The sequence below is a fragment of the Cimex lectularius genome, unplaced genomic scaffold (genome assembly GCF_000648675.2).
Source record: "Cimex lectularius strain Harlan isolate CLEC.00 unplaced genomic scaffold, Clec_2.1 scaffold322, whole genome shotgun sequence".
In the NCBI taxonomy this organism is placed as follows: Eukaryota; Metazoa; Arthropoda; class Insecta; order Hemiptera; family Cimicidae; genus Cimex; species Cimex lectularius.
In genome coordinates this window covers 318,283-451,106 of record NW_019394198.1, presented here as the reverse complement: position 1 = coordinate 451,106, position 132,824 = coordinate 318,283, and the positions used below count along the sequence as shown (strand labels likewise).

General features: G+C 35.1%; 3 protein-coding genes and 2 non-coding genes across 10 annotated transcripts in view; 2 read left to right on the top strand and 3 right to left on the bottom strand.

Annotated features, from left to right (window-relative positions):
• Positions 1-11,183: 11,183 nt before the first annotated feature.
• Positions 11,184-58,238, top strand: LOC106665890 (protein APCDD1-like). Its single transcript, XM_024230086.1, has 5 exons — positions 11,184-11,332; positions 20,234-20,360; positions 52,727-52,895; positions 52,953-53,185; positions 54,879-58,238. The coding sequence occupies exons 1-5, from the start codon at positions 11,184-11,186 to the stop codon at positions 55,182-55,184; spliced, it is 984 nt and encodes a 327-aa protein (XP_024085854.1). The 3' UTR covers positions 55,185-58,238.
• A 12,166-nt stretch (positions 58,239-70,404) lies between these two features.
• On the bottom strand, positions 70,405-70,477 carry Trnag-acc. Its single transcript has one exon. It is a non-coding gene; the product is annotated as a tRNA-Gly (tRNA).
• A 241-nt stretch (positions 70,478-70,718) lies between these two features.
• Trnag-acc lies at positions 70,719-70,791 on the bottom strand. Its single transcript has one exon. It is a non-coding gene; the product is annotated as a tRNA-Gly (tRNA).
• Positions 70,792-89,630: 18,839 nt separating this feature from the next.
• The window catches only part of LOC112128226, a 59,124-nt gene continuing 15,930 nt past the window's right edge, over positions 89,631-132,824 (bottom strand). For 4 of the 5 annotated variants that reach the window (XM_024230093.1, XM_024230091.1, XM_024230090.1 and 1 more), the window contains 3 exons: positions 90,334-90,402; positions 90,187-90,276; positions 90,025-90,130 (listed from right to left, as the gene is read on the bottom strand). In XM_024230093.1, coding sequence (XP_024085861.1) covers positions 90,074-90,130; positions 90,187-90,276; positions 90,334-90,402 — 216 coding nt within the window. In that variant the 3' untranslated portion in view covers positions 90,025-90,073. Of the gene's footprint in view, positions 89,698-90,024; positions 90,131-90,186; positions 90,277-90,333; positions 90,403-132,824 lie in introns of those variants that run through there. The other variant, XM_024230092.1, reaches the window with a different exon arrangement.
• Positions 104,826-114,661, top strand: LOC106665970 (peptide methionine sulfoxide reductase). Of its 2 annotated transcripts, none has more exons than XM_024230088.1 (5): positions 104,826-105,026; positions 110,321-110,487; positions 110,535-110,670; positions 110,730-110,866; positions 114,286-114,661. In XM_024230088.1, exons 1-5 carry the CDS (start codon positions 104,961-104,963, stop codon positions 114,518-114,520), a joined length of 741 nt encoding a protein of 246 aa, XP_024085856.1. In that variant the 5' UTR covers positions 104,826-104,960; the 3' UTR covers positions 114,521-114,661. The 2 variants fall into 2 exon arrangements, with proteins under 2 accessions (XP_024085856.1, XP_024085857.1); XM_024230089.1 differs by having other exon boundaries at positions 104,843-105,026; positions 110,556-110,670.

Below are 132,824 nucleotides of genomic sequence, written 5' to 3'. Positions count from 1 at the left end.
TAAGAGAGGAAGGCCTTCCACGACCTTCTTCATCTTCAAGGCTGAAATATCCCTCCCGAAATTTTTTAAACCACCTTTGCACAGTGCACTCATTAACACAACCCTCGCCCCAGATTTGGTTAATGTTTCTAGCCGTTTGGGCTCCGCTTCGGCCGAGTTTAAACTCGTAAAAGAAAATCGTACGAAATTCTCGCTTTGACACTATAAGGATGACTGAATTATTTCCAAGTAGCGGAATGCCAATAGAGTAAAATATTAAAAATTGCTTACTATCAAATTCACTCTCAAATTATAATTTATATAAACACTGGGCAACTTTTGATATAAAACACTTAGGAAGAAAGAATCCATCTTGAAATTAATTTCAACTTTTCAGTTGCCGCATCCGCCTTATGTCAATCGTGTAATTAGTTTTTGATTTTAATTTAATGACCTCTACCTCTTGCCTGATATAATTCTGAGAAATATTTCGGAGAATTGGCCTTTTATGTCAGTGGTGCTCCATCTTCAGAATTCGGCCTCAAATAGTGAAGAATTTGGTGTTTATATATTTATATATTTATATATATTAATTTTGTTCTGTTCATTTCGTTCTTTTTAACGTTTTCTCATTCGCAGTGATAATTTCTATAAATTAACGAGTTGGTGAAAAAAAAATCGTTTGACCAAAAGATTATTTAACATTGAACAAATATTGTTGTTTTTAAATTGGAATTAAATCTTTTTTGCGAATATTACATTGACTGATATTTTATTTAAACAAATACATGCATGTTTTTTTGTTCACCTCAACACAAGGCAAAGTGTCTCAATCGAAGCTTTTCGGAGAAAAGTCGGGGAAAAAGTGATGTTCAAACACTTTAATCTTGTTACAGCTCGCAGGGCTATTGACTCTAACCTTTAAAATCAGAAAATCGATATAAAACACAGAGTTTTAAAATGAAATAAGATGTGTTCAATCAGCTGGAATATCGGAATGCTTTAAGGCAACTCTGGTTTACTTCAAAAGAGAATTCCGTGTCGCCACACCCTGCTTATGACCGTATGGGCAGTGGGTTCATATTAGTTCATCATAAATAGTTTTAAACACCCAAAATGTTATTTTTTATATCTTTTAAAATCTGTCGCAATACTGAAAATGTGTACCGTAACTTACGTCTGTCTGTAATTTTCTTCTCTCTCTCTCTCACCCCCTCTCTCTCTCTCTCTCTCTCTCTCTCTCTCTCTCTCTCTCTCTCTCTTTCTCTCTCTCTCTCTCTCTCGTTTAGTTTTTTCGTCTTTCAACCTCATTCAAAATTGTTGTTTTTCATTTTGACTTTTTTACTCTTTTTTTACTTTTCCTATCTGTCTAATCCTTTTTTTCCTGTTCTCTCACTCTCTCTCTCTCTCTATCTCTCTCTCTCTCTCTATATATATGNATATAAAATTGTGTATATAGATAGACAAGATTTTCTGAGAGTTGTTCCAAAATCGTCTTACCACCTCTGCTCGTAACTCGGACGTCATTTAATTTTTTCTTATGTAATATTAAAAGTCGGATTTTGGACAGAAATCGAAATTAAATTCGTAATGCCCGATGAGTGTATGCAAACCGAACTTTCCATAGAGTCAGAGAGAAAACTTGAGGTTTTCGTAATAAAATCAATTATTTTAAATGTAACACTTGTAAGACTAAATTTTCCATAAATTCAGATATCTCCATCTGAACCCCGGATTCCCTTACAGAAATTCAACCATTCGCCGATATCCACGTTTAATCAGGGCTTATCGAGGCACCGTTTGAGAGGAGAGCATCGAACCCCCGAACGAGGCCCTTTTTTCCACTTCAAAAAATCGGAAAACGCCAAAGAGATAATGATGATGAAGTGGTTTCCTTGGCCCCTTTTCAGATAAAACAGAAAGATAAACTGTTTCTGTTTCCTTGAATAATATATTGTCATGTTTTGGTTTAAAATCTAACTACTTTAGTTCTTTTAGTGTTTTTTCTCCAAGTACCTAATTTATAGGGTATATAAATTGTCCGACTTTCTGATTATCCATCAAATCTTTTTTTATATGTAAAGATTCACTTTCAAAATCAACAGTAACGTGAAATTATTGGGGTTAAAGAAAAAGGTAATTATTTATACAGGGTGTGAAAAAAGCCAGAAAATACTCAACCAAAAAAACGTCATTTAGTAATTATCTGTCCAGAACAACATTTTTTACCTTGAATGTAATTCCAAACCTTACTGACAAAATCTATGGCCCGGTGTTATTTGCCATTTGTAATTACAGTGACTCACATATTTGTTCACATCAGTAAACAATTTTATAATATCTCTAGTTTGCAAATCCCGTATTTTTTAATCGAGACACCAGCAATAGGATTGAGTTCGTTGAATTGTTGGTAAACAAACATTCACCCTAATAATCTTTATTTATGTTTTTACCTTTGAATTGAGCCAGTTTATTACGAGTCTTCGTGTGAACAGTTTTGTGACTCGGGTTACTTCATTGCAAATTTCGCAAAAACCATTCAATAATTCGTCTCAAATTTGTTATCAGGTATCATCAATTTAGTAATTTTTCTTACATGTTGAAAATATTTCCTTTCCGTGATGGTTGTGATCTATTCCGTTTAATTAAAGTATGAAGCCATTTTCAACATTTTTGAACGATCAATTAATAAAATCTCTACAAGAAGGACTTCCTTATCGTGAAATTTCAAAAAAAATAAATTGTTATTATTGGGGTAATCTTCCGGAATTTACGACAGTTGTTTTAAAAAGAAGAGGAGTGGTTATAAAATAAAATTTTCCGAGGCCAAAAGGCGTTGTATATACGCGCTCCGTTCGATCAGGACAGGTTGACAATACTGTCCAAATTCAGCGTAGGCCGCGTGATAATGACAATATGGATGTCAGTGCTGAAACAAACGGAGAAGTTTGCGATTAAGAGCGACGGGAAGTGAAGAAACCATTCCTGACCAAAGAGTGGTTGGCTGATCGTGGTTTTAATGTCATGGAATGGCCTCCACTGTCACCCAACCTTAATCCAATTGAGCACTTGTGGGGAAAAACTAAAAAATCTTTAGCCGATGCTGCAGGAGACGCTTCAAACTTCGATCAACTTTGGGAAAAAACACACGTTGAATGGGACCTAATTGATCCAGAACAGCACAGAAATCTCATGAGAAGTATGCCCAGAAGAACTGATGCAGTTTTGAAAGCCAAAGGAGAGCATACAAAATATTAAAGGACTTTCTATGGCACAATCATATTATCGTTCACACGGTAATTTCTTTTCTATTATTTTAATAATCATGATAAAGGAACATTTTAATTTTTTGGTTGTTTTTTTTGTGTTAAGATAAATAAAATTATTAAAAAAACTACGTTTATTTGATGTCCTACAATTGTTTTGTAATGTAAATATTGATATAAGCCAATTTGCATTTCTAGATAGTTGGTGCAGGAATATTCATTCATTTGTCAAAATGATTAGAAAATGTATTAACTGCCCGTCCTTTATGCCAAATTGTCGAAAGCTTTTAATTTTTTATGGTATAAAAAATATATTTACTATAAAAGTTAACACAGAAAAAAATGAAATTCCATTTCGTCCTTTATTAAAATTAATAATATCGTTATCTATATGTAGGCAAAATAAGAGTTTATATTGTTCTTTCCCAGCATAGCCAGCCCAATTCATCATAGATTAAATAAGTTGAAAAACAGATAACCGCCTGTGTTATGATATATTTATGATGATCCCGGGAGCCGGGACGTCCCAGACCAACAGTTTTGCAGTCGCGGGTGTCCTTATGGGGAGGAGGGGCAGATTTATAACTGCAGTAAATTCACACCTTGAGCTGGTTTTGGAACCGGTCCAGCCGGGGTCGCGAGAGGAGCCCCTGTGACTTGATTATCGGGTCGTAGGGAAACGTAAAAGTCGTTACAATTAACCTGGGACTTAACCTCGCATTGGGTTAAACTCAGTCGGCATAATAGTACTTACGGAGGATTTCACCCCTTATTAACATTCCTCACACCAAAACCCTTAATCTTACTAGTTTTCAGCTATCCCAAAAACGAAAATGTAAATGAACAAAACAATAAATTATTGTTAGTTTAAATAAAAAATTATATTACGAAAATACAGAATATGAAAATGCCATTTCTAATCAGCTTTTAATGATTAAATAATAATAATAATTCATTTGTAGCCTGCACATATTAATACATATTTCACATTTGTGCGTATATTCTTTTGCCTTACAATTCAGCGTAGGTGCAACTTGAGGTGGTAGCAATGTTACCGACTAACACCTCAACATATTTGCCAACCCGATATAGTAGCAATACAACCCACTAAAACCTCAGCAAAGTTTCTACCCTAGATGGTAGCAATGTTACCAACTTACACCTCAGCGACGTTGCTAACCTTGAGGTTGTAACGTTTCCAACTTAACCTCAGGATAGTTGCTTATCTAAGTTAGAAGAATAGAAATCCACATTCGTCACTTTAACATAGTGGTGGCGGATGGAGATTACTGTAAAAAAAATTGTCCTCTTTCGTTTTTCCATTGGCTTAAAAATTTGACTTCCACGTGAAAAGGATTTGGCCAACTTCTCCAGCGTTTAACCCAGGGGCGTTAATCACAGTTTCAACTGTCAGCTCGGAGTTTCCGGGATTCTTTTTCCCCCGCCTCACGGCTCTTCACGGCCTGCTGCCGTTTTATAAGGGTTTTGAAAAGCGGGTGGTTTATTCCGTCCAGAAGATTTACTTTATTTTCAAACGACTCTCCCCGGCCTCCGCAGCTTAATGGCGGATCTACTCGGGTAAATTGGTAATAAAATAACAAATAAACCCAGCTAGGTTAAAAAATTAAATGATTCCTCTTTGGAAAAGGAACCTCGATAGGATTTTATTACACTTTCACCTTGAAAAAAGGCGGGTTCAACCTACCTTAGGTCTATTCGAGAAAAATAAAACAGTTTTATTAGAAAATGTGTAAACTGTCAAAAAATATTTCTGCACAATCTAACGCAGAAAAATTTTCGTTTAAAAATACATATTTTCTATAAGAGGTTGGCGTGAATGGTCTAGGATACTAGGAAATGCATGTTTGGTATTTCCCTAAACAATTTCTTCTGCTGTCTTGTGTCTTGTACTTTTCTTTGTCCTTCAGTTTTGTACTCGCTTCGGCGGTACATATACTAAAATTGTCCTTCAGTTCAACCAGTTCAACATCCGATAGGGTAACCTTCCCTATGGGCCTAGGCAAGTCCTACCATCAGCTCCGGTGCCTAGGGGTAATCAATGATGGAGGCAAAATTTACTCTTACATTCCCTATTCTTCCTTACCCTTTCCTTTTTCCTTCCCTTCCCCCTCTGCTTTGGCAGAGGCTTCCTGGGTTACTGAACCCGCACCTCTTAGGCAACGGGTGCAACAGTAGTAGGTTCGTACAACTCCCGGGTCGGCGATTAGTCCTTCCTTAAAAATAATACTGAACCACGGGAGTAGAGTATCCAAGCGACTTTACAAATTGAGGTTGGAGTCGTGGTGGTCGTGGTTTGCAAACAAATTGTACCTCAGCTGGAGGGTACCGGCCAACCGGAGCTGGAGATAGAGTGCCTTTCCGAAGGTGGTGAACGGCGGCACGGCTGAAAAGCTGTGCCAGAAACAACAAAACTGCCTTTTTCAAGGCATATGTATGGATGTATCATTTTTATTATTTTTCTGAACTTGGTTAGCATTGCACCACCTCGCTAGCCAAGGGATGTGACAAGTCCAAGTATGTAGAATCTTCGTGGTGTTCTCTTTAAAAACACTAGGCGTCTGAGAAGTCCCCTCAGGGATAAGTCCGAACGTTAAAGATTCTCACGGGTCTCAACATCCATGAGCAAAAATGGGAACATCTCCTTCGGTTCAGTTCGAATGACGACTCTCCTCACAATACGTCTGTTTTTCCCAGGTCATTTCGGTACCCAAGGACAACCCTACGTCATCAGAACCCCCAAATGGGGATCATCATTGAAAATTTCCATCTTGGTGTTTTTTTTAAAGCTGCCAGTGCCCTGTCATTCTTTGAGTTTTACCTGTTTTGTTTGAGCAATATTAGGTATTCATGCTTATTTAATTTTACTTATTTATTTTTAACAGAATATTTTTATTGTATTATTTTGGTGCAATAAACTTTATTATTATCCGACTAAACCGTACATATAAATACCTAGCAATTATATAAAAAATAGAAAATATTTTTAAATAGTTTTAGGCTCTGTTAGACATACAAATTCAAAAAGAATATATATGAATGATGCTCAATGGTAAATAAATGTATTTGAAAGGAATGCCAAAGGCTTTTCTGAAACAGTTGGCCCTACTGGAAATAATAAAGCAAGTTATGCAGAAAATATGCATCATCCTTCATCTATTTTTTAATCAAAGGTTCACTGATTGGAATTTTTTTGTTAGGGATACCGAAATGTTGAAATAACTGATTGATTTGTGCCTTTATACCTTTTATAACGTATTGATTATATGTATATTTCTTTTTGTAAAATTGTTGGCTTTTTGGAAGGTTTTAAGTAGTTTATTTCTAATTTTTGCACGAAGGGGTTGAATTAATGTTGAAACTTTTCAAAAATATACATACATTCCCACTCCGTACGCTTTTGTGCCGGAAAGAATCTTTCCTGTTAGATAAATATGTATATTAACGCAAAGTACACAATTTATGCTTAAGCTTGCACAAAAAGCTCTTTTGATCATTCATTTACATGTTTGTAATTACACCCTCTCAGAGGAAAAGTGAAACGGAATTTCACAGCTTTCGGTACTAAGACAGGTCGGAAAGCTTCAGGCCCGGAAGGTTTCGTAATTTCATTACGCGGTTTAAACCCGAAAAATCCCGTCCTTGATATTTCTTCATTTGTATTTTTTTCCTGTGTGTCATCATCTACCGGATAGCGGGTAGGTTTTAAATAAAGTAAAAATGTATTATGATTTTACTCGGAGGGGAAATAACTTTTTCGCGACTCCTATTTGCAAGAGGATTCTGAGGGTTGAGAGACTCATCGTAAACCGCCGGTATAATAGACCCCCAGCTACAGCCCTTCTGGGAGGCAGACCTGAGAATTGTGAGCCCCCATTTGCCTTTTTTCTACCCGTTTCCCTCTCAAGCGAGAATCCGATATCGTTTCACTTTTAAACGAGGAAAAATACACGCTTCAGAGTTTTGTTTGATCGGGAAATCAAAAATCAAGAGTGAAAGCTGACGGGCTTTTATGTAAAACAGATCAGATTTGTGACGATTTTTACTTCTCATCCTGTGGATCAGTGACACATGTTTATTCCCAAATCCCACACTTTTCAATGTAATTGTTAACTCAACCATGAAGAGGTCGAATTAATATTGAAACACCGCCTTTGTACAATCAAAAAGTTTTTTGAAAAGGAAATTTCGCTCCTATACTGAAAAAGAATCCACCATTAATGTAATATGTTGTTCGATTGATGGTTTGGTCCTCCTTTGCGCATTTTGTATGGCAGACGCGTTTCGCCATCTTCAGAGGTAGAATTGTTAGACTGCCACACCCTGCTTATACATTGACCCCTTATATCATTGACTACTACACCCCCTTTTTTCCGTTTAATATCACCTTTTCAGATAGAATGTTCAAAGACAACTTGAATAAACCTCGAAAACTACAGTTCACCCGCCTGTCTATCTCTATTTTCCTTCTTTTTTTTTTCAATGTGTATACACGAATTGAACTTAATTCGCTAAATGTTTCAAGTCCTTCTTTTGTATGTTTTTTTTTCCTAATCACACTATCTTTTCTCCACAAATCACTCTTCAGACTTTGATCGGAGACGACCGAACTACTGGATTTATCACCCTGTCTCCCTCTTTCCTTTTTCTCCATTTTTTTTTCTGTGTGTAGCCACAAATTGCACTAAATTCAAGGAATATTTCGAATCTTCACTCACGCTTTTTCTTGCCCTTTTCTTTTCATTTTTCCCACATTTTTTTCTCTCTCTCTCTCCCTTCTTTCTTTCTTGTCTTTCTCCTTTTATCTTTTCTTCAAAATCAAACTTCTTTTCAGACCTAAATTGACTGGACGACCAATTTACTGGATTCATCACCCTGCCTCATACTTTTCCTTTTTCCTTCTTTGTTTCTTACTGTGTGTAAACATAAATTGCATTAAATTCAAGGAATATTTCAACCCTTTCACTTACCTTTTTCTTGTCCTTCTCACTTCATTTTGCCCACAAATCGCTCTTCTTCATGCCGTAAGTGATCGGATTCGACCAATCTACTGGTTCATCACTCTGCCTCTCCTTCTCTTTTTCTTCCTTTCTTAGTGTAAGAAAATTGAACTAAATCTAATAAATAAGAATCTAATAAATAACTAAATCTAATAAATAAGAAAACTCCTTTTCAGACCTAACTTTATCGGATGACTAAACTATTAACTTTGTACAGTGTGTTTTGTACAACTATAAATTGCACTGAATTCAATACATATTGCTAATCCATCTCTCAACCTTTTTCTCATTCTTATTATTATATTATTTCTCAAAAAAAATCACTTCTTATCAGAGAGATAATTATCATATACCAACCATACATTGCCAACCAAACTATTGGTCATCACCCTGCCTCTCTGTTCTCTTTTTCTTCGTTTTTCTTGCAGTGTGTTAACAAAAAGTTAAACTTCATTTAATAAATAATGCTACATTTTCCTTCACGTTTTTCTCGTCTTTATGACTTTATTTTTTCTTCACAATTTTTTTTTTTTTTAACAAAATTGAAGTAAACTAATCAATTTCGATTGTTCTTCTCTCTCTGTCTCTCTCTCTCTCTCTCTCTCTCTCTCTCTCTCTCTCTCTCTCTCTCTCTCTCTCTCTCTCTCATGATGTATATCAAAAGATATATATATATCTTTTGGGTACCTTAATTTAAAAAATATTTAAATATAAAACTCCACAATATTTATATGAAAATTATAAAAAAATTTATTATTACATAATATTAATACGCGACATTCAAATCAGTTGTTAATTCCAAAACAAATACACTTAGCAACTCTTTTTTACTAAAAAGCATTAGGATCATGAACAATATACCATCAGAAATAAAAAAATGTAAAAAACGAAAAATTATTGAAAAATAAATTAAAACAAATACTAATTTAAAAATATGTATAATCTTCTCCTGTGCCTGTCAATCTACCTATAAGTTTTATAACCCTTCCCTCTCCCGGGCAAGAGGTTAAACTGCGTCCAATACCCCTCCTGTACCTGGTGGCCTTTCGTAACACTTTATCCCTTTACTAACCTCATTACCTAACATTCCATTCCTATAATAACCCCTTCCCCAACACTAACCTTCTCCCTGTTCCTTCTCCCGGAGTCCCAGGCTTTAAGGAGGGGGAGGTGTGCCGGTTCATCTATAGTGGCAGCCCCACTAATCGGCTAGGGCCAGGGTGGGGTTCCCTCTGGCCTAAAACAAACAAGCTCCAAAAAATACGAAAAAAAACGCCGTATATCCGGAAGGCGAAATGTTGGTGGAGAGAGCAGCGCCACCCAACGTATGGATACTGCTAGGAACGGAAAAGGTAACACCGAATTAGTGAGGACACTGCAGCCATTCGAGCCGGAGTCCAAAAAAAGGAAAAGAATTAGAAAAGAAAAGAGCGGAAGTGATAGTGAAGACCAGATGACAAAGAATTTCACAAGATACTGGATCATGGAAAAAAAAGAGGGGGATTTTAAAGATGACTCCCCCATCCAGATCTGCCGTGTAGTCAACCAACAAATGGGAAAAGTTAAAAATCTAAAGAAATTGTCATCAGGAATCCTGAGTATAGAGGTTACTGACTCTCTGCAGGCCAAAATGGTCATGGAGACTAAACACCTCGGCGCAACCCCTGTTAAAACCTCCCCCCACAGAAAGCTGAATTCCTCCCAGGGCGTAATCTCAGCACGAGATTTACTAATATGCTCTGAGGAGGAAATCAAAGAAGAACTGTCAAGCCAGGGGGTGATTGAAGTAAAAAGAATAAAACGAAGAACGGACAGGGGTCTCATAAATACAGCGTCTCTCATATTAACATTTGACAGACCAGAGATGCCGAGAGAAGTACGGGCTATATACCAAAGATTCTTGGTCCGTCCATTTGTACCGGCACCAATGAGATGCTTCAAATGCTTAAAGTTTGGCCACACAGCACTTCGATGTGGAAGCCAGAACACGATTTGCTCGTGTGGCGTGCCGGTGCATGAAGGACGGCCATGTGTAGATCCGCCGATGTGTGTAAATTGTGATGGGCCGCACCATGCAAGGTCCAGTGCGTGCCCAATACTAAAAGAGGAAAGAGAAATACAGAGGTTAAAGGCAGAAAAAGGCATGAGTCATGTCGAAGAAAGAGCTCTAGTCCGCAGCTCAGCGTTTTCACGGCCAAATATGAGCTATGCGAGGGCTGCCGGACAGTCGGCACCAAAAAAAGGTTCCACCGTGGAGATGGCCGTCCAAACGGAGCCATCCCCACCAATATACACCTTCCGGGGTTCCACTGGTGCCCTTCCCCGACCTATTATCATTGAAACTACCATTCGTAAGACGCTTTATACCCCCGCGATCAGATATAACCTTCGTAAAGCCGACTGGAAAACTTTCACAAGTGCCCTGAATATTTCAGATATGAGTGGGGACATGGAACGAGACGTCCACATCCTCACAGAAAATGTAAAACAGGCCGCCGAGCACTCAGTGCTCAAAACAGGAGGAACCCCCATTCGTCGAAAGGGGGTGCCGTGGTGGACTGAGGAGTGTAAGGCGGCAAACAAAGAAAAGAAAAGGGCGCTTAAAAAATTGAAAAGAAGTCTCACGTCGGCCAATTTAGAAGATTTTAAAATAAAAAGAGCAAAAGAGCGAAGGTTATTGACCCAACAGAAAAAGAGAAGCATGCAAGAATATGTATCGGGGCTAAATAACGAAACATCGCCGATACAGATATGGGGAAAAATAAAAGCGATCGCGGGGAAGACAAAAAAACAATAATACCAGCACTAAAAGTGACTGATCGAANATGCCGAGAGGATAGGTTTCTCCTTTTCGGCCGAAAAGACGAGGGCAGTTCACTTCTGTAGACTGAGGAGGGAACATAATCCCCCTCAGCTCCCGATGGGGAACGAAGCTCTCGGGTATGCCGATCGCTCAAGGTTTCTCGGTATGATCTTCGACGAGAAGCTAAGATGGCAACCACATATCGTGAACATCGAAGTCCAGTGCAAGCGGGTCATCAACCTCCTGAGATATCTCTCGAACTTTAAGTGGGGAGCAGAAAGAGAGGTATTGATGACCCTCTTTAAAACGTTGCTGTGCCAGAAATTATTTTACGGCTGTATGGCCTACGGTCAAAGAGTAAAAGTAAGTTATTAGCACGAATGGAGTGGGTTCAACCCCGCCCCGAGGAATATCGAGTACTCTGGGGGAGTGAATGTGACCAGATTTCTATGTTTGTGGCGATATAAATGTTATGTATTGTATGTTGTGTATCTATTCTTAAATTAACAACCTGAGGTACTAACAAGAGGCTAGCTTTTTAAAATAACGACGTAATATAAAGTAAAAGCAGAGAGTCAGTAACCAGATCGAGATGCTCAAATGGCTGCAGTTCAATACAAAATACGCGAGAAAGACAGGAAAGAGAAGGAATACATGCGGAGGGCCGGCGATGACCTCAGCTGTTTGTCGGCCCATAAACCTTCCACTTTATATATATATAACCCTTCCTTTTATAGCCCTTCCGTCTATATGTAGATTTCACATTACATTTGCAAAAGTCTTAGTTTGTAATGTAATATTTGGTTTTTCGTTTTGTTTTTAATTTAAATTTAATATTCTTTCTCTCTACCAACTACTCCTTGATATATATACATTCACTAATTCACTTGTTAAATGGTTATTATATAATTGAATATCTGTTATTTTTTATAAATGTCTTTTATATATCTACTTGAAGATTTTGTGTTTATTCACTTTTTTTTTAAATTGTAGTTATTGTAAGTTGAAATCTTGCATTGTTCATAACACAATTAAGTTAGGTCAGATAAATCGTATATTACACACTGAATGTTAAATTTGGTAAAACTTATTATAGCTAAATAATATGTTTGTACATAATCATGTCAGTATTACCTAAATCCGCGAGTATTATATATAAAGCGTTTCCATTCAATTTTTTCTCTCTCTCACTCTCTCTCTCTCTCTCTCTCTCTCTCTCTCTCTTATTTCTCAATTTCTCACCTCTCTCTCTTCTCTCTCTTCTCTTTCTTTCCTTCTTGTCTGTCTCAATTTATCTTTTCTTTAAAAAAACTTTTTTTCAAGCTTAAATTAATTGGACGACCAAACTACAGTTTCATCACCCCGCCCTTATTTCCATTTTTTTCTTTCTGTATACACTTCCAGATTGAAGTAATTAACTATATTTTAAATCCAAGTACATTAATTGAACAAAAAACTATCGTTCTTCCCGAAATTTATATTTTGAAATTATGGTAAAAAATTATAAGAGGATATTCTGTAAATCAAGGTTGTCACCTCAAAGCGTGACCAACCTGACAAGTAAATTAAAAATGGACGGTTTTGGATCGTTACTCCGAGGAATTCCCTTAGAGACTTGTAAATCAATTAAGTAAGCAATTACTCGTAGAATTACAGTTACTCTCTCATCTCTCCCGCTTTTACATTGTGTGTATAAATTTAAATTGTACTAAACTGAGTAAATATGGAAAGTCCTATTCCTCTTCGCTCTACACACTCACCTCAATCTACTCCTGCTTTGTGGGTAACTACACAACCTTAATTTGAGAAACCTAGCACTAAAAGGCTACCACTGACGAACGAGAAACATTAAACAAATATAACACACAATAACTGCTATAACGTAAACCACCATCAACGAAATAATAAACGTAACGACCCCCTGCGTTGCATTGTGTAACCCACCAATCTAGAGGGAACCTAAAGCGGCCCATAGACGGTCAATATTATTGTACAATATAGATTGCACAATAATTTGACGGTTGCCCCTTAACGTTCAATAATATTGTACAAAATTTTGTTTGAAGGCGATATTGCAGTTTGTGCAATATTTTGTGCAACCACGAGCATGCGAACTGTACCACTTGTTGATACTTCACAAACTGACTGATATTGCGCAATAATGCCAACAGACGGTGCAATATTTTCCAAGTTGTACAATATATTTTCAACTTTTCGTCAATCATGCAATGTATTGCACAAACTTTCAATATCGTCTACACACGATCAATTAAATTGCACAACCCAAAATATTGTGCAATAATATTGATCGTCTATGGGCCGCTTAAATCGCAGAAAAGCCATCCTAATCGGTCGTACAAGTATACATTCGTAATCGGACTCTTAATTCTGTGTCAAATCCGAGTATTTGTCCGGCATGAAGAGAAAGGTTGCTCATCGAGTCCTACTTATTTTAAGGGTGTTATTCTGTAGCTAGATGTCGAGAGAGTAGGAATAACACTCAACATGCAACTTGTCATTGAGAACAGAATTGTGGTCCCCTATTCTTATTTGTAGAGGAAATAGGGCTTATTTATTGTATAACTTCATAGATTGTTTTGTATTTTTATTTAGTGTTTTGAAATGTACTGCATTTATTAGCGTGAATGTCTAATGTGAGAGGGCAGATAGAAGACTTTTTATTACTTTTTTAGTACTGACAGGAACGAAATCCTAACGATATCTCTACCTAACTTACCCTTACTCGCCCCTAACTTCAGTCCTAACACTAACTCTCCCTAACATAAACTAACCCTCCTTTAAACCAATCCTAACTATAACACTACCTATCCCTACCAAACTTAACCTAATCTGACTCGTTCCAAACTCAAATCCTAACTTTAACCCTACGTAACATAATTTATACCGTCCCTAATCCTAATCCTAGCCATAGATCTCATTCCTAGCACTAATTATATCTATCCTAACCTGTTCTTAATTCCTACCATACCTAACTTAATCTAACCTAACTCAAATCTTAACTCTAACATACCTAACCTAATCCTTAACCGAAATCCTAACTTTAATTCTAGGTATCATAATCTATCCCGTTCCTAATCCTAAACCTACCCATAGATCTAATCTCATTCCTAGCACTAACGATACCTATCCTAACCCGTTCTTAAGTCCTAGCCATACCGAACTTAATCTAACCTAACTCAAATCTCAACTCTAACAATACCTAACCTAATCCTTAACTGAAATCCTAACACTAACTCTACCCACTTCATCCAATCTTTTCTTAAAACAAACAAATCCTAACTCTAGCACTATCAAACCTTACCAAACTTAACTTAACCTAACTCGTCCCAGCCGTAACTCTATTCACCTAAGCCGTTCATAACCCAATTAATACTACCATGCCCGTATTCTACATGACCTAACATAATCCGTCCCTATGCTCATCCTAACACTAACGCGAAATCCATTACGCGAAAACGGTCTCGCAATTCATGTATACAGCCAAAAGTATATCCGGTTTAACTATCCAATATTGAGGATGGTTGAAATCCCGAACATGTCTGAGAGCTCAAAACAGGGAAGATAGGCAGACTAAGTTCGAATTAAAAGTATTGAATTTGAACTGTGACCAAATGATACAGATTTATTGGAAATATCCTCTTTCATGGTCCTCTCACCTGTGTCAAAAAGCCGTTTAGTGAAGCTGATCTCACAGGAAATTGTTTCAATTTGACTTTCAACAGTTTGCCATGAGTGTCATACGAAGGGTCCTAAAGAAATCTTTGGTAAAGTCAGAGCCTACCTCATGCTGGTTTTTTCATCGGTTTGGTTGATTGTGGAGGTTTTTAAGTTGCAGGGATTGTTGATAAGATTGGATAATATCATTAAATAAAATTAAGTGTGTTTGTGTTCACCATCTGTCAATGTAACAATTTTTACCATTTCTTATTACATATATATTTTATTATCGCCAACAGTCGGTAAAGTTTACTTATAGAGTAACTGAGTTAGCAGCACGGCTAAAGATAAATGCATTTAACCCCACTAGATCTTGACTCGTCACGGCATTCTAGGAGAAGTATTCCCATGGAGAAATAGCGCCCTCTCCTCCGCCCTAAGTATGTCCCAAGGGAAATAGAAGTCGTTTGTCAGAGCGGGGATAATACAAAGAAATGGTCACAGGGAGAATATCTCTCCTACCCTCGCTTCGTTCAAAGGAGAAACACCGACTACAAAGAGCGAGAAATGCCCGCTCCATCCACTCCAATACACTTCTAATCTGTCTAACCCATCGGTCGAAACTCAAATATTTCTCCTAATAATGGAGTTGTTCCAAATCAAAAAAATAAGAAGAAAATAAAACCCGTTATTATTGACATTAATGCCTTTAAAAAATCTTCGGTACAAGAAACCGTGAATAAATAAATAATTAAAAAAATAGAACATGATCATAAATATTGTCAATAAATTGAAGCACCTCAGTATCGAAATAGTTACATCAATTACAAGTTCACGGACGATAATGCACGGCTACTTGCAGCTATTGCTCATTGCACGGATTCAGTTGGAGATTATCTTAATTAGCGATCCGGCACGTTTGTCTGGGATAAACGACTTGGAAGATATATATGGAGCGTGTCGGTCGATGTTGTCTCTGGGGGGAGAAGCGTTTTGAATTGTTGTTCAACATAAAAAACAAGCACAATTTTATGACGGTACTGTCGACAATTATCATTCTTGCCAATGGGCCCTAGGAGCCAATAAAATAAAAACATGTCATTTACATAATTTTTTTTAAATATCGTTTTTTCATTCCTTGTTCATGAAATTCTAACTTATTATATATCAGACATAGTAGGTTAAACTAAATTTATAGTTTGCATTATTAAGAAACAAAGCCCACATTAGTTTTTTTGCACTGAAAAACTAAATGTCTCAAATTTTCGCCTCCTATTTTTTTAATTGAAAAGTAAGTAACAGAGAGAGAGAGAAAGAGAGAGAGAGAGAGAGAGAGAGAGAGAGAATGAGGGAGAGAGAGAAAGAAAGAGAGAGAGAAAATGAAGAAGACAGAAAAACAGATATAGAAATAGAGAGTGGAGGAGGAGAGAAAGAAAGGCAAACAGAAACAGAAAGACAAGAGAAATAGAGAGAGATAATGAGAGAGAGAGAGAAAATAATGAAGACAGAAAAACAGATAAAAAATAGGAATGGAGGGAAAGAGAAAGAGAAGACAGACAGGCAGAGAGTGAGAGTGAACGCAAAGAGGATGTGTGAGTAAAAAAGGGAGAGAAAGAAAGAGGGAGACAGAGAGAGACTGGGGAGAGAGTGTGTGAGTGGAAGAGAAAGAAAGAGAGAAAAATTAGACAAAAATATTGGCATCAATGATGGAAGTAGATAAAATATTTTTTTACCAAGATACAAAGTTGATAGTCGTTTTTAACATCCCGAAACAAAACCTACAAATTTTTGGAAAAACTTCAACTTTTTCCCCCCCAAAAAAGGCCATTACTGCCAATATTTTATACTAATCTAGGAAACAGTGCAGTATTTTAGAACCTTATAAAATACGCGTAATGGCTCGATTTTTGCTATTGTAAATAAATAAGAACTAGAGTTTTTGTTGAATCTTTCCTTAAAATTACGATAACTTTGAAAAGGTGTAATCAATCCAGTTGAAACTTTACACTGATTTAGAACCTTATTAGCATCACGCGGTGGCTTAAATATGGCCGTAAACAATCTGTACCGGAGATATAAAATAAAAAAATTGGAGTGATTTTGATGGTTATAACCTTTTCTTACTTGTAATAACCCCAAAAAATCCAAAACCTGAAAAAAGAGAAATCCAGATTTCTCACAGTTGTAATTATATTTCGTGGTCCGATTGACCAAATAACTTCTTTCAATTAATTAATCTTTATGTAAGGTATTGGTTGAAAAGAAAAAGTTAGTGCCACGAGCGGGATTCGAACCCACGGCTCAATACGCCGCTGCTCTAACCACTTAAGATATCTTGAAGTCACGTATTAAGCCAAAGGTCGTGGTTCGAATGCCGCTCGTGACACTAACTTTTTCATAAAGGTTGTAATAACGTTGATTTTGTGTCCAATTTGGGAAAGTTATGAATTTTTTTAATAATTTAATAGCACCGTTCATTGACGAATATTTGGCCCTGTGACCAAAAATGTATATTTTTTATTGATATGAAAATTTGTGTTTAATGGCTTTAAAGGGTGTTTAAAACAAATTTTTATTAGTTTTTTGGAGAAAAAAAAGAGGCGACTACTCATTGGGTGTTTTGGTTTTTGTCACTTTGTTTAATATTTTTGTGTTCTTTACTTCCAGTTTTGTCTTCCCGTCGTATTTATTTGACGAACTGCCTAAATCTATCTTTACCTTCTATCTAAATGCATTATAATTAACTTTTTTTGTATTATGTAATTATTTTATGTAATTCAAAAGGTGTATGCGCTTGGGTACACATTTTGATGAGAAGCTTCAAGTTTAATTGTTTGTATTTATCATACTCAAACACCACAGGGATTAATTGAATTTCAGTAATTCAGTATATTTTCACTTGAAGACAGAAAACACAAACGAAGAGAAACAATTAATTAAATAAAGGTTTTAAGCGACGTGTAACCCATGGGAAGTTGGCTTATGTTTCCATTCTGTGTTTGTTTGAATTATTTCGTCTCTTTTTGTTAATGGAAGGTGTTCGATTTATAATTTTTTGCATTTGGGTTGTTTTAAGAAACTCTGATTTCTGATTCTCCAGAAAGAAATATGTCGTAGAGATACACTCATGAAGTTTCTCGAACGGGGTGAAACAGCTTCACGGGGTGAAAATGCAAGTTGGAAATTTGTTTTATCGCATTCGTCGAAGCCCAGGGTTCGAGGTATAATCTTGCAAAGCCGTGCGCCTCGGGTTAAATATCAAATGGGCCAACTTGCGAAAACAATCCAGGCACACGATGATATTCTGGAAACTTGACAACGTTGTTTCGCGGATTAGTTCCCTCCAATCCCCCGCCCTTGGTGGTAAACTCTCTTTAACTTCAGTTTAGTTTCCTTTAAATGGCCAATCAGGCCAAATTTACCAGAGGTGTGTTGACGTTTCGACACGAAAAATTGAAATCGCTATATCAATTTTTTAGGGGATTCATTCAAAAGCTTTCTTCAATCCTTGACTTATGGTACACTTTTGATTCCTTCCAGCTTCTGTTAAAGCTTATGCTCAATTTCAATTAATTATTATTTTTATATAAGGTCTTGATTGAGATGAAAAAGTTAGTGTCACGAGTGGGATTCGAACCCACGACCGTAGGCTCAATACCCCGCTGCTCTAACCATTGAGCTATCTTGACTTTGATCCACTCGGACACCAACTCCCCACCTCAACCTACCTTCGACTTTTTACCTCCTTTTTGCCATTTTCCAAATGTGGGTTCGAATTTCGCTTGTGACACTAGCTTTTTTCATCTCAACAATAATAAAAAAATATTAATTAATTGAAAGAAGTTATTTCGTCAAACAGACCACGAAACATAATGGACTTAAAGTATAATACATTTTTTACATACTGATGTCTATCTGGCGTCCAATTTATTTTTAATGACAAGCAGACTAGACTAGGTATGTTAAATCGGCGCTCAAATAAGGACACTTCTTCTTTTACCACATAAATAACGTAGATATTAACATTTTGACGTATCTTATTTTTCTCTTTTTGTACGTAATACTTCTATTATTTTTCTAAATGTATATACATATTCCATAGCCACAGTAGTTTTTCATTGTCATTTTCTTTTTCTATTACTTTAACATTTTCAAAATCCATTGTGCATTTAGTCCGAGTGGATCGAGATCACGATAGGTCAAGTTGCTAGAGCAGCGGCGTACTGAGCCAAAGGTCGTGGGTTCGAATCCCGCTCGTGACACTGACTTTTTTTATCTCAACTAAAAACCTTAATTAATTGAAATATATTAATTGGTCGAGCTGACTACGAAAACTAGGGATTTTGTACATTATGTGCAATTAAAAATGACATCTAAGAACGTTATGACATAGGTTAGAAAAGACCGCACTCATTGCGTCAGGGTTATAAGCTGGGAGAGGCAAGTCTTTTTACCGAACTGGCTAGGCAGCTAGTCTAACGCGATCGACAATCTTACCGTCATATGTATTATCATACATGGTTACATTCAAATATCTTTGTAAATTTAAATATGTAATCTATAAAACAAGATATTCCACAAGGGGAAAAAGACCCAAGTCAAATGATTATCAGGTTTATAAGCACGGAGAGTCAAGCTATGCACAATTTCAATTAATTATTTTTTTATATAACGTCTTGGTTGAGATTAAAAAGGTAGTGTTACGAGCGGGTTTCGAACCCACGACCTTCGGCTCGAATCTCGCTCCTGACACTAGCTTTTTCACATCAACCAAGAACGTACATAAAAAGAATAATTAATTGAAGTAAGTAATTTGGTCAATTAGACCTCTAAACATAAACGGCTTATGCTCAATTTCAAACCAAATAAATTATTTTCAATTTTCCTAAGAAGACAGGTAAAAAATTGAATGTTCACAAAACCTCCGTACCTTATTGATTCTGACTCTAACTGCCTAAAATCAACAGAGGCTCAATATAAACAAAAGCTGTCACAAAATAGACGGCCAAAATGGTTTTCTGGCTGAACCAAACCGTCGTATCTATCTATAGCCCATTATGCCGATTTAAGAGCCGCAGGATAAAATTTGTCCCCGGGGGAAAAATTTATCGACAAGATAAAAATGTCGAACAGGCTAAACTGCTCGATCGGTCACCGATAAAACAGTATAAAAAAGTTGACTGCCGGTAGCCACGATAAAACTACACAAAAGTACTACACAATTATTAATAAATGAAAACGTTTAAAGTTTAACTAGATGTCTTAGATTTAAAACTTTATAAAGTGTAAAGAAAAAAAGCATTCAACGGTGAGACGTCCACAAGGAATTGAGGTGTTTATCATACACTTGCCTGTCTGTTAGGGACCGTAAATCACTAATGATCACGGGCGTCTCAAGAAAAGGAGAGGATGCCAGTTCCAGGCCAAAGTCGATAGGAAGAGCCCTTCCAGGGAATAGTATTGTTCTCGGTGCGACAGCCGTAACCAAGTGGACTCTATACTTCATTGTTCCCGGAATTACCTGGGTACACCCCTCCTTCAGCCCCTGTTTACCGGTCGTCAGCCCCTAAAAATCACTTGCTCAGTAGGCAGGAGGGCACTGGTTCGTCTCAGACGGTGAGCGATTTTTCTTCTATTTTAGCATCTTAAGTTTGGTTTTTATTCGGAAAAAATAAAAAATCTGCCGGATTGAGTGAAAATTAGGAATATAAACCTACAATTTCACCAGTTTGCACCCCTTGTAAATTTTTTTTTTTAAACTTAAGATTTTGGATGTCACAAAGAACCAATTTTCATTCTCTCCGAAGCTCGTTTGTTTCTGTTTTATTAAAAAGAGTAATTTTCCCCTTAAGAAAATATTTCTCGTTTAGATATTTTTTTAGAATCACAAGAGAACTCTCTTACAATTGGGACTTCTTTTATTGTTAAAACAAAGCAATTTATGAATTGAAAATAAAAGCTTCAACGAATCGTGCTACTTATCAAAAAATTGATTTGTTAAAACAAAATGTATACAAAAAAGTACGATAAGTCCGAAATTATGTCTGCTTCATTGGGATTGTAAAACCTTATCAATAATTTTAGTAACAGCCATACTAATCAAAATTTAATGTGATTTGAGCGCTTAGAGGTTGAAGATTCCTCCAGAAATTTATGCTAGGCAGGTCACAAGACAAAAATTCTCCGAAATTTAATTAATTCCCTGAACAAGTAATTTTAGTTATATTTACCCAGAACTTGAAAATTCGACGAAAGAGCACCACCAAAAATTTCAGTATGTCTTAATACAAGTTAACAATTCGACGAAAACGTTTGTTATAATGTAAAATCAGGATTTTCTGTTGTCGGCCCAGAATGTGACTATTCTACGAAAAAAATTGAAATAATTAGTCGTTGGACCAGTAATTTTAATGAGGTCTACATAAAAGTTAAGAATTCTGCAAATACTTTCGTTATATTCAATCGCATAAACAGAAATTGCACTTTTGCCGGCTCAGAAGTTGATTATTATACAAAAAGCTTCAGTAAAATTTAGTCGTTCACCCAGGAATTTTAGTTAAATGTACTCAAAACTTGTCAGTTCTACAAAAATATTTGCTACATTCAGTCACAGAACCAGCATTTCAGTTATGTCTTATTACAAATTGATAACAGGTCGAAAAAATTTGTAAAATTCAATCGCTGAAATTTTAGTTATATTTGCTCAGAAATTGGCAATTCTATGAAAAAAATTGACATACATAATTAGTCGTTGAATCAGGAATTTTTGTTATTTTCAGCCTATAATCAAGAAATTCGGCTTTCTGTTTTCCTGGTTTGAAAATTTACAATTATACAAAACTCATATTAAATTCAGAATTTGACAATTTTATCATGATTTTTTCAATACATTCAGTTATTGAAAAAACAACAACTATATAATATAACATTAAAATAAATATAATATAAAACGTTATTATCATTCAAACATTGGCAATTTCCAGAAAAGCTTTTTTTTACAATCATTCTTTGAATGAGAAATTTCAGTTTTAATTTTTATAGCCAATAGGTTAAACTTTAATTTTTACATTCATTATATGAAAGTTATATCTATTCTATATTATGAAATTCTTTATAATTAGTCGAATATTGGAGATACCTGGAAAAGTTTATCAACTTGGAAAAAATCAAGCTTTGAAACAAATATCAGTTTTGCCTCCTCACGAAGTTTACGACTTTAATCAAATTTCAAATAATTATTCTTTTTATGTATGGTTTTGGTTGAGATGAAAATGCTATTGTCACGAGCGGGATTCGAACCCACAACCTTCGGGCTCCAATCCCGCTCCTGACACTAGATTTTTCACCTCGACCAAGACCTTGCATAAAAAGAATAATTAATTGAAATAATTAATTTGGTCAATTAGACAACAAAACATAAATAGTGTAAGTAAAATGTTGTAACATTCATTCGTTAGACTAGAAATCACGAATTGGACAATTCTGAGAAAACGTTTGATAAATCCAGTCGATGAACCAGAAATCAAAGGTTCGGAAAAACCTCGACACGTTCAGTCAATAAACCCAAACTTCCGTTTTGTCAGCTCTGAAGTTGACGAATTTATTATGTCTTTATTACATTTAGCCGTTGAAGAAGTAATGGCAGTTTTGCCTCCTCAAGTGTCGACAAATTTATGACGACTTTCGTTACATTCAGTCGTTAAAAGATTTAAGGGTGGCTCCTAAGTTCACAATTGTTCGAAAATCTTTAATTACGTCGTTAAACTCTATTTTATATATATTTATAAATTCTTTTGTCAGTATAGAAATTAATAGCTATATTCAGCCGAATATCGAAACAAAAAGTTCATCACCTTGAGGTAGTCAATCGTTAAAGCTGAACTATCAGTTTTGCCTCTTCAATAGTTGACGATTTCGTGTAAAATTTCGTAACATCCAGTCGTTGGAAAAGATTTTTTGTTTTGCTGGCCCGAAAGTTGACGATCTTACAAAAACATTCGTCATGTTCGATCGTTGAACATAATATTCCAGGTTGGCAAGCTCATATATTTGACGATTCTACAAAAGAAATTTAGAAATAGTCAACATTACAATTAAGTTGGTAAACCCCGCTTTTTACCAAGTTTCCAACCTTGTTTTTAGGTTTTGAGAGGATGTTTCTAAGTCAACACGAACCTCTAAAAGCTATTTAAAAAAACCCTTCTTGTTTAAGAATTTTACCTACTTTTCTGATAGTTCATCAATGTATGGCAAATAACGAAAAACTAATGATTCATTTTTGGTGGGATTGCTGAGTCGAAATGGTGCTTCTTTTAAAGTTAATTTTTTTATTCTTTCAATTAGCAACATATCAATCAATATTTCTTGAAATACACAGGTTGCTATTGATAGGTATTCACTTTTACAATTCATGTCGAGAGACGTGGTTGTAAATTCCTTCAAACTGATGATGAGCTAGCTTGAAATCAGGATAAATTTTTATCTATTAATCTAATTGTCTATCTTTTTATAAAGATTAGCTTGGCGATTCTCCGAATTTCTAACTTGGTGAAATCAATGTTTTTACCAGAAATGTCTATTTTGTGAGTTAGAAGTTGACGTTTTTATGATACATTTTATTACCTTAACTCGTAAAATCATAAATTTCAGTTTTTTGTTCTGCTCGGAAGTTGACAATCTTACAAAAATCATTGCATTCAGTAGTGAGACGAGAAATTGCAATTTTTCCGGCTTAGAAGTTGACGATTTTATGATGACTTTTAATTATTCAGTTGAACCCGTACTCGCAGTTTAATAACGTTAATAATTCAAGGAAAACTTTAGTTATGTCACCAAACTAGGAATTTTAAGTTACCTACACCTGTTCAAACGTGGTGATATTTGATATATTTTATTAACTTAAATCGTAAAATCATAAATTTCAGTTTTTTGTCCTGCTTGGAAGTTTACAATCGTACAAAAAACATTTTGTGTTTAGAATTTAGAGTTTTTGAGAAATTTAGAATTTAGAAATACCTGTTCAAAAGTGGACGATTTTGTTACATCTTGTTACATTCTGTCGTTAAACAAATTTCGGATTGTCATTTTGCTTGAAAGTTGACAAATTTTATTAGATACAGATCAAAAGTTGATGACTTGTGGCAGATTTTGTTATATGTAATCAGTAAAAGAAAATCTTCAGATACGCAGACTCAGAAATTCTCAATTCTTTAAAAAAAAAACTTCATTGTATACATTCGTTGAAAAAGAGTTAGTTTTTTTTTTTTTTTGCTCAGAAATAGAAAATTCTACAAAAACATTCGTTATATTTTTTTAATTTGAAGGAGGGTTTGCAACAGCAGAGGTTATTAAAAAAGCTCATTATAGATAATTAAATGAAATAGATATTAAAACTTTTTGCACGATGGTGTTTCAACCACGACGTCATTTTAACCCTCGGGGTGCCGGTGTTTTTGAAAACAAACATATTGGTTGATTCGAACCCTGGACCTTTACCTTACAGTGATGAGCGCCGTGTCAACACCTAAAGTGTTGCGGCCACCGACCCCCCCCCATCATCCACCCGTTAAAACAGAAATTTCAGTTTTTCGACTACAGTTAAAAAAAGAAATATTCTAAGAAAGTGTCGTTATAGACAGTCGTCGAATGAACTAAAATTGCAGTTTTACTAGCTCTGAAGTAGAAGTTAACTCATACCTAGAGACAGGATTTTCACGCAGTTGCATATTTTGCCACCACATACGACCGAAGTAATCAATTATCTATCTGAATCATGTATCTAGCTCTAGGTCAATCTAGCTAGGTTAAATTTTATAGAGCATATTTTTCCAAATTTGATGAATATCGCATAAAATTGCATATTTGAGGGGTTTTTTTACGTAAAATCGCATTTATCGCTCAAAATATTTAACATACTATATTGGTTTTCGGGGGAAGCGTAAAATTGTTCTGTCAAAAAAATAACAAGTTGACGAAAAGTTGGTTTAATTCGAAGAAAACTGAAACAGGCCGCAACGACTGGAGGAAAGATTCTAGAAATACCGACCAAATAAAATAAAACCCCTTCTTATGTCTTATTTCAATTTTCAAAATTCTCAAAAATTTTAAGTGACAGTAGGCACTATTTCATGGAAGAAAATTTAGAGAAGTACTTGTTTATTAACATTAATTATACACAATTAGAATAAATTATATAATTTAATTATGTAAGTGAGAAAATATTTATGTTAAATGTAAATATACTGTAGGGAGCGTCGGTGGCCGCAAGGGTTTAGGGGTTGACACGGCCGCTCATCACTGTAAAGGTCCCGGGTTCGATTCCACCGGCCCTGCATTCAAACCCGACATAGTTACAAATAGGCTTTTTTTTCAAAAACACCGGCACCCCGAGGGTTAAAATAACCTCGTAGTTGAAATACCTTCGTAAAAAAAGTTTTAATATCTATATACAATTAATTATCTATATTTTTGTTTAAAGTTACTATGATATGTGTGGTGTTTAGTGACCGTTAGTTCATGATTATTTGGAGATCGTGAGATACGGTCTGGTGTGACGTAGGTTTAGAAAAACATTTTCTTTCTCGTGCCAACGTTTCGATCTTTATTGAGATCATCTTCAGGACCTGGGATTTACAAACATTGTTTACATTATACAAATGTAAGATGTGAAAAAATGAATTTATACAATGCTAGAAATTTTATACTCATCAAAATATTTGTACTCACTCAAAGTGTTTGCTTTCTGTGTAGATGTGTCATTATTTTGTGTCGTGTTGAGAGTGCCAGGGAGATATTGATGTTTTATGTTTATACACGTTGGATCGTAGAATCGGTGAATCCTTCTACATCCCTTCAAAATTATGATAGTAAAAAAACTGGTTTACTGCATAACATGGCATATTTGAACGTATTAATATTGCATTGCATATCTGGTCTCTGCGTCATACCCAACTCTGTTTGCTACTTAGACATGGACAAACGTCATGCTAGACTTTAACGAAATAAACCTCATAGACGATCTAAACTTCTATCTAGACGATGAAAACTCTCAATAACAAAAGAAAAACTTCAGTCGAATTGTCCAACTCCAATAGAACACAACCCCTCCACTCCAAAGCCGTCAGTTGTGTCTGTATGTACACCTCTCAAGACTACAAAGAAAATTATTTTATTTAAGCCATTATATTTCGTGGTCCGATTGACCAAATAACTTGTTTCAATTAATTAATCAGTGTCACGAGCGGGATTCGAACCCACGACCTTCGCCGCTGCTCTACCACTTGAGCTATCGTGAGTTGATCCACTCGGACACCAACTCCAGTTGATAGCTCATCAGTTCGTGACACTGGCTTTTGCATTTCAACCAATACCTTACATAAAGATTAATTATTTTATTTGTTCTACAATAGTTAATACGACGATTGTAAAGAAAAAAAGGAGCTTTTACCTCCTTCATTTGTGATTAATCGATATTCATATATTGGGTTGTCCGGAAAATAATGCAGGATTTTGGTATTAAACAAAAAAAGAGAAACTAGTTACTTTAAAGCAATGTTCTTTAATCAAAATAATTTCCCATACTCTCAATACATTTCTCCCAACGTGTTGGTAACTTATTAATTCCTAGAATTGATAAAGTCAATAAATGCATTTTCCAGTTCCGTTTGATTTTTGAATATTATGTATTGTAAGTAGTGGTCCAGGTGTCTAAAAAAATGGTAGTCAGTAGGCGAGAGGTCCGGAGAGTAGGGTGGGTGAGGCAAAGTTTCATAGCCAAGCTCCAATAATTTTTGTGACGTTACACGTGACACATGTGGTCGAGCGTTGTCATGCAACAAAATGGGCCCTTTCCGATTGACCAAAGAGGGCTTCATTACTGCCAATTTCTGATGCATGGTATTAATTTGGTTACAGTATGATTCAGCATTGATGGTTTCGCCAGGATTTAAGAAGCTGTAGTGTATTAAACCAAATGAAGCCCACCATACCGTAACCATTACCTTTTTTTGATGAGTTGGGGGCTTTGGAAAATGTATTGGAGCTTCTCCTTTGTCGAGCCACTGTCCAGAACGTCTAGTGTTATCGTAGAGAATCCACTTTTCGTCACATGTAACAATTCTGGCCAGAAATGGGTCATTTTTGTTTCGACAAAGAAGTGATGCACAAACATCAAAGCGCTGATTTTTTTGGCGATCGTTTAATGAGTGTGGAACCCAATTTTCGAGTTTTTTCACTTTTCCAATCGCCTTGAGGTGGTCAGCGACGGTCGTTTTACTGACTTTGAGTTGCTCTGCAAGTTCTCGAACAGTTGTTTTGGGGTTTTCTTCCACCACTGATCGCAGAACATCATCATTAAGAGAGGAAGGCCTTCCACGACCTTCTTCATCTTCAAGGCTGAAATCTCCCTCCCGAAATTTTTTAAACCACCTTTGCACAGTGCACTCATTAACACAACCCTCGCCCCAGACTTGGTTAATGTTTCTAGCCGTTTGGGCTCCGCTTCGGCCGAGTTTAAACTCGTAAAAGAAAATCGTACGAAATTCTCGCTTTGACATTATAAGGATGACTGAATTATTTCCAAGTAGCGGAATGCTACAGAGGTAAACAAACAATATCATTTGGAAGAGGATTAATAAGTGTTGACATTCATACAAATGAGTAATCCTGTAAACGTAAACAGAATATTTTATATAGATTTTTTTTAATGAAAACTTAAAATCCTGCATTATTTTCCGGACAACCCGATAGATAAAACCTCGTTTAAAAAATATGCACCAAAGGCCTCATCATTCGATAATTTGAAGCGGGGCTTTCCGAAACCGTTAATGTAATTAATGAAGTTGGTACAAGTTGGGATAAGGGACCGATCGGATTTCTATTAAATTCTAATAACCCGTATCCTTTAGAGAGGTTTAACCAACATCCAGGGAGTGTTAATTTTTAATACGGTTCCTCCGATAAATATCCCATCGGTACATTAAAATTTTAAGAGAATTTAAACGAAATTTCGAACCGTAGAAATAGTGAAAATTAATTTGAAAGGAGTTGGATATTTTTTCTCGTGATATATTGTTCAACTTGTAGTCTTGTATGCTGTAAAGTTTTTTTTATAGTTACAGATGGGAGGGAGGTTTTTCACACCTATATCACAGCTTTCAAGAACAGAAAGTGACAAATAAACAAGCTTTCAGTTTGAAAACATGTACCTTTTCCCCTTCATACTTGGCAGATTTTTTTTTTTTCATAGTCATTTAAAAAGGGTTTTCGGTAGAAGAAACAGAAGTTAGGACGAAGCTCCTAAGAAGCCGGAATGACCGTTTTCTTTGTAAATAATGTAATGGGTGCAAAACGGAGTCAAAGGGAGCCCAATGAATGAGTAAAGAGCCACCGGCCAAAACCCCGTTTCGTCGGGGCAAATCCATCGCCTTAAATTACGTTAAACATTTGGCGAGAAAACCCCTCCGAATTTGGAAAGCCAATTAGCACTCTGATGCGGGCATCCGTCTCGGGGAGTTATTCGACCTCCGCATCCCAGACGACGCAGCATCTGTTTCAAGAGCTTTCCGTCGAATAATTACGCCCAGGCCTGTTATTTCTGTCTACTTTTAGCGGAAGAATAATGATTTATGAAGTAAAGAAATATCGCTAAAATAGCACGCGAGTTATCGAGAAAAACGACGTTTAACAGCTTGATTTATGAACTTCCTGGCAACAAAATTTCTTCTTTTTTTTGTCAAGATCACTCAAATTTCCAATTTATTTTCGTCGCGCCTACATGCTTAGGTTTCTATTTGTCCTCTTATTCAATATCATCTCGAAAAACCTTCTGTCCGTTCAAAATTTAAAATTTTTATCTTTAAGATTTAAGTATTTTAAAAATCAGTTCAGCTTGACTTACATAACGATGTTCTCATGGGTTGTGCATTTTAAGCATTTCCTATGTTCAGTTGTTGAACTATAAATATTAGATTAATTCATATTTGTTTAGTGGCCATAATTGACCATATTAATTATTCCAATTAATTATTCTTTATCTAAAGTTTTTGGTTGAGTTGAAAAGAATAATTAATATGGCCAATTATGGCCACTAATTAAATATGGATTGATTTAATAATTAAAAGAAGTAATTACCTCACTAATCGCTCTCCGCGGTCACTTCACAAGTCACTGAAAATCGAATCCTACTTACACGCATTTGAAAAATGGCAAAAAAAAAGGGAAAATTCGAACGGTTTATGATTGAGACGGGAAGTTGGTGTCAAGAGTGGATCGAAGTCACGATTGGTCAAGTGGTTAGAACCGTGGCGTATTGAACCGAAGGTCGTGGGTTCGAATCCCGCTCGTGACACTAATTTTTCATCTCGACCAAAAACCTTAGATGAAAAGAATAATTAATTGATATACATTTTAGATTATTTGGAAATCGCGAGATGCGGTCTGGTGAGACGCAGGTTTTAGGAAAACATTTTCTTTATTGTGCCAAAGTTTCGATCTTTATTTAGATCATACTCAGGGCCTGGAATTTACAAACATTGTTTACATTATACAATCTGGATTAGGAGGTAAAACAACGGTTCATGGAGTCTGACGAGGTTAATTCACTATGGGGTTTGACGAGGGATGTTTTCACCCCTACGTTTTATCTTGTGACGGCACTTTTTTTAATTTTCAATGAGGTTTGACGAGGGGTGTTTCCACCCTTAATTTTTACATTGTGAGGTCACTTTTTTTTAATTCTTTATGGGGTTTGACGAGGGTTGTTTCCACCCTTATTTTATACCTTGTGACGTCACTTTTTTTAATTCACCATGGGGTTTAACAAGGGTTGTTTCCACCCTTATTTTTTTACCTTGTGACGTCACTTTTTTAAATTCACCATGGGGTTTAACGAGGGTTGTTTCCACCCTTATTTTTTACCTTGTGACGTCAAGAGAGAGAGAGAGAGAGAGAGGAGACAAGAGAAGAGTTAGAAACAGAAATGAGATTCCACGGAAAAATAAATGAAGTAAGAGAAGAAGTAATAAAGAAAGAAGAGAAAGAAAGAGAGTGAGATAGAGGGAGAGAAAAAATAGAAAGAGGGCGAGAGAAGGAAAAGAATAGAAAGAGAGAGAGAGAGAGCAAAAAATATTGAAAGCAGTAGAGAAAAATTGGAGATAAAATAAAACAGAAAGGGCAAAGAAGAAAAAGGATACTGAAAGAAAGAGTAGAAAAGGGTAGAGAAAGAAATGAATATAGAGAGCGAGAAGGACAGAAAGCAAGAGAAAGAACGCAAAAAGCAAAAGTAAGAAATAAAACAGATAGGAAAAAAGAAAGTAAAAGAGAGAGAGAGAAGATTGACAGAAGGACAGAGGAGAAAGGGACAGACAGCAAGAAAGACATACGGAAAGAGAAAGAAAAAGTAAGAAATAAAACAGATAGGGAAAAAGAAAGTAAACGAGAGAGAGAGAGAGAAGATATAAGAAGGACAGGATAATAAGAATAAGAAGGACAGAGGAGAAAGGGACAGACAGCAAGAAAGACATACGGAAAGAGAAAGAAAAAATACAGAAAAAAGTATGAAATAAAAACGAATAGAGAGAAAGAACGAAAAAAGAAAAAGTAAGAAATAAAACAGATAGGGAAAAAGAACGTAAAAGAGAGAGAGAGAGAGAGAGAGAGAGAGAGAGAGAGAGAGAGAAGATTGATAGAAAGACAGAGGAGAAAGGGACAGACAGCAAGAAAGACATACGGAAAGAGAAAGAAAAAATACAGATATTAAATAAAAACGAATAGAGAGAAAGAACGAAAAAAGAAAAAGTAAGAAATAAAACAGATAGGGAAAAAGAACGTAAAAGAGAGAGAGAGAGAAGATTGATAGAAAGACAGAGGAGAAAGGGACAGACAGCAAGAAAGACATACGGAAAGAGAAAGAAAAAAATACAGAAAAAAGTATGAAATAAAAACGAATAGAGAGAAAGAAACTAAAAAAGAAATACCGGGAAAGATAGGGAGAGATGGTAAGAGACGGTGAAAAAAGACGAAGACAAAGAGAGACCATGAAAACAAAAAGAGTGAGAAGTGAAGGGCGAACAAACATGGAGAGAAAATAGATAAGTGAAATGAAAGGGGGAGATGCGAAAATCGAAAGAAAGCGAAGGAAACGGTAGTGAAAGAGGGAGAAATATAGAAAGCGAGAGAGAAATAGTGAGAATTTCAGACAGAGAAATAATTAAAAAAGAAAAACTAAGAAACAAAAATAGTCACAGAGAGAATGAAAGTGGAAATGACATGGCAGACATATATAGAGAGAATTAGAATAAGAGAGGACTTACCTAGAATTTTAACAATCAAAAATCAAGGCTTTTTTGAAATCCGTTGTGCTGACTTATGCTATCGTTAATCTCAGGAGTAAGTAAAACTTTTTCCGAGAAATTACTCCTTAGTAGATTCGGCCAACGTGGTGAAAAACGGTTCTCTCTGTATACCGTGAAAATTGGCCATTTAGGATTAACTGCTAGTGTAAGCTATTTTTTTCCTGTTGGCAAATTGTGCAAAGCCCGCAACGGATTGACCAGCTTTGTCGCTAAGCATCGAATAAGTGTCTGGCAAACGTGGACTTTGTCCATGACTATCTGTGTTAAGGCAGGTGTTGAAGTTTTCCGAAGAATTAGCAGACAAAGATCAAAAGGTCGAATTCAAAGTCTCTCCGCCTTATAAGTCCCACTAAATTTTAATTTAATAATAAGCACCCAACAATGTCATCTAGATTGACAATTATTAAAACTAGTATTTGTTGAGCTAACAAAAGCAAAATTCGATCATAAGTGAAAATGTAATGTAATAATAACTGAGTCAATACAGTCCACCGAACCGACACATTCGAAATGTATGAGGTTTAACCACATCGGCCGTATTCACCAGACCTAGCCCCATCTGTTTATCACTTATTCAAGCTTTTCCAGCATTCCACTAGAAGCACAAGTCGCATACTGATAACAGAGTCAACCCCATATTTATATTATTAGTCGCGTTCAGATTTATAAAGTACAATTCAAAAACATCACCAATAAGATTTATTTTTACAATATATTTTATGTGACAAATACATTTAGAAAATATCTTTGGCCTGCCTCGTCATCCAGTATTTTGCCAAGAAATATTAAGACTCGTGTCAACCCCAGTGCAGATCCGTGTAACGTGTCAGGAGTGACTTATTTATACGCACTAGTTACGGTAAAATTTCAGGAGAGTCGTCCTCACCAGGGAAAAAAGAGGCATTTATGATAATTTTGTATAAAACAAGGAAAAAAAATATCCATCCTTGATAAATAAAAAATATTGTCATGGACAAAAGTCAGGAGAAAACCTTTATGCTTGATTAAATTTTCCTTTTTAAAATTCAATCATATTTACAGGTAATAGAATTTTTGAAATTAATATGAACACTTTGTATTTCAAAAAGAAAAAGAACAGGAATAAGGCCAGTTTGAAATAAAAGAAAAAAGTCTGTTTTTTGTTGGAATTTGAAACTACTTCTAATGATTTACGCGTTTAACAAATATAAACATCAACGTATCATTTTCAGAATTTTGGCTTCAACCGCAATAAATTTGGATGTTAAGCTTAGTAGTGTAATTGAGATCTGCCATCGACCATTCTTTATTACAATCGCAACCTCCATCATGTTATCTTATCACATATTTATGGTTGGTTATGAATTTCCGAATTGACAGTGGAAACCAACACCTACTTCCGACTGCAATCTCCACTTGGTTTTAATTTAATATAAGTAACTAAATAACAACTTTTAAATGAGAGAAAAAGAGAGGGCGATAGAGAGATGGTGGAGGGAGGAGAGGGAGTAATGGAGTGCATCAGAGAGAATGAGGAAAGGGGGCAAGAAAAGAAGCAAGAGTCCGAAAGAGGGAGAGAGAGAGATAAAAAGAGTAAGCAATAGAAAGAGAACAAAGGAAAGAGAAAGAAAATTAAAGTTACTGAAGATTATTTGAAGATCGTGAGATGCGGTCTGGTGTGAGGTAGGTTTAGAAAAAACATTTTCTTTATCGCGCCAACGTTTCGATCATTATTGAGATCATCTTCAGAGCCGGGGATTTATAAACATTGTTTAAATTATACATGTAGGATGTGAAAAAAGTGAATTTATACAATGCTAGAAATTTTAGACTCAATCAAAGTATTTTTACTCACTCAAATTGTTTGTTTTCTTTGTAAAATAATGGGGATGAAGATGACAAAGAAAAGAGATAGAAAGAAAGATAAAAATTAATACCGAGCGAGAAAAATAGAGAGTAAATGAGAAGAAAAGAGACAAAGTAAAAAATAAGATAGCCAAAGGGAAAAAGGGGGAAGGAAAGAGAGACGGTAAGAAAGTCAGGCAAATCAACAAATAATGAAAGAGAGAAAGATTGAAAGAGAATGAAATTTAAAAAAAATCAGGAGGGATTGTGTGCTGAACCTTAAAAAATGTGAAAACTCTTGTAAATATTGGGTTATAAATTTTTTAAATAAATTACCAGATGATGTTATACTGTTACCTGAAAAAAAAATTTCAAATAAAAATAACAAATTTCCTTTATGTCTTCTATTTTCATAAAAATAATAGAGAACATTTTAGATAAACATATTAGACATGACTGTGGTATCAATACCTTGATACATCCCAATCAGCATGCCTATTTACCAGGAAAATCAGTGAAAACTGCATTGCATTCACTTGTAGGAAAGTTAGAGAAATCATTACTCAATAATGATTATACATTAGGATGCTTCTTTGATATCCAAGGAGCGTTTGATAATGCAGACACTTCATGCATTATAGCAGCACTAAATAAATATAATGTAAACCAACACCTCAAAGGATGGGTGAAAACCTACCTAGGGGGTCGGATGGTAAATATGTGCTTAGGTAGTAGTACTCTGAAAATCAAGGTCACAGGAGGCTGTCCACAGGGAGGCTGCTTATCCCCTCTTCTGTGGTTAATCACAGTAAATAGCTTATTACAGCTTCTGAATAACTCAGGCTTTTATAGCCAATTATTTTCAGATGATGGTACCATAAGAAGAAGAAGAAGAAGAAAAATAACTTTATTCTGGGACTGGTGTCCCCTTAGAATAATTTACATGAGACAAAATATAATAACCTTCTATGAAGTCACATAATTTAAAAAAAAAGGAAAAAAAAGATAGATAGAAATCGAGGCACAATGTATGCCAGTAAGGCGGGCCAGAAGAGAAAATTACGAGGTATATTAAACAAAGACAAAAATAATAAATGTTATCGTGAGGTCTCTGCTTGGAGGGAGAGGAGGTGATTATAAAGATGGGATTTAAATGAGGAGAAGGAGGCAGCGTGACGAATAGATAGGGGAAGGGAGTTCCAGAGTTTAGGGGCTCGGATCAGAAAGGATCTTTCGAAGGTATGGGTTGTATGTTGCGGAAGGATAAGGTCGATTGGGGATGAGCGGGTTTTACGGGTGTGATGTGAGGAGTTGAATTGGAGGGATTGGATGATATAAGGAGGACGACGAGTGTGGATGGACTGGAAAAGAAAGCAACCTAGGAAATACTGGGCACGGAAGGAGGGGAATAGCCAGGAAAGTTGGAAATACAACCCCGACACCCGGGATCCCCGAGGGGTGCCGTACACAAATCTTACGCAACAATTGAAAATACGCTTCAATCGCGCGTTCTCCCTCTCCGAGAGACCACCGTATGCCACACAGCTGTAATCGAAGAAGGGAAGTATAAGGGAAGATACAAGGAGTTTGCGGGTGGAGAAAGGTAAGAGAAGCCAGGACCGACGGAACAGGCAGAGGGAGGCGATGGAATGGCGAGAAATTTGGGAAATGTGAGAATGCCAGGAAAGGTTTTGATCAAAGACTACTCCTAGGTTTTTAACCGAGGAGCAGAAGGGGATGGGGTGGTTATTTAGCATGAGAGGTGGGATGCTGGGGAGGGAATTGAGGAGTTGCTTGGACCCGATAATTATGGCGGTGGATTTGGACGGGTTGAGGACTAAGGAATTTTTATGGGCCCATTCATTGATGGAGTTTAGATCTTTTTGGATCTTGAGAATGGCCGAGTGAAGATCAGAAGGGTGAAAGGATAAGTATATTTGGGAGTCATCGGCATACACGTGATAGTTACATGACTGGATGGAGTCGGGCAGATCATTGATATAAATGGAAAAAAGGATAGGAGAAATGCTAGAGAAATGCCATAATGATCACGGGTAAGGATCCTCTGACTCTATCACTGCTGATGAAGGAGGCGATGGGGTTGCTATCCGAGTGGTGTGGTGATAAAGGTCTTTCGATAAATCCAGCTAAACTGGAACTGATAATGTTTAGCAGGAGAAGAAAAATTTCAGGGCATTGAATTAAAACTAAAGGATTCAATCAAATTCCTCGGGATAACGCTTGATAGGAAACTTGATTGGAAGGGCCACATTAAAAATATACACGGGAAAGGCACAGTATCTATGGTGCAATGTAGGAGAATTGTTGGTAGAACATGGGGTATCAAACCTTGGGTGGCCAAATGGATATATACCGCAATTATACTACCAAGATTTCTATTTGCAGCCCTAGTATGGTGGAAAGGGCTAGAAAACAAAGGGGCTATTAACAAGCTAAGATCATTTCAAAGATTAGGTTGTATGATGATGACGGGAGCATTTCCCACTACACCTACCCTAGCACTAGAAATGATAACCAATACTACACCTCTACACATAGAGGTCAAGGTTAGAGCACTAACCAGTTGCTATAGATTAATTAGTGAAGGCAGCTGGAACCATAAGGGAAACAATATAGGTCACTCGAAAATTCTACATTTATTGAGTAAGGTCAACAACCAACTACTGGGCGTTAGCGATAAAAAGGTGAAAACACCTTTAGGGAAAGAGGCTCCAGGCTATAGGTGAAAAAAAGGAATGTTAAAGGACCGTTTAAACCAGGTTAATATAACTTTTTTTAAATCCAGATCATCAGAAGATGACGGCAAAAACCATGTTAAACTAGAGAGATTATTTCAATCATTTTATATTTTTTCAAGGGAAAACGTCAGCATAAGTTAAGAACTTGGGTCAGAAGCTTTTCCTCCATTTATTATTTTATATTTGTCGCTTTTAGACGAGAACCGATTCATTTTCTTCACTTTTCCTTGTTTATTAGTAAAACATGAACTTAAATGGAACAAACTGAAAACAAATATAAGTTAGACTCACTACAAAAGGCTTTCAATTCATTTAGTTTTTATTTTATGAAAAGCCAGTCTGAGCAGAATGGAAGAAAAGAGACGAATAAAGTCCACGACCGAGGTGGGTTGAATCAACTTAATTACCCGTCAACTTTTTAAACGTGGGGGCGGGGGCAAATCCTTTCTAATTTTTCTTTCCAGAGCAATCCCTGGCATATTTCCTCCCCCCTCGCCGCAATTTTATTTCATATAATATATATTATTATCATTTTCCGACCATTTTGAGAAAGAAATACAGATTCGGCTGAATTGTTTCTTCCCCGTTCACGCGGTCGGAATTGATTTCCCTTATCGGAAAAATGGATAAACGTTTCATTTGAACGTGGTTGACGAACGCACTGACAAGATTTCTTATAACCCTTTCTGTTACGAATTGTGAAACTGTATGAAGAGGAAATTATTTGGGGGCCGAATCGATGTCTGGTAATTTTTGCGAGATTTATTTATATACTAAGCCTGTAGCAAATATACTCTCAGGCAAAAAATGAACGTAAGGAAGACTGAAAGACTGGGAAGGAAAGAATAAAAAAAGGAAAAACGGATAAAGAAAGGAAAAGAGATAGGGAAAGAAAGCAACAACTATAGGGAAAGGAATTAGGCAAGAAAGACAGGGTAAAAGATAGAGAGATAGAAAGAGAGGAAAAGAGATAGAGAAAGAAAGAAAACAACAGCACCTATAGGGGAAGAAATTAGACAAGAAAGAGAGGGGAAAAGATAGATAGATAGAAAGAGAGAAAAAGAAATAGAGAAAGAAAGAAAGCAACAACTATAGGGAAAGAAATTAGACAAGAAAGACAGGGCAAAAGAGAGAGAGAGATAGAAAGCGAGTAAAAGAGATAGAGAAAGAAAGTAAGAAAAGAAGCAACAACTATACGGAAAGAAATAGGCAAGAAAGAAAGGGGAAAAGACACAGAGATTGAAAGAGTTAGAGAAAGAAGGTAAGAAAGAAAGCAACAACTACAGGGAAAGAAATTAGGCAAGAAAGACAGGGGAAAAGTCAGATAGGAAGAGAGGAAAAAAGAAAGGGGGGAGAGAGAGGGAAAAAGACCAATAGATAAAACAGAAGAAGGTAGAGAGAGATGGAGAAAAACAGGAAAGACAGGCAGAGACAGAACGTAAGAAACAAAAAATAGCAAGAAAAGATAGAAAGGAAAGTTAAGAAAAACTGAGAAAGAGAAAAACAGAGACAGAAAGGGAGGAAAAAAGAATGTAGAAAAAAGAGAAAAATATATTATGAAAGAAAGACTGGGAGAAAGATAAGGAAAGAGAAAGAGAGAGAGACGGACAAACAGAGATCACCATCTTTACTTGTCGAATAATCCTTATGTTTACTATTCTTAAATAAATCCCTTATTAAAAATGAGGTTTCTGGTTTGTATATTTTTTTTGCCTTATCCAGCTAACAAGAATATATCGGTTAATTTAATTAAAATTAATAGAATAATAATAAATTACAATTATTGAGCAGTTTATTTTAAAAAGAAAGTAAAAGAAAAGAAATTTTATAGCATCAAGGACAATTTGTAATGTGTATAATTTATATACATGATACAAATAAATATTTAAAAAATATATGACAAAATAAATGCTTTTCGATCTTGTATCACTAAAAAAGGTTTCCATGAAATCGTTGATCCCTTTGTAAGCACGTCAATCTTCAACCACTTCCATTTTGGCAAATCTCTGGTGAAATGCTAATTAAGATATATGGACGTTTAAGAAATTCATTCTTTTCTTTTGGGTTAGGTTTTTGTGTAAAATCTTATAGGATTTTGTTTTGGATTGGTGCATATTTTTCTTGGTTAAAGAAGGTAAAATTTCTAGGCGTGTCAAAAATATTACCTCGAGGTTATTGTTTGTTAATTTCTACGCTTTGTTTGTATCAGTTAAATAACTCAGAGTAAAAGCTTGCCTTGTCATAACCGTCCTTAAATCGCAGAAACTGTAATAAAACGAGAGGTCTTTACATCGGCGTCTTTCATTTCGAATGGGGCCTCTGGGAAGGCGGAGAAATATCGAATCGACATTAGCAAAGGAAACGGCTATTTTAACGGAAAGCTACCACCGCCTCGACGAAAAGCGATCAAAAAGGGATTTAACACTCGTAAAGAGAATGGATCAGAGACTTGGACAAGGAAAACACGGCCAAACTATCGTTTCAAGTATAAATCTCGATCGGAAAACGATATCCTATCAAAATCTCGACATCCGATGAAAGATTCAAGGCCCATTTCGGTAAGAGGCTAGTTGTTCCACAGTCTGCTCTGCATTTTATTGTAATTACGAACAATTGCCTGGTCCCAGAGTGGGCAAGAACGAAAGTTACGAGAACGAGCCCGCGCGCTGTATAAAAGATTAATGATATCTCATGGACCCAGTCGGGTTTTATTACTGCCAACCGTGAAACGGACTTGTAGCCATGTCCGCAAGTTAGTAAATCCCGCTGAAAAGATAAAGGGGAAAAAAGACGTCGGATCGTAGAAAGACGGTTTTATATTTTCGGACCTGGTGCGATAAATCCCGACTGTAAATTCAGTCCGGGTGTGTATATATTTTTTTAAACACTACAGGGGGCATTAATTGTATGAATTGGGCTTTTCCGGCCACCCTCTGGGACAAGAGGTTGGAAAAAACTTCATTTCATTTCCATTCGCACCGCCCGTTTAAACCTCCTTCCTATGATATAAGAAATAATGAAACACGATACAATTTAACCCTTAACATTATTTAAATTGCATAAAATCCAGCCGGATCTATTTATCACTTTACTCGTGAAAAAACATCAACCAAAGTTGTGTTTGTAAGGCTCTTCGTCCATGTCACTTTCCTCCAAACCAATCTTTTTCTTTCTTCACGTTTCTTACGAAAAACTTCATTTCATTTCCGGTCGCACCGCTCTTTAAAACTCGCCTCCTCTCTGTGATATAAGAAACAATGAAACGCGATACAATTTAACCCCTAACACAATTTAAATTATATAAAATACAGACTGATCTATTTATCACTTTATTCATGAAGAAAACAGCAATCAAAGTTATGTTTGTAAGGCTCTTCATCCATTTCACTTTTCTCGAAACAAATTTTTTTTCTTTCTTCACCTTTCCTACGAAAATCCTCGACTGCTCCCTATGGTATAAGAAATAATGAAACGCAATACAATTTAACCCCTAACACTATTTAAATTGAATAAAATACAGTCTGATCTATTTATCACTTTAATCATGAAAAAACATCAATCAAAGTTATGTTTCTAAGGCTCTTCATCCATCTCACTTTCCTCGAAACAAATTTTCTCTTTCTTCACCTTTCCTACAAAAAAACTCGCCTGCTCCCAATGAAATAAGATATAATGAAACGCAATACAATTTAACCCCTAACACAATTTAAATTATATAAAATCCAATCTGATCTATTTATCACTTTAATCATGAAAAAACGTCAATCAAAGTTATGTTTGTAATGTTCTTCGTCCATCTCACTTTCCTTGAAATAAATTTTTTTCTTTCTTCACCTTTCCTACGAAAATCCTCGACTATGATATAAGAAATAATGAAACGCAATACAATTTAATCCCTAACACAATTTAAATTATATAAAATCCAATCTGATCTATTTATCACCTTAATCATGAAAAAACGTCAATTAAAGTTATGTTTGTAATGCTCTTCATCCATCTCACTTTCCTCAAAACAATTTTTTTCTTTCTTCACCTTTCCTACGAAAAAACCTCGCCTGCTCCCTATGAAATAAGATATAATGAAACGCAATACAATTTAACCCCTAACACTATTTAAATTATATAAAATACAGTCTGATCTATTTATCACTTTAATTATGAAAAAACATCAATCAAAGTTATGTTTGTAAGGCTCTTCATCTTTAAGTCTAGATCTTTAGGGGGCCGCGGTAACCGAGTGGTTAAGGCGTCAGACTGCCGGCTAGTAGATCCCGCGGTCGTGGGTTCTATCCCCACCGTCGCCTCTGGACTTTTTCTGACGCCTAAGGGTACCGGTGGCCGCAATTGAAAGAAATGACACGGCACTCATCAATGGAAGGGGCGGGATCGGATCTCAGCGACCCTGAATTTGGTCCCAACCCCCTTCAAAAATGAGTTTCTTCGATGGAAGAACACCGGTACAACGGAGGCTCAAGCTCACATTTGTTTTGCGAGCCCTCCCCCAAAATATGGAGCCAGGGATAAAGTACAATAAGCAGTACAGCTCAGCTGCAGTGCTCAGGAGGGAACTCCTCCAGTCCCTGGTATCCAAATTAAAATTAAAAAATTTAAAAAAAAAGCTCTTCATCCATCTCACTTTCCTCCAAACCATTTTTTTCTTTCTTCACGTTTCATAGGAAAAAACTTCATTTCATTTCCGGTCGCACTGCCCTTTAAACTTCACCTCCGTCCTGTGATATAAAAAATAATGAAACACGATACAATTTAACCCCTAACACTATTTAAACTGTATAAAATCCAGCCGGATCTATTTATCACTTTACTCATGAAATAACATCAATAAAAGATATATTTGTAATGCTCTTCATCCATCTCACTTTTCCCAAACAATTTTTTTTCTACATTCTTAATTACTTGTTATTCTACCAACTGCCGGAATTATCTCTCCGAGGGCTGTTGAACGTCCTGACACAGAATTTATCTCGCCAAGTTTAATATTACAAGATTTCTTCCTGATGACCTCTGGCATGATGAAACATTAAATGCCTGTCCTATATTTGCTGTTTTTGCTTGGCTGGTTTATTATTAATTGTAGAAAATAAAACGCCATACACGATATGACTGTTATGAATGGTTAAATATGACTAGGGCTGAGTATGCATGGTTATCAACTACATATCTTGCTATTTCGGATTAAGAAATAGGAAGTGTTCGTCTCTTACCACATCCTAGTCGACATCACTGTCAACCACATTATAAGTATATCATCGAAATAATAGAAAAGAGTCAAAGGTGTCATCGCTACTCAGAGAGCTCTGGTCAGAATATGGAATTAAAGCAATTGTGTTCATCGATATAAAGAAAATGTCGACGATATAACAGAATCGAAAAGAGGGATGGCAAGAGATCTGTATCCATTGAGACAAGGTCGTAACAAAAAGAAAGACTATTTGTTTACTGAATTCCGCAACGGAAAATCACATCTTCTGCTTCTACCGATATCGCTGCAAAAGGACTTGATGTCGAATTGAAGTTGAAGGCCGACTTGACGAAAACTGCAACCTCAAAGTCAACAAGAGGACGAAACCGTGCTGCAGTCGATTGCCAACTGACATCCCAGATGGACGATGAGAGAAACGGTAATACAGGCAGTGACCGTAGGTACAATTCAAACGGCAAGCGCACGTCCTTCCTCTAAATCCAATAAATCAGCTCCAAAACATTGTCAAAAACGGAGATTATTAAAGATGGCTAAACACCATATGTAATATACCTTGAGTCATGGATGGCTAAGGATGGGGGTTAAGAATTCTCTAAGCATGATGGACTTAATTGGATGTTGGAAGAGCTTTTGAAGCAATAGTCTCTAACCTGATGAAACTTGATGCAGATGGATTTGAACCATGCGAGAAAGCAGAAAAGTACAGGCCTCCATGTTTCACGTAAAAGTCAAAACGTAGTGCCTACTGATAGTAGTACTTTCTCCTCTACTATGGAATTTAGTAGTGAATGTCCTCATTTGCTAATTAATTGAAAGAGGCATTAAAACTGTGCAGATGATTGTAATACAAAGTCGTCACAACATTATCGCTAAATGTACGCTGTGTCGTATACTCGACAGGTGGCATACCAAAACGGTCCAAATTTATTTGACCTCTCATTTCTTCACGGCTTAATTTTTTTTAGGTTTTAATATCCCTATTATCAAGGAATTAACGCTAATTGGTTTACATAATTGTTAGACAATAAAAAATCTATAAATAAAACCTCCAATTGTTTTACTAAAAGCATTTTTGTGGGAGTTCAAATGAAAAGAAATTTATGGTATATTAAAAAGCAGCTCAAACTGAACTGTGCTCATGCCATAAAAATCAAAAATCCTCCTTTCATAACATCACACAGCCAAGCGGCCCCAAAAGCATTCGCCACACATATAGATTTCACATCCCAAATAGTCGGCTAATTCATCCATAACCTGAGAAAGCATAACAACTTAGCCCAAAGAGGTTTTGGGTTAGGAACAATCTGAAAGACTGAGAACGTTCTGCAAGGCCACATAGATCCAGAAAATATGGGATGTCAAGATCAGATTTCTCCATCTCAAAGTCAAATGGAGAAATGGATGAACTAACTTATGATTAAAGAACCCTGACTAAAACTGATAAATATATTGCTATAGAAGGGTATAACTCAGAGGAGTGATAGGGTTCATATACTGGCCAGCATCATCATGGGTATACTCAATGATTACCCCATTAGGTTAAGCAAGGAGGAGAAAGAAATTGCGTCCCAGTCATCGAATGGTAAGGAACCGATCAATGGAAACATAACCTAGGAAATGAAGTTCACCCAAAAGAAAATTAACAGTCAGAACAGAAATAACAGACACTCTTTCACATCTTAAAAGAAGACTCGACTATGCAAGCAGTGCTTGGCCATGAAATTGTGTTCAAAGATTTTTCATTTTATTATATATATTATTTTTAAATAATCGCTGTGCCAACCTTTCCTAAGAGGGAACAGAATGGCCCCGTGGGTTTCGTTATCGTGACATTTTATCGTCCTTCCGAACAGGACACCACAAGAAAAATTTGGAGTCCTTTTTTTATGCTATGGTTGTACTCGATTAAGTCAGAAAACAAACGGAAGGCGTATCGGGTTCGAATATCAAAATGTCCTTACTGAAATGGGTTTAAAAAACCCCGTCTCATTGTGAAAAGAAAGTTTGTCAACTTTCTGTTTCACCCAATTTGTCGGCCTCGTCCTTTTGATTAGACCTCCCGGAAGCTCGGCATATTTTTAATGCGTTTTAGGTCCGTCTGAGAGGGCTGAAAAGTTTGAAAAGTTTTCCCAAGAAAAAGAGAATTTGTTGTCTTTTTTATTATATTAACTTTCACAAGGAAAGTTTTAACCTGATGTGTTTTTCAATTTTTTATGCACTTACTTCCTAACTTATTATTTAGACTTTGTCTATTATTTCATTAAAGAGAAAAACATATCTATATTAAACAGAACTCAAACAAAAATATTTCTTTATCTAAAGACTGCCATTTATGTTGTGTTTCTGCTACAAAAAATAGCCTACGTGCTTAAACCAATTAAAGACGTTTTCCCTCTAATTAACCAGATTGCATATTGAACTTAGAAACTAGGAATGTACCCGCTTCACAGCCCAACTTTTAATTAATATTAATGCCGTTTTCCTGCAATACTCATTTTTCACTGTTTAAGAGAGACAGAACGCGCATTCCAGTTTTTGCTCGTTATGAAACATAATTTACATATGTAATATGACATTAATACCACTACTGTCATAAACCCTTAAAGCACGGCATAAAAGATTAATATAAAACTCCATAAATTGAGAGATGCGGTTTAAAAAGAAGTTAATTAGGAAATAACGATAAACCTTACTGAATAGCATGCCAAGAATGAACAATTCAACAACAATTTATGACATTGTCAATATTTTTTTATTTTTTTATATGGGTTAACAATGGCTCTTATAAATTCTATTTTTTATGTAGTTTCATTCTTTCTGAGTTTTTTTGTTTCTTTAGATCTTTTTCATTATATTATCTTTCCTCTATCCCTCTCTTTCACTCTTGCGAAAATTTTTATAGTTTCATTATTTCTGTGTCTGTCGGTTTTTTTTCTTTATGTCTTTTTCATTATATCATGTTTCCTCTTTTCACTTTTTCGTATTTTCTTACTTTCTATATTACTCTCTCTCTCTCTCTCTCTCCCCTCTCCTCTCCTCTCCTCTCCTCTCCTCTCTCTCTTCTCCCTCTCCTCTCCTCTCTCTCTCTTCTCCCTCTCCTCTCCTCTCCTCTCTCTCTTTCTCTCTCTCTCTCTCTCTCTCTCTCTCTCTCTCTCTCTCTCTCTCCCTTCCTTCCTTTTTCATCTCCATTTTTCTTTATTTATTTAATTTCTTCTTTCTATTTTTCCTTTTGCTCGTTCATTGATATAGAGTTTTAAAGTGAAAACAGCCAAATTTTTGTTCATACTTTTCGTTGTCTTTCTTTAAAAAAAAGCATAGCACGTCAAATAAACGTAATTACCTCAAAGTAGAATATATCCCGTCGAGATTTCAACATGGAAAGAAAAAGTGGAAAGACAAACAAAAGAAAAAAGTACTAATAAAATTTACTGTTTTTCCTCCCTAGTAATGGTTCTTTTAAATTAAGTTAAATCTAAAATTATGAAGTTAGTATGAATTTAAAGTGAATTATTATTTTTTTAAACACGTTTAATCTTAAACTTTCCAAAAGTGGTGGCACTGGGCAAAAGGACAACAAAGTTTTCTTGAGGGTAGGACCGTTTTCTGACAGAGCATTAATCACAAGGTCGAACTGGGTTGAAACTGATGTTACTAAATCCCTTGCCATCGTTTATTTATTCGATCCGTATTTGGTTTTTTGTTTTTTTTATCTTCTTTTTTTTTTAAAGAAAACTCAGTGAAAAGTCGAGAAAATGATTAGTTTCTTGTTGAGTATTGCAGCATCTTTCCTTGCGATGAACCCTGTTATTAGACACTCCAGATCCTCCCCCTAGACAAACAAATCTCCCCTCGGCTCGCTGTTCTCTTTCCTTGAATCGTGTACTTCATATAAAATAGCAATTTCAAAAGCTGACTAAGTGAAAAGCTAGTAATAAAAACAATATAATCTGTCAAATCATGAAAGTCTTGTATCATTACAAAATAAAGCCACAAAAAGCTTTTTCGCTCAAATTTTTATTGCGTTTGTGATTTTTGGTTTGTTCACTTTATGTGCGTAAAATATTGAGATGAACATAATTGAAATGCATAAAGAAAAAAAACAATAGCCAACGAGATAATAAAACTAACCTAATAAAACCTCATGTTTGTCACATTTTGCAATATATTACGTTTATGCTTGCATTTTTTATTATTCCGTTTATTTATTTTATTTTTTAATTTCTCTTGTAACACAGTTGAGAAAAGTGGCCTCCAAATAGCAATAATTACAAGCGGACGTCGGGTAATTACTCTTTACTGTTCCATTTTAAAATTAAAATTAAAATTCACTAGTCTCGTGTAAATTACAAATTTTCTTTCCTCTTGTGTTGCTTTCCCACCGCCCGTAAAATACATAAATCAAGAACGATCAAGACATATTCATAAATTTATTAGCATATGCAAATGATTCTGTGATGCACCGATTGCTTGTTTACATTGCTAAAGATGATTAAAACCATGAATATTACTCGAATTTGCAAGTTAATCCGGTCGAGTCAAAGATGTACGGCCGTTAAAAATTTTAATTAAGCCGCCCAAAATAATTAATTACCGGCAATGTTTAAATAAATGTATGGACGAGATGTTTAACGAAAGCTGTTACAAAATTTGGCAAACACCTGGAATTTTCTCATAATTTCTCCTCCATAAGTCTGTAGATATAACTTAGAAATGATCTCTGCAAGCTCAATGTCATAATCTACGCTTATAATTATGAAACTAGGGTGAAACCGGGTTTCTAAAATATTTTGCGCTAAACGGGCCCGCCAAATTCAGTCTTGGCTTCAGTGGATTTTACAGAAATTTGTAATTACTGAGGTCTTATTCTTCAACCTGCGTAATAGTATAGTTTACAATTATGAAAATGTGTGAAGAAGTGTTTCTCAAAGCTATTAGGCTAAACGAGCACTCAAGAGTCAGTATTGATTTAGGTGAATTTGGAAGAAAATTGTATTTAAAAGGCAAGCCACGCCTATCGTGTAGTAAGCCACGCCACATCTCGAAAAGTAGGCGGAGCCTGTGTGAGGAATTGATCGCCAAATCCGAAGCTCCCATCCCTTTCCCCTCTATTAATGCGGCCGAGTTTTCTTTAATGCCTATGAATTAATTTAAAATAAGTTAAGCTATGTTTTTTGTTATTTATATTTTAAGCGTAGAGCTGTTAAATTGATATATTTAACAAACCACATTTTCTCCTGTTGAATCAACATATAGATGACCTTTGCGGCAATTTAAAGGTACATCGACTTTTCCCCTGAATGAGATTACACGAGGATTCGGTTGTTAGGAAGTAACCATGAAAATCCTTAGAAATTAGTTTCATTATAAAACTAAGGAAATATAGATTTAATAAATTATTTTTAACCTTATTTGACTAACAATCTAATTTTTTATCCTTTTAAACTAAATATCTAAAATTGTATTAACTTATTTGCAAAGAATTGGCCCTGTTTGACTAGCCTAATGTTTTACTACTCCAATCCTGTTAAACAATTTTTATCAAACTTTATTGGTTTTTTACAAAAATCAATAACAGAGGAGAGAAATTGGACGTAAAAATTTAAATAAACTATAAGCCACGCCTAGGAGGGACCAACTCCGCCTCTTCTCTAACAGTAGGCGGAGCCCGTAATATCTTGCCTTTGAATTTTTTATTTTGCATATATATATTTATATATGAGTTTAGAAATATAAATTAGTCAAAATTAAAAAAAAATAAGGAAAACTGTTCAAAATAATAGGTTTACAAAATTTGGGTCTTAGGAAGCAGTGTAATTTTTTTTTTTAATTCCTCTTACCACTATTTGATTTATGAGTCAATTTTTAAATTACTACCATTCAAATTTATTTTTACTTTTATTTTATTCAATAAGCATTCAGGTTAATTCTTATTCTAGGTACTTAGGTTGGTTTTTTCAAATCTGTCAAAACAAGGTGATTTTATGATTGGTTTATAATATTTAATTTAAAAGATATCAGTGACGGTTGAAATATTCATCAAAATGTTTTTTGTTCATATAATAGTTTTTTCTTTTGCAAAATTCAGTGAAGTAAGGTAATTATGTAAATGTCTATATTTTATATTAACGTATTCACCAGGCCATACCCACATCTTACTTAGCTCTACCTCCTTTCCCAGAGTAGGGGAGCCTGATATGGGACAGTCGAAATGTTTGTCAAAAAGTTTTACATTTGTTCATTAATAATTTTTTTTACAAAATTCAGTGAAGCAAGATTATTACATAAATGTCTATATTTTATATTTGATTTATTTGACAGGTCCCGCCCACAACATGTTTAGCCACTCCTTTTTTACAAAATTCAGTGGTGGAAGCCCTAAATCATAAAATGGCCATTACGTGAAAATGTAATTTAGCGAAACAATTTGCAACTTTTAGTGTTCACTCAAAGGTTAATCCGTTCTTAAAAAATCGGGTAAATAACTAGATTTTATGATTCTTCATGATTCAATTTTTGTAAAGTGACTTATTAGCCAGGCCACGCCCACAACAGACTTAGCTCCACCTTCTGTACAAAAGTAAGCTGAGCTAGATATGAACGGTTAGGATATAAGTAGGAGTCGTTTATAATAATGTAACAACTTATTCAACATCGAAATAGATATAAGTATAATGTTATTTCTCAGAAAGACTTAGATGGTAAAGCTTTGGGAGGAAAAATAGAAAAAGGGAAAGTGTTGTTCGATAGAAAACTAAAACCCAATCTAAATTCTAATGTTTACTGATAGGCGTACGATTACGTGCCTTTGGTGACATACTGTCAGCTATCAGTCAAGTCGGATTTATCGGCTCCTCGGGCCCGGAAATCGTAAAAATTGCCCATTATCCGGGTGAAATTATTGTTTCACGGGGTGGGTAGGAAAACGTATCGGTCCGTTTATATCGAATTAAACCCAGTATTTCACCTGGACTATCTCGTCTCGGAGATGATGATTCATTGTTCATTTTACTTCGCCGAACTTATGTTTTTGTATCAACCCCGGCCCGTTTTGTTTCGAGGGCGATAAATTAGAGAGAAACGAGTTTTCTATTAATAAGCTGTCTTTGATCATTTGTTACACTACGTCCCTCACGAAATCCCATGAGAATCTCCGACTGGTTTTCCTCTCCAAATAACATCATACTTTATCTGTTTCGTAATATTATATTTATTTCTTTACTGATAAAAATTAATGTATATAAATTTCCTTTCAGCAGGAAAAGCCATTCATCAAACATTTCCTACAATGTTCCGAGTAAATATTTAAAAAAAATAGTTTGAATAACAAAACTTAAACATTTTTAGCTTTTAACCTTAAGCACCGCCCACTCTCAAAAATAAAGCTGGGCTTGATTCTTCAAGACCAATCATTGGCAAAGAATAGCGAAAGAACCAATTGGGGGCTAGATGCCGAATTGAATTAGCAAAACTAAAAATTGTTTAATGAACAGACTCAACTTCAAGCAAACATGATTAATTCACCACTACTGGCTCCGCCTACTCTGGGACAGGGGTTGGGCCAACTTGTTGAGGGTTTGGCTTAGCAAACAAGTCATTTTTATGAAGTTTTCATTACACATTCACCTGAATCCTAACTTTTATTTGTAGAATACCTTTTAATAATAATGCATTTAAGAATTGACTTAGTAATCAAATAGTGCTCAGAGAAGTAAATATTATATTTATTTAATCACAAATTTTTGGAAGAATGTTTCCTAAGATCCAAATTTTTTACCTAGTATTTTGAACAGTTTTCTTTTTTTCTGTATTTTGACTAATATTTATTTCTAATTTCATGTATAAACAAAATTTTGCCAAATAAAAGAATGTGAAGAGCATTCAAACAGCCAGATAGCTCCACCTACTCTTAAAAATAAGGCGGACTTTGCCAATCCTGGGCGTACCTTATGGTTTAATTAAATTTATAGTACTAGTCGAAAATTTCTAACGTCACATATCTGGCTCCACCTACTCTGGGATATGAGGTGGGACTAAATCTGTTAAAGGAAAATCTTGACGAATAACGACGCGTACAAAATAATCTCACCACACTGAAGTTTGTAAATTAAATTGATTTAATTTACAAATTAAAAATGTTTCGATTAACAATTTCAAACGTTACACATCTGGCTCTACCTACTCTCGGATAGAAGGAGGTGCTAAATCTGTTATGGGCATCGCTTGATAAATAAAAACATAGCCATTGACATAATAAGCTTACTTCACAGGAATTCCTAAAAGAAAATTGTATTATAGAAAAATGTTTAAACGATCATTTCAGTCGTCACGTAGCTGTCTCCGCCTACTCTGTCGTAAGAGGACGGGCTAAATCAATTGTAGGTGTGGCCTAGTGAAGTCATGTAGGTTTTCACATAACTAGGATTTTTTATTTAATTTAATATTACGAAACTTCATAAAATCAGCTGATTTTATTGATTTTTAGAGGAAAAAATCAACCTTGGAATGAGATTATACTAAGTTCGTTAATTGTAAGTTGTTTCGCTAAAGTACATTTTCACGTGACACCTCATTTCCTTTCTAGAATACTATTAATAAGAATACATTTACAACTTGACTTATTAATCAAATAGTGCTCAGGGGAATAAATATTTTATATATTTAATCTCAGAGTTATTTTTTTTAAGAATGCTTCCTAGGATCTAAGAATTTTTTACCTATTATTTTGACTAATTTTCCCGATTTTTTCTTTATATTGCCTAATTTTGATTTCTATTGTCGATTCTAAACTACATTATCCCAAATAAAAAAATGTTAACTATTCCAACGGCCTGATATTATTTTTGGCTTCGCATACGCTTGGAAATGAAGCGGACCTTGGCGCATCGAGGGCGTGGCTTATCGGTTAATTAAATTTTTACATCCATCCTTGGCTTAATGTTGGCGTTGGCTGGGCTTCTTAAAGAAACCAGTAAAGTTTCAGAAAAATTGTTTAACAGGATTTTTATATGAAAATAGGTTGGTCAAAAAATAAGGCCAAATATTAAATTTTATTTATTTTTTTTAAGTCTGCCTTCAATATGTCGTAATGCCACTATTTGCTGTAGCAATTAATTCAAAAAGTCAATGTCGAGGTAGGATTTACGAACAAATAAAAAATGTTAAGGATAAATCATGGTACAAAGTCCGAATTAAAATAACTAAAATAAAAACATAAACTTAATATTAACAGTCATATAACTAGCTCCGCCTAATGTGAGATAACAGGAGGAGCTAAGTCTCTTGTGGGCGTGACTTGATGCAGATATACTTTAAATTGAAGCATTATTTACCTGCTACGGGAGTGGAATGTTGGGCAATTGTGTTTTATTTTTGCGACTTAAGTTAAAGTTGTTTTCCAATTTCTTCCAAATGCTACGGAAGATTTTTGTAAGAAAATAATTGTCGCGTTATCACTTTTGAACCGGGATATAAAAAAAATTACATCACCTAAATCTTCTGTTTTAAGCCGTAAGCCGTAAAAAACCAATCCGGTCCGATAGCAATGAAGCATAACCCTCGGAATGGGAATTCATCCGAGGCCTGCCGCCGGGCTGATTCCTTCCCCGGCCAGATATTAATAATCGGGTACGTTCTAAGGCGATTACAGGGTGGAAAATGAGCCGGCCGAAAGCCGAAGGGCTTCATCCCGAAGCCATTTTAATTGGATTTCAACTTCTGTCAAACAGAAATTAAAAAAAAACTTTCTTAATGAAAATTCTCTCGTTTGGATAGATTCCTGTTCCCGATTCGTATTAATTTTACACGGGCCGTGACTTTTAGACGCTTTTCTGAAAATACCGTAATAAAAATGTTTTTCTTTAAATCTTACCTAAAATTTTAATAATTATCTCATTCAAACTGTTTCTGTTGGTTAAACAAATATAGCAAACAAGAAAACAATACCCTTTGGAATAATTAAGAATTTTAATAACTTCTAAATCAAATTACATCCAAAATAGATATTAAATTTTTGAAAAACGTTTGTAAACAAACTTATTAAAGATTATTTTAATATAATTTCAAGTCAAAAATTGTCTGTTCAAGTACATATTGACAAATATGTCTTCATCTTTCTATCGTTCTGGCTTTGTTTAACAAGGTGCAATGTGCCTTGGAAAATAATCGTCTTGTCAAATCGTACATTTAACCTACAACCGACTACAGACTATACGTTTTGACATTCAACCAGCCATTCGAGAAGTTTTATGTATGAAATCGAAAATTGCCTGCATAGCTTGGAAGGCGTAATAGGAAATACGTTGTAAAGGGAGTTTAAACAACCTAAGGAAACCGCGGGTGCAAATTTACTGTGATACCCTTATCTGGTTTATGTAGCTTTTGTTTTAAGAGCTTTGGTTTATTTAGTGGCCGATAGAAGTTTATGGCGTTCGATCGGCCGTGGGAGGAAGCTTCCATGCCCCGGGCGTGTTAGCCGGCTTTTATACACCGTTAAAATACAACTGCCTATTATTTTTGGATTCCAATTTTATCAGGTATTGCTCAGAATATTCTTTAGAAACATGGTCAAACAAATTTAGTCAAATTTTATAAAATTAGGCGTCGTTTAAAACTAATTCCAAAAGCCAACAACAATTATTTATTACTGTCAAAATCTTTGGGGAAATTGTTTTTTTAATGTCTGTAAAGCACGACTTTGTTTCCTCCAAACTATTTAAACACAAACCTAAACAAATAAACAAAACCAAAATCTCATCAGTTAAACATTGAATAATTATGGATCACATTAGTCACTGATTAATGTAATTACAACACAGGCTCCGCCTACTTTTTATGATGAGAAGGGGCTTAGTCCATCTTAGGCGTGGCTTGATTTAATTACAACTTTTTCACGAATGGACTTCAACCAAGACTGACTCTTGCCGACTTCTTTAGCGCGAAATACTTCAGAAAGATACTTGCATGACTCCGCCTACTTTTCGAGATGAGGCGGGGCTTAGTCTATTGTAGGCGTAGCTTGTACTTTAATAACGGATTTCTTACTGAAATACTTGAGGAAACTGGGCTTTGATTAGCAGAATAGATTGTGAAAACTTTATACTGTTTTTATAATTAAAATTTTATAGTCAGGTACGATCAAAAGTAAGAACCATTCTGATTAGTATATTTATTTAGAAAAAGTACACAATTACAACTGTTTTTTCTGAAATAATTGATTTCTTCAAGCATTTAAGAAATAAATAATAATTAAAATCTTCATCAAAAAGTGATAAATGAAATTTTTACTACCTCAGCCTACTTTTGGAGAGTAGGCGTGGCTTGATGTTTAATTACATTTTTTTCTCTCTAAAATACGCATAAACCAAGACAGACTCTGGCGTGCTTGTTTAACGCAAAATATTTTAGAAAGACAGTTGCACACTATTTTTATAATTATAAGTTAGACTATTTGTCAGGATATGATAAAAGACCTAACTTTCCTAAGTCGTATAGGTGTTTCTTTTTTGAGAAATTCACTATTTTTTCAAGCATTTAAAAAATAATAAATATTCCATTATAATAATTAATCAATGAATGATCGTTTAACAAGCAATCACTGAATAATAATTAATTCACATTAATTACTGATTAATGATATTTTAACCATAGCTCAGCCTACTTTTCGAGATGAGGCGGGACTTAGTCCATTGTAGGTGTGGCTTGTCATAAGCGTACGTAACATAAATTTTTCCAAAATAAATTAAATCATTTACAATTTATAGGCTTTGTCTGCATTCAGTTGTGGTACTTTTAATTGAATTTAAATTTTTAATTTAAATTATGTTTCAGACGTCCAGCTGCGTCCCCTGCCAGCAGGTGCAGGAATCTACGCTGCTCTACCCGCCCGTGCTCGAACTGCAGCCAGCTCTGCCTCTTCACCTTTCCGGCGAGTGGGTCTCGACGAGGTGCGAGATCAAGCAAAACGGCCTTTTCCTCAGGCGTCGGTTCAGAGTTTCCGGTAAGCACGTTTAAAAAAGCAAATATGCCGAGATTACAAGTACAACTGTCATTTTAGGTAAATCTTGGCATGCCGAGTACTGGTTTTTCTCCGAGCCGCGCTGCCAGAAGCCTACCCTTCTGGCGGCAGCTGAAGGCGTCTACATGCTTGCGAAAGACGTCGTTTCAAAAGTGCACGGCGCTGTAGATTTCGACTTCGCCGTCGAAAGGGCCTTCCTAACCATTTTTGAAAAAGGCCTTGCCGAGAGTCTGCAGGACGACGGCAGCTGCGGACCACCCGGAGTATGGCAGGTAATGACCTCCTTTTTAATTTAGAACAGCCGGAAGACCCGGCTCAATTTTCTCGGTTCTTTTTAAAACGGACCCTTTTACCTTTTTCGATCCTGTTCGACTGGTTTTAAATAACTGTAACAAAAAGGTGATCTCTCGGTTTTCTAACCAAATTAAATATTTCCAGTGAGCATCCACTATTTTGTCACGTTACAAAGACAATTAAAGGTTCAGATACATTAAAACCTTATCATTAAGCATTGGATATTTTTCACTTACAATTTCATCGTGGACATGTTAAACCTTTTCAAACTCGGCTTGTGAAGATGGAAGTGAGTGCATGGCGACATCGAGGAATATTCCGGTGAAACATTCTTTAAGGTTAAGGAGGAGGCGATGTCGCCTGCAACACGATGACTACTGTCGGACAGAGAAATCTCGAGCACGAAACCAAGATTGATGATAATTGGGGATCGTCGATTGGAATTCAAGAATAAGATAAAAGCATTTGAAGTCTCTTAGTTCATTTATAACTAAACTTAGTTTACAGGTATGTTCGTTAGTGAATTGGATGTTGGTGAGGCTATGCTAACTCTCGTGGACTACCATGTCTGATAAAGGTCACAACTGTTGCGTGAATGCGAGTTATTGAGAGGAACACGTGGGACACGTATGCGGACTTTTTTCCAGTTGTGTTCTTGCCTAAATAGAGGAATGATGTATTGAGTGTTATTGAAAGGAAGAAGTATTGTAATAGTGTTGGTGACTTACAGCAATGAAAAACCTAGTGAAAAATTTTGTTACTACCGTCATTCACCACGATTGTATTCTCATTGCGAGTTATTTGTAAGGGAGAAGTACTGTTGAAGAAGTAGTAACTGCCAGGAATATGCTTGGTGGAAACATTAGTAAGCCGCAAGAAGCCACAACAGCTGTATACTCATTGGCTGTTATTTAAAGGACGAAAGCATTGTCTAAGTAGTGGTGATTGCCAACAGTGCACCTAGGTGAAGAATTCATAAGCCTCAAGCAGTCATACCCGTCTCCCCGTACACAGTTAAGTCTCATGTGAGATTGGACGGTATGGAAGGGCTGATATGTAAGCAAAAGATAAGGCCCACAAACCATCAGCTGTCTGTCTTACGATGTCCCACATAAAATGTACATTGGCTAATTTGGGTAAAAACATACAAAAAATTTCTTTCTTTCTGTTAAGCAAAACAGAGTTGAGTTTAAAATTAAATACTAGTTACAGCAGATAAAGCTTGGGCTTTGAGAAATGGAGAGAATCTACATCGTTTAAGAAAGATCCTGTCTGCAGAGGGGTAATGTCTTGTAGTCATATCACCTCATTCTCATTTTAGTGACTGAGATCGAGTAGTGCCCTTTTAAGAGCCGATGTTTTTATAGACGTGTTGTTCAGTGTTAGGCATTTGATAATGTGTAAACCTGGTGCACACTTAACTAACACCCATGTAGTCACTACAACTGTATGTGCTGCCATGGTTGTTTAATAAATAACATTGGCTGTTATTAAGAAGACAGAAGCATATCAAAATCAGACTGCCAACAATTCGCCTAACAAAAATTTAGTAAGCTGTAAGCAGTTGCCAGAATAACTTTAAAACTTAACAGTACCGTTACTGCGCACTAGAACTTTTATTAGAACATATTTTTAAACAAATTCTTATTAATAATTTTCTTTTTCTTCTAGGTGGGAGTAGCTCGCGATCTGACACCATCCGGCGGGTGTACCGCCCTTGGGATCAAACTTCCGACGACAGAGTACGAATTGGTACGAATCGAGTCGGATTCTTCGGGAAACATCCTCCTCTTCCTGGGCCAATCCTCGGAAGAGAGGAAATCCGAGACAAAAGAACGTCCGACGCATTTCCAGCCGCCGCTCATGCAGTGCGCATCGCCAGAATTCCCCCTGACCCACTTCCTCAACAGTTACAATTACTCGCCTCAGCTGCGGGCCGACTTTTTCGCTATTTTCCTCATCCTCAGGATGCTGTGATCTTCTCCGACGGTTTATTTCCGTTTTTGCTCCTCATCCTACCCGACTCCAGGCGGAAAATATTGAATAAATTCCAAATAAAAATAAATGGCCCGGACAATGATAAGGTACCGAGGAGAATAAAGTAACGTCAGGAAATAGCCGTCTGAACCTTTCTATGGATTTTTCAGATTATTTTCTCCTTTCAAACCACTATTGCTGAATGCGACTTTTCTCAATTTTCACCACCCTGCATTTTCCAACAATTCAAATTTCACAATACCCCGGCACTTTAATTTTATCTATCGAATCAGACAAAATAAATAAAATTTACGTCGCAATAAATATACATGAGCATTGGTCGGTCACAATTTCTAAATGAAAGGTAATAAATAGCATGCAACATAAATCCTCTTGGTGAATACATTTCCCATTTCAACAAATGCACATCATTATATAAAAAGCAGCCAATACTAACAAAAATTGAATAACAGAGAAACAATACAAACACACGACCAATAGCATTAAAAGGTTTTATCAAATGCTAACAAAATTACAAACAGTCTTCTTTTTAAAAAAAAATGTGTTTTGACTAATTTCAATCTACAATTGTTTCGTATAAATTTGGTAATGTTTTACCTTCAAGAGGTTTAAGTCCAGTCGCCCCTGAGACCAACAAACCACAGTGTCTTGGCTGAATACGTCGGAATAACACGCCTGGCATCAGTAGAACCAACGACACCTCTTATAAACAACGAAGCCTTGCAATATACTCATCGCCAAAGTGCACGATATTCCTCGAAATTAAACCTCGTTCATGCTCACTGATAAATTTCATTCACTCTCCAGAGATCAAATACTCACCTTAGAATTGTACATTCTTGCTGATAACTTTTTTAAATAAGCAGACGTCCACCACTCACCCAAAAGTTCTCCATTGAAGCCAGTGATTCTCTTTTACTCACCAGACGTTACCCACTCACCCAAGAGTTCTCCATTCTTGCAGATAGATAACTTTCTTTTACTCACGAAACGTTACACACTCACCCAAGAGTTCTCCATTCTTGCAGATAACTTTCTTTTACTCACCAGACGTTATACACTCACCCAAGAGTTTTCCATTCTTGCAGATAGATAACTTTCTTCTACTCACCAGACGTTACACACTCACCCAATAGTTCTCCATTCTTGCAGATAACTTTCTTTTACTCACCAGACGTTATACACTCACCCAAGAGTTCTCCATTCTTGCAGATAACTTTCTTTTACTCACCAGGCGTTATACACTCACCCAAGAGTTCTCCATTCTTGCAGATAACTTTCTTTTACTCACCAGACGTTAATCGCTCACCCAAGAGTTCTCCATTCTTGCACATAAATCTCTTTTACTCGCCAGACGTCGCCCACTCACCCAAACGTTTTCCATTGAAGCCAGTGATTTTCACACACTTAACTAAGAGTTCTCTATTCTAGCTGATAACTTACTTTTATTCACCAGACGTCATACGCTGAATCAAGAGTTTTCCATTCTCACTCAGCAGTCGTCAAACACTCGCGCAAAAGTTCTTCATTTTCGCTGATAACTTTCTTTTACTCAGTAGACATTAGAAACTTATCACACAGTTCTCTGTTCTCTCGGATAAGTTTTTTTGCTCACTGGAAAACTACACTCAAGTAAGAGTTATTTATTTTTGCTGGTAACTTTATTTCCCTCACCAGACGTCACTTACTGTCTCAGAAATTTTCCATTCTCACCGATAACTTTTCTTATCCTCACCAGAAGTCCAGACACTCACCCAAGAGTTTTCTATTCTAGGTTATAACTTACTTTTCTCTCCAGACGTGACATGCTCTCTTAAAAATGCTATATTCTCGCATTATTTTGGATCGTTGTTTTATTCTTGTATAAAATTCGTAATTTGTTAAAATTATTATTGCCTGTTACAATACAGAGTTTGTAATCTAAATAATCTTTTTATATGTATTTGCTGGAAAATACGATTTATAAGTTACATTATTTTCTATTATGTACACGGAAAAATGTTTTTTTCTATATTCTTAGATGTGAGTTATTTGAGAATGTTTTCGTCGGTGAAACCCCCTCAGAAACAACTGCTATCGTGTAAAATAAATTTATTACATGATTAACGACGGTTTTAAGTCCCGGCGTTGCTCTAAAAATACAAGAAAACTTGGTGAAAAGGCAAAATTACGAGTCGTGAACTACAGCAAGACGTGCATAATTAATTGAAAAACTTTCCGCCCATGTTATTTATGCTTTTCAGCGGCAGGAGACGATTTTACTTATCGTTTCCACGCGAACGGCGTACATGCGTGTGAAAGAGTCGCCGCGAAGAATTCAGTTTATTAACTTTTTTAAATATTTAATGAAAAAATGCTTGCCAAGGACTTGGCGAATAGTCGCCAGACATGCACATACGAGATTCTTCCCATTAATGGACCTATTTTTTCCGACAGAGTCTACAGAGGAAAATGTAGAATTGAAAGTATACTTTATTCCTTTTTGTGAAAGGAAGAGTAATAAGGTGTAAAAGGAGAAGGAGGTCTGATACCGTGGAAATCTGTCCGAACTTTTTCCCTTTTGGCCGGGAAGGATGAATTCCTCCTGAGGTCTGACGTTCGCTCTTATTTCGAAAAGAGAGGCCATCTAATTGGATTAAATTCAACCCCCTCGTGGGCTGATCCCCAACAGTTCTCCCGGACGGTGATCCCCCTTTTATCGATAGGATTGTCAGGGTACTCGTTCATTTGACGAAGTGTTGATTTTGTAAATAAATATCCTCGGGAAAACTTCCTCCACTTTCCTCAACCGGCCGTGTAAATATTAGAAATTTTATTGCCGAGTTTATATAATATTCATATCGTTTCGTTTTTATAAGGTTCACAAATCTGAATTTCAAATTCTTGTCGAGTTCAACCGGTCGAGATAAACTGGCGAACCCAATTTTCCGACTGTTTTGTAAAAATCTGTTCTTGTCTTGAAATAGAAAATTTTTTATCATACGAAATGCATAAAATATGTGCTAATTAAAACATAACTCTGAAATATATTTAAAAACCTTCAAAAACAAATATAAGATCAATTATTTCATATATTTTTCAATGTTGATTCTAAAAATGTATATAAAATTTTTTTTTAATTCATCTATTAATAGTTCATATGTAAAACCATTGACCAAATTTTACAGTATTATGTTTTTATGTTTAAACCCTAAAATCTAAATTAAAAAAAAAAATACTAAGTGTAACCTATTTTATAAATACGGAACGTCTTGTATGTTGTAAATTGTTAAATATAATATAAACTTAAGCTATAATAAATTTTTTTAAATATATGTAATTTTTAATCTCAATGTATTCTCAACATTAATGTGCACATCAAGTTCCAAAAAGAAACAATAGAGAAACTCCACAGAATGTTCTGATTGTTTCCTCTTTGTCTTTTAAAAACAATGTACATAAACTGTAAATTTTCTGTACATACATAAGCCAGTCTGTAAATATAGTTAAGTATATTTTTGTGAGTGATTTTACCTTTAATTTGGAGACAGGAAATTCGCCGCCCCCTCACACGGTTGTGGTGAAATACCTGCTCAGGAGAAAAGCCCAGTGATCTGTATATAATAGCGAGTAAGAGTTTCGGTAATGGACCGAACAATTATTGTACTATGTATTATGTTTATATATGTTTAAAAAAAAGGGTTAATTCGAAAATAAATGTTTATATGTGTATACTTTATGCATGTGTTGTTACCATCCCTGGAATTATGATGTTAATGGGCATTTTATTGATGTAAAATATGTGAAACTGCCCTAATTAGCACCTTTCCAATTCATTCACTTTTATTTAACAAACTTTAATTTTTTTATGTAAGGTATTGGTTGAAATGAAAAATCTAGTGTCACGAGCGGGATTCGAACCCACGACCTTCGGCTCAATACGCCGCTGCTCTAACCACTTGAGCTATCATGACTTCGATCCACTCGGACACCAACTCCCCATCTCAATTTTTTCCTCCTTTTTGCCATTTTCCAAATGTGGGTTCGAATCCCGCTCGCGACACTAGCTTTTTCATTTCAATCAATACCTTACATAATAAAAAATATTTTAAAAAAATTAATTAATTGAAAGAAGTTATTTGGTCAATAGGACCATGAAACATAACGGACTTAAAATGTAATATATTTTTTACATACTGATATCTATCTGGCGTCCAATTTATTTTTAATGACAAGCTGACTAAACTAGGGATGTTGGCGCTCAAATAAGGACACTTCCTCTTTTACCACGTAAATAACGTAGATATTAACATTTTGAGGTATCTTATGTTTCTGTTTTTGAACATAATACTTCTATTATTTTTCCAAATTTATATATACATATTCCATAGCCACAGTTGTTTTTCATTGTTATTTTCTTTTTCTATTACTTTAACATTTTCACAATCCATTGTATGTTTAGACACGTCAGTTAACATTTTTTGTGATTGCTGTTTAATAATTTATGAATGAGAATGTATCGTTTGTATTTAACAGAAACATACTTCCTCCACCTGCTTATAACCCTGACGCTGTACAACCTATCGATCAAAACCTTAAATTAAAAAAATCAAAATCATTTACGTTTGTTAGGAACATTTCGATTTTGTATCCCATTGTACAATATATTGGTCACCTATCAAACCTTAATTCAGAAACCTTCTAATTGATTTTTATTGTTTACTGATAGTATAATTGATATGAGTTATATGATGCTCTTATGAAGTTATATGAAAACTCTTAATCAAAACCGTAAATCTTAAAATTTTTCAATTGTTCATGTTTAAAATTTATGATTTGTGTTTGTCAAGAGCATTTTGGCTCAGCCTGCTTATAACCCCGATGCTATAAAACCCATTTTTCCACCTCTCATAATTTTTATTGATGTCTTTTTTGAAACGACATTATTTGTTTGTCTCGAGCGACTTGCCTCTCCCTCCTTATAACCTTGACGCTGTACAACCTTTCAATAAAACACTTGGGGGCGTCGGTGGCCGCAACGGTTTAGGCGTTGATACGGCGCTCATCACTAAGTATTAAGGTGAAGGTCCCGGGTTCGAATCCAGCAGCCCTGCCTTCGAACCCGACATACTTACAAATGGGCTTTTTTTCAAAATCACCGGCACCCTGGGGGTTTATATGACCTCTGCTGTTGCGAACTCTCGTAAAAAAAACACTTCAATTTAAACGTTTTAAGTTTTGAAGATTGTTTTTTCATGATGTATGAATGGGAATTTATCGTTTATGTTTGTCAAGTGCCATTTATCTCAGCCTGCTTATAACCCTGACCTCATTTGACTATGGACATTACCCACCTGTCATCATTTTTATTGATGTCTTTTTTGAAACGACATTTTGTGTGTCTCGAGCGACTTGCATTTCTCTCCATATAACCCTGACTACTGTCACCTATTTCATTTGTTTTCTTTTAAATTTCATTTTGAAAATGTATACAACGATGTATGTTTGTAACTTTATGTGTAAGAGCAGTCAAAAGAATTGACCTGGACAGGAAAAATTTGCCTCTCCCTACTTATACCCCTGACACTATAGAACCTATCTTACGGTACAATATCGTACGGTCTTTTCTTCACGTCCTACGTTTATACTATATAACTTTATTTTACGCTCGACTGATGTATGAATGAGAACGTATCTTTTTTACATCTTACCTCACCCTGTTTATAACCCTGAAGCATTCCAAACCCATGGAGCACCTAGCAAATCTTAAATCAGAAACCTTTCAATTTTTGGATTTTGTTATTGATATTTGATTGAGAATGTATCTTTTTTGTGATTGTTATCGTCTTGCCTCTCCCTCCTTATAACCTTGACGCCATCTGACACGTCTTTTTTCATCTATGTCATACTTATAATCCTGATAGATTTCATTTTTAAATTTTTTACAACGATGTATATTTATAATAATATGCGAAGGAACAGACTTGAGAATTGACGTGGGTGTCGTTCACTTGAGCACAGGCAAATTACAGTGGAAAAATTTGCCTCTCCCTGCTTATACCCTGACACTATAGAACCTATCTTACGGTACAATATCTTACAGTCTTTTCTTCACTCCTACGTTTATACTAAATAACTTTATTTTACGCTCGACTGATGTATGAATGAGAACGTATCTTTTGAGTTTATCATGAACATCTTTCCTCACCCTGCTTATACCCCTGACGCTTTACAAACCCATGGAGCACCTAGCAAATCTTAAATCAGAAACCTTTCAATTTTTGGATTTTGTTATTGATATTTGATTGAGAATGTATCGTTTGTGATTGTTATCGTCTTGTCTCTCCCTGCTTATATCACGGGATGCTACGAAACCTCTCAAACAAAAACTTAAATCTACAAACTCAGCATCTTAAAAGTTAATTATTGTTGTTTATTGTTTATTGATGCATGAATAAGAAAGCATGTATTGATTGTGTTTGTATCGGTTGTCTCGCTTCTCCTTGCTTACATCCCTGACGCTATACAACCTGTCGATCACCTTTCAAACCTTAAATCGTATCGTTTTTTGATTGTAATGAGTCTTCACATAACCTGGTTATCACCCAAACATCAGTCTACAGTCTTTTCCTACCTGCATCATACTTTTTTAAGAAAACATGTTGTACTGTAGGGTCTCACGTATAAAACGTTGTGAAATGTCAAAATCTATTGCCAATAGTTTCGAGCGCGTGGTTAAACGAGTTAATCGATTTGATATGAAGTGTCAGGGGGCCGTAAGATTATTACAAAAGCAAATTGGGAAACAAAAGTGGGCCACACGTCGTTAACGAGGGATTTAATTATTTGAATTAGATCCGACACAGTATAAGTAGATATAGGAGGCCGTGTACGCTGTGCAAAACCATCGGGGGCGACTACTCCCTCCCGTCTCTCCAATTTAGCAGGGAAGGTTCATTTGAATTGGTTAAACTGGGATTTATGACGGCCTACTTTCCCTCACGGGACCGACTATACTGCTCATAATAAATTCGAGAGATGGAATATTTAGACAAAAGGGAAACTTGTCAAATTGAATCGGTGAACCGTGTATAACAAGGGTGGATAGATCTCGTCGTAGTTTATAAATAGAAAACAACACAACAGATCTCCTAACATTTAATGATGATATATGAAATAATTGTTGAATATTGTTTTACAGATTCGGCTCGTTCATATTTGGAGGATTGGGCATACGTTTGGAACAGCCATCAAGTTGATCTATCAGTCAATCACTGGTGGATAAAGCATTCACTAGTGTGTGTCTGCAATTACCTTTGGAAAGTAAAACGTGATTTTTCCTCACCAACCGACTCAAATCTCCGCCTGAGATTACCCTCACAGTACACTATATCGAAAGGTTTTATAGCCTTAGGGTTATAAGCAGGGAGAGGCAAATCGTTTTTCCTTTGCGTGTTTCAACTTGTCAGACAGCCATGTAAATTATCATGTCTTTTTAAAAATTCATAGGTCGTTGTAATTTTAAATCTATGAAATATTAAATGGGGTTAGGGTTATAAGCAGGGAGAGGCAAGTCGCCCATCACATATTCAAAAGATACATTCAAATTCAAGATTAGTAAACAATATACTCTAGTAATAATAATAAGTGGGAAGTTTATGGGCCAACAAACAGCTGAGGTCATCGCCGGCCCTCTACGTGTTTTCCATCTTTTTCTTTTCTTTCGCGCATATCATACTCTAGTAATTATTGAGTTTTCATCTAAGGTATGGATTGAGAAGTTTCATAAAGTCAGAGTTGTAAGCAGAGAGAGACAAAACTCTCGTGACAAAAATAAACCGTTCTGATTTAATTATGTAGGTTTTTAATTAAAGTAACAGTCTTGTTTTTGGTTTGTATTTTCAGGTTATGACTGAAAGGTTTGATAGCGTCAGGTTATAAGCAGGGAGAGGCAAATCGTTCTATCGAACTTTGCCTGTTTCAACGTGACCGATAGCCATGTAAATTATAATGTCTTTTCATATAATCATAGGTCGTTGTAATTTTAAAAATTAAATCTGTAAAATAGTAAGATGGAATGAGGGTTATAAGCACGGAGAGGCAAATCGCCCATGCATTATTCAAATTATACATTCAAATTCAAGCTTAGTAAACAATATACTAGTAATTAAGAAGTTTTGATCTAAGGTGGCGATTGAAAAGTTTCATAAAGTCAGGGTTATAAGCAGGGAGAGGCAAAACTCTCGTGACAAATTGTGGCAACGAAGTGTGGGCACTCTCAACCCGACACGCAAGGATGGCGCAATTACACAGAAGACAAACACTTTGAGCCCTGAAGATGATCTCAATAAAAGATCGAAACGTTGGCACGATAAAGAAAATGTTTTTCTGAAACCTACATCACACCCGACCTCATCCCACGATATCTGAATTACTCTCGTGACAAAAATAAAGCGTTCTGAATTAATTAAGGAGGGTTTTAATTGAAGTAAAGTATGTTACTTTTGATTAAAGAAATTGTTTTATTTATGAAAAAGTTTATAAACATATAAGAACTTAAAATATAATTCAATTAATGTCGATTAGAGAAGATATTCGATTGAAGTCTGCGATTGTCCCACAACTACGCAACAAAAAAGTTTAAAAAAAAGCTAACCGCTACAGTATTTTTGTCCACCGGGAAAAGCTCGCCAAAGGAATTCTCAAGTTTGGCTTGGATATGCTTCTCTACCCAAGGAATACAGATTTTTCCTTACTCCGGTCTCTTAAAAATTCTATTTCTAAGGAAACTCTATTTCACTTGAAGAAAATATCGATCGAAAAACTGAGAAATATTGGGAAAACAGAATTACAAAATCTCGTGTAAGTTTGGAATAGACAGGGGAAACATAAAATAAAAGAAAATTCTGTCCTTAAATTGTCTCATTGTTTTTATTATATGTTTACGCTACGTTTTAGATTTGGATACCGATAAGTAACCTTAAAAGACGAATAAGAGCACGTCCATCACTTCCTGATACACTCCACGATCTTGCAAGGAAGACTGGTAGAAAGTATGCCGAGGAGATAAATTTAAGGCAAGAGGAGGAAATACGCGATATTGAAATGTTAATTAAAAAGTAATTAAAACAAATTTTATCTGTACGTCTGTTTTTCATTTTACTTAGAAATTTACTTACTTTTTTTTTTACTTTTTTAGACAATGACTCAATTATTAAACAATAAAAAACGTGGAACTTTGATTATTATATATAAAAATATATGCAAATCAAGATATAATACAAGTGGGTGGAATTTTTTGCCTGTCAGTGTAACAATACATGTTCGAATTCGTTAACTCCGTGTGCGTTTTCCTGCTCTCCCAACATTGACTCTGAGAGGGTTTTCACTGCTTTTCCTGCACTGACTTGACATGCTTTTCCCTGCACAGATTGCACATGTTTTTTCCTGCACTCCTTGCACTGACTGCGCAAGCGTTTTACCAATTCAGACTGTGCATGCGTTTTCCTTGCACAGATTTCCCATGTTTTTTCCTGCACTCCTTGCACTGACTGCGCATGCGTTTTACCTATTCAGGCTGTGCATGTGTTTTCCTTGTACAGATTGCCCATGTGCGACTGTGAGTTTGTGGAGGGTCTTTGACGGCCACTCGCTAGGTGGATGAATTTTGGAACTCGTTGCCTATTCTCGAAGAAACCAGCGACAATCCTATTCTAATGCACTACAATGGCTGTCCACATGTCGCTCGCTTAGTACAAACGTACCTTCAACAGCATAAAATCAGGGTCTTATCTAGACTTGAACCCCATCGAACATTTATGTGATAACCTCAAAACACGAATCACGTTCATCACTTCCTGATACACTTCACGATCTAGAAAAGACACTGCGCACTGCGTGAAAATTCGGCTAACCTCCATCAAGGAGACATTTCCAGAGTCGTAGAAAGTATGCCGAGGTATCTTCTAGATGTAATTAACGCAGAGGAGGAGATACGCGTTACTGAAATGTTAATTAAAAATCTAATTAAAACAAATTTTATCTGTCCGTCTTTTTTTTCTCTTCTTTATTTTCCTACGTAATTTACCTTTTTTTGTTTTTTTACTTTTTTTGGCAAAGACTCAGTTATTAAACGTTAAAAACCGTGAGACGTTGATTAATAAAAAAAAATATATATACAAATCAAGTTATAATACAAGTGAGTGGAATTTTTTGCCTGTCCGTGTAACAATACACGTTCGAATTCGTTCACTCCGCGTGTGTTTTCCCGCTTTAGCAACATGATTCTGAATGTGTTTTCACAGCTTTTCCTGCACTCCTTGTTCTGACTGCGCATGCGTTTTACCTATTTAGACTGTGCAAGCGTTTTCCTTGCACAGATTGCGCATGTTTTTCCTACACTCCTTGCACTGACTATGCATGCGTTTTACCTATTCAGACTGTGCATGTGTTTTCCTTGTACAGATTGCCCATGTTTTTTCCTGCACTCCTTGCACTGTCTGCGCATGCGTTGACCTATTGCGACTGTGCATGCGTTTTTCCTTGCACAGATTACCCATGTTTTTTCCTGCACTCCTTGCACTGACTGCGCATGCGTTTCCTGAACACCCTTCACAGCCAATAGTCCCACTATGTAAAGCGGAAAACACTTTTTTAAACAAGACTAGTAGATTTTTCATTGGACATTCCCGCTTCTATTTTAGACGTAGAACTTCATTGCATAGTGTAAAAAAATATTAGTCAATTTATACAAAACAATTTTGTATATTTAATATTGCTGATATGTAAGGTTAAACTATAACATTTTCTTTATTTTTATATGATTTTTTAAATGTTAATTAAAAATTTAAAACAAATTTTATTTGCCCGCCTTTTTATTTTTTTTTAACTTTTGTAAACAAAGACTCAATTATTAAACGTTAAAACGTGAAACGTTGATTAATATATACAAATATATACAAATCAAGTTATATTATAAATGGGCGGAATTTTTTGCTTGTCAATGTAGTTTGAAACAGAACCAATTGGTTTGTTTTAATCATATGTGTAATGTTTCAAGGTTACAACAATATTTACAGATTTGGAAAAGGTTTTTCCTAATGAAGGAAAAACGCGAAAAAAGGTCTTCTGTGAAAATGGTGCAGGGTGTTGCAAATGTCTATGCACTTTTTGGCATTATGGAGAACCTTGATTTGTCGATTTTGTTAAAGCTGTTGCAAGAAGGGCTAAATTAACTTTCTTGTTTTGTTTTTGGGTGTGTGTGTGTGTGTGTGTGTGTGTGTGCGTGACGAAGATGAGGGATTGCTTCCGAATTCAATTTCGAGAGCTTTCGACCCTCCGTAATTCGGCGGCCTGTTAGGGACAACACGGCCGACCCGGCGAGCGATAATTCAAACCCGCGGCGGATATTTTTCACCCGGTGGGCCATTGTCGTATTTGGAGATTTATCAACGATTCAAATTGCGGTTCGACGGCGGGAAAAATAACAGGGGGGGTGAGGGTTTATCTCCGGGGGTTTGGGAAGTCCGAGGACAAAAGGCCAAGAGATCTCATCACGCTGTTAATTTCGCCGGCAGCAAATTCGACGCGATTTGGCGTTATTGCTTCATAAATAAACCCCCCATAAAAATTTTTACTTGCTTTTCACCATTCTAACCGTCCTGTAGCATAAACCCGAGTGGACTTTAAATACATAATAGAAAACAAACAAGATTCAATATCATTAACACAAATCATATAATAAACCATAAAAAATATGTGTTTTTTTAATTATTTCTCGTGTACATCAAGCTTAATTGAGATTTATTGTTAGATGAATCTAAAATAAACACGTGTGCAAGATGGATGACAAAGCTGTACCACGATCCCGTCTATTAATTATTGTCGAAAGCCTTGAAAAATAATAGGTCATAAATGATGAATTTTCCACCCGAAAACAGGATATCATACATTCTTTTTAAAACAATACCCGACACATAAAGCACATAGCACGTGATGAACAGGCTTTTTATCTTTGTATTTTTACAACCAGTCCATGACAATCACTAAAACTGTTTTATAAATGAGTTTTTTTTCTCGCAGAAGTTGATAAATATTTTATAAATTTACAGCTCGACAAACGAACCTCGACCAACTCGTAAAACGTGACAATTCAAAAAGCGCGTTGATCCTAAACAACGACTTTGGGATAAAATATACTCTCATTAATTTCTCCCTAATTATTCTTTTTTTTTAACAATGTACAGCATATATTCATAACTTTTATAAAAGAAGGTCTGGTAAATCTTTTTTTTCTGTCTCTCATTTCCCGACGAGTATAGAAACTTTGAGAGCGATCACAATCCATTCACAAAAGTCTTATATACCCGTATCCCGTCTCGAAAAGAAAACACGTCGGGCCCATTGTTTTAATTCCAGGGGTATGAAACTTCTTATCTCTGTAATCGAAAAAAAAGGACTTTCCCTTTTTAAAACCTTTCAGACGGTAACAAAGCCCAGCGGACTTTATGATACCGTTAACATTCGAACTAGTTTAAAATGCTGAACTTACTTGAATAAAAGCAGATTTGGTTTGCTTCGAAACAAGAAAAGCAATTGACTATTAGACAAAAAACTTTCCAAATATCAAAAGCCTAAGATTTTCAGTTGTCAAAATAAATCGATAATTAATTTATATATATTTTTCTAAACTAGAAGATGTTTGTATAAGGTCATTGTGTGAAAAATTCCATCTACCAAAACTTTAAACTGGACTATGTTAAGTCTCAATGGTCAATTTGTAAAGAACGGTGTTATGCGAGGAAATCTAGACAACGAAAATCAAAATATCGATAGTTTATCGACTCCAGATACAAACTATAAAAATAATCGATGGTGAAATAATATATCGATTACTATCGAAAATTCTAACTAGCAAAGTTTGTCCACCAGTAGGTCATCCGTTTTATCCGAGACCGTCTAGAAAAATCAATTAAAAATCAAAAATTCATCATACTTTGGTCTTTTCCCAAATGTCATGTGATTTTTTATATTTTTATTGCATTTTTTAAAATTACATTGATATTTGAAAATGTTCGAAAATACATGTTAATTGATAAGGTTTAAATATAGGAGTCTAGTTCAAATTCGGTACAAAAAACTTCGCTCTCCCTGCTTATAACCCTGTCGCTATAAATGTTTCCAAGCCAGATTTACACCTTAACTAAATTTACCTTAAAAGGTTTTCAATTTTTGAAGTTTGTTGTTTCACTGGTGCATTAATGAGTTTGTATCGTTTGTTTTTGTCGCGGGTGTCTTGCTTCTCCCTGCTTATACCCTGACACGATAATTGTAAAAATTACTACCTATTATAACAGTTGAGAAGACAAGAAATGATTTTTTTTCAATAATATACGAATGTCGTTCGCGTTTGACCCGAGCAAGATTTGATAGAAAAACTCTTACCTCTCCCTGCTTATAACCCTGACTCCATAACTGTAAAAATTACTCAAATATTAGAGAGTAGTGCAAGTTCGGTAAAAAATATTATTGTCTCTACGTGCTTACAATCCTGACTTTCCTTGTTAAAACTATCGATGCCTCAAATCAAACTTTCTAATTATTGGAGTACTTGGGTAGTTCACTGATTTACGAATGAGAATGAATCGTTTGAATTTGTGTCATAGGCATCTTGCCTCTCCCTACTTATTACCCTCATATCATTTGACTGTAGGTTTTTTTCTCTTGTGAAATATCTTGTTTTATAGATTACATATTTAAACTTACAAGGATATATGAATGTAAGATGTATGATAATTGGTATAACTGTAAGATTGTCGATCGCGTTAGACACTAGCCATTTCGGTAAAAAGAAACTTGTCTCTCTTTGCTTATAACCCTGACGCTATAAAACTTCCAGCCAAATTTTACACCTTAACTAATTTAGCTTAAGAGTTTTTCAATTGAAGTTTGCTGTGTACTGTGCATGAATGAGACTGTATCGTGTTTGACGAGAGTGTCTTGCCTTTCCCTATTTATAACCCTGACCCCATAATTTTAAAACTTATTACACCTTGCAACAGGCTATGAAAAGGTATTATAATTGAAATGGTTTTTTCAATAATATACGACCAGCGTTCGCGTTTGACACGAGCAAAATTGTATTTTTTAAAAACTTGCCTCTCCCTGCTTATAACTCTGACCCCATAATTTTAAAAAATACTACTCATTGTAGTAGTCTATGAAAAGATAAGAAATGGTTTTATCAATAATATATGAGTGGTGTTCGCGTCTGGGACGAGCAAAATTGGATTTTAAACAATTTGCCTCTCCCTGCTTAATACCCTGATCCCAAAATTGTAAAAATTACTACTCATTGTAGTAGTCTATGAAAAGATAAGAAATGGTTTTATTAATAATATATGAGTGGTGTTCGCGTCTGGGACGAGCAAAATTGTATTTTAAAAACTTGCCTCTCCCTGCTTATAACCCTGATGCCAAAATTGTAAAAATTACTACTCATTTAACAGTCTACGCAAAGATAAGAAATAGTTTTTTTCAATAATATACGAATGTCGTTCGCGTTTGACACGATCAATGTTCTATTAAAAAAACTTACCTATCCCTGCTTATAACCTTTTCGCCATCCTACTACGATCTTTTCTGTTTGCGTGGGACGTTTTTATCGATGTATGATATAACAATGTATGTGATTATGTCGTAATTTATACATGGCTCTTATTAAAATTATAAGTGTGTAGTTCACGTTGACACGGGTGAAGTTTGGTAAAAAAAAGTCTTGACTCTCCGTGCTTATAACCCTGACTTTTCTTGCTATAACTATCGATGCCTCAAATCAAAACTTTCTAATTATTGGAATGAGAATGTTTCGTTTGAATTTGTATCATGCGCGACTTGCCTCTCCCTACGTATTCCCTGATATCATTTGACTAGGGTCTTTTTCCCCTTGTGGAATATCTTGTTTTATAGATTGCATATTTAAATTTACAAAGATATTTGAATTAAGCATGTAGGATAATTCATTTGACTGTAAGATTGTCGATCGCGTTAGACACTAGCTGACTAGTCAGTTCGGTAAAGACTTGCCTCTCCCAGCTTATAACCCTGACGCAATGAGTGCGTTTTTTCTAACCTATGTCATAACTTCACTAATTTCGTGGTCCGCTTGACCAATTAATATATTACAATTAATTAAGGTTTTTAGTTGAGATAAAAAAGTCAATGGCACGAGCGGGATTCGAACCCACGATCTTCGGCTTGGTACGCCGCTACTCTACCACTTGAGCTATCGTGACCTCGATCCACTCGGACACCAACTTCCCATCTCAACCGCACCTTTCGAATTTTCCCTCCTTTTTGCTATTTTTCAAATGTCGTGTAATCGGATTGGATTCTCGACGACAAATGAAATGGCCACGGAGAGCTTTAGTGAAGTATACTTCATTTTTAATCATTAAATTCACTAATTTCGTGGTCCGCTTGACCAATTAATATATTACAATTAATTAAGGTTTTTAGTTGAGATAAAAAAGTCAATGGCACGAGCGGGATTCGAACCCACGATCTTCGGCTTGGTACGCCGCTACTCTACCACTTGAGCTATCGTGACCTCGATCCACTCGGACACCAACTTCCCATCTCAACCGCACCTTTCGAATTTGCGCTTTCATCTCAACTAAAATCCTTAATTAATTGTCATGTTTAATTGCATATAATGTATACATTTAGCGTTAACTTTCTGAACAGACTTTATAATTGATTTGTGCTTGTCATGGCGTTTTGCCTCTCCCTGCTTATACCCCTAATGCCATATTTCTATTTTCTCACCTATGTTGCATCTTTCTCTTACTTTTTTATTTATAAAACTTCAATTGTGTGAAAATTTCATGTTTTGATAACGGCTCGTTTCTTCTTCGATCCAAAGAATCAGAGTATTGCCGCATCAATACCTGTACTCAGCAGAAAGGCAATCAGTCTCATTGTCGGATAGTAATCAAACGAAGCCAACAAACAGGACAGTTCAGACTTGGCAATTGTCGCATTTCACTCCAATTATGCTGGATGAGACTGTTTGCTCCGTGTTGTACAATGCTAGTGCAAACTTAATAAAGGAGACGGCACCAGTTGCTCAGAAACCGAGGGAATGGATTTAATTGCACGAATCATATAAATTTGGAAAATTTACAACTACGACTTTTTAAAATACGATCAGTTGACACAATAATTTGAGGAGTTTTGAAAACTATTTTATCAAAATAAAATAAATTAGGTTTGTTGGGATTTTTTCCAAACGGGTTTATGTTTTTAAGCCGATAAATCGTTAATATAATTACACCTTGATATGACAGAGAAAAAAAGTTCGATCTTTGAAGTTTCGTTGTTTACAACCGCCAACAAATCCTCTAATTCAATTCCCCACTTGGTAAATAAAGATAAAAATAATTAAAGTTTGGAAAGCCCTGACTTCCCTCCTTCTGGGAAAACAGAATCGATCGGGTTTGTTTTTAATCAAAACGACAGAAATAATTTTTCCCATGGCCCGCCGAGGAAATATTTATATGTTTTGACAAGATTTGATTTTCCGAAGTAAGGCAAAAAACGCGATTATATTTTTGAAAATAATATATCGACTCTTTATACTACTTCAAAATATCACAGTTACAATTTCTATAATTAAACCAACATTGATTTAGGCAGAAAAATACAACAGTGTCAGGGATATAAGCAAGGAGAGGCAAGTCTTTTTACCAATCTTTGTCCATGTCAAAGTAACGACTATCACAATTTTAATAAAAGCCATGTCAATTATTAGGTTCATACTTTGCCTAACGATAAAAACGTCTGACATAGGTGACATCGTACGACTTCAGGGTTATAAGCCTGGAAAGGCAGGCCTCTAGTGATAAACTCAAACGATAATTTCTTATTTTAAACGTAAGTAAACAATAAACCACATAAATCGACAGGTTTTGCTTTAAGGTATTTTTTGATACGTTTTATAGTGTCAGGGTTATAAGCAGGGAGAGGCAAAATGCTCCTAAAAAACAAAACCGATACTTTCGTTAGTAAATAACAAACCCACTAATCGACAGGTTTTGCTTTAAGGTTTATTTCAGGTGCTTTATTTCATGCGTTTTATAGTGTCAGGGTTATAAGCAGGGAGAGGCAAATGTTTCCACTGAAGTTTGCCTGTCCACGAGTAAAGGACACCCAAGTCAATTCTCAAACTGTTCCTATTCATATCGTTATAAATATACAGCGTTGTAAAAAATTTCAAAATGAGAAAAAAGCGTCAAAATCTCAAACTGTAAGAAACATAAGTATGGAATAGATGAAAAAAGATGTAGTCAGATGACGTCAGGCATATGAGAAGGGAGAGGCAAGATGATCCTGACAAAACAAAAATGATACTTTCATCAGTAAATAACAAACCACATAAATCGACAGGTTTTCTTTAAGGCGTTCCTTGGTACGTTTTATAGTGTCAGGGTTATAAGAAGGGAGAGACAAATGTTTCCACTGAAGTTTGCCTGTGCACGAGTAAACGTCACGTATCAATTCTCAAGACTATTCTTATTCACACCGTTATAAATAAACATCGTTTTAAAAAATTTAGAAATGAAATCTATAAGGAGTATAAGAATGACAAAAATGAAAAAAGATGTAGTCAGATGGCGTCAGGGTTATACGTAGGGAGAGGCAAGATGGTCCTAACAAACAAAAACGATACTTTCATCAGTAAATAACAAACCCCCATAAATCGACAGGTTTTGGTTTCAGGTTTTGTTTTATAGTGTCAGGGTTATAAGCAGGGAGAGGCAAATGTTTCCATTGAAATTTCCCTGTGCACAAATGAACAACACCATTTCTAAATGAAACCTATAGGAAACGTAAGTATGAAGTAGCTGAAAGAAGGTCGTAGGTAGATGGCGTCAGGGTTATATGCAGGGAGAGGCAAGATCTGCCGAACACAAACGATTCATTATCATTCCTACGTCAGTAAACAATGAACACATAAATCGAATCGATTTAACTTAAGACTGAATTTGAAAGGTTCAAGGCTATAAGCAAGGAAAAGCAAGTCTTTCACCGAACTTCATTTTATCTTGCAAATTATTTAAGTAATGTTTCTAGAAAAACTTTACAGGCAGACAAAACCATTAGATTTTGAATATATACATTTTAAAGGACAGTCGTCGTTCTCAGAATGTCATTACAAATAGATGAAATGGTTCGTTTGACTATCTTCCTCGTTAAAAATTTCACAAATTCGCCAATCACAGGATAGACATTTCGAGCCTGATGTTCAACTATTGAAATCCGGAGATTTTCGAAATTCCTCCAGCGGCCGGGAAGCTCCCAGATCAAAGGGAGACCCGGTTCCTCCGGCTGCTTTCAACCATTTGTTAAGTTCTATTACGTTCCCGACTTGCGGATGTTTAAGAAATAATTACAAGTCCATTCACTTCTGCTTTCAAGTCACAGGCCTTAATGTTTTTGTTTAGATTATAGTCTAACTTTACGCTATACATGTACCTTTTTGCGTCCTTACCTACCTCTTTAAAATGTAATTTCATTATGTAAAGAAGAAAAAAAAGTATTCAAAGTAAAACATTATATTTGCCGCTTTTTCGAGTTGAAAAACACGTGAGGTAGTATATTCATGTAAAATAATAAAGAAATGAAGAGAAAAAAACTCCCACCTCAGTTCTCTTTTCTGGACATTTGAAAACAACACATGTATGTTTCATTATTGAGCAAAAGCATGTAAAAAATTTTATGAACCGGGACTCGAAAATAATAAACCCTTCGAAGTAAATGTATGCAAATCTATTCCGAGCTAATTCCCAGCTGCGACTCCCTTGAGGGCTTATTTGCATTTTAACATTTGACGGTGTCGCGTCAGGTCGGGTTTTCTTTTGCGGGCGTCCCCTTAGTAACAGTTTCCGACCCAATCCGACTGCAGATTATGACTATCATTAAAATCCAGGCTATTCGTAGGTTTACTTTCATGTTTTACATGTTTTTTTGCCCTCTTACAAATCAATTACGAACAGGCCTTTCACTAATTGTAAGTACGATAAAGAAACCTGTTTGAAACCCTCCATCAAATAGTATCGATAGTTTCTATATTTGATTCGATGGCCACGACCTAAAAGAAGGCGTCATTATAGGGAAAATATCGATTATAACAACCATCGATAGTGTATATAGTTTGAATCGAAACATGGAATATTATCGAAATTTTGAAATATTCGAGACATGGTCTCGATTTAATAGTAAAGCTCCTGTTTGGAAAATATCGATTATAACAACCATCGATAGTGTACATAGTTTGAATCGAAACATGCAATAATACCGAGATTTTGAAATACTCGATACTTGGCCTCAATCGAAAAGCATAACCTCCTGGTAGGAAAATATCAATGGTGTACATAGTTTAAATCGCAACATGTATTATTATCGAGATTTTGAGATATTCGAGAAATTGCCCCCGTCTAATAGCATAACCTCCTGGTTCGAAAATATCGATAGTAAGAGCCATCGATTGCGTACATAGTTTAAATCGTAACATGAAATATTATCGAGATTTTGAAATAATCGATGCTTGGTCTCAATCTAAAACCATAACCTCCTGGTTGGAAAATATCGATAGTGAATATAGTTTGAATCATATCCAATTGTCAGCTGATTTTTTTAATGACGCTCAATTTGAACGTGCGAAACGCGGAAATTATAACAAAAATAAATATTAGAATAATAAGTACTTAATATTACTATAAATTACTATAAAAATAATAACAATTAAAATAATTAGATTAATTATTTGGATGTTTGATATTATTTATGTACATATTTAAAATGGGAGGTAGATCGAATAAATGCATCAATAATATAACAGATTTTGATCTACCTCCCATTTTAAATATGTACATAAATAATATCAAACATCCAAATAATTAATCTAATTATTTTAATTGTTATTATTTTTATAGTAATTTATAGTAATATTAAGTACTTATTATTCTAATATTTATTTGTGTTATAATTTCCGCGTTTCGCACGTTCAAATTGAGCGTCATTAAAAAAATCAGCTGATAATTGGAACGTCGCGTTGGCGGAGGTATCAGCGGTTCACTTAGGCAATTCATGTCGAGAGACGTGGTTGTAGAAGTCCTTCAACCTGATGATGAGCTAAAAGGCTCGAAATCCGGATCGTTGCAAAACAACTTACTGTGAGTAGGAACTATCCTTTTAAAAAGTATTGAACACCACACTCACTCCATCATTTATCATTTTCACTCGATACTTGGCCTCAATCTAAAACCATAACCTGTTGGTTGGAAAATATCGATACTAATAGCCATTGGATTTTCGTAACTAAGGTCCTCGTATTTCTCGCCCTATATGACTATCGATATCAAAAGCCTTCGATTTTTTCCTATCGATTAAAATCTATACTTTTCAAAAGATTGTTACTATTTGCTACTGCTAAACTGTTAATAGTTTCAATTATTGTCACTTTTTTTCTAACATTTGGCTTTGTGATGATAATATATCGATAGAACTATTTTAATCGATAGTTTTCGATATTTTACTATTTTCCTCTTCCAGTCAGCGGTGACATATAGCCTCTCATAGTTGGTCAGGCCAATAGAATGAACCATAAATAGTTTGGATTTTCCTAACTAAGGTCCTCGTAGTTCTCGCACTAGATAACTATCGATATTAAAAGCCTTCGATTTTTTCCTATCGATTAAAATCTGTACTTTTCAAAAGTTTGTTACTATTTAAGGGTTAAATTGTTATTAGTTTCAATTATGGTCACTTTTTTTAAACATTTGGCTTTGTGATGACAAAATATCGATAGAACTATTTATCGATAGTTTTCGATATTTTACCATTTTGCTCTTCCAGTCAGCGATGACTATAGTCTCTCCTATGCCAGGGCAACATACGACTCCTCGTAGACCTCGTCCTGGATAAATCTGGATAAATATTAATGATCGATAGCTTTGTGATGAAAAATGTCCATAAAAATGCACGTGCAGAGATAAAAGAAAATGAAGAAGCTGTAGAAAATAGATATCATTTGACACAAACAATGAACCTTTCATGTCAAATAATTATTTTAAAACTCTTTATACCCATGATATACGGAATAAATAAAAGGTCTATATTATTGGGTCAAATTGCAGCCATTTGCAACAGTGGATTGATCGAGAATCAATTGTTTAAAAGTTTACCCGACGTGGCTGACCTGGATCTTGTTTGAATTGAACAAAACGGTTCTGCAAAACGAGTCCAAAAATCGGCAAATTATTTTATTAATGAAATATTGTAGTGCAAATATTGTTTTAAGGTAGAAATGTTAGCACAGACTGTTAAAAACGTTCGTGGATTTAATCCTTGTAGGAGTGGATTTGTATCAGGATGACCAAATAGGTCGCCACGGCTGCCATCATCTGAAATTTTTTTTATAAATTAAGTCTCTTGATATTAGTGGCCAAGTGTAAACTTACCGAGTGCATCAGGGCGTAATCTAGTTGGAAAAAGCCGCAAGCGTGGAACGTGACTTTTTTCTTTGTGAGGAGATGGTTATCGATTTGTTTCTGTAAAGACATAAATTCAATCTTATTCGTTTTTTGTTTTTTTAAATACAGTAGAAATCCGTTTTTCCGGACTTGAATGGACAGGGACTTGTCCGGATGATCGAAAGTCCGGATAATCCGAAAATTTGTGATTTTAGTAGGTTCATGTCATAAAAACGCACTTGTATGCATACGAAAGTGTACACTTTTATTCATATATCAAGTTACATTTAAAGTAGTAGATAGTATTTTATTAACTTTTGTTTAAGTCCGGACACGCGTTTCGCGAAAAATTTATACGTACAAAAATACCTAATAAAAATATACGTAATAAAAAAAACCTTTTCGATGGAAGCCAACATACGAACAACACGACACAGCAATTTCTAGTTTTTTTTAAGTAGGATACACTTTTTTTTCTTTTTTTACAAAAATATACAATGTCTTCGGCTTCTGCGATCGGGTCACCCGTGGAAGGGCGATTTGGCGGCCTTTACGAATTTCGAACGACCAATTAAATGTCCCATAGTTGAATTATGAATTTAAAAAAAATTAATGTAGATACATTGAGAATTATGAAAAATCTATAAAAAAAATATTTTAACAAACGGGTCCGGATAATCCGAAAGTCCGGATAAACGGGTTTCCACAAGTCTTTGTATTATAAAAATAATAAAAACTTACGAACATGACAGTATCCAGCCTTTTCTGGCAGATGATCACATTGCCTATATTCTGGTTGAATTTTTCGGCCTGTGGATATTTTAAAATTTTGCTATTTTTATATTTATTTAAAATACAAAATTAGATATAGCAAAGGCCGAGCTTAATTGAAACGCTTGATTGAAATAGAAGGTCATCAATTTTGCATTTATCCGTCAATGTACCAAGACTTTAAGGGCTAAAAGCTTGTCAATGGGAAAATCGCCCTTTGCTTCACGCTTTGACAGAAAAAAGGGCCCTTTCAGCTAGTCTGTGTCATAAAAATGAACAGGAGATAATTTCCAGCGAAAATTGAATATGGATCAGATGTACAAAAGTAGATTGAAATTTTCTATCAAATGTTGTACAATAAATGATTTTCCTTGTGTAATAAAAGCGGATTTTTCAATTTAAAGGTCTGTTGTACAAAGTATCATCAGGTGTCTTCTCTTTTCCCTTACCTCAGCCGTTTACGTTGGTTTCTTGAGAAAAGGATAATATGGTAATGGGGGGTCTGTTTTGGTCCAGATTGGCCGTTTCTCGGCGTGTTTATTCAAATGGGTATGGATTTTATTCAAAACAGACACCCCCTTCTTGTCCACAGGCCTCAGAAACCGTGCGTTTCGCGAAATTGGATTTATTTTCAACGTCTTGAACCCCGGCTTAATAAATTTCAAAGGCGCGATTTACAAATCTCAGGACGATTTCTTGAATATTCGGCGTACAAACGGCTGGTTCATACGGCAAACGGACGGTTTTACAAAGGCCAGGAATTGTCTCAGAACGTGAAAACAACTTGGAACTGGGAAAGTTAATAAAGCTGAAATTAAATCCGTGTCATTCCGCCACGCTTAGCTGGCCTTTACAGATATCTCTCCTCACGACAAAAAAAAATTACTCGAGACATATTTCCCCCCAATTATTTAATTAATTTTCTCTAATATGTCATATCATATTAAATTTTTCGGTTCTCAAAAAGAGTTATACTAGAAATTAATTTTGGTTGAGGTTTCTATTTGGTTTAAAATAATGTCAAAAAAAAATTATTTAAATTTCATAACTGATAGAGCAAAAATAAATTAACTTTATTTACAAACTTTGATATTTGTGACCTTCATTTACAATATAATAATATTATATTATATTCATTAGAGTTCGTGGTCCGATGGACCGAATAACGTTTTACAATTAATTAATCTTTACATACGGTATTGGTTGAGATAAAAAGTCAGTGTCACGAGCGGGATTCGAACCCACGACCCTCGGCTCGCTTCTACTCTACCACTTGAGCTATCGCGACTTCGTTCCACTCGGCCACCAACCTCCCATCCCAACCCCACCGGCGTATTTAGCCGAGGGTCGTGGGTTCGAATCCAGCTCGTGACACTGACTTTTTGATCTCAACCAATACCTCATATAAAGATTAATTAATTGAAAAACATTATATTATATCTTTTTTCTCTAACTATATCATTATATATTTCTGATTAATCTAATTAACCTAATCTAATCTAATTAATGTAATTAATCTTTATATATTTCTAATTGTATCTTTATATGTACATCTAATTATTATATATATATTTATCTAATTATATCTTTTTATAAGTACATTCTTCGTTTCGGTTTGACTTTTGCTATATATTTAGACTGTTTTATTTTCGTTAATTATGAAAATTTTCAAGTTGAATGAACAATCAGAATCTGCATATGACAGTAGTTTAACATTTGAAAAACAAAATTTTCGCAACATTTGAAAAAGAGCTTGTGCTAAAAGAAGACTTGTTTAATTATATTTCTAGTTTTTTTTTTTTTTTTTAATTTAGAAAACCAGGGGTGCCAATAGTAATTTGACACCCTGTATATCCCAATCAAAAAGAAAAAAAACTGGATAGTGGATTGCAAATTAATGGGCATATGTATACTCCTACAATAATTTAAATTAATTTTAAATTTAAAAAATGCATAGTATGTTTACTTGCAAACTTTTTCTAAAATAGCTCACGATTTGACATAAGCTCAAAACGTCGAAAATTTCAGTTTAGGCTGAATGATTTGTTAAGTTGTGAGGAAGGGTCAAGAATGAGGTAGTTTAGAAACACACCTTTTTTTTCCCTACGTTTCGACCTTGATTCGGGTCATCTTCAGAACCTGGGTAAATAAAAAACACGTGTTGTTTGGGGAAAAAATACAATTTAAGATGTAAATATAAATTTTGAACAAATTATTTCGTATTGATTCAATCAGCACATGGTTTGTAATGTACCCAGACTCTGAAGATGACCCGAATATAGGACGAAACGTCGGCAAAAAATGAAAAAGGTTTTTCTAAACTATGTAATGACCGCTCCTCAGGACTTCTACAAATCATGAAACAAAAGAAACACTCATTTAGGCTGAATTTGAAAATTGAAAAGTTCATCTCCCTGGAAAATACGTTTCTTCTTTTTTTTCGTGGCAAAATTTTCCTGGTTTAATAATTAAATATTGAAAAAGTAAAAACTTCTTTTTTTTACGTTTTGCGCTTTTAAAGAAACACCGTCTGAAAGGGGCTGATGGTTGAAAACGGCGTTTTAAAATTTAAAAATTTATTATTTATGCATCAAAATCCTTGCCTTCTTACCTTGTTAGAAATATTGACACAGGAATTGACTAGGTAGAAAATTTCCACTGAGCAATGAACCACCCAGAGGAAGGTCAACACGAATTTCTTGTAATTTTCCAAGTTGAGCAGGATGAAGTACATGCTCGCCACTATCATGACGAAATCGTTCGTGAATATGATTAGAAATCGTATGCCGAAGAGTTCGTTGAGGATGGCCGCAGAAGAGACGGATCTGTGGTAAGATTTCACAAGATCCTGATCCATAGGTCGGACGTACACGTTCCTTGCCATCTGGTCGAAATGTCCCGCCAGCACCGACGCCAATGCTCCGAACATGAAAACATTAACTCTGAGGATGAATATATTCAAGTACTTACAGAAATTGAGACACCGAATAAAGAAGCGCGTTTCTAAAATTAATGCTTCCCATAGGCCTGCGAACACCATCGTCAACATATTTATCACCAGAATCGTTACGAATGTGTTGATCCGTTTGATCCGGTAGTTGGGACGTTTTTCAAGGTGTCTTTCCATCAGGACGATCCTCGTTACGAGTTTATAAAGCAAGCTTTTTCCTGACATATGATGCACGATGCACACTATCGACGAGAATTGGACCAGAATGGATATAAAGATCACCATGTAGTCACCGAACTTCTTGGCCATCCGCATCCTCAGATAGATCTGGAAGCCGGCGCCGATTTGAACGAACGAAGTCGCCATCAGGCCGAAAACCGCCTCGGGTCTTCTCAGCCTAAAGTCCTCGTCGAAAGGGTGGAAAAAGAACAACCTCGGGAAAATGAATATCCATTTTAAAAAGGCCGTGCGATTTTGTCTCTTTTCGGCCGGACCGTGGTTTTCCGGGTGTATTTTCATTCTCAACTCGCTAAACCGGCATCGTTTGCCCTGCAAACAACGTCTACACTTTGTATAAAAGTTACATCACCATTATACAAATCGCTTTCAGGTAAAAGCTTTTGATCGATTCTTTCCATTCTTACAACATGCTAAAAAATAAATAACAAACGTTATTCTTGAAAAACATACAACACCTAAACAGATCAATGATTATGACATATTAATTTTTAAACACAACTATAAATTTCTTCAAGCATTCCTTTTGCTCCTAATCAACAAAATTGATTTTTATAATTTCTACTTAAAATTTAAAAAAAAAATGCACAACTCTAACTTAAACGAACCGAACTAACACCCTTACATCACGGAATCAGTAATGGCCACGTTACCCAATGAGCTGCAATGTGGTGACTGTCTTTGGCTTACTAATGTCTCTACCAGGCGCGCTTTGGTAGTCATCACTACTTTGATAACCCTTCCTACTTCGAAATAACAGCCAATGAACACAAAATGTAGTGACTCCGTGGTTACTTCCTCCTTCTAAATAACTTACAATGAGTATTCAGCTTCTATTTAATCAGAGGCTCAACCACCTCACACCAGATACCTGAGTTCCAGTTAACCAATAACGTTCACTAATGTAGTAAGATAAGGAGCTGTGGTAGCTGTGTCTTACTAAGTGCTCAACAGAAACGACAGTCATCACTACTTTTGGCAATGCTTTCTGCTTCCAAACACAGCCAATGAGCAATGTAATAACTGTCTTTGGCTTACTAACGTTGTGGGATGCCTGCTTGGATAAGATAGAGGATATCGCTGCGCTGTGGACAGTTAACTACTGAGTAGGATGGCCCTTCAGCTCCCACAAGGAGCCTGGGTGCCAAACCATGTCAATCAAGTAATGTCAAAATACACACCTGGACGACAGTGCTTTGGTTCAAATGAGGATGAAATGACATCCACAACATGACGACATTATTGAATGCAGTTGTTAAAGCGTATAAATGTTACAAGTGATGAATTTATAACTTGAGGTTTATTTATTAAGCACTGTTGTTTTATTATGGGATGTAAATATGTTGAATAGACTGATTGCGACATAAAAAAATGGACTAGACCAGTAGAAAACAGCATTTAGCATGCATGCCTGTTGCTTGATTTTATATTTTAATTGGTTAAAAAAATCCTAAGAAGTGTAAGTGCATTTTATATCACTGAGGTGAAAGTATGCTGCACATAAGGTTTCTCAAAACTTTCGAAATGAAATTTACAGCAGAACATGCCAACTGAGCCATGGATACCTAACATAATTTTCCGTTTAATTGAATAAAATCTTTTTTGTTCTTTTTTTTTTAATAAGCACAGTGACTTATTTTTTCACTGAGGTGCAAATATGCTAAATATATTGATTATACAGTGAAAGAATGAATTGTACACACATAATAATAAATCTTGTGAAGCCACAAGCAGCGTTTCTTAATTGTTTTGGGTCACTGTTTTCCTACAGCATACTCATGCAAATAATGGCTTAACTGTGAAATACTTAGATCCAAATATGCTAAATAATTTGGCTGCATCCTTAAAAAATTGATGTTAACAGTAGAACACATCATCCTAGTCAAGCAACTCGGTGGAGATCTCAATTTTATTTTTAAATTCTATAAAGCAATTTTGTTAATAACTACAATGACTTAATTGTATATGACTCAGGTTAAAATATGTTGAATATACTGATTGCATATAGATAAAATTAACTTTACACGCGGAATAAAAAAATTGTTAAGCCTGAAGCAGGGTTTCATAATATTTTGGTTTAAATTTTATTTACTGCATAATTGTTCAATAAAGCCTTGAATGAGGTACGGGGTGATCCAAATATGCTGATTAAACTGCCTGCTACCTTAAAAAATCATTTCACTTCATAATTAACTGGAAAATTCATCAACCTAGTCGAGCAGCAATATATAGAATAATTTTTTAATTTATGCAATAAAACAATTTTATTATTAAACACGGTGACTTAATTGTATATCAATGAGGTGGAAATATGCTCATTATATTGATTACATGACAAAATAAAGTTTATATACGAGATAATTAATCTTTTTAAGCCAGATGAAGCGTTTCATAATATTTTGTGTTTACAGTTTATTTATAGCATATTTTTAGAAATAAAGTCTTAATTGTGGTACGATGCAAGCCAAATATGCAAACTTAACCTGCAAATAGCCTGAATAAGCTGATTGTGTCCTTAAAAAAATCAATTTGCCAAATGGACACGTTATCTTCATCAAGCATCATAGGCATATAGTTCAATTTTGTGTTTTATTCAATAAAATATTTTGATAAATAAGTACAGTCATTTAATTGCATATCACCGAAGTGGAAATATGCTCAATAGATTAATTACATAATAAAGTAATGAACATTACCCTCAGAATAATAAATATTGTGAAGCCACAAGCAATGTTTCATAATATTTTGGTTTACACTTTATTTACTGCATATTTGTACAAATAAAGCCTTAATCAAGGAACACTGTGATCCAAATATGCTAAATAAACTGATTGCTACCTTAAAAAATCATTTCACTTCTTACTGAAAAGGAAAACAGATTAACCTAGTCGAGCAGCATGGACGCATTTAATGATTTTTTAATTTATTCAATAAAACAATTTTATTATTGAATACAGTGACATAATTGTCCATCAATGAGGAGGAAATATGCTCACTATAATGATTATAATCATAGAGTAATAATAGTAATAATAATAAAGTAAACTTTACAGTCAGAATAATAAATATGGTGAAACTAGAAGCAGCATATTCATTTAAAAAAATAAAAGCTTAATTGTGGAATGATGAGTTTCAATTTTTATAAATAAACTGATTGCAATCTGGAAACAAAAACGGAAGTTAACTGAAAAATTCATCTACTTAGATGAGCAACATGAATGCATAGAAAATTTTGTGTTTTAATTTATAAACTCATTTTGTTATTAACTACAGTGACAAATTGTATATCAACGAGGTGGAAATATGCTGAATAATACTGATTACATAATGAAAAAATGAACTGGATACGCAGAATCTTGTGGTGCCACAAGCAGCGTTTCTAATTATTTTTACTGTTTTAGGTTGACAGGTCTGTTTTCTGTTTTGTTTTGTTTAAAGTATAATGATGTAGCTGTGCATCACCGAGGTGGCGAGTAATACGAACTAAAGTGAAGCCAAAAACAACATATAATAATTCAGCATATATGTACTACTGAAGACTCAATTGTAGAATGTCCAAATCAAGATATAATAAATAAACTGACTGCTCCTTTAAAAAATAAAATAAACTAAGTTAACCGTAGAGCACACCATTCTAGTCAATCAAGGATTGATAACCCAATTTTCTGATTTATTACATAAAATCATTTTGTTAATAACTACAGTGATTTAATTTTATATCTCTGAGGTGGAAATACACTGTATATACCATTTACATAATAAAAGAATTATCTGTACACTCAGAATAATAAATCTTGCAAAGCCACAAGCAGTATTGTTTAATGTTTTTGGTTGACTGTTTTCATTCATATTCGCAAATAGACTTCATTGTCAAATGCTGAAAACCAAATATGACGATTAAGCTGATTGTGACTTTAAAAAAATCAATTTAACATGAGCACTCATCATCTCAGTCAAGCAACGTGGGTAGATAACACAATTTTTGGATTTATTTGATCAAACTTTTTTTTAAATAAATACAGTAACTTAATTGTACATCACTGAGATGTTTGGTCCTGAGCCATTTTTGTAGTATTCTACACTATCAATGAGCAACTTAGGAAATAAGAGTACTGTCACCAGTCACAAAAAGTAGCTTATCTTGGTTCTGTGTCGAGGGTGAAAACATCGCTGTGAGTATCGCAGTGAAAAACTTGATCAAAGAAAAATGGCAGCGTCAGTGGGTGGAGTTGTCAGAGAGGCTCTTGCCAGCAAGTCAAGAGCATGAGTGGATGGCCCTCAGAGAACCTAAACAGGAGAAGAGGGATCGTACACACCCGATTGAGGATTGGCCATATATGGTTGACACACAGCACCTGCTTTTGGGCCTAAGCCCCTGCAGGGCCCCTTCTTTAGAGAAAGGTTGCTCGATATGTCCCACATAATAGAGACATGTCATGCCTTGGCTCCATACAGAGAGCGTGTAGGCGTGCTGCTGGGTTGAAGAATGGTTCTCAGACACAGTAGCGAGTTTAAGGGTCCCCTGTTCCGCTTTCTAGAAATTTGGATTTTTTTTATTGCATAGCCGTCAAAATATGTGTTTTGTATGAGTGTATTTATTAGAGTGAATGGGAGGGGCTGATGGTGGAATAGCATCCCCATCAGCCCTCAAGCTGTGTTGCTGGTGGAATATTTATAAAAAAAAGTACCCATCAACCCCAATTAGATTAGTTTCTTATTGTATCCAGGTGATGGAGGAATATTGAGTACTCCATCTACTACATAGAATGAATGAAATGTATATAAGTGTGAAAGTATTTATTTGTGTGAATGCGTATTGAATGTATGTTGTTATATTTCGCATGCGCTCAGGGCTGAAATGACCAAGCTGTCAGTTGCCCCTTTTAAAAAAAGAAAAAAATTCTTAATTATAATATGTTTTTTAAATATTTTTTTGTTGCTTTTAACTTTTACATTATTTCATAGTTTCAATGAATTTTTAATGTTTTAATCCCAACGTTTTTAATGATCAATACAACCTTTATTTATTTTGTATTTTAAATATCTAATTTAGCCCTGACTCTAGGAGGAAAGCACATTAGGGTCAAAAATAATCTTAGCAAAACTTACTAAATGTATATTTATGCGAGTTTGTTAGGTTTGTATGTTGTCTGTTACTATCACAAAAAATGAATACCTTTACGGTCATCCGTTGACCACCAGTACCGTTGGAGCAAACAACCTAACTTAAATTACTGGAAACATATAAGAAAAGTGTCACAACTCAAAAAAGGGGTTGTTTTTTAGGGGTAGATTAGCTGGAATTTTATGCTTTAGCGTTTTCGCTTAAGTCTTGGAGAAACGAAAGGCAATATTGATGGATCATGACAGTTTTTATTGCCAGCAACTGTACTGGTTGTTTTAATTACAAAAATTACAACTGTAATTTTTTTAAACTTAATATATAAGTTTTAAAAAAAATTAAAATAAAATAAATAAACTTCCATTTGTCTTTCTTGTAAAATTTTGTTTTGTTAAGTTGTGTCCTTGTCTTGTGCTATATATAATGTTTTATTTACCAAATTACAGGCTCTATTTCTTTATTGCTGAGATTTTGTCGATTTTCTCCATTAGTTGACAAATCTGACTCATTGCTATATATATTCTTCAATTTTCTTTTTAATACCTGACACAATTTCTTTACAGTTATTATAACAAAATAAATTCTTCCTTAGGTGAAAAGTAATTGAACAAAAATTGACTTTTTTTGCATTTCCTAAAATTTTGGAACACCTCGTTATTTTTTCATTTATTTTTGAGCTTCAGGGTTGATGCTTTTGTGGTTTGCTCATTTTTCTCTATTTGTCTCTTTCTAATTGAAAGCCTTTTTTTCCTCAAAACAAATCTTTATTGTGCTTGGATGGATCAATGAAAAGTGATTAAGTTTAAGTAAGGCCAACTCATGAAATTCATAGTTGATTCTGACATTTATTCGACACTGTAAATGTCCAAGTCACTTATTCAATCGTTTAACTGTAATTTAGCAGTCCAATTGTTGTAAAAGAATATTTTTTTGCGCTGTTCGTCATGAAAAGGGCCAGGGCGCTTTTCAAATCGATCCGGGTGAAGAGTGAGGATAGTTTTCATTATGTAGACCTAAAAAGGGTGTTCCTTCTGCCAAGAATCTTCTTATTCCACCCTGTCGGCAGTTTGAAATTGTCCCCGGCTTGTTCTTTGCTCAGGTTCGTCTACTTTCTGACTCTACTGGGCTCTTCCTTGGGCTACCAGTTTGTGCAGTATTACAAAGTGAAGAAGAACATGTATATCTTCGATTCACTTCTTTTCGTCATGTTCTCCGTCGTGAACGCGACGACTTTCATCTGCCTGTTCCATTACTACTACAAATTCAGTAGCATTATGAAAATCATAAATCAGACAAATCAAATTATAACGGTTTTAAACAGTATGGGCTTAAAGCTCGCTTTCCAGTACAGTTCCTTAAATATAAAAATCTTTCTTTTTATAGTTTCCAACACAGCCCAGTTCGTTTGTCAAGGTCTGCTCTATGGCTATTTCACAAATATTTCCATACTGGTATACACGTTTTATTACAATGTGACACTCGTCAATATAGTGGGATCTGTTTTTTTGATGATGGCGGATGTTTTGAAAAACGTGTTCGCCTCGTTGTCGAAAAGCGTGTCCCGGGTGGAATACGGCGTTTTGAAGATGGCCGTCGGACTTCACCACAAGGCGGTTGGGGTGACGAGAGAGATGAACGAAGTCTTCACGGTTCAACTGACGATGATAGTCACTTCGGACTTCATCGTGTCGACTATCTGCTTGTACATGGCGTGCATGGACCAGCGAGACTCGCTCGGTTTAGCGCTCAACGTCTGCTGGGCAGCAACGCGAATCCTTTACGTTTGGTTATTAGTGCACGCATGTGAAAAAGTAGCAGTGGAGGTAATTCCATCAAAATTAAAAATTAAATTTGTAGCGTTCAGCTGAAAATTCTTGATTCCGTACTGAAAACCGCACCCCTAATCGCCCTATTGAAACACCATTACAATTTTCTAAATTTCCAACACTTACAACCTCTAATCTCACGAAGTCACCCCTAATCAAACCAAACTAACATTACCATCACTACCTATCAAAATCGTTTGGAGAGTTTGCTCCTTTCTACTTTCACTATTTCTACTCAACTATAACCATCAAAATCTCTCACCAAACATAACAACACTTTTAACCCATCCCAATTATCTCTAACTAAACACGACCACAACCATCTTTACCCATCCAAAACCATATTTAACCAAACCTGATCATAATTATATTTACCCATCCCAAAGTATCTCTAACCAAACCAAACCAACACATAACTAAAAGCATCTATAACCAAACCTGACCATAAACTCATCCAAAACTATCTCTAATCACACCTGACCGCAACCATCTTTCCCAATCCAACACTATTTTTAAACAAACTTGATGGTAATTATCAACGAAACCAAAACCTCTTTAACCAAACCTGATCGTAATTATATTTATGCATCCAAAAACATCTAAAATTAAACCTGACAATAAACATCTCCACCCATCCAAGGCTATCTCTAACCAACCCTGACCACAACCAACTTTACCAATCCAAAACCAATTTTGACTAAACTTGATCGCAATTATCTCAACGCATCCAAATCCTTTTTAATCATACCTTATCGTAAACATTTACCCATCCAAAAGTATATCTTACCAAACCTGATACTAATAATACTTAACCGTCTATAAACAAACTTGACCATAAACATCAGCCCATGCAAAAGTATCTAACCAAACCTGACTACAACCATCTTTACTAATCCAAAACCACTTTTAACCAAACTTGATTGTAATTATCTCCACGCATCCAAAACCTCTTTAACCAAACCTGATCGTAATTATATTAACCTTTCCAAAACTATCTTCTACCAAACTTGATCGTAATTATATTTACCCATGCAATAACATCTCTAACCAAACTTAATCATAAACATCTCTATTCATCCAAAACTATCTCTAACCAAACCTGATTGTAATTATCTCAACATATATAAAACCATCTCTAGCTAAACCTGATCATAATTATGTTTACATATCCAAAAGCATCTATAATCAAATCTAACCAAAACCATCTCTAACTAAACCTAATTGTCATTATCAGAACATATTTGAAACCAATTCTAACCGAACCTGAACATAATTATATTTACGCATCCAAACGTACCTCTAGCCAAACCTGATCACAACTATCTCTACCCATCCAAAACCACCTACAACTAAACGTGATCGTAATTATCTTTACCCATCCAAAAGCATCTTTAATCAAACTTGATCATAAACATCTCTACTTATCCAAAAACATGTCTAATGAAACCTGATCTCTACACGCCAAAACTATCTCTAACAAAACCTGATTGTAATTATCTCAACCTTTTTAATCGTTTCTAGCCATTACTGCATATTTATTAGCCAAATAGCCATAACAATCTCAAAATATTTCCAGCTATAACCTTCTCTAATCATCTAAAAACATCTGTAACCAAAGCTGTTTGCAATCATCTCTACACATCCAAAACTTGAGGATAAAAATAATGTCTAATTGAAGCATATAATTTTAAAAGTGTCTTTCACGTCATCTATAACCATTTCCAGTTATATTAGTCTAATAAAATATTTTGTACTGTTTAAACATTTATGATGAGTTTTGCCATCTAGTCAATATTCTGCTTGTTGTATCTTGTACATGAAACTTAATTAAAAAACTGGTTTCTTTGTAGGCCGAAAGGTTCAGCTGGAATATCGGAAATCTGATAGTTTCTCCAGCAAGATGGGAACCATTCATTTATGTGAGTTTTCAAATCTTCAGTAACTTGTTTAAATGGAATTTGAACTTTTTTTTATTGTCATTTTTAGAGACTGTCTTACCGCCATTTACTGTCGAAAGAGAAAGTCGTGTTCGACGCATGCGGTCTCTTCGTTTTGGATTTCACCCTCATCCACTCTGTAATGAAAACACATATTTTATTTTTGCCTGTTGTCTATTTTTAAAAACGCTACTGGGACTTTTTTATTTTTCAGATGGTGGCTGCAATGGCGACCTATTTGGTCATACTCATTCAATTACAAAACAACAGCAATTAGTACCAGTAAAAAAAATTACCGTGCATTGGTGTCATATCAGATTTCATACATATACCATGTAACCAACTGACAAATACACTGACTTTCAACTAAGAACATAATTAAATAAACTTACACAAATAACATTGTTTTTAAATTTTATTTAAATTTATAAACTATTTAATTGTGAAATTTAATTGTTGCTGTGTGTTCCCATTTCATTTTATGCCACTTTTTAATTTGATTTCTATCATTTTTTAACTTTTTTTCATTTGCAACAATATCGTCAAATAAGCCCAACTTCCGGTTAACATCTGGAAAAAACTTTTCTATTAATTTCTAGTTTGTTGATTCTTCACCGGATGCGTACAGCATGCAGCAGTGGATAGTCAACTTTGAACAAGGCGCAAGCGTCGAAAGTCACCCTGTCCTTCTTGCTGAAGTGGAGTGAAAACAGGTTCTGCAAAACGATCCGAAACCAAAATTAATCGCAGAGTTGTTAAAGTGAAATACCTACTGATAATTTTCCCAGTGTCGACTTTCTAGTGATCAACTGCAAGCCGATTTGCTTGTTACATGACTCAACCTGTCAAAAAAAAAATCGTCTTTAAAAATTTTACATTAGTATATTTATGATATTTCTATATGATGACTTCGGACTGATGAGCCTGCAGTTTGTTCGTTTCCAATCACAGCGGTCTGACTATCCTTATATTTAAATCAGTTGGGTAATCACCCCTAACGATCTATAAGACTACTTAACTATTGTCACCGCCTACGATACCGTGAAAAGCATTGTGTCAACCACTCCTAGCAAAAACGTGCAAGGCTGATCTTTGTTGCCTCTCCTTTTCTTGAAATCACTATGCTACCCAGCCTTCCAAAAATTCTCTCCTGCACCATCATTCTATTCCACGAGTCTAAATCCGACAGAAGAAAATGAGGACAGAAGAATATGATTAGGTGCTAGGAGGTAAGACAGGGAGTCGTGAGGTTATGCTATTATCTTTTTCAATTTTCCCCTCTTCTAAACAAACCACAAATCCTACACAGTCGTCTAGAAATTATCCATTTATAGGACGACTAGTAAAACATCCATAAACTGTCTCTTTCCAAATTAAACATCCTTAACCATCTCTATTGATGTTTAACTATCACCAACAATATCTATCCATGTTTAAGAATCGCTAATCTTCCCTATCAATATTTCATATCACTAATTAAATACCATATAAAACCAACCATAACCATCTCTATTAATGATTATCTGTCACTAACCATCTTTATTCAAATTTAACAATGGCTAGCCATCTCTATCAATATTTAACAAACACTTACCACCTCTATGTGTGTATATATATAATAACCATAACCATTTCTACCAATATTTAACTATCTCTAACAATATTTATTTGTCTGTTTCCATTTTTAACTATCCCTATCCTATAAAACCATCCATAACCATATCTGTTAATGTTTAACTCTCACTAACCATCTCTATCCAAATTTAACAATCGCTAATCATCTCTATCCATATTTCATAAACACGTACCACCACTATCCATTGTAAATTATCCATAACCATCTCTATTAAAATCTAACTATTACTATCTCTAATCATTAACCACCTCTATCCATATTAAACCATCCATAACTATCTCTATTAATATTTAACTCCCACTAATCTTCTTTATCTATATTTAACAATTACTAATCACCTCTATCGATATTTAACAAACACTTAACACCTCTATCCCTTTAAAAACATCCATAACCATCTCTATTGATGTTTAACTATAACTACTTCTAATCAAATTATCCATCTCTATCCCATATGAAATCGCTAATCTCCTCTATCAATATTACACATCACTAATTAAATACCATATAAAACCATCCATAACCATCTCTATTAATGTTTAATTGTCACTAACCATCTCTATTGAAATTTAACAATCGCTAGTCATCTCTATCAATACTAAACCCTTACCACCTCTAACCATTTAAAAAAAACCATAACCATCTCTATTAGTATTTATCTATGCTAACTATCTTTAACCATATTTATTTGTCTGTTTCCATTTTTAATTATCTTCATCCTATAAAACCATCCATAACCATCTCTATTAATGTTTAACTGTCATTAACCATCTCTATTCAAATTTAACAATTCCTAATCATCTCTATCAATATTTCGCATCACTAATTATATCTATCCATATTTAAACATCTCTATCCATATTAAACCATCCATAACCATCTGTACTAATGTTTAACTCTCACTAATCATTTCTAACCATAATCACTATCCATAGTAAACCATCCATAACCTGTGCTATTAATGTTTAACTGTCTCTAATCACCTTTATCCATATTTAACAATCGCTAATCATCACTATCGATATTTAACAAGCACTTACCACCTCTATCCATTTTAAAACATTCATATCCATCTCTATCAATATTTGACTATCACCAACCATCTCTTTCCACATGTAACAATCGCTAATCATCTCTAACAATATTTCACATCATTAATTATATCTCTCCATATTAAACCATTTCTAAACTGTCTCTTTTCGTATTTAACCATTTCTATCCATATAATACCATCCATAACCATCTTTATTAATGTTTAACTCTCACTAATCATCTCTAACCATATTTAACCATTTCTATTAATTATATCTCTCCATATTAAACCATTTCTAAACTGTCTCTTTTCGTATTTAACCATTTCTATCCATATAATACCATCCATAACCATCTTTATTAATGTTTAACTCTCACTAATCATCTCTAACCATATTTAACCATTTCTATCCATATAATACCATCCATAACCATCTTTATTAATGTTTAACTCTTACTAATCATCTCTAACAATATTTAACCATCTCTATCCATATTAAACTATCTGTAAACATCTACATTAATGTTTGCCCATCTTTATCCATATTTAACTATCACTACATACATCCATCGTAGTCTACAGTTATAACTGTATACAACCGACCCTAGTAATTCCCATTTTTCTTAAATAACAAATAGACATCCCTCTCAACCTCCTCAAACTAAGATGATAGCTTGAGTTCCACCATACACCATTTTAAAACAAAATTAACCATCTGTAACAAGCGCGAAATCGGAAACGCGGCTGGCATTCCAAAATATAACAGAAACGACCAAACTACAGGCCCGACACTGTGCAGAGCGTGCCTTTGAAGGTTCGGTTGAAAGAACACTAACCTCATTCTGTACTTTTTCACATGAATGAATGACAAACCAAGTTGTCGCCACCCTCACCAGACACCAGAACGAACGGTATAAACCCAATAGGATATCTCCAGTCAGGAAATCTGTAATCGCTAAATAGGTAATGATCAGAAGGGTCAATAAGGTGTTGGCCAATTCGAAGAGAAACACCAATGTGAAAATATCGTTCAATGATTTCAAAAGCTCGATCATTTCGTGGTATTTCTTCAGCACGGTATGGAGGTTGTCATTCGAACTCAGTTCGCACGAACGGTTTATACTGTCCTTAATACTGGCATAATTAGCTTCGATGATGCTCGTAAAACAGGAAAACTCGGTAAAAGCGATTACACCTAGATATTCTGCTACGTAGGACATGATTGTTTTCATACCCTTTCTGCGATCTAACGCAATCGCCTGGTATAAAAACTCAAGAAAAAGAGACGAAGAAAACAATAAAAAGCAACGTTTTGTATATTTCAAATCGTATTTAGGTACGATGCTCATTTTTAACAGGTCCACTTCGATTCTAGAAAGTTCAGACTGTAACGCACCTAGTTCTTTTCTTCTCAGGACGATTGGTACGAAAGTGCTGAGGGAGGACACGTACACGCTCGTGTTGTGCACTTGTTCCAGTAATCTGTTGTTTTTCAAGTCGGAAATTCCGATTGAACTAAGATAAAAAAGTAAAGGGGACGTGCTGGCGATTGTGTGCCATGTCCAGAACAGGGCCGAGAAGGCGCAGGATGTCTTCGAAAAGCCGAATTCATAGTCGTAAGGGTGGAGAGAAAAACGATTGTAAATGATTGAAAGGAAGCGAATTTTTTCGCCTAGAACGGGAAAAGCCATGGTCATCACTGACATGTCATTCAAAACGATTCGGCAATTCGATCAAAATTGATAGCGAGGGAATAATATTTAAGATTATTTAAATATTAAATAAATTGCCTTCAAAGCTATTTGTTTTCTAATTCGATTAAAAACGGATTTGGATACAAAGTGATTTATAATCGCCCTGATCGGCGATTTTGTCAATATAAACAAATTGGTCTGATTCATTTTTGAAAAATGGGCAATACTGATAAATGAATAATGTAATGTTGAGCAAAGAAGATTAACGTATTTTTTCGTCAAGTTCGTCCATAACTAACCATCCTGATCCTTCATTATCATTCATAATCTAACACAAAACCATGACCAAAATAACCCAGTGAATTATAAAAAACAAGGTAGCACGATGGACCTACTCAGGTCGAAGTGCAGAAGGACTTGTGGCCGCCCTTTTTATCCCTATCCATAGGATTAGATAATGTCTGCCGACTGGGCACTACAAGAGGCACATCTGCACATATTATCAAGAAGATTTCCTCTGGGCTAAATAGGCTGAAATCCCCTAGTAAAGAAAGCCCTGGGATATGGTAAAAGGTCTAAAGATCAACGAAAAGCCCTAGACTATGATGAATTCCACATTTGGCCAATATCGGTCGCGGTGAGCTAGGTCATAAAGATCGACTCCTAATAACCTAAGCAGGTGGGTATTGGATGTAAGAGGATAACAAAAATTAATTATCTCTGAATGACGTAAATCGATCAATCTATAACTATGGATCGCATCAGCAGAAATCATCTCTAACAATAAAAAAAAACAATGATTAAATATAATATCGGAGGATAAGATCACTATCACCATTCTTTCTTACATTCCGTCATCTATCACAAATCAATTTCATAATAAGTAAATATGAGTTTGAAATATTACCATCCCAATCTTCCATTATAATCCATCACCTACAGCAAAACCATAGCTCAAAGCATAACCATTCCTTCATTATTATCCATTATCTACCGTATGAAATAAGGATAAATATACCAGACGAAACGATCACTAACCAACTCAATTCTTCAATATAATTCGTCATCCACTATAAAGCCACGCCAAAAAATAGATAAATATAATATCAGAGGATGACCACTTCTAAAAGTATATCCAAATATGGACGAATATGAGGTCAGAGTATAACCATCACTCTCTCTTCCCTTTTAACATCCATAACCATCTGCATTAATGTTTAATTATCACCAACAATATCTACCCAAGTATAAGAATCGCTAATCTCTATCAATATTTCACATCACTAATTAAATACCATATAAAACCACCCATAACCATCTCTATTAATTATCTATCTGTGACTAACCATCTCTATTCAAATTTAACAATGGCTAGTGATCTCTATCAATATTTAAGAAACACTTACCACCTCTATCCATTTTAAAATAACCATAACCATTTCTACCAATATTTAACTATCGCTAACTATCTTTAACCATATTTATTGGTCTGTTTCCATTTTTACCTATCCCTATCCAATAAAACCATCCATAACCATATCTGTTAATTTTTAACTCTCAATAACCATCTCTATCCAAATTTAACAATCGCTAATCATCTTTATCAATATTTAACAAACATTTACCACCACTATCCTTTGAAAAGCATCCATAACCATCTATATTAATATCTAACTATTACTATCTCTAATCAGATTTAACCACCTCTATCCATATTAAACCATCCATAACTATCTTTATTAATGTTTAACTAAATATAACTGATAAACTGAAAAATATATCGGAAGATAACGACCACTAGCCAACTCAATTCTTCATTATAATTCGTCATCCACCATGAAGTCATGCCAAATAATTAATAAATATGATATCAGAGGATAACCATCTCTAAAACTATATCCAAATATGGATGAATATGAGATCAGAGAAAAACCATCTCTAACCAACCCAATTCTTCATAATAATCCGTAATATACAACAAAATAATACCAAAAAATTGATAAATATGAGAACAGAGTAAAACCAACACTAACTAACCCAATTCTTTATAATAAACCGTAATATAGCACAAAATCATACCAAAAAATGCATAAATATGAGAACAGAGTATAGCCATCACTAATAACACAATTTTTCATAATAAACCGTAATACACGACAAAATCATACCAAAAAATGGATAAATATGAGAACAGTGAATAACCATCACGAAACATGCCAATTCTTCATAGTAATCCGTAATATACCGCAAGATAATACCAAAAAAATGGATAAATATGAGGACAGAGTATAACCAACACTAGCCAACCCAATTCTTTATAATAAACCGTAATATAGCACAAAATCATAACAAAAAATGCATAAATATGAGACAGAGTATAACCAACACTAACCAACCCAATTCTTTATAATAAACCGTAATATACCACAAAATCATACCAAAAAATGATTAGTGAATAACCATCACGAAACATGCCAATTCTTCAAAGTAATCCGTAACTACCACAGCATAATACCAAAAAACGGATAAATATGAGAACAGAGAATAACCATCACTAACGAACCCAATTCTTCATTACAATCCATCATCAACCCCACAGACATGCCAAAAAATTGACAAATTTGAGACAAGAGGAAAACCATCACTAACACAAAACTTCTTAATAATCCGAAATATACCCCAAAATCATATCCAAAATGGATAAATATATCAGGGGATAAACATCTCTATATCATATCCAAAAATTGATAAATATGAGATAAGGGAATAACCATTGCTAATCATGCCAATTTTCTATTATAATCCGTAATCTATCGCAAACTCATATTCAAAAACCTTTTCTAACCTACGCTAACCTAAAGGTCTTTAACTTTTGGTAAAATAAATATTATATCAGAGAATAACCATAACTACCCATTTATAGTGAGTCACAACTGTGAGTGAAATCATCATTTACAAAAAGTGAAGCTACATACTCACCCTACTTTCATCATTTCCATAAATCAATTAGTATGTTTTCGAAAAAAAAGGTGCTTTAAAAACAGGGAGCTTTACTTTCTTGACGAATCCCAGTAATATTTTAAATCGTAGGAAGAGAAGAAATGAATCGACCGACCTATATATCTCCCACTTGCAAGGTGGTAAAGGAGGTCACCTAGATAGAAGTTAATCATGAAAATCTTTGACCCTCCCGCCATCAATTTGCGTGCTAATGACCAGGGTGGATGAAGTTCATGAATATTTATTTGCCGGCGCATTCAGTCTAGACGACTGTCAGCTTAGTTTCATTGGTTTATTATGTGTGTTTATTCAGATGTATTTTCAATCATGCATTGAAAAAAAAACACAAAAACCTGCAAGATATTCCTATTAGTCATTCCTTTTAAGGGTGAGCTAGCGTGACACTGATTAGAGCAGCGACGAATTGAGCCGAAGGTCGTGGGTTCGAATCCCTCTAGTAGCACTAATTTTTCATTACCAAAAACATTAGTTAAAAATGTGTGGTGACTAGTGACCGTTAATCGATATTTATTCAGAAATCGTGAGAGCACTCTCAACACGACACGCAAGAATGGCACAATTACACAGAAGACAAACACTTCGAGCCCTGAAGATGATCTCAATAAACATCGAAACGTTGGCACGATAAAGAAAATGTTTTTCTGAAACCTACATCACACCAGACCGCATCTCACGATTTCTGAATAATTAGATAAAAAGAATAATTAATTGGAATTAAGTCAATTATGGCCACTGAGTAATTCCGATCATATTGGCCTGGAGTATACTCCCTGTAGTTTGTATGGCATTTCGCTATCTTTAGTGTTCCCTCTGACTTGAGACACTTGTTTTCTGAAATCTTTGCTTTTTTAATAGGTTTGAGCAAAGACACGATGCAAACTACTCGGCAGCTACGAAAAACATGAAAATAAGGCTGACGCCATCCGAACCCGGTCAGTCCGTCAGTCGTCCCCAGCCGGCCGAGTCAACCTGATCAACAGCCGACACTTTGTCAACTTAGCCTGAGCTTTTTCAACATGCAAAGGGCGATTTTCACAAGGATCTCCGAGGCTGTCAAGCCGAAGGATGCAGTCGAAAGGACTGTAAGTTTAACAAAATTTAAACAATTTTTTCCCCTATAATTTAAAAAATATATTGTTCATTCTTATTCTCTCTATAATTTTTTATGCATGAATGTCTACAAGTTTGTCTGCTAAATGACATCCATCTTATTTTTATTTTTTCTCTTTTTTCGTTCTCTTCTGGCTACTTGCCTATAATTTTTTTCTGTGCCTGATTATTTTTGTTGTTTTATCTCTCTGCCACTCTTATGCTTTGTATGTCTCTCTCTTTCTCCTTCACTACAACACTCTCTCTCTCTCTCTCTCGTTTTGTTTTTCTGCCTGACTGTCTGTATGTTTGCCTATGTCCATTTAACAGTCTATCTACCTCTCAGCCCATTTCATTCTCTTTACTAGTCTGTTTTGTCCTGTCTTTTCTGCCTCTTTTTTTCTCTCCTATCAGTCGGTTCATTACACTCACTTTTTCGGGGTTTTTTGCCCGTCACACCCTCTAGGTTGCACTCCCCCTATTCCCTCTAATTTCTTATTATTATTATTTTTACGCCTGTTGTCTGTACATTTGTCAATCTCTATCTAACGGTCTGTTTATCAACCCCCTCATTCTCTTGATTTCTCTACAAGATTATCTCTCTATTTGGTTGTCTTGTTTTGTGACATTTCACTGTGTTGTCTGAGTTTTTGTCTCTCTCTATTTGATAGTTCATCTTTCTCTTTTACTTTACATGCCTGTGTCACCGACTATGTTTGTCTACTCCCTCGTATTTTCACTGTCCTTTTCCAGTTTTATTCAATGTGTGTTTTGATGTTCGTTTTTTATTCTAACTCGCTCGTTCTTTCTTTTTGTTATTTTTTCAGTCGGACGATACGCTTGCATGTTCGCTTTTCCGTTTGATAGTTCGTTTACCACTTAACCGAGTTCATTCTCTTGATTTATATTTGTGTACTACAGCCTTTTCTCCTGTTCTCTCTTNCACACACACACACACACACACACACACACACACACACACACACACACACACCTGCACACTCTACGTCATTCTCGTCCTCTCTGTCTTTCTTAATCTCCTTATTTTCCTCTCTTTTGTCGCTACATATGGCTTCTTGCAAATTCAGCTACTCACACTGATTTCTATTTTTGTCCGTATAACACGTACAGCTAGTTTTCAGTTAAAATCATCTTAAAATCCACATAACTCAATAAATAATTAGCCACCATAGAACTATTGATGATTTAGAACGACCGAAACTTTGATTGCCGAGTTACATATTTTTGTGTTTTGTTATATCTTAAATACAGTTTTGTTGTAAAAAAATGTATTATTTGATGACAACCTAGGAAATCTTTAGTTTTTGAACTCATAAGGTCAGAAAATAAATAATGACTGTTGTTGAGTAAAGTTGTACAATAACAACAAACAACAAAATCCCTTGATATTGAGGAAATATTGTTTTGAACTAAATAAACTAAATATTTATACTAAACTTTATAGGAAGATGTTTATGTTAAAGAATATGATCATATTAGGCGAATTTCAACGTTTACAAATCTGTCGAGCCCGGATAATCGGTTTGACCGGGTCAACGACTTGGCTTAACAAATTCCCATCCGGTTTGATCGGCGATTGGAAATAATTACAGTCATCTCGTTTAAAATGGCCGAAATTGGCCGTTACGAAAGAGGAAAATTGCTGTTTTGGACGCTTGAAATTTCGCGGTGCGGCGCATGTTCACGTGCAAGGTCCGCATCGATTCCGCCTTTGACCGACATAAGGCAGTCATGCTTTTCACGTGTTGCCACAAATTGGCAGTTGCCGGTATGGCGAAAATGTCCAACCGGCCGTATGCATCGAGGAAGCTCGGGAACATGGTAAAAACCTAAATATTTCTACAAGTTTCAATTTTGCCTTATTCGATATTTTCAGATGGAAATTGCTATGCAAAAGTTTCAGGGTTGTATTTCCAGATCGGTTTCCAAAATAATATTCAACCCTTACATTTGTCTTAGAATGACTGTAGAATTTTAGACAGAAAATAAGAATTATATACATGCACCTAGAGAGAAAGAAATAGACAGACAATAAAAAAATAAAAAAGACAGAACCAGGTTATAAAGGCAACCAGGCATATAGTCAGAAAGGTTAAGTTAAATAGAGAGAGAGAGAGAGAAGACAGGACAATCGAACAGGCAGCAAAAGAAAGACCGCCAAGAGTTAGTGGGAAAAAAAGAAGCAAACGACAACGGAAAAATAAACAACGTAAGAAAGTGGAACGAGTATAGAAGAGGTTACAGCGAAAAAGGCAAGCAAAGATAACAGAATGAGAGGCAGGTAGGTTATCGATATGTATAGAGAGAAACATGCAGGCAACTAGGCAGACAGAATGAGGGAGAAAGAGAGAGAGGAGAGAATGATAGCAAAAATACTTATAGAAAAAGACAAAGTGGAACTGGTAGAGAAAGTAGTAGATAAAAAAATATACCAAGAAAATAAGTGGGATGGGAAACAGACAAACTGCAAATAGAGGGGGACAAACAAGTAAACAAAATAAGAGAAAGAGAGAGAGACACAGAGAGAGAGAGAGAGAGAGAGAGAGAGAGAGAGATAGGTTGGTACAAATAAAAGAGGCGTTTAGAAAAAGAGTAAAGAAGCAACTAGAAAGATACAGATAGAGAAATCAAGAAGAATTAAGAGGGTTAAGAACAGATTGATCGTCAATATGTAAAGAGAGAAACATATAGACAGACAGGCAGAAAAATGAAAAAGAAATGGAGAAAGCGACTAGTAGTAAAATACATACATGTTAAGAATACATAAAGGTGGGTTGAGGGACGGATAAACTCCAAAAAGAGAGGGACAAACAAGTAGACAAAATAAAGGAAAGAGAAAGAGACAGAGGAGAGAGAAAGAGAATAGAAGAAATAAAAGAGACATATAGAAAAAGAGTAAAGAAGCTAGTAAAAAAAATACATACAGAAACAGACATAGTGGAACAAGAGATAAAGTCATAGAGAAAAATAAACCAAGAAATCATGTGGGTTGAGAGACAAATAGGGTGCAAACAGAGTGGAACAAACATGACAAAATAAGAGAGAGAGAGAAAGGGTGAGAGAAAGAGAATAGTAGAAATAAAAGAGACATATAGAAAAAAAATTAACTAAGCAACTAGAACTGTACAGATAGAGAAATCAAGGAGAATTAAGAGGGGTAGGAACATTGTCCATAAGAAAAGAAAGAAAGATGCAGGCACAGACAGAAAAATGAAAGAGTGAGTGAGAGAGTGAGAGAGAGAGGAGAGAGAGAGTCAAGCTAGTAGAAAAATACGTACAGAAACAGGCAAGTGAAACAAGCAGCTAAAGTCGTAGAGAAATATAAAGCAAGAAATCAGGTGGGTTAAGAGACAGATAGAGAGGGCTCAAACAAGCAGACAAGATAATGGAAAGAGAAAGAGAGAGGAGAGAGAAAAATATAGTAGAAATAAAAGGGACATATAGAAAGAGAATAAATAAGCAATTAGCAAAGTAGAAAAAGAGAAATCAAGGAGAACCACCAGGGCTAGAAACAGATGGATTGTCAATAAGTAAAGAGAGCTAGATGTAGGCGTACAAACAGAAAAAAACGAAAAAGAAAGAGAGAGTGGCTAGTAGAAAAATACATACAGAAAAAGACAGAGTGAAATAAGAACTAAAATCGTAGAGAAAAATAAACCAAGAAATCATGTGGGTTGAGAGACAAATAGGCTGCAAACAGAGTGGAACAAACATGTAGACAAAATAAGAGAGAGAGAGAGAGAGAGAGAGAGAGAGAGAGAGAGAGTGAGAAAAAGAGAATACTAGAAATAAAAGGGACATATAGAAAAAGGTTAAATAAGCAACTAAAAAGATAGAGATAGAGAAATCAAGGAGAATTAAGAGGGTTTGGAACCCATAGATCGTCAAAATGAAAAGAGATTAACATGCAGACAGTCAGGCAGAAAAATGAAAAAGAAATGGAGAAAGAGACTAGTAGTAAAACGCATACATATTAAGAAAAAATAAAGGTCGGTTGAGGGACAGATAAACTGCACAAAGAGAGGGACAAACAAGTAGACAAAATAAGGGAAAGAGAAAGAGACAGAGGAGAGAGAAAGAGAATAGAAGAAATAAAGGAGAGTATAGAAAAAGAGTAAAGAAGCAACTAGAAAGGTACAGATAGAGAAATCGAGAAGAATTAGGAGGGTTAGGAACAGATGGATTGTCAATATGTAAAGAGAGAAACATGCAGACAGTCAGGCAGAAAAATGAAAGAGAAAGAGAGAAAGCGTCTAGAAAAATAAACCAAGTAATCAGGTGGGTTGAGGAACAGATAAACTGCAAAAAGAGAGAGACAAACAAGTAGACAAAATAAAGGAAAGAGACAGAGGAGAGAGAAAGATAATAATAGAAATAAAAGAGGCATATAGAAAAACAGCAAATAAGAAACTAGAAAGGTAGAGATAGAGAAATCAAAGAGAATTAAGAGGGTTTGGAACAGATTGATTGTCAATAAGTAAAGAGAGAAACATGCAGACACTCAGGCAGAAAAATAGAATAGAGGTCGAAAGAGACTAGTAGAAAAATACATACATAAAGAGACAGAGAGAAACAAGCATATAGAGTAGTAGAAAAAAATAAACCAAGAAAGTAAGTGGCTTGAGAGACAGATAGACTGAAAAAACAGAAGGTTAAACATGTAGAGAAAATAAGAGATTGTGCGAGAGAGATCCTTCCTTATTAACGCACTTTCGCATTTTATTTACCAAATGTATTTTATTTACAAAATGTATATCCATCCTGGCTATATTTTCTTTTATAATTAATTTTGATCGATTGAAAACCAAATTTTCTTAAAATAAATGTGCTTATAGAAGAATTTCCCCAAAATTATTCAGGGTAGTTTAATTGAAAATGGCCGAAATAATTGTCTTTTATATCGGCTGCTTGTCCATTTTATTTATTAGCGTGTGAAATTTCCTTGCTAATTACTCTTGGACCGGCATTGTGTTTTATCATATAAAAAGCATGTTAATTATACGGCATAGGTTTGGCTTTGTGTTCTCTCCGTTTATTTTAAAAGTCAAGGTCCACGTCTGATGCAATTCTTATCAACGGAACGTTCATCCTCGTCTTGCAATGTGTTTTTATCGTGGAAGGTCAAGTATTTAACTGGGTCAAGAAACGGGCAGCAAAACGATCTGAAGAATTAAGAATCTTGTAATTCTTTCTACGAGTTGCATCATTTTAATATTTATTATGATTTTTAATATAAATTACACTTGGCTGGTTTGAAAGCCCAAACTGAACATATTTCCGGGGGGAAAAATATTAAACATGTAGACAAAATAAGAAAAGAGAAATTAGATTTGATTTGATGTGATTTAATAAACGATTTATTTTTACAAACCTCGCAGACTTAGGTCAATTCGACCTTTGTTACACACAACGAGAAACAAACATTTTACTTTTTGAACTTACCTACATGCCCTTCAAGATAATCATATGAATATAATAATAAAAACAAAACAATAAAAATAGAAAATTTAAGCTGAATGTAGAACAGTAATAATAACTAAATAAAAAATTTACATTCATTTAACTGTAACATATCAAAAAAGAATAAAAATTATATAATTACAAAATTTTCTAACATAAAATTATATAAAATTAAATTTTCATCACTTTATTACAAAACTGTAATAAATCTATTAAGAGATAAAATAAATTCAATTATTAATCATTCTTTAATAGTAATTTTACATAAAGTTTTTTCGTTTTTTCTATTTTGAAAGCTTTCTTAATTTCATCTGCTAAATCATTATATAGATACATACTTGTTATAAGAAAACATTTTTTATATTTTACAGTATTAAATATTAGTGTTGTAAAGTGTTTTGTACTTGTTATGCTGGTTGTAACACATTTAACATGATGTGTGATGATTAGTGACCGTTAATCGATAATTATTCAGAAATCGTGAGATGCGGTCTGGGGTGATGTAGGTTACAGAAAAACATTTTCTTTATCGTGCCAACTTTTCAATCTTTATTGAGATCATCTTCAGGGCCTGGGATTTACAAACATTGTTTACATTAGAAATACTTTTTAAATATAAAAAATATATTTTGCATTGTATAAATTCACTTTTCCACATCCTAAATGTATTTGTTATATGTCTTAGAGTTTTATTGCTAGATTTTATTGTTTTATTATAGTTTTTCTAAAAATCTAGAGAGAGATAGAGAGAGAGAGAATGAGTTCGGGAGGGAGTGAGATATAGTGAGAAAGTGATGGTAGAGAAAAATAGAGAGAGTGTGAGAGCGATAGAAGGGGGAGAGAGAAAATGAGTTAGGGAGTGACTGAGTNAAAATGGTAGAAATAAAATATTACTTTCGATCTTACTTTCAAAAGCTTGTAATCGAAACCAATCAGGGTCAATGGGCCAATTTATGAACCCTCCCAGTTTTTATATTGAAATGATTTGTAAAATATTAAATTTCAACATACGGCCTCCTTTATAAAAACGATTTGTTTTTAGGTTTTTTTCTAAGATCACTCCCAGACTATTGATGGTTTTCTATCTTTGCTTTTTGGACAAGTTTGAGCGAAGGGATGAGAGCAAAATCTGGATGTCACAGTCCAGAAAATTTCAAGGTAAAATTGAAAAAAAAATTATAACTCCTGCCGGGATTTTTGGATCGATGTATTTATAAAGCTACCGTCTGAAAGTTTAATCCAAAAACGGTGAATAGTACAAAATCGGCCGATTCCCCAGGACAATCGGGCTGATCGTCGAGACTTCCCCTACCCGGCGGCCGACGAACGTCCTGAAAATAAGGCTAACGCCATCCGAACCCGGTCAGTCCGTCAGTCGTCCCCAGCCGGCCGAGTCAGCCTGATCAACAGCCGACACTTCGTCAACTTAGCCGGAGATTTTTCAACATGCAGAGGGCGATTTTCACGAGGATCTCCGAGGCTGTCAAGCCTATGGATGCAGTCGACAGGACTGTAAGTTAAAAAAGTTAAACAATTTTTTGTCGCTAATTTAAAAAAAAATATTTTCATTCTCAGTATCTTATCATTTTTTATGCCGGATTGTCTGCATTTATTGCCGGATTGTCTGCATTTATTGCCGGATTGTTTATCTCCTTCTACTAGACAGTTTATTTTGTTTTTTCTCTTTCTCTCGTTTTATCAGTCTGGCTATTTGTCTACAAATGTGTCAGGCAGACATTACGTTAGTAGGAGTCTCCCTTTCAAGCCCTCTGTTTCTCTGTCTGTTGGTCTTTTCTGGTCTCTTCTCACTCCTCGCTCATTTTGTATTTACATTTGTCTGCCTTTCTGCCGGTCAGCCTGGTGGTCTATCTGGCGGACTTTGTTCTCATGCCTTTTTCTATTTTTCGTTTTTTTGCACCGATTCTACAGATTGTAGAGCAGTTTTTGGTCTCTCTCTTCGATTCGGAAATCAAATAGTANAATACTACCGCATTCGTTCATTCTCTCTCTATCTATATCAATTATCAAGCACACACACACACACACACACACACACTCACTCCTCATTCCCTACCTCATTCCCTAACTCGCTCACTCATTCGCATACTCTCTCTCTCTCTCTCTCTCTCTCTCTCTCTCTCTCTCTCTCTCTCTCTCTCTCTTTTCTCTTTCTCCCTTACTTCTTCTCATTCACTCTCTCTATCTCACACTTTCACTCACTCATTCATTCACTCACTCCCAAACTCAATCACTTAATCACACAATTTCTCTCTCATTCACTCACTCATTAACTCCCTCTCTAACTCACTCACTCGCTTCACTCTCATTCATTCATTCATTCAATCAATTACTCACTCATTCGGTCTTTTACTCCCTCTCTAACTCACTCAATCGCTTCACTCTCACTCACTCATTCATTCACTCACTCGCTCACACTCTCTCTCTCTCTCCCTCTCCCATTCACTCACTCACTCACTCACTCACTCTCTCACTCATTAACTCACTTACTCGCTTACACATTTTCTCTATTTTCTCACACTCCCAAACTCACTCGCTCGCTTACACACTCTCTCTCTCTCTCTCTCTCTCTCTCCTCTCTCGCTCTCTCTCAAGATAGGTGGACTGGAAAACGGTCCGAGCGGGCATCATTGAAATGTTTGAAATATAAATTACCCCTTGGCCGGTTTTAAAGCTTATTCTCAACATGTTTCCGAAGAAATTTTTTTAGTTTCTATCCTACTTTCGAAAGCATGTAACCAATCAGGATAAATGGGCCAATTGAAATGATTTGTAAAATATTTAATTTAAACCCACGGCCTCCTCTATGAATTCAACGATTCACCAAATTTAGACACTGACATTTTTTTGGGTTTTCTTAAGATCCATCGCAGCCCATTGATCCGTGTCGGCATCATAATCATCATGATCATCACGTGCTCTTGTATTATTTACGATCAACGACCTTTCCCTTTAAAGAGTTTATCTTATTTGGCTAATGGGTTCGACCTCGTCCTCGTCTCCTGGCAATGACCCCGTATTCGGTCGGACCCACGGGTTTTTAACGTTTCCCCAGTAGATCAGAAATCGTTGATATTTTCCGACCAATTTCCACATGACTAAGATGTACTAAAAAGAAGGCTTTTGATTTATTAAGATTGTGGCCACCTGATTTCATTTATGATTTTAATTTTTAGATAATAAATAAATGAGATCTCATGTTATTTATTAATGAAATTGCAGAAAACGGTTGATTCTTTAAGTTTGGAGTATTTGATCATTATTCTTTGCTGTCTATCTGCACGTTATGACTCTATTTAACTCACNTCTCTCCACCATCAGATAATGTCATCCTTTTACTCTTCGTTATTTTCTATTCTTTAATAATTATTTTACCCTTTTGTCCCTTAACACCTTCTTTTTTACGGTATGTTCCCTCTTAACTGCTATTATTTTTCTGCCCGTCTGACTTTCTATTTGTCTCATTCGATTGACAGGGCTATCTGTTCTCTCTCAACCCCTCTCATTCAATTGATTTGTCTACCTTATTATCTCTCTCTTTGTTTCTCTTGTTTTATACGATCTTTGTGTTGTCTGTGTGCTTTTTTCTCTCTATTCTGAATTGCATAAATGGATCGGAATGATTAGGTAAGGTCTGATCTTATGTTCATTTCATACATGCCTATGTCATCCCACAAGGGAACATCCTTGGCCCTACCTTTTATATCGTTTGTACCTTTCAATTCAAGGTTATCACATATTATTGTATTTTTATTATCCGTGAAAATCAAATAATATGTAAGATCCAACTAAAACACATTGAGCTTATAAAAAGCAAAAGACGCTTTTAAGAAAGTTGGCAAAAAAATTTGTTTATGAAGCAATTCAGATTCGTTTTAAGCATCATTTGAAGCAATTTAATACAAACTTTTATTTCAAATAAAAACTGGACATTTTTGAGCTGGATCAGCAGAGGGTTGTTTTGTCCCTACGATACTGTTGTGTTTGAATTTTCAAATTTATAACTCTTCTTGATTTTATCTAAATTAAACGATATGACAACCTTTAGAAAGCTCTCTAGAGAAACCAGAAGAAAAGAAGTCTCTTCGTTCAGACTACATCAACTGGATTTAAATTTTATGTCGTTATAAGTGAGAAAAACAAGAATGACATTAACCTTAATTAATTAAAATTAAAACCTCTCATACAATTTATTTTAAATATCTGGTTGTAATTTATGAATGTTTCAATTTTAAAATTAATAACTACTTTCACTATTGTCGTGGTCCGCTTGACCAATTAATACTTTACAATTAATTAAGGTTTTTAGTTTTCAAATGTCGTGTAATCGGATTGGATTCTCGACGACAAATGAAATGGCCACGGAGAGCTTTAGTGAAGTATACTTCATTTTCAATCATTAAATTCACTAATTTCGTGGTCCGCTTGACCAATTAATATATTACAATTAAGGTTTTTAGTTGAGATAAAAAAGTCAATGGCACGAGCGGGATTCGATTGAAAAATGGCAAAAAGGAGGGAAAATTCAAAGGGTGGTGGGGGTTGAGATGGGAAGTTAGTGTCCGAGTGGATCGAGGTCACGATAGCTCAAGTGGTAGAGTAGCAGCGTATCAAGCCGAAGATCGTGGGTTCGAATCCCGCTTGCGCCATTGACTTTTTTATCTCAACTAAAAACCTTAATTAATTGTAATATATTAATTGGTCAAGCGGACCACGAAATTAGTGAACATATTGCTATATTAATAGTGGTGCAATCGAGTTGTACTACCAGAAATTTCCTGATCGCCTGAAGAGTAAACCACAAAACCACAAAACGTTTATTCATGTTGATAGCAATTTGAGGAGATGAGGATCAGCCGCTGTTCCATCACCAAGAAACCTGCAGCACAATTTCGACGAGGAGCTGAATAGTTTACTATATGTTCGCGAAAATCCAAATTCCTCTCTCCGAAATGTTCGAAAGGTTTTAAGTTTTTCAAAAAAACAAAAGTAAAGACGTACTCCAGGCTTACAATTTTAAGCGGTATCGCTCTCATCTGGTTCAGGGACTTCGGGACTCTGATTATGACAGGCGTTCCTTGCACAAACGTTGATTTGGTAGGCTGAAGAAAACGTTCTTCCAGACATCCCATGGACTGATGAATCCAAGTTCACCTCTAATGGCATACTAAACCATTAGAATGTGCGAACGTGTGCAGAGGAAAATCCGATAATTTCGTACTCTCGTCATCAACAGGTGGTTCACAGTATCAACATTTGGTGCGGACTTCTTAATAATAAATTAATTTGGCCTCATTTCTACGAAAATAATTTAAATGGTGCTCAGTTTTTATCCACACTATTAGATGATGTTCGACAAAGAAGGATTCTCCAGCTTGATGGATGCCCCGCGCACATTTCTTTGTAGGTTAGACGTTATTTGAATCGTCACTTCCGGGATAGGTGGACAGGGTCTCGGCCCGATCTGTTGGCTTCCTCTGGCACCCGATTTAACTCATTTGACTATTTTTTATGGTGCCATTTAAAAAACAGTGTCTACGCCAATCATAATCCAGCAACCTCAGCTGAAGAACTGCGGCAAAGGAGAGAAAATGCTTGTCAGTCCATCTCCCCTCTCTATACTCTGACCACTGGTGAAGAGTGGTTAAAAAGAGCAAATCTTTACATCTTTACACGAGGCAGGCTGTTTGAACATGAAATGTGATTAGTAAATAGCAAACCGAATGACGGTTGCAGTTTTTTTTTCGAACTTTTTGCCATAACTTTCTCATTTTTTGACCAATTTGAAATACGATCGTGTCAGCATGTATTGGGTCGTTTTTGAAATTATGAAGTGGACCAGGGTCTAAGGTACCCTGTATAATGTTTCTCCAAAAGAAAAAAGTAAAAAATTGAAACTAGACTAAAAAATATTAAACATGTAAAAAGAGGAAAAATTCAAAAGGTGAGAGATGGGAGGTTGGTGTCCAAGTGGATCGAAGTCACGATAGCTCAAGCGGTTGAGCAGCGGCGTATTTAGCCGAAGGTCGTGGGTTCGAATCCCGCTCGTGACGCTGACTTTTTTATCTCAACCCATACCTTACTTAAAGATTAATTAATTAAACACGTATTTTTTCATAATATCATTGGTTCAAGAGAAATTCTGCTGGTCATCTAAAAAGGAGATAGCCTTTAGGTATAAGCCTATAAAATTACATTTATGGTGTTATTTAATACTTATTGAAATTTTAGTTTTAATTTTTTTCCTTTTCATAAAAACGGAATATCTCGTATCCGTTTGCACATTGATATTAATCCATTTATGTTTTAGTTACTTCTTTCAATTAATTATTCTTTCCATGTAAGGTCTTGGTTGAGATAAAAAAGTGGTGTCACGAGCGAGATTCGAACCCACGACCTCGGGCTAAATGCACCGCTACTCTACCATAACGGTCATGATAGTTCAAGTAGAGTAGCGGCGCATTTCGCCAAAGGTCGTGGGTTCGAATCCTGCTCTTGACATTGACTTTTTTATCTCAGCCAAGACCTTACATGGAAAGAATAATTAATTGATATTGATGTTAAATTTTCCCAAAATTTAAAAAAAACATTCATTGATTAAATGCGTTTATAAAAAAAAATATTAAGTGGATATGTCGACTAAAAGAAGTCGATAAAGGCACAGTTAATCTAGTTTTAACGACTTTTACTTGTTTTCTAGCTAATGCTTTCCTATTTTCTGACGACAGGACAAAGTATATAAAGCGCTGGAGAGAACTTTATTATTCATTTTGCGATTTTTTTTAAAGGTCATGACAAAACCGCTGCACCATGTCGACATCCCGACGAAGAACGCGACATTCGCCATGGCTTGTTTCTGGGCGCCGGACGCCCTCTTCGGCGCCACCCCTGGGGTGATCAGGACCAAAGTCGGCTATTCGGGCGGCACAAAAGAAAATCCCTCCTACAGAAATCTGTAAGTATTTTGTTCGTTAATTGCACCCAAAACGTTTTCAAATCAAGGGGGAAAACCGTCGTTTCCAGCGGTGATCACACAGAAGCCATACAGATAGACTACGACCCTAAGATGATCCAGTACGAGACGCTACTCGATATTTTCTGGCAGAACCACGACCCGACTGCGAAATCGAAACTCCAGGTAAAACTTAAACCTCGGAAAAGCAGAATCCGTTAAGAAGAATTTTTTTTTTTTTTTAGTACACTTCGTTCATATTTTACCACGATCAAGAGCAGAAGGAACTGGCCGAGAAAGCGCTCGAACAACAGCAGAAACTCTACTCAAAACCTGTCGTCACTGTAATCCGGCCTGCGACGAAGTTCTACGACGCTGAAGAGTAAGTTTTAAGACTTTAAGATTAAGCCTTTACAATTTAAACCAAGTTCACCTTGAAAGGGGGCGTACCTTCTGAGGTAATTCATGCCAAGGTCCATGTGCCTCAAAGCCTTTTTTAATTACAACTTGCAAATTCATGTAGATTTTATCTAGCAATTAAACTTTTTTTTCTTGGTATAGAACAAATTTTCCTTTATCTTATGCCAAATTTTTTATAAAGGCAAGGCATTTTATAAATTATCTTCTTCATATTTAACAATCCAATCAGCATAAATCTATGCATAGAGCATCATAAAATAAAATCGTTTCAGCCTCCAGATCGTAAAGAAATGACTAAAAATGAAAAATTGGAAAAACTTGCTAAGCCAAGAACATTTAAGAAAATTTTAGCCTTGGATTCATTTTATGAGTAAGAATACATCAAAATGAAGCCAGAATTCTAAACAAATGGCCAAAGGTCCTTCAGACTCATAAACTCGTTTGAAAAGAACTCAACGGTAACTAAAACTTGAACATATTTGCTATTTAAAGAACCACTACAAAAAAAAATCAAAAGTTTTGAACAATAGCAAACTAAGATAATCGGGCATCAAAGCCATAAATGGGCCTATCAAAATAAACCGAGACACCATAAAAAAATTACTGAAGGCCCATCAGGCTCAATTTTATAAAGATGATGGTAATGAAGAAGTAGAAAAACTTCTCAGCCAACGAGCAACAATAGATCCATGTTTTTAAAACAAATCATAAACAATTGGATCCAATTACAGTTTAAGGTTGTTTCAAGAGAGCTTGAGACAATTTATAAAAGTTTGTTTATAAAATAATAATCAAATTTTGAGTCGGCTGCCAGAGCATAAAAAAATATGTTATAATGAAAAATTGGACGAACTTAATTTTACTAGGCATAAGTAAATCCACTTTTAAACAAACAATAACAACCTGGATCGTAAGTGATCGTATGGACACATAGTTCTGGACAATTAAGCCAGAGTTTTAAACAAATGACCTAGGGTCATTTTAATTTTGGTACCGGGATTTAGAACACCAAAACTGGCACATTCAAGATTTTGGACAATTTATAAAGGTTCATTTATAAAATTCTGACTGAGCTGCCAGAGAATATAAAAAATCTGAGGTAATGAAAAAGAGGAAATATGAAACGTTGAAGATATGTTGGCCTAGAACATTGTATTAGGCATAAATAGATTCAGTTTTAAATAAATTGTAGCAAAGTGGGCCATGATTTATCAAATGCACTCATAGTTCAGAAAATTAAGCAGTGGGATTAAACAACTGACAGATGGTCATTTTAATTTCGGTACCAAGATATAAAAGAATTTACGTCGATGGAAATAACAATAACGTGATAGAAAACCAACCAGCTTGCAACAATTTAAAAAAGTATGTTTAAAAATAATCATAAAATTGTTCTGATTTGACTGGCAGAGCGTAAAGAACTTGAAAAAAGAAAAGAAAAACTTGAAAAACTTGCTTTATAACAGTCATTTTGAAGATTTTTTAGCCTGGAAAATTGTATTAGGCAAAAATAAAATCACTTTTGAACAAATTGTAACAAATCGAACCAGGAGTCATCACATACACTCATAATTCCAGAAAATCAAGCCAGAGTTTTTAAAAAATGACAGAGTGATTTTTAATTTGTATACCATGACATAAAGGCATTGACGAAATGAAAATAGCATTAAATTGATAAATCCTAACACCAACCTATAACATGCCTGCTTGAAACAATTTATAAAATAATGATGAAGTCTCAGTTGCCAGAGAATAAAAAAATCAGATATAATTAAAAAGAAGAAATATGCTGAAGATAAGTTAGCCTAGAACAATCCATTAAGCATAAATATATCCATTTTTAATCAAATTATGAGAAATTGGACCAGAAGTTGTCAAATGCACACATATGTTAAGCCTAAATTAATCCCGAGTTTTAAACAAACAAACAAAGATTATATTAATTTTGACACCAGGGCTTAAATTAATTGATGATGATGATGATGATGATGATGATGATGATGATGATAAACAGCATTAACTTGATAAAAACCAACACTTACTAGATATAATAGGGCAAATATTTTCCTGGCTGAGCTGCCATAGAATAATAAAATCAGTGGTAATAAAAAAGTGGAAAAACTTCCTAATAAGAAACATGTTGAAGATCTTTTAACCTAGAAAACTGTATTAAGCATAAATAAACTCACTTTTGAACAAATTCAAATGTGTTCATGTCATCAAATGCTGGCATCAAAAGTTTCAAAAAGCACTAACTAGATGATATGCAAGCATGGGACTATTATTTTTTATAGACCTATCCCCTTTGAAAATATTTATAATAGTTTAGTTATAAAATTATAACCAAAATTCGTCTGATTTAGCTTCTGGATCATCAAGAAAAAAGTGGAAAAACTTGCATGGCAAGAAATATGTAGAAGATATATAAGCCCAGGACTTGTATAATTAAATCCATTTTTAAACAAACCATACAAACCTGTTCTGCAGACAAGAGTATGAATAGTTTTAAAAAATTAAGCCAATGCTTTAAACAAATGGCCCAAAATTATTTACTGTACCAGGACATAAAGGAAAACTAGCACTAAGCAACGATTAATAAACAAAATTATTATAAAGGATCAGTACAAAAATAAGGGTTGGCCTGGTTTAGGCACATTTCAGACTTATCGTGCCTCTAGTTTTGGCTGTTTGTTTTGAATTCATACATCAAACCCGAGGTTTTTCTTTGGTTTTACTTGGGTATCGTTTTTATTTATACACACTTTTTTTCATCTTATTCAGGCTTTATAATTGATGACAACATTCCAGACAGATCTGCCAATGTGATCCCAGTAGATACTTGACAACGCACTTTCAAAATTTTAAAATAATTTTGACTATTTGAGGATTATTTATTAATTAATAGAGCCTAGTTTGATTTTTTGATGTTCTTTGTATGTCAGTAGTTTAAGGTGTTACACCTTGATTCCTTGCTTTCATAAATCATCATATAACTCAGTAATCATCTTCTAATAACATAGAACATAAAGACATTTACTACTAGACATTGACTCCTTTATTAACCTGTAACATGAGCTTTTAGTCAATTGTGTTTTGAAGGCTTAATTTTTTTGAAAATATGATGACTTTTGGCCCAATTTGTTTTATTTTGTTTAATTTAAAATTAAGTCAGAGGAAGTTTAATTTTATTAAGAAATAAACCCTTATAAATTGTTACAAGCTGGTTAAGTAAGAGAACTTAAAAAATTGAGATTAAGGGTTACAATACTCTGAAGTCTTGTTACTGTATAAGGGTTGAAATTTTCTCATTTAATATTTAAAATTTCATGACAGTTTGTGTACAGTCTGTAAAAAATGCCAATTTGGTTTTTTGTTTACCAGCTACCACCAGAAATACAGACTTCAGCAGCACCCGTGGCTCTGCGAGGCGATCAGCTGCAAGGGCAGCCTGCTCAAGACGTCCTACGTTGCAGCAAGGCTCAACGGATACGTAATCGGTTGTGGTGGGGTAGCGCAGTTCGAGTCTGAGCTGCCCATCCTCGGACTTGACGAAAAAACCGGAGAATATGTAAGGAAACTGGTCACCAAGTACGAAGGGCAGGGTCTCGTCTGTTGAAATGACAGAAAATTGATCACAGTTGATAACTTGTGATAATTAAACCTTTTGCCAGACGACTGTATGTTCAAATACATTGGAATTATACACCTTTTTTTATGCAAGACATTTAATTGTATTTAAATTTAATTTTGAAAATTACTCTGACTTACAAATTTTTTTTTTAAATAAATTATATTTTAAACATCAAGAACTTTTACCAAAAAAGGAAACCTTGGGAACATGTTTATATATTTATTATATTTTTACTTTCTTTTCCCAACCTAATTAACTTTATAACCGACATACTTTATAAAGGAAATCATCAATTTGATCTCATTTTGAGATGTTGGTTCAGAAGAAAAAATGTTTCCCCCTAATGTTACAACATATTTTGCATTTAGAAGAGTCTAATTATCTTTAGAACAAACTCACTGCAAAAGAAAATTGCCAATATAATTTTTTTTAGGACTATTTAGAGAAGTAAAGAAGTTTTAGGATGTCAGTTCAAAAGAAATGACGGTTGATGCAATACCATAGTACTTTCTGCATTCTGTTACTCGACAATAATAAAATTGACAATTTAAATAATGACAAAAAATATCCAGTTTTGTAGAGTTAATTTAGAAAAAAATGTGCTATTATTTCTGAATTTGGTTCAGCTCTGAAGTGTCGGTGGAAAAGAAAATTCCTCCAGTAGATAATGCGAGGTATTTAGAGCTTTTAGAAACTCACTGGCATTAGGTTTATCAAAAACTCTTGGTTTTTTGTACCGATACATCAAAAGTGGGACCACTTGTAGAAGTAAACTAAAGTAAAATTGGACATTTCCTTAACACAGTTGTTTTAAAGTTGCTTAGACTCTTCTAAATGCAAAATATGAAGCATTAGAGCAAATACTACTAGGCCGTTACAAAAGTCTTTGTGTATTAATTAATTAGGGATATTAAAGTTTCCATTTTAATCCTTATTCGACTCTGATGTAAACATTCCAGAAGTGCCATCCAAAAAGGTGGGTATACTGCTGGAAGCTAATTGAATGGGGACATTTTGAGGGAATTTGGAAAGCTCCTTGAGTGTGTAGTTATTAACAGTTACCAATTCAACATTTTCAAAAAAATTTCAAATTTCAACATTTTTGTTTTTTTTAATTTTTCGTGCAGAATTTTGACAACAATTCTGCAATATAAATAAGTTTCCTTAGAGCAAAATTTAACATTCTTTCAGGCGGCACAAACCAGATTTTTCTACAATCAGTAATTCTGAAGTTTGTAAGCAATTTATTGGACCTGAGTCCAAAAAAAAAAAAAAACTTAAATTTAGATTAAATTATACTTGGAAAGGGGTTTATAGGAAGTTTTTTGTTGCATATGGTGAGTAGAAACATGTCCTGAAATTTTTGACATTTATCGCCAGATTTTCTGCAGTCAGTAATTTTGAAACAGTAATTATAAGCAATAATTTAGAAGACCTAAGTTGACAAAAAAAAATGAAAATACTTCTTTACTAATGAGATTTGGACAAGTGTTGATTATAGGAAATTTTTTGTTGCATATGGTGAGTAAAAACACGTCCTGAAATTTTTGACACTTATCGCCAGATTTTCTGCAGTCAATAATTCGCGATGCTATAAAGCTCGATAGAACTAAGATATGCCAGTTTTTGTTAGTGGAGACAGTGCATTTTTGTCAATTCAAAAGTGACATGTGGTGCTGCTTAGCAGCTAAAAGTCCATCTACAGATGTGTCCTTTTTCCTGTAACATACCCGAATACTTCAAAAAACTAAATAATACGGTTTTTAGAATTTCTCGAATTGTGTCAGTTTTCTTGTGGGTATGCGATATGATTGCAATCTCATATTGCCCTGTTAATTAAAAATGCCGTATCTACTGTTTTCATTGTTTTGATAAATAGCCTTTTTTGGCATAGGAACTTCTTTTTTATAATTAAGAAAGCTTATTTTATTATAATTTATAATGTATTTATCGATTGACTTTTTTTTACAAATGTCAAATTTTGCGACATTAGTGTAAAAGAAATTGCCCATTAATTCTGGATTTGGTCCAGTTCTGAGAAGTCTAGGCAGAAGAGTCGTATTTGCTTTAATGCATTATATTAAGATTCAAATTAACTATAGAGCCAACAGACTGCCCAAGGAAATTGACGGTTTACTTATTTACCTATGCAAATTGTCGCAGTTTTGGTGTGTCGGAACTAAAAAAAATTTCTACTGGTGATATATCACTCCATTTTGTAGAGCCTGCAAGGATTATTATTACATTCAATGAAATGTCTTGATATATTGCCAATCATCCAATAAAATGCTGTAAAAGGCCCTGGTTTGGGCCAGGCTTTCTGCAGAGATGGATCAGCATTCCAATTCGCCAAAAATGGTTGGGGCAGCTTGAAAAACATACTTTCCAAAGGGAAAAGCAGAAGAAAAGACCCTTGATGCACAACTGCAGCACTTCCAATCAGCCGACTCTTGTAAACTTGATAACCAGCAGCAGACGAAAGAAATTGTTTCACCTCCATGGCTCGAGGCTGCAGTTTCAAAACAACAGTGCAGAAAAAATCAGCCATTCAATACCACTAATCTGTAGGAATATTGCAGATGTATAGCAACCTTATAGCCTAATATCATTGCAGATGTAAAATGATTTATCATCACTTATTCAACAGTTAATAAAAATTAACCTAATAACTACAAGACGGTTGCAGCTGAACAAATAGAGTATAATTTCTTCAAAATCACAATACTGCCAAGGTAGAAGTGTTTGCCTTTTTCAGAAAACTTTTGACTTGTTAGGCCTCTTTCAGATTTGGTTGATCCAACTAAGTTGCCTAGTTGACTCTCAACTAGTTTACAGCCGTGTAAAGACTCGGTGTCACACCAGGCAGCTTATGGAATTAACTCTTCTGACCAATGAGAGATCAGTACATGTTAGAACCCAAGGAAGCTAGAGCACTTCTTGTGCTTGCTCTCCTGCATAAAGAGAAGCAAAAAAAGAGGAAACCCAATAAGAAAAGTGTGGGTTTATCCATTGTTATAAAATTGGGAAATGGGTGCTTTCTCTCAAGTACTGTTGTGCTACTTCCTTCCAAGCTTCGCTTCTTTAATTTTATTACTGTGCTCCTCACACCTCATGTCCCATATCAAGGGACTAATACGAATATCTTAATGAACTGATCCACATTGAAACTTGCAATTGCAACGCTTTCCATGGTGAACTCAGTTGACTCAACTGGGCGACTGGTGTGAAGTACGAATGCCGAGCAGTGTCTTTTGAGTTGAGTCAACTAGTGGGGATGGGAATGTGAACGGCACCACCCACCTTGGCAGATGAGTTGACTGCATGTGAAGGAGTTGGAACGATTCCCAAACATTTTGCTACCACATTACATTCCTTGACACCCGTCCGTTCAACTGGTTGAATCAACTAGTCGCCTCATCTGAAAGAGGCCTAATGCAGCACAGAGCAGTTCATTGAAGATATTTGTATTAGTCCTGTGAAATGGGACATGAGATAGTGATAAGTAGTATAGTGATAGTAGGAGTACAGTGATAAAATTAAAAGTAGCAAAGCTTGGAGGGAAGTGGCATGGCAAAGCGCCCATTTCCCAATTTTATAACAACGGATAGACCCACACTTTTCTTTACTGGGTTTCCTCCTTTTTTTGCTTCTCGTTTTTGTAGAAGAGCAAGCACATGAAGTGCTCTTGCTTTCTCGGGTTCTAACATCATAATGACCTCCTCTTGGGAAGGGAGGTTGATTCCACAAGTTGCCTGGTGTGAAACCAACAAAGAAACGTCTTCACACGAGAGTAAACTAGTTGAGAGTCAACCTGGCAACTTAGTTGAATCAACCAAACCGCCTCGTCTGAAAGAGGCCTTACTTAGGCAGACATGTTGTGAAGTTCGGTTCGGCGCAGTTTTACAAATCCATGTGGCAGGAAGTTGCCAAATGTAGAAAGAAGAAACCCTGACAAAAACACGGAGGTTAAAGGTCTAAACTAGCACTATTCCAAATTACCCTGTTGTTTTCAAAAGAATATTCTTGTGGACCTTGAAGGATGGAGACCTGCCTGAGGATCTTGATGACCTTCAAGGGTAATAAATTTTGTAAATATATAAATTTTAATGTATTTAAAATACATTTTTTATAATATGTGTGGTGTTTTTTTAAAGGGATAGGTAGGCCACTTCTGCAAGAATGATGTGGAACAATGCAGTCACAAGTATAATAAAATTTTTAAAAAACAGGTGTTTCTTTGTTCTTCTTAACTTCTCTTGAGACGGGAAAAATAAGCCGTGAGCTTCGGCTAAGCCAAAAACGCCGTTCGAGTCCGAGAATGTTAAGCCTTTCAAGCAGTTCATGCCGATGCCTGCCAGTGTGAACTCTTCCGACAGCCAGTTTCCGTACCTGAATTTAAAAATTAAAAAGATCGGAAGGGACGCTAAATCCGGTTTTCAGAAGGAACGGAAGAGGTGGAAAAATCACGAAGGTCGTATTAAAACGTCCGGTGTTTCTCGACTCCAGGTATGGGCCATTAGCAGAGAACATAAACTTGTCCTTCCTTAGAAGGAATTGGTCCTTGCCCTCCTAACAAGGCAACACTACCGGAACACGAGAGCAGGAGCCGAAACCAGATACGTCTCTATTCGGCAATTGGCTTTTTATCAATTTCAGGCGGTTTTGGTTTCTTTGAGGTTCACTTTCTAAAATTCCACCACCTCCTAAACCACGAACATGGGAGAGATGAGAGGATAAAATCGTTTAATTACTCTTTTAAAAAAAACACAAATGCGTGAGAAATCTTAAATAAAAATATATCAAAGATAAAGCTTTCTCGTCGCTATTTTCACCATAAATTAGAAAATTCTGACACAATTTGCTTTTGTCGTTTGGCGAAGAAAAGGTTCCAGGAGAACAAAATCGACGTTTTCAATTAATTTCACACGATCAGATTTGGAACGCTTTGTGGTCGACTGCCCCAGTTGCCTTTTTCTCATCGAATTCTAACACATGGCCACAATAGGTTGGCATCTTATAAGGCAAAATCCTGGTCCTAAATATAAAAAATGTACAATTTTACTTTTTTTAACAATCTTTTTGGTGTTGCAACGATGAATTCTGATTATTCTGTCGGTTAAGGTAAATAATATTAATCACTTATTATGATTGATTATAGCAAATCTACTAGATCGGACATATTGACTCTTGCACCTTTAAGAATTATTTACATAATAAATATTGTCATTTACATCGTTTTTATGTTTGTACGATTGATTGGAAAAGAAGTGGTCAAACCTGGCAAAGTCAAATCATATTTCGGCCCTTTCACTTTAAAGAATTATGTGCTTAATGAATTTATCAACCAGATCATCTTCATGTATTCGACGGTTATAAAAAAGTGGCCAATTCTGACATTTCGAAGTCAAATCTAACAATCATATTTCGACCCTTTCACTTTAAAGAATTATTTACTTAATAATTATTATCAATCACAATCTTGTATGGTTGATTAGAAACGAAGTGTTCAAATCAGACAGATCAAAGTGAAATCTGACAAATATATTTTGCTCTTGTACCATTTAGAATTATTTAATTAATAAAAATTGTCATTCGTATCATTTTTATGTTTGTACTATTGTTTATAAAAGACATGGTCAAATCTGGCAATCATATTTTGCCTTAAGAATTATTTACTTGATAAACATTGTCATCCATGATGTTTTTATATTTGTACGGTAATTAGAAAAGACGTGGTCAAATCTGATAATCATATTTTGACCTTCACTTTTAAGAATTATTTACTTAATAAATATTATCATCCAAAACGTTCTTGTATTTGGACGATCCAGTAGGAAAGAAGTGGTCAAACCTGACAGTCATATTTTGACCCTTGCACCATTTAGAATTATTTAATTAATAAAAAATGTCATTCCTATCATTTTTATGTTTATACTATTGTTTATAAAAAACATGGTCAAATCTTACAATTAAATTTTGCCCCTTGCCCTTAGAATTATTTACTTGATAAACAATGTCATCCACGATGTTTTTATATTTGTACGGTAATTAGAAACGACGTGGTCAAATCTGATAACCATATTTTGACCTTCACCTTTAAAACTTATTTCTTAATAAATATTATCATTCAAAAGGTTTTGGTATTTGTACGATTCATTAGGGAAGACAGATCAAAGTCAAATCTGACAAACGTATTTTGACTCTCACCTTTAAGAATTATTTAATTAATAAAAAATGTCATTCATGTCATGTTTATGTTTGTACGATGATTAGAAAAGACTGGTCAAATCTGATAATCATATTTTGCCCCTTGCACCTTAGGAATTATTTACTTGAAAAATATTGTCATCCGTATCCATTTTACGTTTGTACGATTGATTAGAAAAGACGTGGTCAAATCTGACAGTCATATTTTGACCCTTGCACCATTTAGAATTATTTAATTAATAAAAATTGTCATTATTATCATTTTAATGTTTGTACTATTGTTTAGAAAAGACATAAAGAATTATTTACTTAATAAACATTGTCATCCTGATGTTTTCATATTTGTACGGTGATTAGAAACGACGTGATCAAATCTGATAATCATATTTTGACCTTCACCTTTTAGAATTATTTACTTAATAAATATTATGATCCAAAACATTTATATATTTGTACGATTCATTAGAAAAGAAGTGGTCAAATCTGACAAATATATTTTGACCTTCACCTTAAAAAAATGTTAATTAATAAAAATTGTCATTCATATCGTTTTTGTGTTTGTATCGTACGATTCATTAGGAAAGAAGTGGTCAAATCTGACAGATCAAAGTAAAATCTGACAAATATATTTTGACCTTCACCTTAAAAAATTTTAATTAATAAAAATTGTCATTCATATCGTTTTTCAATTTGTACGATTCATTAGGAAAGAAGTGGTAAAATCTGACAGATCAAAGTAAAATCTGACAAATATACTTTCACCTTCACCTTAAAAAATTTTAATTAATAAAAATTGCCATTCATATCGTTTTTGTATTTGTACGATTCATTAGGAAAGAAGTGGTCAAATCTGACTGATCATAGTCAAATCTGACAAATATATTTTGACCTTCACCTTAAAAAAATTTGAATTAATAAAAATTGTCATTCATATCGTTTTTCTATTTGTACGATTCATTAGGAAAGAAGTGGTCAAATCCGACAATCCTATTTTGACCCTTCCACCATTTAGAATTAATTAATAATGTATTGATAATATATTGTCATAAGAAATAAGTAATAAAATATTGTCATTCATATCGATTTTATGTATGTACGATTGATTAAAAAAGATGTGGTCAAATCTGACCATCATATTTTGACCCTTGCACCTTTAAGAATTATTTAATTAAAAAAATACTGTCATTCATAACGTTTTTATATTTGTACGATTGATTAGAAAAAAAAGGTCAATTCTGCCAGTTCCAAGACAAGTCTGACAATCCTATTTTGACCCACACACCTTTGATAGTGAAATTAAGTAATAATTAATTTAAAAAAAATTATTTTTGTATTTTCTAAATTTATTTTTGTTTGGTTGACTATAATAGAAATGGTCTTATTTGATAGTATTAATTAAAAACGAGAAGTTGAGCCTAAACTTTTCAAATATTATTATTTCCAAATATTATTTGTCATTTATTATTATTTGTTTGAATCTAATAGGTCAAATCTATTGTACCTAGATCAACCATAATAAATTAATATTTATAACTTGTTGAAATATCCCTAGCCAGTCTTATCGTTTGTATTATTATATATCTTATCATCAATTTTATCTTCGTATAAAATATATTTTTTTTATTTTTTTTTAATAAAGCGTTATTATTTTTTCATTTTAAAAATCAACTTTCCTATTTGAAAACCGGTCCGCCTATGTTATCCGGGTGGACCAAGTCCGGTCATCATAAAACAATTCTACGCGTTTTTCTGTGTTTGTTTAATCATTTCTTTTATTTCTGGGACGTCGTGTCCCTGGGCGGAAACGCCTTTTATCTCGAGATAACGCTGACTTCAGTCCAGGGACCAGGCCGATAATATGTACTTTCTCAGATTGCTCGGCTCTGAATCACCGAGGACTTCCTACTCGTGTGAGCTCCCCCTATTAAAACCGTAACTGGAAATCCTGACAAATTATAAGCTCTAGGAAGTGGACTATTATTAGATTGAGTTGTTTCCTTTTTTTTCCTAATCCCCCGGCTGCATCATGCGTGGGTTCTCTTGAATAAACATGGCACAATTGCACACGAATTATTTCCCCCCGAGGGGGGGACTAACGATTTACAACTCTTTCTCTCCTTGAATTGTAAAATTATTTGTTCGGAAAGAACGATGCGAGGAAAGACCAAATCGTATTTATCGAATAAAAAATTCCAGTGGGCAAATTGTTGGAGAAGCTGTAATCATTGACAATCCATCCGGAGAAAGTTGAACCTTAACAATACAAAAATCGAAGCCTGAAGGTGTAAAAAAATCGGTGGCAGTTAAAGAAATCACTGAAAAACATACAATATCGGATAGCGAATTAATTCGATTATATACATTTCGAAAAATATGTATAATTTCCTAGAATTTCAGAAACCCCCACGTTTGACAGTCACGAGATAACATTAAAGATAACAAATTTCACTTGAAAAAATAATGACTAAAGGAAAATGCGTAATTACTTGGGACAATTTAGCTCGTTATAAATTTAATTATTTTAATTATTCGGAGATCGAGAGATGCGATCTGGTGTGACGTAGATTTTAGAAAATCATTTCTTTATCGAGCCAACGTTTCGATCTTTATTGAGATCATCTTCAGAGCTCGAAGTGTTTGTTTTCTATGTAGATGTATCATTCTTGTGAGTCGAGCTGAGAGTCAATTAATTATTATTTTCATTCGGATCGTTTTAAAAATTTAGACCCAACCTAGTAACGTTTTAAATAAATTATTAAAATTGTGTACGCAATGTGGGATAATCATAAAGAGTAAATATTTTTTTAAGATGCAAGGGTCAAAATATTATAGTCAAATTTTACGTTGATGTTTTATGTTTACCATTTCTTTTATAATCAATCGCACAAATAAAAAACACTGATAATATAATGATTGTATCAATTTTTTAAGCAAATATTTTGAAAATGTGCAAGGGTCGAAATAAGACTGTCAAAAATTTGACCTCTTCTTATCTAATCAATCGTTCCAAAAAATAACAATGTTTTGATTGATAGTACTTATAAATTAAATAAATTTAATCTTAAAGGTGCAAGGGTGAAAATATGATTGTCAGATTTGACCACTTATTTTATGTTCAATTGATCAAACATAATTGATAATAACATGATTGATAATGTTTATTAATTCAATAATTCTTAAAGGTGCAAGACTCAAAATATGACTGTCAGATTTGACCATGTCTTTTCTAATTAATCATACATCATAAATAAACCATAGAAACATAAAACCGTTCTGACTGATAATATCTATTAAGTAAATAATTCTTAAAGATGCACGGGTCAAATTATGATTGACATATTGACTACTCCTTTTTTAATTAACCGTACAAACATAAAAATGTTATGATTGATACTATTTATTAAGTTAATAATTCGTAAAGCGCAAAGGTCAAAATATGTTTGACACATTTACCACTCCTTTTCTAATTAATCACACAAACATAAAAACATTATTATTGATATTATTTTTTAATTAAAAAATTCTAAAGGTGCAAGGGTCGTAACATGATTGACAGATTGGTCACTTCTTTTCTAATTAATCATAAAAACATTATGGTTGATATTATTTTTAATTAAAAAATTCTAAAGGTGCAAGGGTAACATGATTGACAGACATTTCTTTTCTAATTAAGCATTGAAACATAAAAACGTTATGATTGGTAACATTTATTAAGTAAATAATTCTTAAAGATGCACGGGTCAAATTATGATTGACATATTGACTACTCCTTTTCTAATTAAATAATTCTAAAGGTGCACGGGTCGTAACATGAGTGACAGACTGACCATTTCTTTTCTAATTAATCATGCATACATAAAAACCATACGAACATATAAATGTTATGATTGATATTATTTATTAAGTAAAAAATTCTAAAGATGCAAGGGTAGAAATATTATAGCCAGATTTGGCTTTGATATATAAGATATGACCACCTTTTTTCTAAGAAATCGTATTGACATAAAAACGTTATTATTGATAATATTTATTAAGTAAATAGTTGTTAAACGTGCAAGTGTTATAAAGTTAAATACGTTTGTTAGATTTCACTTTCGTCTGTTGGATTTGACCTCTTCTTTCTTAACCAAACATAAATATCCCTTCGAAACTACGAAAACAATAGGTTTGGAAGTGTATAATTATTAATAAACTTTTCTGTAAGTCATGCGTCGCGCATATTAAAGCAATTTTATCCCCCATGGACTAGCCGTTCGTATAAATTATTCAAGTTTTGTCGCAACGGCTTATGGAAATTATAGCCATGGGTCTTCTCCAGCTACAGTTAGAAATATCCTACGGCAGTTAGTAGTCGTTAGTCATACATACACGTTTTTCGCCCATGCGTCATGAAGTTTCACGTAAAAGTTCAAATCTCGAAACTGGAGTGATTATACATCCGATGAGAAAGCGGTCGAAAACTACACCTTTTTTTGCATTATTTATTTTAAAAAATACAATTCTTTCATGAAATATGTATAAATCCATTATATTTCGTGGTCCGATTGACCAAATAACTTCTTTCAATTAATTAATCTTTATGTAAGGCATAGGTTGCAGTGAAAAAGTTAGTGTCACGAGCGGGATTCGAACCCACGACCTTCACGATAGCTCAAGTGGTTAGAGCAGCAGCATATTTAGCCGAAGGTCGTGGGTTCGAATCCCGCTCGTGACACTAACTTTTTCACTGCAACCAATGCCTTACATAAAGATTAATTATATAAATGTTTGAATAATATTTCCTTCAATGGGGAATGAGCTGGCTATTATTCCGTCGAGTCAAAAAAGGAGAAGAAGGGTCAATTTGTCTGCGTATAAGCTGACGACAAAATTTAAGTGTTTTAGGGTGGATTCGTCGTTTGTGAGGTAGTAATTGGCCACTTAGTAAAACACTAAGTTATCATAGAGTCAAACTGGGCCAATTAGAACTATTTCCAGACTCCAATCTATATCTGATTGGATGTAAATTCCTCTTATGTTAATTGGGCTGTATTGTGAAGAAACATAAAAAGAAGAGGATCGTGAATGCGCAGTTCTCTCGGCCGAGGAAGTCGGAATAGGAAAATCCTTGGTCGCCATACACGGCTTAAATGTCAATCCCAGGTCGGGCCCGCACCTGTTTTTCTTTCCGACAATCTCGCCATTTAGGGCGATCAAGCCGAAATGGGGGAATTTGAAATTTCGTCTTCTCGCCGTTTCGTACACCCGGCCTTCTTTCCCTCTTCTGGACAATGGCGTTTCGACACGGGGAGAGCGGTAAAAATATGCAAATACAAAACAGACGTAAATGGTCTTTTCCATTGTGCCGGCTCCTTATCTCCGAGGCGGGTGAAATTTCCGAAGCCGGCTTCTTTTTCTTTCGTAAGCCTGTATCGTTTTTGCCGTACGACCGGCTCACCTTCGATCGAAATTCTTAAAGATTGATTTTTATTGATCGACTGTGACAGATCAGCTGTATGATTAATAAGAAAGGACCAAAAGTGGATCGATCGGGCCGAGCGGAACAAACAAAAATTTAAAAAACATCATCAGTTATAATTTATATATTCAAATATTATACAAGACAAATATTATTACGAAATAATTTTTCCTTCGCGACTGCTGTACCAACAGTTTAAAAAAACAGCTAAGATATATTAGAAAAAGTGTAATAAAATCCGATGAATCAAATTTTCATAAAAACACTGTCTTTAAACACCTCAATCTGTTTAATTTTATGCAAATAGTTTGTAAAAATATGACTGTCATATTTTTACCATTGCGTCTTAATTATTTACTTAATATGGTTTATCGATTGTAACGTTTTTACATTTGTATGATTCATTATAATAGAAATTGTCAAATGTGATAGATCAAAGGCAAAATAATCAATCATTGACAATTATAAAAAAAAAATCATAAAACACACACAGTTTTAATAATTTATGAAAAAGATTTGGAGGTTTTTATGGCTGTACGAACGATTAAAAAAGAATAGGTCAAATCTGACAATAATATTTTGACCCCTTTAAGAATTATTTACTTAATAAATATTATCATTCCTAACATTTTTATATTGTACGATTGACTGGGAAAGAAGAGGTCAAATTTGACCATCATATTTTGACTGTTGCACCTTCCAGAATTATTTTATTAATAAATATTTTCAATTGAATGGTTTTTATGTTTCTTCAATTGAACATAAGTAAGTGGTCAAATCTGACAAACATATTTTGACCCTTCCACCTTTAAGAATTATTTACTTAATAAATATTGTCAACCATAAAATTTTTATATTTTACGATTTGTTAAGAGAAACAGACGTGGTCAAACCTGATATATCGAAGTCAAATCTGACAATCAAATGACCCTTGCACCTTTAAAAGTTATTTACTTAATTAAGCATTGTCATTCATTGTGTTTTTATGATAGTACGATTAGTTATAAAAAATGAAGGTGGTCAAATCTGATATATCGAAGTCAAATCTGGCAATCAAATTTCGACCCTTGCATCTTTAAGAATTATTTAATTAATAAAATCTGACGAACATGTTTTGATTCTTGCCCCTTTAAGAATTAATACTTGATACATATTATCATTCATAACGTTTTNTTTTGACACTTGCACCTTTAAGAATTAATTACTTGATTCATATTATCATTCATAACGTTTTTCAGATTTTAAGATTTGTTAGAAAAAATGAAGATGGTCAAATCTATTTAGAAAAGGTCAAATCTAAAATCATATTTTGACCCCTTACACCTTTAAGAAATATTTGCTTAATAAATATTATCAATCATGATGTTTTTATGTTTAGACGGTTAGTTACAAAAGAAAAGGTCAAATCTGACAATCATATTTTGACCATTGACTTCTTGAAAAATTGTTTACTTACTAAAGTTACAATCTGTACTCATTTAACAGTTTTATTGCTCCAAATCAGAGCGTTTTTGTTTGTTGGATTAATTAGAAAAGAAGAGATCAAATCTGATAGATCGATTTAGTCAATCTGACAATCAAATTTTAGCCCATTGGTCTTATAAAAAATTCACTTAATAAACTTTTGTTTTGCAATATTGTCGACATTTCATCACTCGATGTATTACTAAAGAAGGAACAACAATATCTAGACCGACCACTAATTTCTTCAACCATTCGGGTTTGCCACAAACTAACCACAAATTATTAGTAATACTTTTTTTTTATTCGGGTGGTTTTTTTGTTTTTGTCTGAAATACCCGGCTTTATTGAATAATTAAGACTTGTGTGTCCGTTAATATGAGCAATTAATTAATTTTTTATCAGATCTGTTGAGTTCAAAGCATGCGATGGCCTGATATGGTAATCTGCTGTTTTATCCACTTCAACATTTTTTTTCTCTCTATGCACTTTCTTTGTTATGTATTTAACAGGTTAGATCCCTTGTATATCGAATATGATCATAGTCCTATTTTTTCATCGGTATAACAGGCTAGAACAACAAGAAACGCAAGGAATTTGAGTGGGCTTTACACGGCGAAGAGTTGAAAGTTCGGCCTTCGAATATCTACCAAGCCCGATTTGAATATGATCGGAGAATTGATATTATTGTTTTCCACTGGAATGTTTCTGGTCGAAAGTCGAAAAAATTTTCTACCCGGTATGAGCATAAGCCGGGGGGGGAGGAAAAACTTTCTCCCGGTTATCGCAGGGGTAAATTTTCCGGAAGTTATCGCCATTTTCACAATCGATTTGGAACGCCTCCGGCTGATAAGGAAAAAAAGGACGTAAAAGTACCGTAATTCAACACGTTTCGTTCTACCGAGAAAGAAACTGCTTCTTACAATAGGACTGTCGCTTTTTCAATTTCACCAGGGGATTTTTCAAAATATTCCGTTCATAAATCAACCGGGTATGTTGTTTTGTGATGGTACAGCGGATCAATTAGCATACGGATCAAAGGACGAGCATATATTAAGAAAAAACATACACTCTATGGTTAAAAAAACACTGCAGCGTCTGTGAAGCTGATCCTGAAGACAGAACATAACCATTTATTAATTTTCATCTCAGGTTTTGTCTATAAGATCTTTTTTCTATAAATTGTTCATTTATCATAAAATTTAACCAAGGAGATTAATCACTAGGTCAAAACCAGAGCGAAATAGTCAATGTTGAAAGTTAGTCAAAATCAACAGCTCCACGGAGGTACAGAAATCTGACGGACACTACATCAATTTACAAAGTCTTGTCCCCGTTATTTCGATCATAAATGACAAGGAGTCAAGGCGAGTCACGAATTAAAGCGCGGTCCGGCGGTTTTACCATTGTGAAAGCGTCCGTTCTCCTGGTTTGACGTCAGTGTTGGTTCTATGAAAATAAAATCCTCCATAACGCCGATGGTACATACCAATTAGGAAGGGTACGAGAACACCGGACGAGGTGTTCTCACCTTGGGCGTGTTTGCACTGTCAATTTGTAAAACCCGTGGCGTAAAATCATGCGTGGGTGTATTGCGAATATAGGTGTAATTATACTGGACATATGTCGAGACTGACCGAAGCTTACGTCACATATACCATGTAAATCTACGGAACTGGTCTTACAGACCTTCAAAGACATAAACTAAATCATACAGATACAAGAACTAAACAACGGAGACAGTTAAAGACTTCAAATAGCCAAATGGCCAGAAGCGTCCAGATACAGATTAAAGCCAATGGTGGATCTAAGGGGGGTGTAAAAGGGGAATTACCCCCCTCCGGATCCAAATGAAGATTATATATGTTATATGTAGTATGTCTTAGTTTAGTCTTAATAAAGCGAAGAGGCTAATTTTTCAGGATTATACAAACCTTGATAAACCTTCCGTAAATTGAATCAGTTTCCTTTTAACTGGTCATGCTTTCGCTTTTTTTGTCTCCCGGTTCGATACTTCGATCACTCGATTTGATATCAAGAAACCTGTATGTTGATGCTTTCGGTTTTTCAAAAATCTAGCGCTCTCTAGCGGTCGCATTTTTGATCGCATACCAATGAAATTTGGCAGGATGGTAGGGGATAAGGAGCCACAAGGCCTACTGTACCTCGACCTAAATCTATTGTGCTCCTCTGTTAATTATAACTCACTGCCCAGCTACAGGCTTTTAGGGATGGTTAGGGTTCACTCGAGATCGAGCTAGCAAAGCGTAAGCACATCATGACTGAGACTTCGACTACACCCGCTTCGGCGGCAGCGACTGAGACTCCGAAGAAGGGCAGCAAAGGAGCAGGCAAGAAGAGCCAGAAGGCTGGAGCGGCGAAGAAGGAACCATCTCACCCTCCAACATCTCAGATGGTCGACGAGGCGATCACCAAGTTGCACGAGCGAGGCGGTTCTTCCCTCCAGGCCATCAAGAAGTACGTCGTCGCCAACTTCAAAGTGGGCCCGTCTATGGCGGTCTTCATCAGGAAATACCTGGAGAGCGCCGATGCTTCTGGGCACCTTGTCCAGACCAAGGGCACCGGTGCCAACAGCTCGTTCAAGTTTCCCAGCAAGGACAAAACGGTGAAGAAACCTGCGGCAAAGAAGGGCACCAAAAAAGGCGCTGCTCCCAAAAAGGAAGCCGCGGTGAAGAAGACAGCAACTACACCTAAGAAGTTGCCAAGAAAGCCAAGGCCACGAAAGCAAAGTCTCCGGCTAAGCCCAAGCCGAAAAAGCTTAAAGCTAGCTCAACTAAGCTAAAAAGTCCCCGGCCAAGAAACCCTCCAAGGCCACCGGCAAGAAGAAGCTACAGGCTATTAACCAGCCTCCCCAGCTTTGCCATCGGTTCCTTGATGTAGGATCTTGCTTGTGGTTTTTCTTGTCCTAGTTGCAAGAACGTGCACCTACATAGACCTTCACAGAAACATAAAATGTGTTCTGCGGTCTCCTCCTCTTCCTGCCAGTATCTGCACAGTGTTTGTTCTGTCTGTACTCCTATCCGGTGCCCCGTAAGGTACTACTCTTTACTATTACTACCCAAAGGGACATCTTCCCTGTGGGCTCAGGCAAAGTCCGACCATCAACCCTGGTGCCTGGGGGTAACCAATGATGGAGGCATTATCCCTATTACCTTCCTTACCTTTCATACCCCTTTCCTTTTCTTTCCCTTTCCCCCCTCTGCTTTGGCAGAGGATTCCAGGGTTACTGAACCCGCACCCCTCAGGCAACGGGGTAGTTCGTATGACCTCCCGGGTGGGCGATCAGTCCCACCTTAAAAATAATACTGAACCAAGGGAGTGGAGTATCCAAGCGGCTCCACTAATTGAGGTTGGACTCGTGGTGGTCGTGGTTTGTAAACAAATTGTATCTTAGCTGCAGGGTACCGGCCAACCGGAGCTGGAGTTAGAGTGCCTTCTCTATCTGCTAAAAGGCTGTGCTGGAAACCAAAAAACTGCCTTTTTTAAGGCACATGTATTTTCAGGGCACTTCTAAACATGGCTAGTATTGCACCACCTCGCTGGCCACGGGATGTGACAAGTGTTTTCTTTTGAGAACACTAGGCGTCTGAGAAGTCCCCTTGGGGATCAGTGCGGACGTTAAAGATCCTCATGGGTCTCAACGCCCAAGAGTAAAGATGGGATCATCTGCCCCGTCAGGAGTCCAACCACAATCCTAGTTCAGTTGCGATTGCCTTCCAGTAGTTCTTTTGTAAGTTTTATGGATTGTCCTTCTATGAATTTCTTCGCATGCCTCATACCTTCGGTATTCTTCCACCAGGTTTTGAAATCATTAAGGATCCATTTTAATATGTATCCTAGCCCGCAGTAGGGTTCTGGGCTCATAGAGTTGGCCACGGAGAGCTTTAGTGGGTTCGCCACTAATGGCCACATAAAATACACTTCATTTTACTTATTAAATCCATTAGATTTCGTGGTCCGATTGACGAAATCACGTCTTTCAATTAATTGATCTTTTATGTAAGGTATTGGTTGAGATAAAAAAAAGTCAGTCTCTCGAGCGGGATTCGAACCCACGACCTTCGGCTAAATACGCCGCCGCTCTAACCACTTGACCTATCGTGACTTCGATCCACTCGGACACCAACGCCCCACCTCATCAACCTACCTTACGACTTTTTCCCTCCTTTTTGTCATTTTCCAAATGTGGGTTCGAATCCCGCTCGTGACACTAGCTTTTTAATTTCAACAATACCTTACATAATAAAAAAATATTAATTAATTGAAAGAAGTTATTTGGTCAAAAAGGACCACGAAACATAATGAACTTAAAGTATAATATATTTTTTACATACTGATGTCTATCTGGCATCCAATTTATTTTTAATAACAAGCTGACTAAACTAGGGATGTTAAATTGACGCTCAAATAAGGACACTTCCTCTTTTACCACATAAATAACGTAGATATTAACATTTTGAGATATCTTATTTTTCTCTTTTTGTACGTAATACTTCTATTATTTTTCTAAATTTATATACATATCCCTTTAAAAACTTTATTATTTTGACAGGGATTAGACGGTTTTTAAAGCCACAAAACGAAGAAGAAAGAGGGGGATAGATTAAATTATCAAACTCGCAAGAAAGGCAAAAACAAATTGACCGGCTTAAGGACGCCCACGATGGAGAGAAAATCCGAGTCTGTAAATTTCCGTTGCGACACGAGCTTTTGGCGGTTGGAACGTGATCGAGTTTGGTGAAAAGACGGTGCGACCCCCGCACAAAACGCCCACGGTGGAAGTGATTTCGTTTAACAGGTCATCGCGATTTATCGAAGACCCGAGAGTGAGAAACTGGAGGAGATGGAAAAGTTCGAAACTGGACACGTGAAAAAGTGACAAGCAACAATTTAGACGAAGAGGTGGACCACATGGCTCATTGTTTGTACTGCCTGTGGTAGAAAGAAGATTTAAAAAATAACTAAGAAATATACGAGGAATATCTTATTTCCCGTAAAAATATAGGTGTCAGGTTTATGATAAGACACGGGGTTGGCTGTTTTGCATGAAAAATACGTGAAAGAGTCTGGTTGTAATTTTGAAAGTCTAAACAATGAAATCCAGTAGATTTTTGTTTTTTAGATAAAAATTTGTAAAGGGAT

Coding starts and splice junctions, on each gene's coding strand:
- LOC106665890 (XM_024230086.1), top strand. CDS start 11,184: ATGGGGAACGAAGCTCTCGGGTATGCCGATCGCTCAAGGTTTCTCGGT. Junction 52,896..52,952: donor GCGTCGGTTCAGAGTTTCCG/GTAAGCACGTTT, acceptor CTGTCATTTTAG/GTAAATCTTGGCATGCCGAG. Junction 53,186..54,878: donor GACCACCCGGAGTATGGCAG/GTAATGACCTCC, acceptor TTTTTCTTCTAG/GTGGGAGTAGCTCGCGATCT.
- LOC106665970 (XM_024230088.1), top strand. CDS start 104,961: ATGCAGAGGGCGATTTTCACGAGGATCTCCGAGGCTGTCAAGCCTATG. Junction 105,027..110,320: donor TGGATGCAGTCGACAGGACT/GTAAGTTAAAAA, acceptor TTTTTTTTAAAG/GTCATGACAAAACCGCTGCA. Junction 110,488..110,534: donor AATCCCTCCTACAGAAATCT/GTAAGTATTTTG, acceptor TTTCAAATCAAG/GGGGAAAACCGTCGTTTCCA.